Source organism: Lemur catta, chromosome 2, assembly GCF_020740605.2.
Source record: "Lemur catta isolate mLemCat1 chromosome 2, mLemCat1.pri, whole genome shotgun sequence".
Classification (NCBI taxonomy): Eukaryota; Metazoa; Chordata; class Mammalia; order Primates; family Lemuridae; genus Lemur; species Lemur catta.
The window spans coordinates 108519471-108663649 of record NC_059129.1 but is presented as its reverse complement, the minus strand read 5'-3'; the positions used below and the strand labels follow the sequence as shown (position 1 = coordinate 108663649).

Here is a 144179-nt window from a genome sequence, read left to right as displayed (position 1 = left end):
ATAAAGTCTATGTTCTGTACTTTAGGATAAAATAAAGATGACACCTCTTAGAAAAAAAAGTGTTTCTGCTTTCAAAGAATTCTCAATTTAGTGAATAAAACAGACCTATATACAACCAAATTGTCATGTGATAGGCACTACACTGGAAGAATGAATAACACATGATGAGGATAAGAAGCTAGGTATGATTCGCTCTATGAAAGAGTCAGGGAAGAAGAGCTTGCAGGGATGATTTCTCCAAGGATGATCTGGCTTTGAGGCCTGTGTAGAATTTTACCTGGTGCAGAGTGAGGGGTCAAGACTAGAAGGTCACTCCTGGCAGAAGTAACCAATTCACAAAGCCTTGATGGATAGGAAGTGCCCAGTAAGGTCACAAGGATGGAAGTCAGAGAATGTGAGGGAAGAGCATGGGGTCGAGCTGATACGGAAGTTTATTTAACAACTGCTTTCCCAGAGTTCAGCCATTTTTTAAGTAAATTAATAAATGTTGCTATATCTGTGCACCACCTCTACTACTATTTACTTAATATTATTTTAAATGACTCTTTAAAATGTAAAGGCCTACTTTAGCTTCATGTCAAGCAAAAATATCCATGAAATTACATATCTGAAGTGCTAATCACATTTTTTTAATACTCATTAAAATAAAAATAAGTACTGTAATTATGTAAATGCTTCACACTGTACCACCTAAAACTGCCTCTTGTGCCACCAGGGGCACATGCTCCACACTTTGGGAAATACTGCTTTGTATTTAACAACAAACATGAAAAGAAACACCTTTTACAAATTGCTACTTTAATTTTCCAAATATGGAAAGAACTTGGGAAAATGATACTCCTATGAAAATGATCCAATAAAGCAATTTTAAAATCCCTGCTAGAAGCAAGCAGGCGATAGTTGAAAAATGCTGAGAAACAAGTGATGACAGAAAGTTAACTGAAAGAGGTAAGAGGAGAAAAGAATCACATAATTGTACAGAGGTAAAAGCTCTGTTTGAAGACAAGAATTCAGCAGGAAGAACAGACTGATAGGTAACCTGAAATTGATTTTTTTTTTCTGGCTAGACACTAGAGCTGTACTGTCCATTATATTAGCTATTAGCCACATGTGACTATTTAAATTTAAATTTAAGTTAATTAAAATTAAATAAATTTTAATTTGAATTCCTCAGACACATGGGCAATGTTTCCAGTGCTTAACGGCCCTTTGTGGCTAGTGGTTACTATATTGGACAGAGCAGATATAGGACATATCTATCATTGCAGAAAATTCTTACCCCCCAGCTTTATTGAGGTATAATAGCCAAGTAAAAATTTTATATCTTTAAGGTGTACAACATGATGTTTTGATACATGTACACACTGTGAAATGATTATCATAATCTGACTAATTGCCACATCACATCACCTCAACTTTTGTATGTTTGTGTGGTGAAAACATTTAAGATCTACTCTCTTAGCAAATTTCAAGAGTACAATATAGTATTAACCATAGTCACCATGCTATATCTTAGATCTCTAAAACTTGTTCATTCTGCATAACTGAAACTTTGTATGCTTGACCCACATCTCCTCATTGAACAATATTGCACTAGACAAACAGGATGCTGGGACTTCACATTGTCAAACTATAGGGCCTCAAGGAAAAGGCTCCTATAATTAAACTAAAAATACAGGATTAAATATGTTTCACACATCAAAGTGATTAGAGAATAACACCTCAATTAGTAGAGGAAACATGGCTTTCCATAATCAGGAATATGCCTACTGTTCTGATAGAAGCTTTTGATGCCTAACTTAAGCATGATTAATAATGGAGAAGTGAAAAATGCTAAGCAACTGGAGAAATTCCAAATTCCCTTATGTTGCTCAAATTCTCTGGTGCAGCAGAGAATAACAAAAAGAAGAAAAGGTACTCCTTTAAGTTAATGTTCCAACTATTGAAGTCTCTGCTTCTAGAATTCCAGGTCTCTATTGAGTGCCAACTATGTCCAAGGTCCAGGCTATCTCCCCAGCAGATTATCCTACCCTTTATTATACTTTAAGAATTTCTCTCACACATATACATCCTCTGATTTTTTTCTCTTCAGCTCCCAGAATGTAATTTTATGTGGTAATAGTTGTTATTGACTGTTTATATCCAAAAATTAAATCTCACAGCTCTTATAAAACAGTAATGCTAGGGAGAAAGCAAAGCAACTAGGTATCATTCAACATGACGGACAGAACAGTTTCTCACATATCAATACTAACATTGAACATAAACAGTCTTAATGCTCTGCTTAAAAGACATAGATTGACTGAATGGATGAAAAAACACAAGCCAAATATATGCTGTCTCCAAGAAAGCCATCTAAATCATGAGGATTCTCATAGACCCAAGATAAAGGGATGGAAAAAATATTCCACATAAATGGAAACCAAAAGTGAGCAGAAGTATCTATTCTTATGTCAGATAAAATAGACTTTAAATCAACAATGGTAAATAAAGGACAAAGACAATTATTACATAATGATAAAGGGAGCGATTCAGCAAGAAGATGTAATAACCCTAAATATATATGCATGTAACACAGGAGCTCCCAGTTTTATAAATAAAATACTGCTACATCTAAGCCAGGAAATAAACAACAGCATCATAATGGCTAGGGACTTCATTACTCCACTGACAGACCTAGAGAGATCATCAAGGGAGAAATTCAACAAAGAAACACTGGACTTAAATGGGGCACTAGAACAAATAAAGCTAACAGACATTTACATAACATTCTACCCAAAAACTGCAGAATATGCATTCTACTTATCAGCACATGGGACATTTTCTAAAGTAGATCATATGTTAGCCCACAAAACAAGTCTCAGCAAATTAAAGAAAATTGAAATCATACTATGTATCTTTCAGACTGCAGTAGAATAAAACTACAAATCAATTCCAGGAGGAACTCTCAAATCTACACAAAGTCACAGAAATTAAACAACCTGCTGCTGCGTGATCCTAGGGTCAATGATGAAATTAAGATGGAAATCCAAAGGTTTTTTGAACTAAATGACAAAGATGATACAAGCTTCCAAAATCTACAGGATACAACAAAGCAGTGCTAAGGGGGAAGTTCATAGCCTTAACTGCTTACATGAAAAAGACAGAAAGATCACAGATTAACAACCTAGTGTTACCTCATATAATTAGAAAAAGAAAAACAAACCAAACCCAAAGCTAGCAAAAGAAAGACAAAATAGGTCAGGCACAGTGGCTCATACCTGTAACCCTAGCACTTTGGGAGGCTGAGGCAGAAGGATCACTTGATGTCAGGAGCTCAAGACCAGCCTGAGTGAGAGCAAGACCCCATCTCTACAAAAAATAGAAAAATTAGCTAGATGTGATGGTACGTGCCTATAGTCTCAGCTACTTGGGCAGCTGAGACAGGAGGATTGCTTGAGATCAGGAGGAGTATGAGGTTACACTGAGCTATGATGATGCCACTGCACTCTAGCCAGGGCAACACTGTAAGACTCTGTCTCAAGAAAACAGACAAAAGAAAAAAAAAAAGAAATAAAGCTGAGAGCAGAACTAAATAAAATGGAAACCAAGAAAACAATACGAAGGATCAACAAAACAAAATGGTTCTTCTTTGAAAAGATAAACAAAACTGATAGATCTCTAGCTAGATTAACCAGAAATATAAGAGAAGGATTCAATAAGTTCAATCAGAAATGAAAAAGGAGACATTACAACTGATACCACAGGAATACAAAATATCATTCATGACTCCTGTGAAAACTTCTATGCACACAAAGTAGAAAACTTAGAGGAGATGGATAAATTTTGGGATAAATTTCACATCCCCCTGAATCAGGAAGAAATAGAAATCCTGAACAGACCAATAACAAGTAGTAAGACTGAAACAGTAATAAAAAATCTTCCAACCAGAAAAAGGCTTGGACCAGATGGATTCACAGCTTAATTCCACCAGACCTACAAAGAAGAACAAGCTCCTATTCTACTGAAACCATTCCATAACATTGAGAAGGAGAGAATCCTCCTTGACTCTTTCTACATAGCCAATGTCTCCTAGAGACCAAAGCCAGGATAGGACACAACCAAAAATGAAAACTACAGACCAACATCCCTTATGAACAATGTTCCTGAAAGATGGACTTACACAGAAGAGATTAAAGGAGGATATTCTACTAAAGCATCTCAGACTTAAGAACAGGTTAGCAAGGTCATGACCTGCAGTACTTTTTTTCCCTTGAACTACGGAGAAAGTTATACTTAGTGTAAAGTATTAACCATTTCCTATTTACAATGTCATTCCCTTTGGTTATGCCAAAATCTTGACAGATTCAAATAAAGAAATGGATGATAGAATGTGGAGAGTACAGAGACATGTGAATTTGGTCCCCATGGCGACAGCAATATTCTCTGAAAGGCACTATGTTCAGGAGCATCAGAAAGTGATTAGAAGCTAAGTGATTCATGACCCATGGGTGCACTGGCAGCAACAGTGCTGCATAGGAACAGGGGGAACAACTGTCAGTTGGGGAACTCAGGAAGGACTTAAGACAAACTTCTTCCTTTCTCCACATACACACTAGACCCAGGCTTTCCACTGGGGGGCACTTTCAGTATTTCCATGGGACAATTCTTCCTTTTATAAAGTTGCCCCACTCTCTGTAGGGTGTTTAGCATCCCTGCCATTGCCCACTAAATACTGATAACTGGACATTGATTTACTTCAAATATCTCACTCCCAGCCACCACCTCCATCTCCACCCCCACCTCCTTCACAAAAGACTTCTATAAAATATACTTTCTTCCCTGTGGTGTTTCACCACTATCAAAGGATGTGATCATCTTGTCAAAGTATCAAGCCCTTCCCATGTCACCATTGTTTAATTGTCAAGACTGCCTAGGCCAGCAAACATATTAAAAAATGCTCAACATCTCTAACCATTAGGGAAATGCAAATCAAAACCACAATGAGATATCATCTAACTCCAGTGAGAATGATCTTTATCAAAAAGTCCTAAAACAACAAATGCTGGCATGGATATGGAGAGATAGGAAAACTCTTACACTGTTGGTGGGACTGAAAATTAGTACAATACCTGTGGAAAATAATTTGGAGATACCTCAAAGAGCTGAAAATGGAAATGCCATTTGATCCACCAAAGGATCTACCCAAACGAAAAAAGATGTTCTATAATAAAGACATCTGCACTCGAATGTTTATGGCAGCATAATTCACAATTGCAAAGATGTGGAAACAACCCAAGTGCCCTTCAATACATGAGTAGATTAATAAAATATGGTATATGTATACTATGGAATACTACTCAATTACAAAAAACAATGGTGATCTAGCACCTCTTATATTATCCTGGATAGAGATTCAGCCCATCCTTCAAAGTGAGATACCACAAGAATGGAAAAATAAGTACTACATGTACTCACCATCAAATTGGTACTAACTGATCAACACTAATGTGTTCACACGGTAGTAATATTCATTGAGAGTTGGTCAGGTAGGTGGGTGGGGGGTGGGTAAACTCACAACTGATGGATGCCATGTGCACTGTATGGGGGAAGGGCATGCCTCCAGCCCTGGCTTGGGTGAGGCAAAGTCACTATTTGTAACCAAAATGTTTGTACCCCTACAATATCCTGAAAAATAAATAAATAAATAAATGAATAAATAAATAAATAAAAGACTGCCCAGAAAACAGAGATAAGCCAAAGACAAATCATCTAAGTGACAATGTGAAGACCACCTCAGAGCAGTCAAGTTAAGTGTGGAGGAAGCTAAAGAGAAAAAAAGAGAAGCCAGGTGGGATCCCATTCAGAAAAGGCAATTGTAATTTGCTAAGGTCTCACCACTTTGAAAATATTTGAGGTACTTTTAAGGGGGAAAAGTCAAATCTTTTCAAATGAGTTCTTTTTTTCCAATAACTAAATGTCTATTAGTTGACAAGATATACCTAAATGTCTATTAGTTGACAAGATAAAAGAGCATAACCAGGTGTTGGCTCTGCTGCCTAATAAACTCATTATGGAAACATTGTTGGGGGTGCTCAGCAGAGTTGGTTAGTGTGTGGACATGCTTAGTGAAAGGGGAATGGGAAAGAAGGAAAGAAAGTGAAAAGTGGTTTCCTTCTTCTCAATTACCTAACTGTTTCATCTTATTTCATACCACACACACACAACCTTTTTTCCCCCACCAAAAGTAGAAAATTCTCCTTTTAAAATTTCCAGAAAGAAATGAGAAGAGACAACTAGACCTTTAATGCTATATAACCATCACTCTATTATGGCTTTCCTCCTTCAGAAATAGTAATGAACTGCTAAGAGAAAAATATTCCCACTGTCCTCTTGAAAAGATGTTTTATTCTGTGCAGCACAGTTGGGAATTACAAGATAAATCAAAGGGTCACTGGGTGACCTCTTTCCTAAGAGAAAAGGCACGTTTGTGGGAGAACCAAAAGAAGGCAAAGGAGAAGGGTAAAAAAGAACAACAAAAATACTTTGCTTCTTTATTTTAAAGAGTGCTAGGTTTGCATCTTCAGTATAACATTAAAGCGGGTGCATGTGCAGAGGTGTACACTCTGCCCAGTGAGACGAGATGCTACAGACACCGCATTACCTGATGTACCCACATGGAGCCATTTAAGGGGAAAACAACAGAGGTAAGTGAACTGTTCACAGTAGTGGCTGCTGGGGACATGGCTGCTATTTTCCAATAAACTTCTATAAAAGTTCCTGAAAGCAGAAGAGAGAGGATCAAAATGGGAAAGAGTATATCTTTAGAACAGAGGGTGGTTTTACAGCACGAGTGTTTAATCTTTCCAGGGAAGATGTGAACATAAGGAGCTAATAAATTCCTGCAGGCATGAAAGCAGAGACAAAGGCTCTCTCCCTATTCAGTGGTATGCCCATGGCCCCAAACTGCCTCTGGATCAAGAGTAAGCAAAGGGAAAAATCCTAACCACTGGAATTCCTCAATGCTCCAGGGAGGTAACTGAAGATATTAATTCATCAAATGCTCACACAATTCTTGGCCTTCCAAATTATTTCTCAGTGATTACTGGACCAGGATCTTTGGAACAACTACTGTAAATTAATATTTCATTTAATTTACATTGTGATACTTCATTAAATTACATTGCTTGTAGTCAATGACAGTCAAAATCTTGGATTTGAGGTACCTCTCTCCCATAATCACTTAAGTTTTTCCTAGAATGAGAACAACTATATCATGCCCAATAGTAACTTCCATTAACATTTGACAGATTATATAGATGAGTAAAAGTTATAAAATTGTATAAATATTGACATTCAATGGACCCTTTCATCCCTAGATAACATTAATTAGATTTTGATGGTTAGTCATAACAAATGACCATGAATTTAAAAATTCCCTGGTTGTGTATTGCATTATGGTTCTTATGATAAGTCAATTGAAAAATAGTTCCAGTAACTAATTTTAATAAATGTTTTAAAGTGTTTAATAATTTTCCACAAAACACCCAGGTATGCTTTTAAGATATTTACTTCTGAGAAGTCACAGAACAAGACACCAAAGATTAAACACACATGATATTTGCTATAAAAATTTCAAGAATTTGAGCCTAAAAAGTAGCTGTTGTGGTTTACCCAAGCATAACTGATCCTCAAATTTTAATCAGCATTAGATATCACTAATGTAGACATCAGAGTTAAGGAAGGAAATCTGGTTAAATGATTCTTACATCACAGTGGTGAACTATTTAGAATGCATTTTTGATAGGGTCATTTCTTCTGCTTTAAAATAAAATGAGTAATGAAGTTTTAGTCACATTTTATATCTGATATCTATTCAGCATCAGTGAAGAACTTTGGTCAGAGAAGAAGAAGCTATTTTGTTTGTTTGTTTGTCTTGTTTCTCAGCAAAAACTATAATTAAACTTATAATGTTTAACTTACTTATGTTATACAATTCATCCTATCAATAAAGTGCTTTAATTTTGAAAGTATTTGATCATATAAAAATGTTCTGAATATTATTACTTTTTAAATGTAATCAACATCCACAAATAGGCCACCAAATAGTGTTACAAAGACTATGCAATAAGGAAAAATAGACTAAGCCCAATAGAATGACAGCATTTTAATAATAGTCTTCTTTCAACTTCTGAACCATAAAGCAAATGGTTGCTCCCATTTTGATATGTCCCATGTCAGCCTCTTCCTTAGCAAGAGAAAGTCCAGAATTTGACCTCCATCTTAAATCTAGACAAATATTTTTTAAATGAAGGCTGGGCTTTAAATATTGCCTATATAGACAAGAAAGGGGAGAGGAGACCAGACCGGATGAGGAAAGGGAGACTCAAAACTCAAGACTCAAAACATTTTCACAGAAAGTAATTCTGTCTATAGATGAACTGGATTCAAAAATTCCAAGGTGTGTGAGAAAACCACCCTGGGAAAAGAGTCAGTTCATAAAAAAGGGGGAAAGGAGGGATATTTACACAACAGGAATTTTAGATAATAGAATACTCTAAAAGGAAATTTAAAGTACATGTGGTTAAAATATCCAAAGGGATCAAGAAAAATATATTTTTAATGTGAAATTTAACAGGAGCTAAACAGGAGATAAAAGTATTCTCGCCCCAGCCAAACTGCCTATCGTGGTACCACCTTCTTTGTGCACCTGAGGAACTTCCATGAAGGAACCAAACGAGTATAACATCACCATACTTACAAGGACGAAGCAGAGGGACACATTCTACCAAGGTTTACAGCACCAAAGAAAAGTGTGTAAAAGGTGATTTTGGATTACAAAGTGTTTCTGTACTAGGTAAAAGATTCACAGAGTAGGAGTCCTTGGGTCAAAGAGGATCTCAACTTAAATGTAAAGAAAGTAGAAAACAGCCTAATTGAGGGGAACCTAGGAGTCATTCTGCATTGAAGGAAGGCAGCTAGTGAAAGAAAAAATGATCACTAATACCTGATTTGAGTTTGGTGACTATTTTTCCCAGCTCTTTTTCTGTACTTGGCCTCAAATTGTACCATCCTGAAATTTTGAGTCTCAACCCCAAAAGCTTTTGACGTCTCTAGTTCATCATTCATAGTGCTTATCCCAGTCTGAAAGTACCCTGCTTCTTTTTTTAAATTAAATATTATTTTTACTTTAATGATAAAACTATTGTATGGATCTTATGGTAAGCCAGGCTAGTTTTTCATTGTATTTTTTAATACATATAACATAAAAGTGACCATCTTAACCATTTTACCTTGTAAACCTTCACATCTGCCTCTCCTCTGTCATGTAAGTTCAGGGAGGGCTCTGACTGTCTTGTTCACATTAGAATTTCCTGCACTCAGAAAAGTGACTGGTTCATAGTAAGTGGTAAATACGTCTTTGGGAATGAATTAATAAATTCTTCAGAACTGCTGTGCATTTTCAGAAGAGCAATAAATGATTCTTATAGACAAATGACTTAGGGTTAAGTATTTTAAGTTGACAAATATCCGAGATAATTCAAGTAAAAATGAAGTTCCAAATAAATTAGCCAGAAAATTCTTTAATCCTCCCTGTCATCTTTAGCTCTGCAGCCCTGATCTTAATGTGTATTCTTCTCATCATCACTAAAGGTAAACCTTCAATATTTTACCATGTATATAAACATTTTTGAAACTATATTTCTTTTTTTTTTTTTTAAGACAGAGTCTCGTTCTGTTGCCCGGGCTAGAGTGAGTGCCCTGCCGTCAGCCTAGCTCACAGCAAACTCAAACTCCTGGGCTTAAGCGATCCTCCTGCCTCAGCCTCCCGAGTAGCTGGGACTACAGGCATGCACCACCATGCCCGGCTAATTTTTTCTATATATATTTTTAGTTGTCCAGATAATTTATTTTTATTTTTAGTAGAGACGGGGTCTCGCTCTTGCTCAGGCTGGTCTCGAACTCTTAAGCTCCAGCGATCCGCCCGCCTCGGCCTCCCAGAGTGCTAGGATTACAGGCGTGAGCCACCACGCCCGGCCCTGAAACTACATTTCTTAATTCACAAATAATAATAGGAAACTACACTTTTTGTTTCCTCTTTCAACTAATGGAGATGGTAATACCTGTTCATTTTTTCAGAGAGATCAAAGATGTTATCTGTTCCTTTCTTTAGAGAGCTATGGGAATTAATTTTGAGAAATAAATCTACATATATCTTTGAACTTCCTGATGTCGGGTACTATTAAAAAGCCTAAGATCCTGCTTAGATTTTAAATCTTTTTTATCTGTAATGTCTACAAGGGGTGAATTATTCGTTTTAAAAAAGTACAAACAACTTTCAGGGTGATATTTGAGAAACTTGATTGTCTTCAAATGACAGACTCTGTTCAGAACACAGCTGATCAGTTACTTTACCTGATAAATAGCAGATACTTAGTTCATACACAGGTTTAGGGAGTAGCTTTACAAGTTCCTTAACTTTAGGAAGCATGTGCTTGGGACTTTATACATGCTCAGGACTTTTTAATTATCAAAGATTAAATCACTAAACTTGGTATGAAGAGAAGGGCTGGTTATATATTGGCACTGTGAGAGCCAACCTTTTGGGCAAACACTCTGTCACGATTGCTTTCCAACATGGTAAGATTCAATAACACTTTTTTTTTTTTGGTCCATGCTACAATATCTTTATACTCCTCAGAATTTTTGGCAGAGAGACAGTATTTACCTAAACCCAAGAGGCAGTAGGGTGGTTAAGTATTTAATTCAACCAATTTACCCACCTATTAAGCCCTGCAAGTGCTGTGGTGCCGCATGCCCCCTGCTCCCTGCCTCCCACCCTTCCCCGGCCACCACCCCCACACCCCCCTCCTCTTCCAGAAACATAGGGGTACGTAGTGCCCACAAAGGAGAAAAGTATTAATAAGCACTATCAAGTCCAGGGGCCACAGATTTCTCAGAATAGGCTCCAAGCGCCTACTAATATGCCACGCACAGAGTGAACATGTAGTCCAAACCAGAACATGCATTAGCATGAAAAGGAGCCCTAACAGGCAGGGTCGTGAGAACGAGGACAAACCAGTACTGTCCAAACAAACCAGAGTGCGTGGTGTGTGGTCACCCTACCAAGAACACAGTGTTGCTGATAATAATGACGGTGATAATAATGCTGTTATAGGAATATGTACCCAACATATTTCTGCATTTGGCGTTTGTGACTGATCCCACAACCACGGAGTTGCTGCTTATATTCATCCCGTCTCACACTCCTTAGCTTTAGCCTCGAAGAAAGTTTTCTGCCTGATGTAACAAAATGTCATCCTCAATCACAACCCCAAGAGACTGTCGTTGTTACTTATTTTCTGGTGAATGCCTTGTCACCAGCATTCGATTTCATTTGCCAGAGCAACGTGTAAATATAACACCATCTGAGAATGTCAAGCCGTTTCTGTTTCTGTTTTCTGAAATTCATCTATTTCTAGAAATCTATCTATAACCACCAGCTTTTCAGTCTATTTTTTAGCAGCTGCTTGCACTGGTGATGTGGAGTTTATGACGAACAGTGCCTTCGTGTGAGCTTGCAGTTGCACATGACGGGACTGTCAACATTTGGGAGAGATGAGTCAAAGTTTTTGCGAGGCTTGGTGCTCCCTGACATCTTCAGTATTTCTGCTTGGTCAGAAACTTAGTCTTTGCAGTTAAAAATAAATAAAACGTAACATTAGAATTATGTGCTTACACTACTATCTAGCATGTAGTGATTTTACACCTCAGGTTTTTATACTTAAACTTGGCCTGTAGATTCATGACAGTCTGCTCGGTCAAAATTGGCATCTCTATTTTAAGGTTTATGTCATGTCACCACACTGTGCCAGTTTCCTGTCTTGTAAATGAGACTTTAAAATATTGTTATTCTCTAATTTTAATAAAGCAGAGCGCTGAGACGATCATTTGGGGGAAATTCTGACCAAGCAAAGGCATTAAAATTTCAAATATCATAAACCATAGAAATGCAGATCAAAACCAAAATTTGGGCCGGGCACGGTGGCTCACGCCTGTAATCCTAGCTCTGGGAGGCCGAGGCGGGTGGATCACTCGAGGTCAGGAGTTCGAGACCAGCCTGAGCAAGAGTGAGACCCCGTCTCTACTAAAAATAGAAAGAAATTATCTGGCCAACTAAAAATATATATACAAAAAATTAGCCGGGCATGGTGGCTCATGCCTGTAGTCCCAGCTACTCGGGAGGCTGAAGCAGGAGGATCGCTTAAGCCCAGGAGTTTGAGGTTGCTGTGGCTGATGCCACGGCACTCACTCTAGCCCGGGCAACAGAGCGAAACTCTGTCTCAAAAAAAAAACAAAAAAAAAATTTGTTTCTTTTTACTTCCTGGAATTTCCAAAAGATTTGCCCACATCTTCTGCTTCTCTTTTACCTTGCAGAAGGGTTCTCAGATCATCTGCAGGAAATAAAAAGCTGGGTAAAAACTTTAGTGACACCTCCTAGAGCTGTACATTTCTGAGCCTATTATTGTTCACTAGCTTTGTAATTTCCTTCAGTGTGGAACAAAGAGCACATACATAAAGTCAGCACAGAGTTCTGACTCTAAGCCATTGTCAGCATCACAGAGAAGAAAAAGTGTAACCAAATCCCACAGACAACTCAGCCCACACACTGAATGTGTGTTATAGGCCCAGTACTCTGCTAAGTACTTTACATATGTTACCTCTGATTACAGTCTCAACCTTATGAATTAAGCATTATTGTCATCCCTATTTTAAAGATGAGGACATTGAGGTTTAGAAAGGATACACCACTATTAACGGGTAGAGCCAGCACTAGACAGAGAAGCAACTTGACTCGAGGGTCCATAGTTACTACCCTCTGTATTCTTATGTGTTACACACTACACTAAATTGCTACAATAAGAACAAATGTAAAGTAATGCACCTTGGAAGAAATGATAAATAACATGACTATACTGAGAAAAGACTTTAAGTAATATTCTAGTCAGGAAGAAAAATGATCTAGGCAGCATTAACTTTGGGAAAATAAGACTTTGTTTGGTTTTAGGATATGGTGCCTGTTGGGTGCACCAACAATGGACAATTGCCAGAAAAACAGCATATAACTCTTAGGAAAATAGGAGGATGTGCGGTTTTAGGATATGATGAGGAAAATTGCTCTATAGGTTTTTGAAAAGTTATGCTAGGAAACAGTATGTAGGAAAAGATTTTCATTTATTAAGTCAGCAAATATTAATTGAGTATCTGCTATGTACCAAGAACTGTTTTGTGTGCTGAAGATAAAAGGTAAAAAGATAAAGTCCCTACCCTAATAGAACTTAAATTCTGGAGAAGGAGACAGTTAATATAAAAGCAAACAAAAATACAATTTCAGATAATAATTATCAGGAACTATGAAGGGTTTGAGATATTACTCTACTTGCAAACTACGAAGTTAACCTGCCACTCTTTCATGGATGCTAGCAGAAGACGTAAAATTTTACATCCAGGTAGAAGAGAAGAATCAGTCTTCTGTCAAGGGGCTTTCTTACTTGTATTTTCTCAGGAAGATTAGGTTTAGCGCACAGTACACAAAGTTGAGAAACTCAAATAGATGTCCTTAGAGCTTTCCATGGCAGCAAACACCCTGGAAAGTCTGTGCCTACTCCCAGGGGTGCACATACCCGTTTGTTCTAAGTGAATTGGTTCTTTATTTTTCAGAAGCCAAATCACTCTGAGAAATGGATGGAAGCTCAGGACCATCTCCCACAGAAAATTACACACACATATGTACTCAAAATATTTTATGCAATTTTAGAGAATGCAGAATCACCCTGAATCCCATGCATTGGGCTCTTGGTTAAAAAACTCTGGCCAGATCCAACAACTTAATTTGAAGGCAAGGGAATCAGGCATACAGGAGTTAAGTGATTCAAAACAGCTTCAGCCCAGTAGCTGGGAGAACACACACGGAACCCCCAGCTCAGGGGAATCACTAAAAGAAAAGACTCCTTTCCTCTTGGCCCTCCCAGAATCATAAGTCAACTTTGTTCCAGAAGTAGGATGAGAATCTGTATCTCCTGAACTTCTATTAAATAACAGTTATTTTTAAAATATAGGTAGTTTATTTAATTTATCCAAATAAACCAAATGTATGTGTTTATAACTACATCTTTAATTCATTCATCTTTCTGGCATAATATAAAAAGAGCCTTTTCCCACACATCCTAAACATTGAAACTTTCATTCTAACAGAAAATTCTTTTTTAAAAACCTTCATTGTAAATTGACAATTTATAATTGTATACATGTATGGGGTACAAATTGATGCTATGAAGTTTTGTCAGTTTCCTTGGCTCCAGGAAATATCTCATCCTCTTTGATTTCTAGGGCTATTGCTAGTGATAATCTCAGTGCTGCACATTTGTTTTTGGTTTTCTTTGGGGAAGAGTGAAGACGGCTTACTTCTAGTCTGCCATTTTGGTTCAGAGTGATATTTTAATACACGTATACAATGTGTAATGATCAAGTCAGGATAATTAGCATATTCATCACCTCAAACATTTATCATTTCTTTGTGTTGGGAGCACTCAAAATCGTCTACTCCAGCTATTTGAATATATACAATAAATTATTGTTAAGTATCATGAAAGGCTAGTTTTGAAAGACCTTTGGGGGCACAGTAATAGAACCAGAAGTGAAAAAGGAATAGCCACAGCACATACTTAAAAGGCCATGGTTCATCCCCTGCAGTACAGAGTTCCAACACATAATCAGCTTATTCTTGAGTAAGGTAACCAATATTAATAAGGGAAGATACACCAATAGTTTAAACTATGCACCCATAATTTAAACTATAATTGCCCTATTCTTTTTTTTTTTTTTTTTTTTTTGAGACAGAGTCTCACTTTGTTGCCCGGGCTAGAGTGAGTGCTGTGGCGTCAGCCTAGCTCACAGCAACCTCAAACTCCTGGGCTTAAGCGATCCTACTGCCTCAGCCTCCCGAGTAGCTGAGACTACAGGGATGCGCCACCATGCCCGGCTAATTTTTTCTATATATATTTTTAGCCGTCCAGATCATTTCTTTCTATTTTTTTTTTAGTAGAGACGGGGTCTCGCTCAGGCTGGTCTCGAACTCCTGACCTCGAGTGATCCACCCACCTCGGCCTCCCAGAGTGCTGGGATTACAGGCGTGAGCCACCGCGCCCGGCCTAATTGCCCTATTCTTGAGTTCTTAATACCAAAATCAAATCCCAAATTCACTTGAGCATAGCTATATTTTGAAGAATGTTAAATGAAATTTACAGATTAACTTTGTATGCTTTACTTGCATACCCTGCACACACACACACACACACACACACACACACACATTTGCTAGAAATTGAAATAATTCCCCCAAACTCCATGTGATCATGCTCAGATATGCTTTTCAGAGAGAGTTTTCACAGAGTGAGAATTGGTGAAATTATTGTCTACAAGTGACTGAAAGAATGGTATACATCTGACCTCAGATGGGAAAATCATATAGTGCTTTCTTTCAGAAATTTATAATTGAGACACAGCAACTCCAAGCTCTTAAACTGAAGGAATTATAGTGCAGCCGTTTGCAATAATATGCCTGCTTGGGTGTTGAATGTCAGACTTCAGAGAGATTGGAGAATGAAGCAAACAAGAAGAGATAAACAGCTGAGAGAGAGAGAAGCTATCTCAAGTTTCTTAATACTTTCCTAGCTTTAGTCCCTCATGAAGCCAAATCAACCAAAGTACTTTGCATCTGGGCTAACATGTTATCTTCTTGCCTGTTACAAGCTTTTATTAATATGATCAACTATACAAGCTACTATCTAAGGCCAATCTTTCTACTTATAAATTGAATCACATCCTCTATCTCCTAATCAAGGACATCATTCTAGATATTATCCCAAATTTCTCCGGCAACATCAGTTTTCTTCTCAATAGTAACTCATTCCCCTAATATCAAAGCAATACCTAGAACATAGTAGGTACTAAATAAATATTTGTTGAATGGATTTATGCTGGGGGAAAAACATACTAAACAGGGATCAGGGCTTCAGGGAAATGGATTGGAATACTACAGCAAGAGAAGGGCATAGGGAGCCGGGGCAAGGATGTGTGTGTGGAACTATACCACTGGACAAATAACTTGGAACAGTCACAGCCCAGGGATACAGGCCCACCAAAAGACCTAGATTTAATCACAAGATTATGAAATACTGTCTCTCTTCCACACCTTATTATAACACTAATAGGGCTTCAGTATAATAACAATGGATTACAGCTGAAAGAGATGCAAGAAACACAGACTCTCTCTCAGGGAGAGTACTTAGGAAAGCTGGAAGTCAAGAAGGGGACAAAAACTATCACTGCAACAATGTTAAGACTCTGATGCCTATAACAGCAGCAAACATTAACATAGCCCACCTTCTAGCCTAATTAATATAAAATCTCACAGCAGAAGCCTGTTTTCCTTAGTTCCTATCACTTGATACGCATGTCCAACTTTCAAAAGTAGTCTAAGGAGACATGATTATTAAATGTAATGTGGTATCCTAGGTCAGATTCTGGAAAAGAAAAAGGATACTGGGGGAAAAACTAAGGAATTCTGAATAAAGTATGTAGTTAATAACAATGTATCAATTCTGGTTCATTAATTGTGACAAATGTACTGTACTAATACTATAAGATATGAATAACAGGGGAAACTGGACATGAAGTATATGGGAACTCTGTGCTATCTTTGCAATTTTTCTGTAAATTCAACTATTTTAAAATAAAAAGTTTATTTAAGAAATCACAACAGAAGCTGAATATCATTGCAGGTAATTATCACTCAGTGTCATATTGCTTTCTTCTCTGCTCATTAGAAATATCCCTTTTGGGGTCTGGAGATCATAAAATATCAACACATGGTTTTCACATACAGTGAAATATCTTAGAAACAAATGTCCTAACAAATACAAAAATAATTACTTAGTGTATTTAAAAATTCTCTTCTTTCATGTCAAGATAAACAGTGATGCTGATAGTGTCATGCAGAAGAGAAAACCTTCTTTCCTCTGCTATCCTAAAGCCTATGTAAGCCAGGCTTACTGGAAAAAATCAAGAAAAATCATGAACATCTGTATAGCTATTGGCTTTGACAGTTCTTGGTATATTCTGTTATTTCACGGAGAATGTTTTCCATGGAGTGGAAGGCAGATGTAAGCATTTGTGCTGGATGTCCACAGCCCATGGCAACAGGAATGAATGTTTATGCAGACTTGTTTGGTGTCCATGCCAGGAAGTGGTGTGTTCTCTTGCCCTCCATAGGTTCATGAAACATATCGATACCTGAGACTTCACTGCTCAATTTAGCTATGGTTTTGTAGATCAACAAACATTTATTAAGTAGTTACTAAATATGAATTAATAAATAAGAATGATTAAAATTCTAGCCTTAAAGAATTTTATAACCAAAAGAGATTGTCATATACCCAATATTTATAACAAAATGTATAAAAATTCTGTACTATGTAGTGATGGATGGGAATTATATATAGGAATGAGAAATTATGATTTCTGAAATTTAATAGCTTCCATATTACTTAGAAAAAATGAGCACAGAGTCACAAACATATGAAAAGAATTTAAGATCATATTGATATACTACAAAAGGATAGATTTAATTATTATAACCCAGGTATTGTAGAAATGCATTTTTTAAGTACAAGCCCTTTTTGCTACCCTCTTCCTCCAACATTTCTCCCTTCTGATTGATAGTGAGCTGAATTGACCCTAACAACGTTCCCATAAGTATACAGAAAATTTTGTTTAAGTCTAAGCACCTCCAAAATACTTTTCCTTATAGTTTATTTTGGAAACTTGAAAACAGTTCATTCCTTTCCCACCACTCTGCATTGTCATCCAAAATGTAAGTGGCAAGCCTTGGGATCATCCAACCTTTTCCATACCCTCATTCTCACCTAGCTGGCCATCAGGTCCTTATCTCTTCACCTCTGAATTTCACCTTTACCTGTGCCATTGGACCCTTTGACACTCCAAATCCTCTGTAAATTAATTCTTGTCTTCCCAGTGTTTCTCCCACCTCCTTTATCATGAAGTCTTCCCCAGTGGTTTCAGTCTATATTATGCACTTTCTCCTCTGTGCTCCCAAATCTATTTCCTAAATCTGCTGTAGAGATTATTACTGTTATAATTCTGTTTCCTATTCATTTTTGCATTTCCAGGACCCAGAAAAGGCCGTACTAACTGTTAAATAAATGACTGCATGAAGATAAGTACAACATATTAGTAAATGCAATTAATATGGCAAAAATTGTGCATGCATGTGGTTTAGAAGAAGGATTGATTGTATTTGGATTACAGTTAATCAAGCAAAGCTGTAACTCTTGGTTGAGTGAACTGGAGGATCCATCTATGAAAATATACCTTATATCATTCAAAATGAAACATAGAAAAGGGGGTTAAATTTTTCTTTGTTTCCTCCTAAGTCCCTAAGGAGATGGACCAATATCATCTGGTTGACAGCCTCTCTCTACGAACCCTCTACATGTACAGAAATACCTTGAGGATATTGCAGGTTCAGTTGCAGATGACTGCAACAAAGTGAATATCACAATAAAGTAAGTCAAACAAATTTTTTGGTTTCCCAGTGCATATAAAAGTTATAGTTATGTTTATGCTATATTGTAGTCTATTAAGTATGCAATGGCATTATGTCTAAAACCAATGTATAATACAAAATTTTAAAATACTTTATTACTAAAATGCTGAGTCATAATCTTTGGCTGGTGGAGGGTCTTGCTTTGATGTATTGCTGCTGACTGAGCAGAGTCGTGGTTGCCGAAGGTGTGGGTGGCCGTGGCAATTTCTGATAAGACAACAGAGAAATTTGTTACATCAGTTGACTCTTCCTTTCTTAAAAGATTTCTCTGTAGCATGCAATGCTGTCTGGTAGTGTTTTCCCCACAGAACTTCTTTCAAAATTCGAGACAATCCTCTCAAACCCGACTATTGCTTTATCAACCAAGTTTATGTAATATTCTAAATCCTTTATTGCCATTTCCACAATGTTCATAGCATCTTCATCAGGAATAGATTCCATCTCAAGAAACCACTTTCTTTGCTCATCCATTAGAAGCAATTCCTCATCCATTAAAGTTTTATCATGAGATTGCAGCAATTCAATCACATTGTCAGGCTCCACTTCTAATTCTAGTTCTCTTGCTATTTCTACCATATGTGCTGTTACTTCCTCCACTGAAGTCTTGAACCCCTCAAAGTCATCCAAGAGGGTGGGAATCAGCTTTTTCCAAACTCCTATTAATATTGATATTTTGACCTCCTCCCATAAATCATGAATGTTCTTAATGGCATCTAGAATGGTGAATCATTTCCAGAAGGTTTTCAATTTACTTTGGCCAGATCCATCAGAGAAATCACTATAGCAGCTATGGCCTTACAAAATGTATTTCTTAAATAATAAGACTTGAAAGTCAAAATTATTACTTGATCCATGAGCTGTAAAATGGATGTTGTGTTAGTAAGCATGAAAACAACATTAATCTCCTTATACGTCTCCATCAGAGCTCTTGGGTGACCAGGTGCATTATCAATGAGCCATAATATTTTGATAGACATCTTTTTTTTCTGAGCAGTAGGTCTCAAAAGTGGGTTTCAAATATTCAGTAAACCATTCTATAAACAGATGTGCTGTCATCCATGCATTTTTGTTCCATTTATAGAAGATAGGCAGAGTAGATTTAGCATAATTCTTTCAGGGCCCTAGGATTTTTGGAATGGAAAATGAGCATTGGCTTCAACTTAAAGTCACCAGCTGCATTAACCCCTAATAAGAGAGTCAGCCTATTCTTTGAAACTTTTCCTCTGTAACTATAAAATTCCTAGGTGGCATCTTCTTCCAGTATAGGGCTGTTTCATTGGCATTGAAAATCTGTTGTTTAGTGTAGCCAACTTCATCAATAATCTTAGCTATATCATCTGGATAACTTGTGGCAGTTCCTACATCAGCACTTGCTGCTTCGCCTTGCACTTTTATGTTAAGAAGATAGCTTCTTTCCTTAAATCTAATGAACCAAGCTCTACTAGCTTTCACCTTTTCTTTTGAAGCTTCCTCACCTTTCTCAGCCTTCATAGAATTGAAGAGAGTTAGGGCCTTGCTCTGGGTTAGGATTTGGCTTAAGGGAGTGTTATGGCTGGTTTCATCTTCTATCCAGACCACTCAAACTTTCTCCATATTAGCAATAAGGCTGTTTTACTTTCTTATCATTCATGTGTTCACTGGAGTAGCATTTTTAATTTTATTCAAGAACTTTTCCTTTGCTTTCACAATTTGGCTAAATGTTTGGTGCAAGATTCCTACTTTCCAGCCTATCTTGATTTTCAACATGCCCTCCTCACTAAGCTTAATTGTTTCTAGCCTTTGATTTAAAGTCAGAGACATGCAACTTTTCCTTTCACTTGAACACTTAGAGGCTATTGTTGGGTTATTTATTTGCCTAATTTCAATATTTTTATGCCTCGGGGAAGAGGGACACCTGAGGAGAGGAAGAAAGATGGGGGGATGGCTGGTTGGTGGAGCAGTCAAAACACACATTTATCACTTAAGTTCACCATCTTATATGGGCACTGCTTGTGGCACCCCAAAATAATTACAATAGTAACATCAAAGATCACTGATCACAGATTACCATAACAGACATAATAATTATGAAAAAGTATAAAATATTGTGAGAACTATCAAAATGTGACACAGAGACATAAAGTGAGCACATTCTATGGGAAAAATGGTGCCAATAGACTGCTCAACACAGAGTTGCCACAAAACTTCAATTCATAAAAAACACAATTATCTGTGAATTGAATGTAGCAAAGTGCAATAAAACAAGGTGTGCCTGTATAGATGCACAGAGTGACACTGGCAATGACAGATGTTGGCAAGGTGAGAGGAAACAGGAGTCTCAATAGCACCCACACAGTCAATAAAAGGTAATTTATACATTGGGACGTATCCTGATCATCCACTGCATTTTGAGAGCTGCGTTGTTAAGATGAGAATAAATAATCAAAACGTAGGCTGATGTCAAACTTCCCGGATTGCACCGATGCATGAAAAGAGCAACAAACATAAAAGCAAACCCATCATATTATTTTCCTTATCAGAATTCACACATTAAAAACTGGATGTCCAGTGATAAGTTAATGAGCTGGTAGGCAATTATATTTTGTAAATTTTTCCACATGTATGTTGTACCATGAAAAAAGTGAAACAAATCTCCATGGCTTAATATTATGTAACAAGGAAAACTCATTTATAAAGAGCTGCAAGCTAAATTTAATTAATAATTACACATGTAATAAAGGTCAAAGAGGAATGAGATACCAATAATTGAACACAAAACAATTTCCTGACTTTTCATTCCAGCGTTACCTTTATCCAAATGACATTGCTGTAGGAAACAAAATAATAGGCAGTAATCATGTTGACAATCGGCTTATAAGAATAATTCTATGTTTCTTAGTCCTCCTCTAAAGCAGAAATGTTTTAAGGATACTTGTTACAATCAGTACTTTCTATGGCTACAGTTGGGCTATAAGTAAACTCAATAATTTACACCTGTGTCTCCCCATCCAAATGGCTTTCTGAGGCATTTGAGAAATAATTCAAAAAAGTAAAATGCATTGGGGTTAAAATATCACTTTTGTTATGCTTTAAGCTGACATGGAAGAATGTGGTTTAAATGTGCAGCAACCGTGTGTTTCTAATATTGCACCCCCGAGTTAGACTCACCCAGTCTCAGGCAACCGGCTGAAATCCACAGGGCTTCACAGAGAGCAGAGCCAGCCTGGGATACCTCTACAGCATGAGGAGCAGACAAGAGCATATACTTCCTGTGGAGAGGAGCCCCATAGAGAAGCGAGATGGCATGGGGGCTACTTGTGTTTGGTTCCTCCTACCAAACTCACCAATCAGGTAAGATTAAGTGGGGGAGGGTGGAGAGCAATGAAGATGAACAAGAGTGACACCTGGAGACTGAAACACAAACTGAGAGATGCCAGGTGTTAACAATAATTTGTGCTCTCTACCAAGGGTGGAGACATTAGGAGTTGGAAGGCCATGTTCCCCACAAAAGCTGCTTTGTCCTTTGCTGGTCTCTGACTTACACTTTGTTACCATTTTCAAAATCTCCTTCTTCACACTATATTGTGGTGGGTAGTATCTATCTTCCCAGTTGGTCTATAAGCTCCATGAGGGTCCAGGAATGTATCTGTATTTTTCACTGTATTTCCAGCATCTAGTATGAGGCCTGTCATAGGGTAGGTGCTCCAGTATTATTTACTGAATGAATGAATGACTATGAATAATATCCTGGCATGAATCAGAAGAATCTCAGAAATTGTGTGCAAGAGCTACCACTGTTGCTACAGAAAAAATGATTGCTTCTTTTGTATATGATCTTGTTAAACATCAGTCTGTTTGGATCCAATAGTTATACATACACACACACACACACACACACACACATGCACACAAACACACATGAAAATATTTGGGTTGGAAGAACAATCTCCTACTGAACACAGCTTGGCTCATAACTGGGTGGCCAGAAGGATTTCTAGGTTGCTGAAGAGCATGGAGGGTGGGCTCTGTCTGAGGTGATAGTATGTGGGGGAGTAGAAAATGTGGAGGCTAATATAAGCAAATGAAGGGAAAATTTTTGCCAAGTAACAGCTTTTTTCATTTTTCACTTTAGGTAAATATATTATTTTTCAAACCATAACGGTTTGTAACACTTTAGGAACAGGGTAGGGACTGGCTATTCTCATTTAACTTTAGAATATATTTGTTGTGAGCATCAAAGTGATCAGTACAAACCACTATTGACTTTGTTGTTGTTTTTTTCCCTCTCTTCTTTTTTTTCCAAAACATTAAGGGGGTACAAATGTTTTTGTTACATGGCTTGAGTCAGGGCTATAAATGTGCCCAACACCCAAATAGTGCTCATTATACCCATTGGGTGAGTTTTTGCCCCTCCTCTCCACTCCCCCACTTCTTCCCCCTTGCTTGATTTCCAATGACTTTAACTTTCCTCTGTGCACTTGTGTAACCATCAGTTAGTTCCAATTTCTTAGAGAGTAAGTACATGTGGTGTTTACTTTTCCATTCTTGAGATACTTTGCTTAGGATAATTGTCTCCAATTCCTTCCAAATTGCTGCAAAGGGCATTAACTCATCCTTTTTTATGGCTGAGTAGTACTCCATGGTATACATATACCACATTTTGTCAATCCACTCATAACTTGATGAGCACTTAGGTTGATTCCAGATCTTTGCAATTGTGAATTCTGCTGCAATAAACATTTGAGTTCAGGTATCTTTTGATAAAAATAACTTCTTTTCCTTTGGGTAGATACCCAGTAGCGGAATTGCTGGATCAAATAGTAGGTCTACTTTTAGTTCTTTGATAAATCTCCACACTCTTTTCCATAGGAGTTGTACTAATTTGCAATCCCACCAACAGTGTATAAGCATTCCTTTCTCTCTGCATCCATGCCAGCATCTGTTGTTTTTGGGCTTTTTAATAAAAGCCACTCTAACAGGACTAAGGTGATTTCTCACTGTTGTTTTAATTTGCATTTCCCTAATGATTAGTGATGTTGAGCATTTTTTCATGTTTTTTGGCCATTTATCTTGTTTTGAAAAACTTCTTTTCATGTCTTTTGCCTACTTTTTAACAGTTGTGTTTTTTTCTTGCTGATTTGTTTGAGTTCTTTGCAGATTCTAGATATTAGTCCTTTATCAGATGTGTAGATTGTGAATATTTTCTCTCCTTCTATAGGTTGTCTGTGTGCTCTGTTGATTATTTCCTTAGCTGTGCAGAAGCTTTTTAATTGAATCAAGTCCCATTTATTTATTTATTTTTGTTGTTGCCATGATTGCCATTGGGGTCTTGGTCATAAATTATTTGTGTAGAGCAATATCTAGAAGAGTTTTCCCTTCATTTTCTTCTAGAATTCTTATGGTTTCATGCCTTACATTTAAATCTTTTATCCATCTTGAATTAATTTCTGTGAGTGGGGAGAGAGATCCTGTTTCATTCTTCTGCCTGTGGCTCTCCAATTTTCCCAGCACCATTTATTGAATAGGGCTTATTTTCCCCAGTGTACATTGTTGTGTGCTTTATCAAAGATCAGTTGGCTGTAGGTAGATGGTTTTATATCTAAGTTCTGTGTTCTGTTCCATTGGTCTATGTCTCTGTTTCTGTACCAATACCATGCTGTTTTGGTTACGATAGCCTTGAAGCCTGGTAATGTGATGCATCCGGCTTGGTTCTTCCTGCTTAGGATTGCCTTGGCTATTCAGGCTCTTTTTTGTTTCTAAACAAAGCATAGAATTATTCTTTCTAGATCTGTGAAATATGCCATTGGTATTTTGACAAGGATTGCATTAAATCTGTAAATCACTTTGGGTAGTATGGACATTTTAACAATGCTAATTCTACTGATCCATGAGCATGATATGTTTTTTCATTTGTTTGCATCATCTGTGATTTCTTTCCTCAGTTTTTCATAGTTCTCCTTGTAGTAACCATTGACTTTGACTCACACAGAGCTCAGCACTGACCTTGTACTATTTATATGACTTTAGTTAAGTTACTTAATCTCTCAAAGCTCAGTTTTCTCATCTGGAAAACAGGGTGGGGAAATGGCTACCTCACAGAGTTGTTGTAAGGATCAAGCCAACAAAGTTCATATAATGCACTCAGGAAAGTGCCTAAGACACACGTGGCAGGAAAAAATGACAGCCATTTTGATTCTAAATTCTAAAACACTCTGGAAACTGTAAATCACCAAGTAAATGTATGGGATTATTATCATTACTATTATTGTAGAAAATTTCACTGCTGTTTCACAAAAAGGCAACAGCTAAATACAGAATGTTTTGTCCCATATCTCTTACACAGAAGCTAACAGCTGTGCATTAATGGCTGCCTTGTTCCCCAGTGGGATGTGAGCCATATTCTAATATAAAAGGCTATATCGTCATTAGGCATATAAGGTGTGTCGTGGAGCAGAAAGGCACCTGTCAAATGTGCTCAACTGTCTTCTATCACGTCATCTTGTCACATTAGTTAAATCAAAAAATACATATAAGTTCCTAACAATGTAGGTGTTGTGATTTTTTAATTGCTTTTTTACAACTTCTTTTTGAACTATAATTTTTATTTGATAGCTATGAGTAAAATGTTTAATATGGGACACTGTCATTGCTGTGTACTTCAATATATAACCATTGTAATTAAGATTTCAAATGACTCCGGTTCTGAAGTACATTGCCTCTGGTTTGCATAATGCACAATATATTCATTGTTGCAGCTTACTTTGCATAAATCAATCTTATTAATATCTTATTCATCTTTCTGCTTTCCAGAGTCTTGAATCAAGTTAATTCTCTGAAGGAGGAAGTGTCAGGACTCAGGCAGCTAGGGAGATCTGCATAATTCTACTCCGTTGTTCAATAAATTCTGTACTACAGAAGGTCACATGATTTATTAGCAAATTTTAACTCTGCTGCCTCTTTGTTTCTCTAGGAAACAAGAATGTAGGTCTGTGTCTACATAGAATGTGCAGGAAAAGGGAGTAAAGGGGTTAAAGGAAAAAAGTGGGCATCTAAGCCATGACAATGAATCACAATTGATTCCCTTAATGGATATTCTACTGGGAGTCCCAGTTTGAAAAGAAAAAAGAAGCAGCATTGTCCTTTTTAAGATTTGCAGCAATAAACATTGTATTCTGTTAGCATAGAGGTAAGGTGTCGCCATGCTATTAGAGGTGGCAGAAACACCACTGAGTTAGTCGACTAAGCACGGTGCTGACAACCCACCCTAGTTGGTGACATACAATGTGAACTTGTGGGATCCATATGCAGAAGGATTGCCCAGCTGGGGTTTTCATTAAATCACAAAAATCCCTCAGAAAATCGCTGAAAAGGTGAGAAGGTTGTCCTCTTTAGTATAGCCTCTTGGAAAGCTGGTAATGCCATCCATAATCAAACAAGATGTGAATCTCTTATCAAGACACTTTTTCTTAATCCCCACAGAAAATTATGTGTATCTATTTCTTCTGATCTCAACAGCATGGTTGTTTGTTCCCAGCCAAGTCTACAATAAATGTGAATTTTCTCTCTACCTATACAGTAGTCTGCACTGCATCAATACCCTTCAATCTCCTTTATGGAGTTTACTGATGAAACTGTTCTGGAACTGGAAACATTTCTTTCTATTTGCATGAAGTACAAAATAACTCTTCCTCTACTCCTGCTTTTCTGTCTTCTACATTTATAGTGGACCAATAATGGAGTTTGAGGGTAGATTTTCTTTGAAATCTTAGAAATGTATCCAACAAACATTTTATTTATCTATCTATCTATTTATTTATTTACATGTACACCAATGTTCATTGCAGCATTATTCACAATAGACAAAAGATGAAAGCAACCCAACAGATCAACAGATAAAGGTATAAACAAAATGTGGTATATACAAATACTGAAACACTATTCAGCCATAAAAAGGCATGAAGTTTGGACACATGCTACAACACAGATGAACCTTGAAAACATTATTGTAAGTGAAATAATACAGACACAAAAGGACAAATATTGTATTATTCCACGTAAGTGAAATTATCTAGACTAGGCAAATTCATTAGATTAGAAGTTACCAGAGGCTGACAGGAATAGGGGAATGATTGCTGAATGGATACAGTGTTTCTGTTCCCATAAACATTTATTAAGCACCAACTGTGCCAGACATTATACTGAACACTAGGAATACAAAGTCAAATTCATTCATTGATGCTTAAAAATGTATTGAGTATTGTACTTCCACTTTGGGCCATGATGGAATAAGTGGTATTGGACTTATTCTTCCACCATAAATAACTATAAAACTGGAAAAATTATAAGGGTAAACTTTTTTGAGGTATTGAGCAACAGAGAGCACTGTTTTGATGCTTGAAAGACAGAAAACACACAAATGAGCTATACATTCACTGCAGTTTTCTTCCTCAGAGCAATTTCATGACAACCTGGGGATATAGAGCCCAGAAGGAAAACATGAACTCAATGAGCTGGGAGGGAAGATTACTTTGGAAAAAGTTAAGATTTCCACTTTCAAATTGCCTTGAAACAGATAGATCAAAGATACTATATCAAATAATAACAAACACACTGATATTCCAGACCTAATCCAAAGATATTAGAAAGCAAGGTAAAGATCATTTTTTAAATCTATCCTAAATTTATGAGGAAACTCAAAGAGTTTAATTGTAGGATCATTGACAAAAAAGTGAAACACATATTCTACCAGAACACATGGCTGGAGGTCTGATGGACTGCCCTTAAAATTCATTCATATGAGAGACTACAGAGGAAACCTTAGGTTCTAAAGTCACTGGGTCTCATTTCCTGACTGGCAAGCAGGGTCACTGACACATGAGCAAATATCCAATGTAGGAAAACGGAACCTGTTTGATGTTAGGCAAAATCCTGCCTTCCTAATCTAATGCCTCAGAGCACTTTAAGAAATTCTTTTCAAACATCGTGATCAAATAAAAACCTACTAAGTTCCTAATTGTATGTTACTATATTCAGCTCTATATATACAATGATTTTAGTAGACCAGAATCTTTTTTTTTTTTTTTTTTTTTTTTGAGACAGAGTCTCGCTCTGTTGCCTGGGCTAGAGTGCCGTGGTGTCAGCCTAGCTCACAGCAACCTCAAACTCCTGGACTCAAGCGATCCTCCTGCCTCAGCCTCCCACGTAGCTGGGACTACAGGCATGTGCCACCATGCCTGGCTAATTTTTCTATATATTTTTAGCTGTCCATATAATTTCTTTCTATTTTTAGTAGAGACAGGGTCTTGCTCTTGCTCAGGCTGGTCTCGAACTCCTGAGCTCAAACAATCCGCCTGTCTTGGCCTCCCAGAGTGCTAGGATTACAGGCGTGAGCCACCGCACCCAGCCTAGACCAGAATCTTAATCTAGCATAAGTGAATACTCTAAAACACATTACACTAATTTGTCACCAATCTGGGCCTTGATTTTTTTATTCATTTGTTCCTTTTTTCACTTTTCAAATTTCTGTTTCAAACTCTACACTCAGAATACCTCATGCCTAACTCAATAGTGTCAATAAATTATCTGCAATTGTTCTTTTTGTTTGTTTGTTTGTTTTGTTTTGTTTTTTGAGACAGAGTCTCATTCTGTTGCCCGGGCTAGAGTGCCGTGGTGTCAGCCCAGCTCACAGCAACCTCAAACTCCTGGGCTCAAGCAATCCTCCTGCCTCAGCCTCCCCAGTAGCTGGGACTACAGGCATGCGCCACCATGCCCGGCTAATTTTTTCTATATAGATTTTTAGCTGTCCAAATCATTTCTTTCTATTTTTAGTGGAGACGGGGTCTCACTCTTGCTCAGGCTGGTGTCAAACTCCTGACTTCGAGCGATCCTCCTGCCTCAGCCTCCCAGAGTGCTGGGATTACAGGCGTGAGCCACCGCACCCGGCCTGCAATAGTTCTTAAAAACATGTTGTCACCCATATAAAAAGATTCAAAGTGGTCACCCTTTAAAACTAAAAATCATAAGCCTATATATAACACTTAAGGAGTGGCTAAGGAATAAGAAAAGATATAGAAATAAATTGCGAATAAATAACTTGCTTTCTAAGGACATTACAACAGGTAACCACACTAAAGAATGCCTTTTGACTTATATACTAGGAACGTGAAAAATTGAATTAATGTTCAAAGTTTATCCCTGGAAGAATCTGAGCCACTGAGAATTAAATAATCAATTGATTGTCCCCATTCCTTCTGCATATCACTTAAGACAATTTTCAATGCTCACAACTCTCTATTGTGATCATCTCTAGCTATCCCTGTGGTTCAGGATGGATTCAGGGTAATAAAAAATAATTTCTTTTTATGAAGAAAAGTCTCAAGTTCTTGTTTGAAGTTATTTACATAGAGAGTTGCATTAATATGTTTTCACATCATTTACATGGTTTGAGTTTGTTGAAGGAAAAACAGTTGAGAAGAAATGCTCCTCCAGTTAGAAAGGATAATGAAAGATACAGAACAAAGTTGGTATAGTCAGAACAAGGTCGACAGTGACAATTAGAGAACAGAGGACCCACATCTCCTCCCTCCCACCTGGTTGCCAGATTGTATGTTAAACAAAAACAAGTCAGACCAAATTGAGACACATATACAAATGTTTATTTACAAGAAGGTACAGAAACAGCCATAGAACTATTCCTGGAAGCTTAATAAATTCTTCCCTGGGAGTACCTCTGTTACGGACTGAATGTGTCCCCACAAGATCCATATGTTGCAGCCTCTAACCCACAATGTGTTGGTATTTGGAGGTGGGACCTTTGCGAGGTAATCGGGTTTAGATGAGGAGGTGGAGCCCCTGTAACGGGATCAGTGACCTTATAAAAAGAGAAAGAGATACCAGAGCTCTGTCTTTGTCATGTGTGGACATAGCAAGAAGGCAGCTCTCTGCAAGCCGAGAAGAGAGCCCTCACCACAACCTGACCATGCTGGCACCCTGATCTCAGACTTTCCAGCATCCAGAACTGTGAGACATAAACGTCTGTTGTTTAAACCACCCAGTCTGTGGTATGTTTTTATAGTAGCCTGAGCTAAGATGACTCCTGACTCTAAAAGCATCCTGTAGGAAACTGCAAAGCAGACCCAACAATATTTTGATGACAGGATCAATAAGCCTTTTAGTCTTCAATTATGAGACACGCAAATGACTAAAAGTAGTTCTAGAGCTAAGGCATTGCTCCAAACCTGTTATGCTGCTGTACTTGCTGGCTGTTTACTGGGTCCTTTTTATTCCGGAAAAGAATGAAGATGCCTGCATAATCTTTTTTAGACAACTATATATATACATATATACACACACAGAGAGACACAGCTTGAACACCACTCATTTCTCTAGTGAAGACTTATTTGTAGCATCTGTTTAGCTAAACAACAGACCCTCTAGTGCATATTTAGATAGCAATATTTAAATAGCTGCCTCTGGAGTATGGACTCATAATTAGCATTTTTCAAGTACTAACTACCTTTAAGTAAACTATAAATCACATACACTATAGCAGAAGCCAAGCTACTGCTATTCAAGGCTCTTATTATATTAAAATGATGAGGTTACAAATTTGGGGGGCATTTTGAATGTTTATAATTAATTTAAAATTTTTATATAAAATATATATTATAGTATATTAATTTGTCATCCGCTGTAGTCAATGTGGTCTGGGAAGGAGACACAGGTTGAAGTTGACGATAAACGCCTTCTCTTTTCAATGCCATTACTATATCCCTGTGATGGTTGAGCAACCTTACTTGGAGATGACATCAATATCTGAATTTGTCAGGAGGCTGAGGCAGGAGGATTGCTAGAGGCCAGGAGTTTGAGACCAGCCTGGACAACATAGCCAGAACCCATCTCTAAAAAGATTTCAAAAATTAACTCAGCATGGTGGTTCATCTGTAGCCCCTGTTACTTGGGAAGCTGAGGCAAGATGATCACTTGCATTTAGGAGTTTGAGGCTGCAGTGAGCTATGATGGCACCACTGCACTCCAGCCTGGTTGACAGAGAAAGACCTTATCATTTAAAAAAAAAAAAATCTAAAATCCTTCATATGAAGAAAGTTAAAACCAGGCTAAATGGCATGTCTTGTACGATTTCTCCAACTCTAACTCAGGCCCTCATTCATAAAATCCCAATGGCTTTGGAGTTTTTCCTAAGAGGTCTGCCTAAATCAAGGTCAGTATGCTTTCAGCTACGTCACGCTGCCTCCCTCATGAGGCCATTCACAGAATAACTCTAGGTTCAACAGCTCCAGACCATCAGGCATCTGCACAGCCCAATGTCTAGTCTAGCCCAGGATGGCACTACTGGTGTATTTGGATGCAGTCCTCTTTTTACCATTTATGTAACTTAAATTAACTGAATAAATGTTGTGTTCCCTGCATTCAGGGCCAATCTGAAGACATCACATAATAATGGAAAATTCACCAAAACTGGATGAATATTTTTCATTTAATTCACAAGTGAAATAAGGTGGGCATATTTTGATTACCGATACTTTTTAATGCCTTCAGTGGGTTGCTAGTGAGACACCAATAACTAATCCCAAATGAAAACCCTTTACGAGCTGCTATTCATACAACTACAATTAAACTACTTTAAAGTGTCAGGGACTAACAGATGATGACCGACCAGAGATACCAGCTGCAAGAGCATCTCAGTAGGAAGGAGAAGTTGTAGATGAAAGAGAAAAAAGAAACAGACAAATAGAGATTGGGTGTGGATCTGAAGGAAGAGTGCCAGAACCTTCAAGAGACTCCATGGGCAGAATTTGCAGAGCAGAACAGGAAGGAGCAAGGTATTGGCAGAGATCAACCCCCAAGAGGCTTGGAGCCCAGTGAGAAGGGTGGGTGGAGCGGTTGGTTTCTCCCTCGCTCACATCTCTGACAGTTGGCAGGTTCCCAAGCTGCTGGAGAGACTTTCTGCCCATAAGAGCCCAGAGGCGGCTGCCGCCAGTGAGCTAGGAGTTTCTTGTGGACAGGGCACCAGGCCCTCTGCCCCCTGGGGCACCTCCCTTCTCCACAGACCGGAGCTGGGACCGCAGGCACCATATTTCTTCTCTACCCACCGTGCACCTTTGTCCTCCCCAGGGGGCTTCAACTCTTCCACTTTCATCTTGCTCCCACACAGACATTTCCCAACTCTGGCCCAGACTGCAGGGGCCACAGGGGTCCAAGGGGTCCTGGGCGATCTGTGTGACTCCAGTGCCTGGACATCCTGGGTAGGCTGCCTCCCAGAGTGAGGGTCAGAGAGGAACAGAGTGTTAGCTTTCCTCCATTCAGACTGTTTTTATCCCCTTTCCCTTCCCCACCTGCGGCTGCTGAGAGAGCTGTCACAGCGAGGCTTCCACAGAGTTGGGCTCAGACCCTTCCTCTTGGGGTCCTGCAGAGGACTGCGGGGTTCTCAGAATGTGAGCTCCCTGCCCGCCAGTCTTCGCAGTTGAAATGGCTACAGAATTGTTTGAGACACAAACCTATCTAGGCAAAATCTCCGTCAGAGGTTTCCAGTGAAGTGACAGCAGTTTTGGGGAAAGAGTACCAACTAAACTCACTCAGCCTGGATCTTCATCTCAAAGCCAATATGGGGGACAGTATGAACGAGTCATTAACCTCAGTTACATTTTTTAAAAGCTCAAAAATTTGTCAGAGAGATGAAAATACATTAAAAACACAAATTATACACCTTCCATTAATTTAAGTGTATGTGTTTCACACTGACAAGGTGATATCTGTTCTGTATTCATAATAATTGGATAATTCCTACATAAAAGTTATCATACTGATATAGTCTAAGTCATTTTGCTACTACTGAAAAATCATGTTTCAGATCATTTATGTGACAAGAGAAGTAAACACAAAACAGAGCCAAGCAAACTAGCAACACAAAACTAAAGAATACCACCTTGACCTTCTTGTTCATACGTGACTATTATTTAACTCAGCCGCATATGGTGTAAAATGGAGTGCTAATTTTAAATGCTAAGTGTTTAGATCACAGTTAAAAACAAGTGATATGACTCACTGATATAGAAATTAAACATCAAATTCTCTTAAAATTTCCTGTTTTAAATTCTGCTTTGAATACTTAGGAGCCACCAGACAGATTCTGAACATCAGACATCTCATTTTCTAAGCAATGAAAAAGAAAAATCCCTGGGTTTCTATTCCTTCCATTGCAAACATACAGATTGAAGTCGTGGGCAAGGAACAGAAAAAGATTTTCTATTAGCTAACACTGGAATTCCCAAACTATGTGAATCAACAAACAAAGCAGAAATCTTTTTCAAATGATGCTAAACATTCACTTTAGGGCACCATGTCCTGAATACCAAATCGCATGTGCCAACTGTGCTGGATTTGCACAGGGACAGTGCCTCCTACTGATGTGTACACGAAATCCTCCTTCAGCATCAAGCTTTGATGCAGGAGCCTCGGGGAACACTGGAAGTTTTCTCCATTTAAAATCAAACAGCATTTTTCAGTGCCTGCTAGGGAGTTATGCCAGTGTCTACACAGCTAGCTGTGCATAATCACACCTTTTCCCAGAGAGAAAGGAAATCTGCAGAGCTATCAACAGAATGGTAATAAGCTTCCATCTTCTGGACTAAACAGCACAGACCAATCTTTCCTAGTTCAACAGGGGAGGAAACTCACTTACTAACCGGCTTTTTGGCCCCCACTAACTCTGGAATGGTCTTTAGGATCCTCATATGTGCCTAATAATAGCCAATATTTATAAAAGCATTAGTTATGGTGTCTGGCACAGTTCTACGTGTTTGTTATGTGTTAACCAATTTAATTCTTATAATAACTTTATGAGGTAGGTTTTATTATTATCCCCATTTTACAGACAAGGAAACAAGAAAGAGAAGTTAAGTAACTTGCCCAAGGTCAAACATAACAAGTGAAGGATGTGAACCAGGTGGTCTGGCTCCACCATCCAACTATTAACCATGGCACTGTTCTCACAGTTCCTTTCTCAGTGCCGCCTCTGCAAATTCTATCATCAGCCCCCCTCTACGTATAACCTGTGCCCCATCCCCCTCCTTGAATAAAATCTTCTGCAGATTTCATAGCCTTTCTCCTAGAGAATAAAAGTCTTTCAGTAACTTTGAGGCATAAAAACAGTCACCCTTAAATAGATAGAAGTATGGTGTAATATTAACTTTTTTTTCCAGGATATTATGGGAATACAAACATTTTGGTTACATGTTATGACTTTGCCTCACCCAAGCCATGATGTGAGGCGTGCCCTTTCCCCCCTACAACGCTCACCGCATCAAATTGGCACTAACTGATCAACACTAAGTTGCTCACACAGTAGTAACATTAACTTTTTAAAGTCCAGACAAGAATCTCCTAGCACCTAGCCCCTCCCAGCCTTTGGCTGTTGCAGGCATTGCTCTGGGAAAGGGGGCCTTGGATGGCTGCTTCTGTGTTTAGTCTGCCAGTTCCTCCCACTCCCCACTATGGCTTCCCCTCTCGGGGGCTGTGGGTTGGGAAGGGAAAGGAAAGTAGGTCAGAGGGGCCTTCCTTGCCTGCACTGAGCCAGCATTCACTTACTCTGGCCATGCTGACGTTTGAAACCCACTTGGTCTGTGGGGTGGACCTCAGTGAACTTGTGGAGAACCCCATGAGTGGGCTCACACTTGTAGTCCCTCATGGGGGTCTTGCTTTCTGGCTAGCTTCTTCAAGCTCCCCATTTGGCTCTGACTTTCAGTAATCCACCTCCGCAGACAATTTTTTTTTCTGCTTTGATCTTCTTTCCAGCAAGCCCTCCTCTACCAAATCCTTTCTGAGTGCTCCAGGTCTACCGTCTCCTAAGCCCAGCATGGACAAATGCACCCCTTTGTCCCATCATGGGGGGGCGGGGGGGGCTGCAGTTATTTCCTAGACCACAGCTTTCTGTTCTGCGGCCCCAGCCTGATTTCTAGCCTCCCCTTGGCCCACTACTCCCCACACTGCAGGAGACCTGACCTGACCCAGCTGTCTGGGTGGTCTCATGCAGCCACTCTCCCTTTACTTGAAGAGGGGAGTCAACCCCCTCATGTCCTCACATTACTATGCCAGCCTAACGATCACTCTCTTGAAACAATGCTCCCATTTCCAATATCAGCCTCTCCAGCCTCTCTGTAAGAGCTAGACTGGGTGAACTCAAAGGACTCTTCCAGCTCCCACAACCTCGGTTTTCAGTATCTTTGGAATCCACAGTTTTACAGCTCTCCCAGGTGCTGTGCCCCTCACCCACCTGGACCACCGCTCTTGAACATGGAGAAGTCACAGCTGTGCTTGGCATATGTGAGCCTTGCTTTCTGTGGCAGGTTGGCTCGTCCAAAAGCAGGTTCTGAGACAGAGTTTGGCATACAAGGAATTACTAAGGATCAACACCTGTGGAAGGAAAAGGAAAAAAGCAGTATTGGGAAAAAGGAAAAGTCATTGATGCAGCTGTGACAAAGATTTGTCAACCCCATGGGGAACTGGGGAGCAAATATTGCCCATCAAAGTTGACCCACATCACTCCAAAATGTCCAGGCCTTTGTATTCCCATCTTAACCACTCAAGCCCCTGAGTGAGGCCACTCTTGGTAGCTGAGGCAAACCCTGAAGCAGCAGCCGGAGTTTGTCTTTGGACAGCTAGGCAGTAAGTCCTTCACTGACGGGCAGCTGGGAGGCATATCCCAGGGCCAGCACATTCTACTTAAGGCGACACATTCATGCTCTGTCTACTCCAGTTCTACTGGAGAAAAGAATACGGAATGTGAAAATAAAGCATCCATTTCCCTTTTTACCCTGGAAGACATTGAAAGTGCTCAGCTGGTTCAAAGAGGAGGTCAAAAGCTTTGTGAGATATGGGGTCTGTCTTTAGTAAGATATCCATTTCCAGAATCAATGGAGCATGAAAAGAATCCATCCAAATGCCATAAAGCATTAAGCTATTTCCTGTCACGGTGAATGGCAAGAACCATCACAACCGGCACACCCCATCCACGTCCCTCTGCCTCTCCCCTCGAATCTCGTACACTATTTGAACGGAAATGAGTGAAGAATATATCAAGAATAGGAAAAACTAACTATAAAATACAGCTATATCCTATGTTATGTTATCAGAATAGTTTTTGTTCTATTTTAATTCTATGTTTACAGAAATTGATTTCATGATAGAGCCAAATTATTTAATACCTATACTTAATTAAAAGACAAATTGACACAGGTGCTTAAATAAAGAATTTAGGCAGTTCTGAGGCAGATTTATGCACGTGCTGGTTTCCAAGGGTACCCAGAAAATAGTAAAGACGCATGGCAGGGCAACATCAAAGCCAGCTACCGCTCTGACTTAATGACAAGGCCAGCTCGAAATCTGAGAGCCAGATGGAAAGGTTTCAAGGAAGGTATTAAGAAAACAGCCTCAGGTACCCAGTTCGCTGGCTCAAGAAGAGTCACAAAGCCCCCAAACTCTATCTTTCCATATGTTCGGTTGAGTCACCCAAGCTGTGAGTATGGAAACAAATAGACTGTCAACTCTTTACCCTGAGCTATTTACAGAAAACCAAAGGGGTAGGTGATGCTGAGCGAGCAGGTGGATTTTAGTAAAATATTTCCCTGGCTGCTTTAACTTATGCAAAATCCAAACTGAAGAAAGCAACATGATGCTAATTCAAGCTGTAGCTCAGTGTTTGCCAAAACTGCTGGCTTTAATGAATGAGCCTTTCAAAGCCTCCCGAGTTCGTGGATGATCTACCAGTCAGCATGTACCTCACTCAAAGACTCTTTAATCAAAGAGCTTTATTATGCTGCTAAGGGGTAAATCTTGAATTACTTTAAAAGAATATCTACAATGATTACTATTTAACATTTAATTTTAAAAATCTGAAATATTCTAGATACCTGTACAAAACCTTCAAAAGATGTGGACCCACTCCAGACTTTCTCTGTGAGTCACTGTTGGATAAAATTCTGGTAACCTCTGCTTCCATTTCATGTTTTGATGAAACAAGCAGTTGGTCTCCACCAAGGCATCCAAGGCATTTGATGGTAGATCTGATCATTGAAGATCAAGGGACCCAGAAAGACTGAATCATTGAGGAGTTTCAAATCAAGAGCAAAAAAGACGAGGAGAGGTTATTTATTCTGGAGCTAAATGTGCTCTCTCTGTTTTTAGACCACAGTATGGGAGACATTATTAGTGGTCACCAAAAGAAAGCCCTTCAGATGAGTGAGGCCAAATGACTAATTCTAGCCAATAAAATGTGAGCAGAAAGGACCTGTGTCATCCCTGCTCACACTGCTAGTGTTTCCTCCGTTTTGCTTGTCTGCTTCTGCAGCAACAGAGGAGGTTGTGTGTTCCAGAAGCTGCAACCACGATATGGATGTGTTTCTAACAGCCTAGATCCCTGATTCTCCTGATCCCTGATGCCACTCTCTTGCCTACATGTTATCATCAGCTGGAAGTTGGTGAGATCCCCCATATCTGTTTTTATATTTTTCCACATTTATATTTGTCCATAAACACATCATACTATTTTGCATGTGTTTAAGCTTTAAATAAAAGGAATGTTACCAGATATATCCGTCTGTATGTTGCTTTTCTGTTAACATTGTTTTTGACATTTATCCACGTTGTTACATGTAGCTCTTATAAGATTGAATGAATACACCACAATGCATTTATCTATTTTCCTACTGATGGTCATTTGGGTAGTTTTAATTTTTTGCTGTAATAAGCAATATTGCAATACATGTGTTTATATAGCCTCTTGCACACAAGTGCAAGAGTTTTACAGTTTACATTTCCAAAGGGAATCATCAGATTGAAGTGTGTGGACAGTTTTAGCTTTACCAGACATTGTGTAGTAAAAATACCTAACACTTGTATAGTGTTAACTCTGTGGGAAGGCATGTTTAAAGTTTTTCATTTAATCCTCATCCAAGCCCTGTGAAACACCTTAGAACAGAACCTGGTTGGGTACCAAGTAAGCTCTATGCACATTTGGTTATTATTATCATTTCACAGATGAGGAAGCTGCAGCATGAGTATTTGAAATAGCTTGGTTAATGACACACAGCTAGCCAGGGAGGAAGGCTTCCCTCTGGAGTCTATGCTCTTAAACAATAAGTTTCCTCCTGCTGGGCCCCAAAAGCCATAGAGAAGAGTTCCCATTTCTCCAAAGACTTCCAAAACTTCCTATTATTAAATCAAGCTTTTCCATGCTTGTCAATCTTAGGCATGTGAGATGTGAGATACTATTTCATTGTTGTTTTTACTTTCTCTTTCATAACTAGAAGTTGAGCTGTTTTTATATGTTCATTGGCCATTCAGATATTCTCTTCATACATATCTTTTGTCCATTTTTATATTAGGTCGATTGCCTTTTTCTTGTTGATTCATAGGTGTTTTCTACATATCCTAGATACTAATTTTTTGTCAATTATACTTATTACAAATATATTTTTCAGTCTGTAGGTTGTATTTGAGCCTTTTAAATGCCTCTTATAATGAAAAGCCTTTCAATTAGCATACAAGTACATTTATCAATTGTGCTTTTCACGTCTTTATTTTTAAGAAATTCTTCTCTATGCAGAGATTATAAAGATATGCATCTATATTCTCTTCTAAGTGTTTTAAAATTTTGTCCTTCCTATTTAATTCTTTAATCTACCTGGAATTTATCTTTGAATTTATCTGATGCTGTAAAATTATGCTGACACGATTTAATAAGGTCCATTCTTTACCGATTTAGAGTGATATCTCTGCTATATATAAAGTGCTCATATGAGTACAGGCTTTTGCTGAATTCTATTTTGTATCAATCTGTTCTGTTAATCTTTTTGTTTATCTCTGGAAAAAAGCACCACCTGGTGTTATCGTAGTTTTATAATATATCTTCATATCTGAAGGGCAAGCTCTTCCCTTGCCGTCTTCAAAATTGTTTTAGGTCCTCTTGGTCTTTATATGAGAGAACTCTTGGCCTATTTCATATACATTTCAGGATCAGTTTTTCATGTCCCGTGTTCCATGAAAAACTCTATGGGGTTTTATTGTAATATTATTTCATTTATAAGTTTTTTTCTGGAAAGAAATAACATCAATTATAATATCAATTATTTTCATTTATTAACACAGTATGTGCCTCTATTTGTTCAGTTTTTTCCTTAGGTCCTTCAATAATGTGTTTTAATATTCTTCATGGATGACTTGTACATATTCATTTCTAGGTTACCATTGGTTTTTTTCTGCTCTTAGTATGGCATCTTCTTTTCTCTTTCTATTATTATTTGTTTATTGCTGATATGGCAATGCAAATGACTTTTGTATGTTGATCTTTTCTACTGCAAATCTGCTGAACTATTTTATTATGTCTAATAAATTGTCTGTAAGGTCATTTGAATTTTCAACATATACAATAGAGTAGAATCTTTGTAGCAAATGCCTTTTTCCTATGCTTATGCTTATTTTATTTGTCTTATCATATTGACTATGACTTCCAGCGCAGTCTTGGGCTCCGAAAGAGGGAGGAACATGCTCAAAGTCACACAGCTGGATAATGACAGATAACCCAATGCTGAATACGAAAATCTTGTCTCCTTTTCATTACATAAACACTTTTTTCTTAAGGAGATTTCCCCTTTATAATCATCTGTGAGAGTATTAGATCAGTTTTATATGACTGTACAAAATTTTTAATTAGGTAAGGTGGAAGGTTGAAATCACCAAAACATTAAAAGTGGGGTGATTGGTAATAAAGTTGTAAAATTAAGATAGCTCTTTTTTACATTTAAGTAGTCATAGGAAACTGTCATTACATGCTTCAAGTCACATTGCTTAGCAACAGCTCTTCAAAAATTTCAGTTATCAGCATGATCACTAAAAAGAGAATAAAGCTACAAAATTCATTTACATGACCTAGATACATTTGCATCTAGAAATAAATAAGTAAATATTGAATTGTGTTTCAAAACATAGATATTATCTTCTCTATATTAATCATTTTTGAGACATTATAAGGCTGAATCTTCTCAGCATGCCATTTTTTACAAATTGTTTTCTTTCATATAGAGCACTACATATGCAGACAGTGGCTTTAACATTTTGGCCCTTACTTTCCAAAATGTGGGGAGAGATCCTGTTTCTTTGAATTGAAAAATAGGCCCATGACCAGGGGAGTCCAATCCTTCATTCTGGGCATCATTTGCTGCTATGGTCTAAATGTTTGCATCCTCCCAAATTTTTTTTTCTTTTTTTTTTTTGCAACACAGTCTCACTCTGTTGCCCAGGCTAGAGTGCCGTGGTGTAGCTGGGACTACAGGCATGTGCCACCATGCCTGGCTAATTTTTTCTATATATTTTTAGTTGTCTAGCTAATTTCTTTCTATTTTTAGTAGAGACGGGGTCTCACTCTTGCTCAGGCTGGTCTTTGAATTCCTGAGCTCAAACAATCCTCCCACCTCGGCCTCCTAGAGTGCTAGGATTACAGGCATGAGCCACTGTGCCAGCCTCTGTAGCAATCTTAACCCGGCCCATGCTCCCAAAATGTGTATGTTGAAATCTTAATCCCCAAGGTGATGGTATTAGGAAGTAGGGGGAGGGCTTCAGGGCGTGATTAGGTCATGAGGCCAGAGTCCTTACAAATGGGATTAGTGACCTTATAAATGAGGCCTAAGAGAGATCCCTTGCTCTGTACACCATGTGAGGTCATAGTAAAAAGACAGCACTCTATAAACTAGGCGTGGGCCCTCACCAGATACCAAATCTGCCAGCACCTTGATCTTGAACTTCCAGCCTCCAGAACCATGAAAAATAAGTGTTTGTTGTTGATGTATTTTGCTATAGTAGCCCAAACAGACGAGGACACCTGCCTGTAAACACTCAAAACTGAACCAAAGGTTTTTGTGTGGCAAAGTCATAACATGTAACCAAAATGTTTGTACCCTCATAATATCCCAAAATTAAAAAAAAAAACAAAAACTGAACCAAAGGGAGCAAAACAGCATGTTCTACTATCAGGCAGATTCAGTCTGGGCTACACTTTAGAAGAGAGAGAAAGAAGAAAGCTCAGTAGCCTTGCTTTTGTTACTATCTTTAATGCCTGCTTTTTAGGAGTATCATATTAGGTAGTAAGGCATGCAGATGAACAAGAATTGCTCCTGCCTTCCAAGACCTGCCAGTCTAATGAAGGAGTCAGTCTGAAAACCACTCACAGCATTGAGGGGCAAGCATTCTACGAGACGCATGTCCAAAGTGCCAGAGAAACAAAGAGAAGGTGCCACCTAACTCAACTCAACTTGTTTTCCTCAGGAAGACTGGGACTCTGGAAGTAACTGATCCTTAATAAACTAGATAAATAACCTTCAACAAGCCAGTAATTTATACAAATATATGACAATAAACAATTGACACCTTTAACATATAAAAGCTCTTACAAATCACTATGTGTCTTAGTCCATTTTGTGCTGCTATAAAGGAATACCTGAGGCTGGGTCATTTATAAAGAAAAGAGGTTTATTTGGCTCACGGTTCTGCAGGCTGTACAAGAAGCATGGTGCCAGCATCTGCTTCTGGTGAGGTCTTCGGGGAGCTTCTCATAAAGGCAGAAGGGGGAGCAGGCATGTCACATGGTGAAAGAAGGAGCAAGAGAGGGAGGAGGGGGTGCCCACACTCTCTTAAACAACCCGATCTCGCGTGAGTATGTAAAAGATTAACACTCCTGTTGCAAATGGGCAAAGGATATTCTCAAGCAATTAACAAAGTATGAAATACAAGTGGCCAATAATCCAATGAAATGATGTTCAACCTCACTAATCATTAATTAAATACAGAACAAAACATCAATGATATTATTTTTATCTTTCAGGCTGAGAAATATCCAAAAGATTGTTACTGCTTAGCAACAGTAAGGATATTAGGAAGGGTGGGTCCTCTCATCCATTTCGTACAAGAATACAAATTGATATAAACTTTCTAGAGAAATATTTCAATATGTAACAAAATTTTAAAGCACTATCCTTTAATAAAGTAATTCCACCTAGAATTTAATAATAATAAAATAAAGAAAAATAATTAGGCAAGAACACAAGAATGCAGGTGCATAGATGTTCCCTGTGGAATTATTTAAAACAGTAAAAAAAAGTTTTCTTAGTTTATTTATTTAGTGAAATAAAATATGGTGTATCTACCTATTGGACTATTATACATCTGTTTTAAAAGATGAAGTATATAACTTTTGACTTGGAAAGATGTTTAAGATACATATTTTTAAGTGACAAGGCAGTTTGCAAAACAGTATGTTGAGTAAGGTCCAATTTATATAAATATGTATGCATAAGAAACTGGAAGTCTGTGCACTAAACAGTTAGCAGTGATTCCCTTTGGGAGAATGAGCTTATATGGGAACTTCCACAGTATATAATACATTCAAACATTTGGATGTGCAGTTTGAATTTTTTCATGGAGCATATGTTATTTTTACAGTCATAACAAAACCAAGATATCTCTTTTTTAAAGGAGGAGGGTCCTTTACAAGTTTACAGGACGTTATTGCAATGGTATTGTGTGTCTCATATTTTATAGAATATTGCTGGCTTATAATAACCTTTTCTAAAACTCATTAAATATTTACATCTAGTCAAGTTATTTGAGCAAAAATTCCACAAGTTTCACAGTGTATTTTTGACTTGAAAGTACTCCAGAGCTATAAACATATAAAAAGGCCTTTATTGTAGTTAAATAGAGGTAACTAGGGTCTTTCCACAGAAAGCCTGCTTCCTATTCACCCAAAAGATATGGTTTAAGATTCTTTGGAGATCAGCCTGAGCAAGAGCGAGACCCCGTCTCCACTAAAAATAGAAAGAAATTAAATGGACAACTCAAAATATATAGAGAAAAAATAAGCCAGGCATAGTGGTGCATGCCTGTAGTCCCAGCTACTCGGGAGGCTGAGGCAGGAGGATCGCTTGAGCCCAGGAGTTTGAGGTTGCTGTGAGCTAGGCTGATGCCACAGCACTCTAGCTTGGGCAACAGAGTGAGATTCTGTCTCAAAAAAAGATTCTTTGGTTTCATGTAATTCTACGAAAAATTTTCACTGAAGAAGAGTGGCTCCCCGTGTGGGTGGTAACTTCAAAGCTTATGTTGTTAATCAGTCTGTATTTGAGATTTTTTACCACTTCAAGTAGACGTTAGGACAAGCAAAACACATTTTTTGTGTCAAGCATGTAGCAGATTTCAAGTATAAAAAAAAAAAAGAAACCAGGCTGGCAAAGAAACACTGTAAAGAGCCAATATAAAGACTAAAGAAACATAGCCATCGGGAAAATATTGTTTGAGTTTTTTGTTTGTTAATTGGTTTGTTTTTGTAAAATCTATTATTCAGGCTATAACAGCAAGCATGACCCTGTGCATAACCAAATAGTAATAATATCACTAGAGACTCTTTGAGTAAGGAAATCTGTACTGTCCCAACACAACTGTGTGAATGAGCTTCTTTATCAGAGACATGCCAGGATCAGGAGCAACCACGTTCTGATTTAGAGACCGAAAATATCTATCAGTGGAGTCAGATTCCTTTGCCATATATTACAAAGCACAGTCCAGTATAGATATTATAATGAGAAGAACCTGAGAGCAACACTTAACTAGGAATTGTCAACTATACCTTATGTTAAACTATCTTCTCAAACACTGTCTGAGACATCAAAGCTCACCTGGACTGAATCAGGATCAAAACAGCATAGCAGAAGAACCCTTAACTTTAATCTTGCTTAACAAGAGGTCTGGAGGCAGGCACCTCCAGGGTGGGGTCAGTGGCTCAATGACGTAAGAACTCTGTGTGCACCTCTGAGCTTCTCTTGACATTATGGTTGCAAGGTGGCTGCAACAGCTCCATGCATTACGACTTCACAAGAAAAGGTCCAATGCAGGAAGGATGGATTGGAACAAAAAGGGGCATTTCCTGCCAGACTCTTCCCCCCACTGCAGAAAGGAAGATCTTTCCTAGAATCCCCCAACTGACTTCTTACATGTCATTGGCTAGACCGCTAAACCAATCACTGGCACAGAACAGGATTGCTATGATTGACTTGGTTCAGTCATGCTTCACACCCTGAGGCTGGGCAAGCTGACATCCAAATAAAGTTGGATTTTGTTAGCAAAAAGGAGGAGAAAACAACCATTGAGAAGACTATCAGCAATGTGTGACAGAAGATAAGAGTACCATATTAATGTACTAACCATTCTGACCGTTCTGATGTTCAAAACTTTCTCTATGATTTCCCTCCTAAGATTCATTGCTGGCTCTGCAGGCATATTCCAAGAAACATCCCCAGTGTTCAGGGAAACTCTTCCAAAAAATTGCTCCCAACTTAAAACTTGCACTCTACTGAGAAACTGAAACACATACATCAGCAGCCTCTTACAGTCTTCTATAAAACGGTGGTGACCACATTCACCTAGTGTGAAAGGCCTATGTATGAAACCAGAGTACACTGGTGTTACCCTAATGTGCTTCTCTAATGCTCTCTCCTGAACGAACAACCATCACTGTGGCTGCTGGAAGTAAGCACAATCTTTTCTAGTTCTTAAAGCACACCTCTGGGTTTATGTGTCAGGAAGACATAGCATCTAGTGACACAGAGTGGCCCCTTCCCTGACCCAGACAGCCTCATCTGAGTTTGACAGACTTTGTTAAATTGCTAATTTGTACCTCCAGGTTCTTGAAAAGCATGCATGCCAGCAAAACCATGAAATAAATGTAGGAACATAATAGCTATCTTTTAAAGGTTGAACATTTACCATATGCCAGTCACTAAGCTAAGTACCTTACACGCACACACACTTAATACTGTACAGGAATCTTACGAGGTTGTTACTGATACTTTACCCTTATTCTGATGAGATAACTAAGACTATGCGAGGTTAACCTGCAAGTGGGAAAGTTAGATTCACTCAGATGTCTGACTCTAAAACTTATGTGTCTAACTACACTTTACTTTCCTTTATTGTCAATGTGTGCAAAACAAATAAAGAAAGGCAAAACCTGGATAACTCACCATTATAAATATTACATATTTTGTTATTCAAAAGACACTTATAAAAAAATGAAAGGGCAAGCCGCACACTTGGAGAAAGTATGTGCAAAATATATATCCAACAGAGGATGATTTTCTAGAAAATATAAAGAACACTGACAGCTCAATTATAAGGCAATTAACTCAAGTTTTAAAAGCAGGCATGAGATTTGAACCAACACTTCACCAAAGAAGACATGTAGTGGAGGTAAGTAAGCACATGAAAAGATGCTCAACATCATTAGACATTAAGGAAACGCAAACTAGAACCATAAGGAGAATCTCCTACATACGTACAAGCACAACGAAAATTATAAATGCAAGGATTTGAAACAACTGGACCTCTCATACACTACTGGTGGAGATGCCTCATGGTATAACCACTTTAGAAAACAGCTTAGCAGTTTCTTAAAATGTTAAACATACACATGTGGTATAATGACCTAGACATTCCACTCCTGGATATGTACCAAAAAGAGATGAAAGCATATGTTCACACAAAAACTTGTATAAAAATGTTCACAGTAGCTTGACTTATTGGAAACAACCAACATTTCCATCAATAGGTGAACAGATAAATGAATTACGGTTTGCACACAATAGAACACAATTCAGCAATAAAAGAAATAAGCTATTAATACATGCAGCAACCTGGATGATTCTTAAAATAATTATGTTACATGAAAGAAGCCCTCCCTCCCCCCAAAAAAGTATATACTGTGTGCATCCATTTATGCTGCCTCCATCTAAGGTTAATAAAATAAAAAGAAATAAACTTCTAGAAAATGCAAATTAACAGTGACAGAAAGCAGATAGAGGTTGCCTAGGGATGAAGGGAGCAAAGAGAAGGAAGGAGTGAAGGGAGGTATAAATGGGCAGAAAGAAACTTTGAGGTGAAAGACGCAGTTATATTATCCTGATTGCAGTGATGGTTTCATGGGAGCATAACAAATTTCAAAATTCATCAAATTCTGCACTTTAAATATATAATGTTTATTGTCTATCAGTTAAAGAACAGAACTATATCTATCTATACAGATACATCTAGATAGATGATAGATAATGAGAGAATAGCAAAATCTTGGCATTTGTTGAGTCTAAGTGAATGAGAAGTATAAGAACTGTTCTCTCAACTATTTTGCATATTTGAATGTTTTCATGATAAAATGAAGTTGAGGAAGGAAAAGAAAGAAAAAGGAAAGAACTCACACTTGTTGAGTGATCCTCCATGCTAGACAAAGTCCCACCTGGAGTTTGCAGTGGGTTCCCGCTATGTTTCCACTATCCCTGAGCTCTGGAAGACTTAGGAGGAGGTGTTTGGAACCACCAGGGGCACAGGCCTCTCCTGAGAAAGACCACATCCCAGATAAGATGGAGATGAAGTAGAGAACGCATGCATTCACACAAACAACTCAGATGTACAAAAAAGTAGATTATTTTCTATACTTCCCCTTTTCCTTGAGCTTCCTATGTGACTAATACTGGAGGAAAAGTTAAATATGCCAGTTAAAAGTAACTCTCTCTTCCAGTATAAAATAGTGTCTTTCAGGTAAGTGCTTGGTCTCTTTTGGGTAAATATTCAGCTTTCAGGCTTTCTTCCCTCTCTCTAACTTTTCTCTTCTTCCTGAGTAATAAAACACCAGAGGCAGCTCACACTATGCCTTGACAGTGGGCAGAGAGGTTCCTTGGGCTACACGCTGTGCACCAAGGGCCTAATATGTGCCTCCATGACATCCCTCATCCCTCCCAGCCACTGGTGTCCACCTGCTACACGTGGGCCCCTCCCAGTTTCCCTGAGGAGTGGCTGAGCTGCTCTTGCATCGTGCTGGCATCTGTCACTGAAAACGGGGGAGTCCAAGCCATTGCCCTGGGCTCAAGGTGTCCACATTCTGGTCTCCCTTATCCTGGCCTGAGGCCCCTTCTGGGCTGCAGCTCTCTGCACCCCTTGGGCTGGGGAGCCTAACCGGTTTCTGAGCACTGATCTGCAGAATGAGGCTCTGTGAGGCTGCCCCTTGCCCAGCCACTGTGGCTCTTGTCTGTCTCCATTCTTGTATTAGTTTTCTAGGGTTACTGTAACAAATCAAACAAACTGGGTGGCTTAAAACAACAGAAATTTATTCTCTCACAATCCTGGAGGCCAGAAATCTGAAACCAAGGTGTTGGCAAAGTTGATTCCTTCTGCAGGCGCTGAGGAAAACTCTGCTCCACACCTCTTTCCCAGCTTCTAGCGGTGACCAGCAGCCCTTGATGTTCCTTGGCTTAGGGCTGCAAAACTCCAACTTGTGCTTCCATGTTCTTCTTGTCTCTGTATCTCACTCTCTTTCTATTTCTTATAAGGACTGTTGTCATGGATTTAGGGCTCAACCTAATCCGGCATGGTCTCACGCCAAGATCTTTACCTTAGCTACTTCTACAAAGACCCTTATTCCAACTAAGGTCACATTCTGAGGTTCTGGGTGGACATATCCTTTGGGGGCCACAATTCAACTACTATTCGGAATTCAGAACTTCTCTTAGCCTTGGCACCTCCCCAGCCTGCGCTCAGGAGAACCTATGCCATTGAAGACTGTGTACAAGCCTCCAATACCCTGACTGCTCTACATCACTCCGGGAGTTTCTGTGATTGTAAGAGGGATATGGGGGGAATAACACTTCCTGCTTCTCTAGGCATAGGTTCAAAACCAAAAGTAATTTAAAAGTGACTGATTCTTCAAGTAAGCACTCAATAAACAGTCTCCACTATGACAATGGTGATAATTATTTTTGTGATTATGATAATTATCATGTAAAATGAAAACCCAGTAATGAAATTATCTCACATAGTACATCAAAAGTAACCACTCTCGTGTCCTTAACAAATGTAGCATTTCCAGCTCATATAAAAATGCTATTGATACTTGCTTGTGCTCATTATGATTGAATTCAAAGAATTCAAGACACAGTATATGAAATATATAAGCTTGCTTTTTTCATATAAACAAATACTACAATAGAAGCCTGCCACTGAACATCTGCTTATTTTCTTCTGAGCTTAGCACCCTAAGAGTTAAGAGTAAGCCTTTCACAAAGGTGACAGTGTTCTATAATTGGTAATTTTTATTTTAAGACCCAGCAGCTGATGTTGTCTCCCAGGAAATAGATTCAGTGACATTTAGCTTTTGACCTTTAGAAGAAAAGAACAAAATCTTCAACAGAAGGCTCTCCCCAACCTGGTTCTCTGCTCTTGTTGATGTGAAGTTATTTCCTATGGCCACAACTGATTGATAGATGGAAATGGAACTTTTCATTAGTTCACTATTCATAAATAGTCACTAGGTGCCTACCATGTGCTTGGAACGGGGGACACCCTGGTGAACTGGACAGGCCCTGACTCATGGAGCTCACGGTTCAGGAAAGACAGACAAGTAAACGAGAGGAGTTAAAAGGAATCTCAGTGCTCATGTTCAGTGGTGAAAAATATATACATTTCTTAATTTTTCTATAATTCAATCTATTTTCTATTTCAAGCTTCCTTCCATTCTCTTATAGCAGGAGAAACCTTATCTCAGTCCATTGGAACCTCTTCCTTCCATGCCTTGCATATAATTTTGGAGGTGGGTCTTGTAAAGCATTGAGGAATTGGTGGGGAGGGAAGAGGAGGGGCAGCACTGCCCCTTGAGGCTACCTGTCCACTCTGCATTGCTGAGACACGCAGCACTCCCTATGATGCTTGATATCAGTCCATGAGGCCATCTCTGAGAAACGGCCCCTGACCCACCCACATAGGTGTTCATGTCCAGCATTTCTATAAGCCGTGTTTATGCTGCGCTTAGGGAAGTGGGAATTATTCTGCTGTCTGGTACTCTGGGATTCTAGATTCACTACATACCTCTTCGTTTGCTGAAGTTCTACCACCAAACTGGACTTCCACCTCTGTTCTCAGATTCCACAAACCCGTATCGGGTCTTTCTGCCTTCTCCATCACCGATGCCTTCACCAAAAAGTTCACTGGACGTATTCAGCAGGAAACATTCCGTGTGATGATTCAGGGGCCTGCTTTCCTTCCATTTTGTGGCTCCACTTTCCTCTAGGTCCTTAGAGTCTGCTCCATGCAGCCAGCACAGGAGGAAAGACGGAGAGTGGAGAACTGCTTGGGAGGATTTTATGGGCCAGGTATGGGAGAGGCCCATGTCACTTCTGCCAATATTCCATGGGTCAGACTTGGTTATGGTCTCCTATGACTACAAGAGAACCTGGAAAGCGTCATCTAGCTGTCTGTCCAAGATAAAAAGAAATAGAGTGCAATAGCAGCAGACTCTGCCACAGGGGTAAGCCCTTGTCCCTCTAACCTGGTAGCAAAAGCAGCAGTTCTTTCTCCCCCGCCCCTGAGGGATAGAAATCTGGAAGACAAAAGACAAGACAAGAAGACTTTTGCTTTCTGTTCTCCACGGCTCTCCTCTGAAGCAATGAGCATGTAGTAACCTCCCAGGGAGGCTCTGATATACCATCCAGCCACACACATAATTTAAATTGGTGTATGGGATGCTCTGAGGCACACGCAGGCCTTAAAGAATTTCAGCAAGAAAATGGAGAAAGACACTGTGACTGGGGCGGATGGCACAGAGCAGATGTTAAGAGACCAAGGTAGTGAGTTTGTTTCAGACTGAAGGACAATAGATTAAAAGGATTGTTAAGTAATGTGAGGATTTAACTTGGCACTAAATAATACCAAACTATTTCATTTATTGAGGATCCTTTCCTTACCAAAGGACCCTACTCTAGATTTAGGTCAGCCTCACCCCATTCCCTGGGTTGGTCACTTCCAAAGTGTATGACATGTGCTTAACCACAGTGAAAACATCCTGTTTTGCATAGCCCCCATGTTAGTGTAGTTTTACAGGCAGCCCTGACCAACAATCTAGAAATATTTATTGGGGGTTTGCCATACGCCAGCATTGTCCAACCACTACAGATGAGTTTCAAAAAGAAAAAACCTATATAAACCAATGACCTTGCTCTTGCAATTTAGTTGTACAATGACTACTAACAGCACTTAACCTTTGTTTTACTGACTCAACTGTGTGGTTCTGACTAAAAATAGATCAGAGAAGAAAGTAGACAGAGGAAGGTTTCATAAAAAGGAGACAAGCTGGCCCAGGAAAAGAGAAAGGGGAAATGGGTGCCATCAGCTTTCAGGAATTGGTTATCGGTGGAGAGCAAGTTGGAGGGAAGCACAACGAGGAATAGAGGAAATAAGTTGGAAGGAGGTTGGGACAGATAACAAAAGAGCAAAAGAATTTGGACCGTGTAAAATACTCCGAAGTTTGTACAGAGAAGTCATTTTTTGTTGCACATTTTTATTTTGCACATTATAGATTATTTTATAAAACTCCCAAATTGGTGGTATACAAAAGGGAAAAAGTTCTCAATAGAAAATGGTTTTGGCTAAATATCTTATTATACAAACAAAACTATCTCTAACTCCTAATGGATACCCACGTATGTATATGTACAAACCCAGGACTGTCCAAAGCAGTTTACAATGGACATGGAGAATCCATTAGGAAACAGTGAAATTTTTAAAAGAAAAAATCAGCAAGAAGTAAAAGAAGTTAAATACCAAATTTTGTGGTACTCCCTATTCACACAAGGATGTAGCTTGATGTAGTAGAATAATAGTGGATTCCGGAATCAACAATATTGGATTTAAATCCAGGCTCTCCCATGCTCTGTGCCCCACTGGTCAAATTACTTAGGCCTTCTGAACTTCAGTGTATTCATCTAAAATGATGGAGCTAATCTCTTCATCACCAGATTACAGTAAAAATTAAATGAAGCAGCATGTGGAAAAACTGTCTGTGGAAAAATTGTCTTCCACAAAACCATTCCCTGGTGCCAAAAAGTTTGGGGATCGCTGGCCAGCACATCATGTGTGATCAATAAATGATAATTCCCTTTCATTTCTTATTGATAATATGAAATGAATAAACACCAACCAGCCTTGCCATTTGGGCATTTACAACATAACACTAAGCCTAGCTGTATTAATAAAAACAAATAAAATGAGAATGGTCCAAGGCAGATAATAAGTTCAGGAAAACCCAGCAAGGAATACAGGATAGAAGAAGAGTTACTTTGTATTTCAATCATAAGCAAAATTCAAATTACTATCAATAATATTTGCACAAGAAGGATAAAATGATCTATAAAATATATTAGGCTTGAAATTCTATTTTCTCAAGAATTTAAGAAGTTAATCTTTTCTGATTTTTGTTAATCTCCCTTAGGGGGTCAACGAGAGGTGAGAATGGGAAGGAAGGGAAGGGAATGTTTTAACCACAATTTGAGTAATAATTTAAAAGATGATTCTGAAGGAAGAATCTTTTACTACTGTGCAGTTAATCAGCTCCAGATTACTTGGCCTCCTCTGATGACTGAGGGCTACCTCTTCCCTTGCCACTCGTAGACTCGTGCTGTCCCGACACGTTCACACTACCTCCAAGTCACCAGAGACACCATGGTTTGCGCCTCTAGTAAAAGCAGCATCCCTCTCTGGAATTTTAAATCAAATGGATGCAGACAAGTCAGGATTTGCAACAATAAGGTAGATCACAATTTGTGTCCAGAACACACTTTGGATGTAATAAAATTACAGGACAACAGAGAAGCATAAAATATAAAGTATTTAGCTTTACTGAAATGAATGAAAAAGAAGCAGAATTTGTGAAAGCACCCAAAATATAAAACAAGATGATTTGAAGAATGTTACGTCTGTCCATTTTGCTGCTTTTCTTACTCTGTGAAGGAAAAATCTAGAAAGGAGGAGAATGGCAAGTGAAACTAACGTAAAGCATATGGACTTGTTTTGGCAAAGTGCAGAGAAAGGTGCAGTGAGTAGTCAAGATTCATTACGCACCCCTGGGTACACAGGGGAAGGCAGCAGGTGCTCACAGAGCCCTCTAATCAGTTATAGATTCTCAGAAACTCCCGAGGGACAATTTCTGTGCATCTTGATAGCTTCTCCACACACTGAACAAAGACCAGGCAATATTATCGGCATCACTCATTTCAAGTTTTTTCAAATGATAAACAAAACCCACATACCAACAATGAACAGACCCAATGTGCTCATGTTCATCATCTATAATCTTCCTGCTTGGTGCAGTCGGCCCTTCAATCCATAAACTCCTGTTGAGCTCCTGCTGTATGCCAAGCACTAATTTTGCTGGAGACACACAGTCTCTCCCTTCAAGGATTTCGCTTTGTAATGAAGAGCTAGAGAAGGAAAAGACAGATCCAATAATTTCGGCTGAGTGCAGTGGAAAAGGTAGTCATGAGGCAATGTGAGCAGGGCGAGTGCACTTAAACCAGAGAATGGGGAGCTCAAGTAAGTCCCACGAAAAGAAATGACCTATCTGACTAAGTTTTTAAAGACAAGCAGGAGCTATTCTAACAAAAAGGTTGAAATGAGCAGGAGATGATAACAAGGCCAGTTACTGGAGAGATGCTGTGGAAAGGCACAGGCAAAACTTAGCATGACTTTTGGGGGTGGATATTTGGGGTTCCATCTAGCATGGGGTGGAGGGCACAAAGGGTAAAGGGTAGCAAGGGAAATGCAGAAAGGCCAAGTTAAAGAGGTGGCCAGAGGCCAAATCCTGAAGAGCCTTGTATTCCCTAAGGAGTTCGAATTTTATCCTAAAAGCAGTAGGAAGCCATTGCAGAATTTTAGCAAGGAGTTACAGTTTAAGATTTGTATTCTTCCCACTGCAGCAAAGGTAAAATGGGCCTGAGGTCACAGTGGTGAGATAGCAGTGCCCAGGACAGAGTAGGGTTCCATTCACCGATCAGTACACGTAGCTAGAGTACAGGAGAAGCAGAATTTGGAGAAGAGAAAAGAGGAAAAGAGCAGTTCAGTTTCAGAAACGTTAAACTTATGGTGGTTGTGATATATCCCAGTGCATGTGTTCACTCTGACTTATGGAAAGAGGTTTAGGATGGCAGTACAGATGTAAACTGCAGGTGATGCTGATGCCATGGAGTCAGGACACATACTTGGCTGGTAAGCCATGACGTGGCTGTGAGCTGCCGATGACCGTGTCCATTTGTCAGTACTCAGCTGTGCCTGTTAGACCCTGTGACGACCACCTCTGTATAAAAGGATCCAGTGTAACAGTAGGAAAAGGTTGAAGATAGAATCCTGAAAATCAAGAAGAAAGAAAAGAGGAGCGTAAGGGGAAAGGAAAGGGGAAGAACAGACAGAGGAAGGAGAAGGAGGAGGAGAAGAAGCAACAATGACAGCAGAGAAGGCCTGGCCCTGGAGGCAGGAGCATCATACCAGGAAACACCAGGAGGAATGTTTCAGAGAACTCAGTAAATAATGTCTGGGGAAGAGGAGTGTATGAAGAAAGGAAGATCTTGAACACATTTATATTCTGAGAGAAAGACCAAGTAGATCAAGGAAGGGTAAAACAACAGAAGAGGACGGAAATAAACAAGGAAATGACATCCTAATGAAACAAGGAAGGATGGGATACAGAATTTTCTAATCTATATTATTAGCAGCGGGGAGTTGGGAAACGGTTGAGAGAGAGGAAGGAGCAGAAAGTTAAGGAAGTTTCTCTCACAATGTAGATGTCACGAGGTTTAGCTGGGCACTTTCTGAGAGGTGAGAGGCAGGGAACTTGAAGAGAGCATTGAAGGTTCAAATGGTGGTGGGAGGCATGACAGAGGCAGTTCACCAGAGCTGGGCTGGAAACTGGAACCTTATAGATCCTCACTGAAATGTATTTTTCTTTCTAATTGCTCTCTGGAGACTGGATAGTAAAACAGAAGAGATAATCACCCAGTTTGACTTAGGAATAAGGTTCTCCCAGAAGGCTGGGAGGAAAGATAGGAAGCAAGAGAGTTGTCAAAGATTGTTATAGACATCATGAGGTCCAGACTCCTTTGAGAAACAAGAGAGAAAGGAGAACAAGGATGAACTGGAGATTAAGAAAACTTGAAGAAAAGATATAATATGAGTATAGAAATAAGAGGACTAAAGAAAAAGGTGGTGTAAAAAAAATGTAGATGTTTAAGATTTTACAGGAGGAGCAATTCAGATTGCTGAGGTGTAGCCCAAAGCTGTGTGGACATTGGTAGACCTGTGGAGATTGAAGAACCATGAAAGAAGGTGTTGGGTGTGCTGTTCACATCACAACAACACACATACACAACACTTACTTACCATCTTCTACGAGATGGGCATTGTGGTGAGCAATTTACATGCAGAGTCACATAGCCTTTTTGAAGTAAATACCATTTCTATGTTCTACATATAGAGAAACTAAGGATCAAAGAAGTTATATGACTTGCCCATGGTCACACAACTGGTAGAGGGCAGAGCTGTGTCTCAAACCCAGTTCTCCTTTATTCCAAAGCCCATGGTCCTCTCAAGAATAATGGTGGGGATTGGGATGAAGAGGAAGGCAGAGATGCAGAGTCCATAGTCATTACTGAGTGTGGAAGAGTGACCAGGAGTTTGGTATCTGTCAGCTATGAAGAAGAGAAAGATAAAAGGCCCAAGCCTCCAAAGAGAAAGGATTTTTGCATGGGTGTTTAGGAGTAACAGTTTATATGTCATGTTGGGAGTTAGGAGAATGCCATTTGGCCCTGCTCCTGAGGTTCTCAGACAAAGGAGACTGATTCGTCCTGTGGTGAGCAGTTCTTTGCAAGCTTTTAACAGAGTTTTGGTAAGAAGTCATTATGTGTTGCCTCCAAGGAAACCTGAGCCCACATTTGAAGGCAGAAATGGTATTGTATGGTTCTATAAGCCTCACCTTACATTGCAAACATTTGGTGTCCCCAGATAAACAGGAGGACTCAGGACCTAAGCCACGCTAAAAGGAGCCAGCTGTGGCCTAAATAATCACACTACTGAGGAGGTGGAATGTTTTCTGGGAAAAAATAAACAGGAAAACCATGATATAGGCTTCACAAGGAGCATGGTTAAGGCTTTGGCTCCTAAGCCAATCATTGTCATCACTGAAGACCCTTGAAGGCTTTGCTGATTATCTTAGCCCTCTTGAGTCCAACCTTTTTGTCCCTACAGTCTCTGATTCTATCTTCTCTTATGCTATATATTATTTTTACTCTTCATTGTGGTATATATGACATTATTGCGCCCCAAATAAATGATTTATTTATACTAGTGAAGTGCTGAAACACACAGCTGGTGCTTAACAGGCATTTCTTTGAGTCGCTGGAGGAAGTGATGCAAGCCTTTAATGTACCATTTCTTGTTTCCTTTCATCATCTTTTAATATACATTTCTATGGCTTACACTTATTTTTCTTCTGAGAACTTGAAGCCCTTTAGGCAATGTGTGCACACTCTGGAAAACTACAAGAGTCATAACATAAAATCTCCAGGAAAAGTGATCTAAGCCTGACCTCAGCTCTGTCCAGCATGTAGAAACCACTGGGAGAAAGAATGCCACACAGGAGTTGGGTCCTATGGAATAGACTTAGGGTCACGCATGACCCAAAGATGAGGGGTGTCTAGAGTTCATTTTCTTTTTTTTTGACCAAACAGACATGATTTGCTTCACTGAAATAGAAATTGCATTTTCTGAAGAGCATTAAGAATGCTTAATAACTCCATTTTCTCCAACTCCTTCAAGCCTACCCAGTGTGATGGTGTATTGTTTAATCAAGAAAATGTATCTCCTTTCTAAGGATATAGCCAACTGGGGCTTCCAAAGTTGTTGGCACATAGGTCATTTTTGACAAGTGGGATATATCTGTTCATGAGGACTGATGAGCTGAAGGCGAGAGAAGTTAATAACAAGTTAAGTTTGCCTCGGGTTCACATATCCACTGCCTGGTCGCTAAATATCATGAAATTTCTGGCCCGCAGATATTACTGCTAAACTTTATCAAATAAAGAGATTTATTATGAGTCTTTAACTCTCAGCAAAGGACTAGCTGAACAGCTGAATAGGTCATCTTCACTTGCCTTGGAGGGAAATGGCAGAGAAGGCCACCTTAATCTGCTTCCCACAGGAAGTCCTCAATTATCATCAGTCATTTGTCATAATAAACTACAAGTGAATACCTGAGACAGAATCTGTCTTGATCAAGACAACAGCTGATAGGAAACTTACCTATTGAAAATAATCAGTAGAGCACTTTGATTATCTCAGGCAGATTTGCTTTTTGTTTATTTGTGTGTTTGTTTTTATTTGTATACTGGTGTGCTTGACTCACCTGAATTAGGCTTCATAGTTTAATTCATGGGGGGACCAGAACAAACGTAGAGTGAGAGGAGAGTGTAGTTGATATTGGACAAACAGAATGGGGAGATCTAAAGAGTTTGCATTTTATTCGAAGTTGAATGAGAAGATTTGGGTGAGTTTTGAGAAGGTAGTGGTGTGATCTGACTTCATTTGTTTGTTTGTCTTTAGATCAGTGATCTCCCACCTTTTTGGTACCAGGGACAGGTTTCATCATGGAAGACAATTTTTCCACAAGTCGGGGGGTGGAGGGGTGTGAAGCTCAGGCGATGATGCCAGCAATGGGGAGGGGAGCGGCTGTAAATACAGATGAAGCTTCGCTGGCTCACCTGCCACTCACCTCCTGCTGTGCACCCCCCTTTCCTAAGTTTCATGGAAGACAATTTTTCCAGGGGCAGGGGACCGGGGGAGCAGAGCTCTGCAGCCTCGTCCCACTGGGGACTGCAGCTTTAGATCCCTCTCCTGCTGTGTAGTGGATGGGTTTGAGGGGCAGGAGTGGCACCTGGCAGGAGACCTGCAGAGAGAGAAGATGTTCCCACCTGAATAGCAGCAGTGGGAATGGAAGGATTGCTGAGAGATCCAAGGCAGAGGAAACAAGAGGTAATACTAAATGTTTGGAATTTTTTCCAAATGGAAGGAGCAATAGAAATAAGAATGAGACATAGGAAATATCATTATTTTTGTTCATTTTACTAAGATTTTATCTCAAATTTGAAAATGTAATATTTTCATCTCCCAAGCCCAATAAACAGCATATTCTGATCACCAATATAGCAAATTAAATGAGCAAAAACTTATATGTTCTGGTATTTTTACAGCATTTCATGTATTGGAAAATAATTATGAAAAGGAAAATTAAGTCTAGTGGAAGCGTCGATAATTGCTCTGAAACAAATTCTACCTAACATGATTTAATGGCCTTTACAGAATTCTACAAACAACAAATATAAATTAGACACACCAAGATTTAAATCCATAAAATGACTATGCAGTTAATTTAAAATATTAGTATTAGTCCTCTCTCAATCACATGTCAACTCTTAAAGTGAATAAATGTTGACAAATACCATAAATGACAATAACTGTCAGTCTACAATACAAATTTACACAGTTGTGTAAGAAATATCCATTTATTGTTTTTAAATACAGTTAGAGTCAACTCTGGTTCCTCACCCCACTCAACCCCAGGGCAACAGCTCTCAACAGATTGTCTGACTTTCGATTTCTTTACTCCTGAGGAAATCTTTCCCACCCTCTCTCCTTAATGTGAAAAGCATTCCCCTCTATTCTCCTCTGTCCCTCAAGGTAACTTACATTATCATGTCAATGATTCAGACTTTTTGGAAAACAAAGGCCAGAAATTAAAGTAGTATATTAGAAATAACTTCAGCTTTTGCCCTTAATGTTAATTTCTCCTAAGGATTGGACCTAGAGACTTTCTTCTAACAAATAGAACATAGCAAAAGTATTAGGATGTCACTGCCACGGTTAGGTTGCAAAAGATTATTTCCATCATGCTGGTCCCCACGCTTGATTTCTCTTATAGAAACTAGCTGTCATGTTCTGAGCTATCTCATGGAGAGGCCCATATGGAAAGAAACTGAGGGCAGCTCTGGCCAACAGCCAGTGAGGAGCAGAGGCCCTTGGTCCAAGAACCCGTGAGGAACTGAATCCTGCTAACAACCACATGAGTAAGCTTACAAGTAGCTCGTTCCCCATTCAAGCCTTAAGATAAGACCATAGCCCTGGTCAACACCGATTGCAGCCTATGAAAGACTCTGGAGCAAAGGACCCAGATAAGCTTTACCCAGACAGTCGACCAAAGAAACAGTGAGATACAAATGCTGTTGTTTCAAGCCACTAAGACTTGGGTTAATTTGTTAGGTAGCAACATATAACTAATACAAACTGCCAAGCAATTGCGGTAACTTGCAAAAGTATGAAGTTTAGAAAGCCAGTGAGAGGGTCTTAGCTGTGTCTGTACAGTGTGCCTATCAAATGTCCTGTTCACTATATGTATTAAAAAATATTTGTTGATGAATGAATGAGAAACTATAAGCAAAATAAAGAGACAGACCCTCCATAGACTAAGACCTTGAGTAGTTTTTCGGTATTTTTGCAATTTTTTGAACTGGTAAATAATCAAATAATTGGTAGTGTTTTAATAAGGTCCTTGAGGTAAATGATGATATATAAAAATTTGTGTCAGAGTATCAGCAATATGAGATAATTAAATGATTTGTTATTCATCAATAAATAATATTAAGATATTAATGTTGAGACTGAAAATTATGCAAATCATAACAAAAATTTCTTTTACTTTCTAAATTGTTCAATATCTATATCATACAAAAATAAATTAAATTAACATTCCAACTGTAAGTGGTAACATTTATTCTTTTCACATTCTGGAATGGGCATAGTTGTACTTGGAACAAACACACTAGTGTTAATGAAGAGATGTTTCTTCGAGTGACAGACAAGCAGTAGGAAGGGATACGTTTTATAGGACAAATCAGACTTACCCTGTAAAAACATAAGTCTGGAATCAACCACATTCCTCTTGTGTTTTTGATCCTAGAACAGGGTTTGTGTTGCCAACTAATAGCCACAGAAGGAGTAGGGTTGCCAGGCTTAGCAAATAAAAATACAGATTGTCCAACTAAATTTTAAATTTTGGATTAACAATGAATAATTTTCAATATAAATATGCACCAACAAATTATTTGTTGTCTATCTGAAATTCAGATTTAACTGGTGCTATGGACTGAATTGTGTTCCTTCAAAAACTCATATGTTGGATTGTTTAGTTGAACACACATCTCAGTGGCACCATTTTCTCTGAAGACCTAACATGTGTGTACGCATTGCTTACCTTGAGTTCCCAGTAGAAGACAGTACAATGTCTTTGAGAAACGGGCAGGTATCAGTCAGGAACCTCATCAGAAACCGAGTCCAACTCAGACAGTTCAAAAGACTTTAATGAAAAGACTACCAGCAGGGTGCGGTGGCTCACACCTGTAATCCTAGCACTCTGGGAGGCTGAGGCGGGTGGATCGCTCGAGGTCAGGAGTTCGAGACCAGCCTGAGCAAGAGTGAGACCCCTTCTCTACTAAAAATAGAAAGAAATTATCTGGCCAACTAAAATATATATATAGAAAAAATTAGCCGGGCATGGTGACGCATGCCTGTAGTCCCAGCTACTAGGGAGGCTGAGGCAGGAGGATCGCTTAAACCCAGGAGTTGGAGGTTGCTGTGAGCTAGGCTGACGCCATGGCACTCACTCTAGCCCGGGCAACACAGCGAGACTCTGTCTCAAAAAAAAAAAAAAAGACTACCTCCCCACTCTTCCCATGTGTGGACAGGGCTAAGGAAATCAATAAGGGATATTACACTCAGAGACTAGAAAGAGCAAAAAGCCACCACCATCCCTAGACCTGAAGGAGCAAGGGAAGGAAATAGTGCCATCAGACCTATGGGGTACACTGTACACTATTTGGGTGATGATACAAAAGCCCAGACTTCTCCACTATACAATATACACATGTAACAGAATTCAACTTGTACCCCCTAATTCTATTAACATTTTTTTAAAAGGAAAAAGAAAAGCATCCATTGAAAGCTGGAGCTGCGGGGTGGAGGAGTCTCCCTCTTGACAGGAGGTGCAGGTGTGGCCAGAAGCAGCTACTACCACAAATGCAGGCCCAAGCAGGGAGGGAGCAGGGAATAAGCGCCCCATCTCTCATCTCACCTTCCACCTTTTTAATCCCCTTCTGGGGCCTCCCGCAGGCAGAACTCATGTCTGTTGGCAAAGGATCCTGGGGACAGACTAGGGCAGGAGGTCAGACTGGTCCTGGAAATAAACAGCAGAAGCGGCACAAGGCCCTTTTCCTGAGTTGCACAGCAGCACCATGTGAACTAGCAGCGGCCTGCTTTTTGTTAAATAATTGCTTAAACACCCATCAGAGTTCAGTAAATCTGGCCTGTGAAGTCAAGTATAGGGATATTTTTATTTATTAAGTACTTAAGTATGAAGCAGCATGCCAGATTCTGGGGTAAGAAAGACTAATAACAATAGTTAACATTTGTGGTTACTCGTTACGTTCCAGGCACGGAACTAAGTGCTTTATAGACACTATTTTACTGCATCCTCATGCCAACCCTATGAGTTAGGCACTATTATTATTGACATCTTACACATAAATAACTGGGAGGTTCAGTGACTTACTCAAATCATGAGCTGCATGGATCTGAATTGACAGTAGCACACTTTGGTCTCTGGCTTCAAGGAGCTCATAGCCCAGTGGCAAATGCACTGGTTACTGATAAATGAAAAAAAATGGTTACTTATAAATGGCTGAGGTACCTGTGGAGTTACGAAAGAAGAGAGGTGGAGAAACTAAGCTAGAACACACTGGGGAGAGGGGTGGGCTGTTACGGGGAAGCCAGGGAGAATGGGCACCTTATCTTAGCACTTGGTATCTGTCTTATAACAGTACAATCTTGCTCTGCTTTGCAGTTTAGCTATTTTTTTGCATAACGCATGTCCCCATCTAATGGTCCTCAACCCTGGCTGCATATTAATGTCACTTTTAAAAAACTCCCTGACCTGCATCTCAATCCATTTAAATCAGAATTCCTGGGGATGGGGCTCTGACATGAGTGTTAAGTCCTCCCCAAGTAAGTTTTTTACGCATCCAGAGGTGAGAACAAATGTATTACTTTAAAATTTCTTATGAGTAGGAGCAATGTCTTATTTATTTTATAGTTTATAACTCTTATATATGGTTCAATATTTAATTGAGCTAGATAGATTTGAATAGTTAATGGGGATAATTCATGAATGGGAAAAATTATACAACCACATTTTGATTGCATAACTTGGAAGGATTCAAATAAAAAAGAGTATAATCTCCTTAATTAATGCTCCTTTGTTTGAATCTGTAAAAGGCATAGGACCCTTGTACTTTTCCCAACAAGGTATCAGCACACACTGTTTTCTCAAGAAGCACGTATTTGTTCAAGTGTGAGGAGATCAACTGGCCTGTTTCCATCCATATCCCACAAATAGCATGTGAGTCAGAGGCAAGAAGAGCACAGAGGAGAGGACTGTATGGGAAGGCGTCACCAGATGGAGACACCCTGACTGCATAATGGGGAAAAGGAGAGAGCAGTGAAAGTGCTTGGAGTACCTGAAATGGGAACACAGCCCTGGGGCTGGAGAGAAATAAACAAGAGTGGGGCAAGTAGAGCAAGCTTGGCCACTCCCCTGTGCTCTGTGGTGGTACATTTCCCAGGGTTCCCAGGTAGGATAAACCTGCAATGTGGATCTGGGTTGAGCTAAAGAGGTTTTAGGAATTTTCATGAAGTAGTGTAGTTTGCAAGCCTATCACATCTATTTGCATGAGTTGATTTGAATGAGGGAGGAAGTGGGTGGAGAAAACCTGCCGAGAGAATCCTGTGCTCAGGTGCCTGGGAAAGGAGAGAAGTGCCAGGGAGGGAAGACACATCTGGCACCAAGTGGACAGGTGTCAGAGCCCAGTGGAAAGAAGTGCAAGGGCTAGAACCAGCTAGACTTGAATTACACTTGCTGAAGGGAATAACTTCTCAAGCTTCTAAAGCCTGGGTAACGTGCCCATCCCATCCTGGCTACTCTTCAGTTTAGTGTAGGTAGGAGGCAAAATCTACTTTTTTAGCACAACTGAAGTATGTCCAGTTAAGCTTTTCAAAAACTAAAATAAGTGCGAAAATTGAGTTTAATGAAAAATAAAGCTAAAAATTATAACATGAAGGAAGAGTTAATATTAGTGCTCAACAGAAGTGGAACATTCATTTGGTTCTGAGCATCCTAGCAGCCAATGCAAAGGGAGAAACAGAATCCATTACATGAAGATGTATGTACAGTGTTAATAAGAGAAACTTCACCTAGTAACTGAAAGTACAAGGAACTCACTGCAGAAACATCACACTTGAATATTCTCAGAATACACCAAATCAAGATTTTTCTCTCCTATAAGGTAGGGATATATTAACATATGTCATATCTATGCTTCGTTTCTAAAGGACAGATTTGCCAGATAAAATATTCTTGTTTGGAAGAGGTTTTGTTCAGCACTTTGAACAAATCATCTTATACTCTCCTGGGCTTGCAAGGTTTCTGCTGAGAAACCTGCTGATAGATTTTCAGAAGTTCCCTTGTATTGTCAAGTTCTTTTCTCTTGCTGCTTTGAAAATTCTTCGTCTTTGATTTTTTATAGTTTGATTAAAATATGTCTCAGTGAAGTCTTTGGGGGACATTTGAGCTTCATGTATCTGAATGTCTAAATCTCTTCCCAGACTTAGGAAGTTTTCAGCCATTATTTCTTTAAATAAGTTTTCGGTTACTTTCTCTCTCTGCTTTCTCCTTCTGAATATTCTATAATTAGCATGAGCTCAACTGCAGGGAGCAACTGCAGGCATGAGCATGGTGGTGAGGGCCAGTGATGGGAGTCAAGGCTGACTGTGTACATGCACATTGCTGTGGGAGATGGAGCTGGTGGCATGCATGTGCGTGGCTCTAGGGGCAAGCTGCAGGTGCCTGCATGGCAGTGGGGGCTGGCAGTGGTATCAGGGTCAGCTGTGTGCACACACAATTGCAGGCTCAGTCATGCGCACACATACAGCATTGGAAGCCAAGGCCTGCTGCAGATGCCCAGGTCATTTGCAAGCATGTATGCATAGTGGCCATGCTGGGTCTGAGGATAGGGAACCCATAGTGGTACCAGCTGGGGAAGCTCTGGGGAGGGGAGAAAGAGGACAGCTGGAGTCTGCAAAGGCAAAAACCTGTGGCTCCAAGAGGTGAAAGTTACTGGCACCCTTGTGGAGAAGACCCCTGAGGTCCACAATGGCAAACACCATGGGGTCCTCACTGGGCAAAGCTATGGGAGGTGTGCGGTGCTGCAAAGGCTGTTGAGGTCTTCATGGTGAAAGCTGGAGATCAAGCCACTGGGAATCACAGTGGCACCCACCACATGACTGATTCCGAGAGTTTCCACCTTTCTCTCTTTTGAGCCATCTCCAGAAGTCTCAGCTATGTTGGTGTCCCCAGAGACCTGGGGTGGGGTGAAATCAAAGCAGATCCTTAAGGCAATGCCCCCAAAATCTGGGGAAGTTGGTAATTCACTCTGTTCTCCTTTTCCCTGAGAGAGGAACTTGTGGGCTGGGGAGTGCCCTCTTGGCACTGAGCAGTGCCAGCCAGGGGATGGGATAAGGCAGGCAAAATGAAATTGTTCTTCCTACCACTTTTGTGCAGTTATTCTTGGGTTTCTTGTTCCACTGTGTTGCTGCAGCTTCTCAAATGGATGCCTGAGCTCTCAAGAGCTATTTTCATTTGTGGATAACTGTCTAATTGTTCTTTTTTGTGAGAGGATGAAGGCTGGGATCTCCTACTCTACCATCTTGCTGACATCATTCCTCAAAACCTAGTCTTTAACAGCAAATGTAATCTCCTTTTAAAAGAAGCTAGAAGTATTTAAACAAATGGTTGAGTTGTGGATCTTTTCCATTGTAACCACTAAGAAAACGAGCTACTGGAATTTTACTCTAATGTAAGTTATGTTAAGTGATAAGACAGGAGTTCTGTGACCTCAGATTTTGTTTCAGTTGACTGATTAGTCACAAGCTGTTTTGATTCAATATCACTGAAAAAATAGAAAACATTAATATTCTCTGCACAAAGACTAACATATTCAAGACTTGCTATTTTCAGTCAGATAAAGATCATTAGGAAATGAATCTGCCTTCATCAGAGCCAAATATGCCTAATAACCACTTCATTAAAATCTGCTAATGCTAGAACTCTTTTGAGAAATGGGATTCATAACAACAAGCCACGGATAGCAACAAGATTGCTCCATCAGAAATGGCCCTTATTTTGTCTAGTTGAAAAATAGTTTGTTTAATGGTAAGAAAAGCCTTCATTCTTTGGCTTCTGTCTTTTGCACAGTTTCCAACATGATAAGAGGAGATGGAGACAATAAAAAGCACATAACAGGAAAGTGGGCCAGCTCCCATTGGTTGGCGGCAAGAATTCCCAAGAACAAGAAGAGAGCTGACCTGACTCAAGTCAAAACAACAGAAGCAGCACCAGATAGCAAATTAATGGCTTCATGTGGACATCAGAGGGCTTTGCACAAACACAGCTCCTACAGGGCTGCGATCCAAAGTAATGGGCACAGGGACCTTCACAGGCAACACAAAGCTCATGACTTTTTTTTTTTTTTTTTTTTTTATCTATAAGGCAACATTTCTTCTACACATTCTTCAGCACTTTTTCCTTATCTTCCCCCTGGGTCTGCATCTTACCTCTAACAAAGTGGTTGTCAACCCAGTGTGAGTATTGTGAGTATCAGAATTATCTATGTAGATTTTTAAGTATCACACATGGTGTGTTCATTTGCCAGGGCTAGTATAACAATACTACAGACTGGGTGGTTTAAACAACAGAAATTTATTTTCTCACCGTTCTGGAAGCTAGAAGTCCATGATTAAAGTTTCAACAAGTTTTATTTCATCTTATGCCTCATTCATTGGTTTGCAGGCAGCCACTGTCTTGCTCTGTTCTCATATAGTCATCCCCCGGCACACACGCATGCTGGTGTCTCCCTGTGTGTCCAAATTTCCTCCTCTTACAAGGACGCTAGTCAGACCACATTAGGGTTTATCCTAATGGCCTTGTTTTAACTTAATCATTTTAAAGACCCTGTCTCCAAATACAGTCACATTCTCAGGTACTAGGAGTTAGGGCTTCAACACATGAATTTGTGGGGTGTGGGGGGAACAAAATTTAGCTTCTGACATTTCCCCAAGCCCCAAGCACAGGGACTCAGACTCAGTAGGCCTGGGAAAGTATTAGGTCATTAAATATGAAATATCTGATTTCGAATCAGAAGTATAATTTATTATATCTCAAACGAGAAGCAGCACAGGTAATCAAAGTATGCACCTAACCTATCAACACAGTTTTGCCATCTTAATGGTAGCCTGTTCATGCCAGCAGTGAAGAAACCTGAGAGCAAGTGGCAATGAAATCACAAAAGGTGTTCTCCAGTTTGTTGAGAATTGAATGTATTTCTTTGTAAGAAGTGGCCCAAAGCTGGGAAGAAGTAGTAGTCAGTTGGTGCAAGGTCTGGTGAATATGGTGGATGACAGAGAGTTTCCAAGTCCATCTTCTGTAGTTTGAGCAGCATTGTTTTTTGCAACATGTGGTCTTGTAAGTGGATTAGCCTGCTTAATCACAAGCATCCTCATCATTTCGTCCAGCTGGTTGCAGTAGACATCCACTGTAATCCATCGACCAGGTTTCATGAAGCTGTAGCGGACAATACCAGTGCTGGACCACAAAAAAGACACCATCAGCTTTTTTGATGAATATTTGGTTTTGGACTGTGTTTTGGCACTTCACCTTTATCCAACCATTGTGCCAAACGCTTGCAATCCATCTTTTATCACGTATAACAATCTTTCATCATCTTTCATCACCCATCTTTCATCACCCATAACAATATGGTATAGAAATGGTCCACCTTTACGTCATGACAGCAAAGAAAGGAAAGCTTCAAGACAATTTCTCTTCTGACACTCGTTTAATTCATGTGGTACCTATCTGTCCAGCTTCTTTATTTCGCCAATTTGTTTCAAATGATCCAATATTGTTGGAATAGTAACGTCAAACTTTGCTGTTAATTCATGTGTAGATTGAGATGGATTCGCTTCCACCACAGCTTTCAGCTCATCATTATCTACCTTGGTCTCACGTCACCCACATGGCTCACTTTCAAAATTAAAATCACCAGAATGGAACTTCTCAAACCATCGACATACTGTGCATTCATTAGCCACATCCTTCCCAAATACTTCGATGATATTTCGAGCTGTCTGCACTGCATTGGTTCCATGAGGGAACTCATACTCAAAAATAACATGATTTTTTTACTTATCCATGGTTTCACAAAAATTGCTCTAAAAAAAAAAATTGTGAAAGATAATCACAAGCCAAATGGTGCATTAGAAAGACTGAGGATGTACCTTCACAAGAGGAAAAAAAACCAAGAAGTGTCAAAGTGAAATGTCAGAGAAAACAACTGTCAAACTTAGTACTTAAGGAAATCGGACATTTCATACTTAATGGCCTAATACTTTGGAATCTCTACTTTCAAAACTAGCACAAGGAGCCTCCAATGCACGGGATTATATTCCAGGATATTGTATTTTCTGATTTCTATGTATAATCACTGAAATCAGAGACTGACTTGTGCATCTGTGTAGTCCCATTCATTTTATAGTACTTATCACAGATGCTTAGGAAACAGTCTATTTTGTTTTCCTTTAATTATTACTCTCTTCTGTGTTTTTTCCTCTCCTTTTTCTTCTCTGTATTCAATTTGTTACTGACATGGATGTTTTGTTTTGTACTCTCATACCAACCCAGGGGCTATTATATTCTCATCTCTGTAACTTTGATGAGGACCCACTTGGCCCCTGCCCCAATACTTCTCTCTTCTCCAACTCTATTTCCTGGCATGGCTCTGGAATCTAGACCACACTTGGGAGAAATTTCAGGACTCAGTCCTACTTCTGGTAAGTTGACATCTAGGAAAACTTGCTGCTTTTCTCATTCCAGCCTTGTGTGTCTGTCTAAGTAACTGGGTTTCTGTCTTAGTTCAGAGTCTAGATCCATGTGCCACACACTAGTTTCACTAATTAGGTCTCTAGTTTGTTAACTGATATCTAACTTCCTATCTTATTAGCCTATCCATTTCTCCAAGTGTGGGAACTTTTGTGACTTGTGCTTGCCATCTTCCCAGTGGCATCAAAATAAATAATCTAGATCAGGAAGTGGCAAACTTTTTTTGTTAAGGATGAGATGGTAAATAGTTTAGCTTTGCCAGCCACGCAGACTCTGTTAAAACTACAGCAGAAGCAGCCATAGATGATATATAAACGTCTGAGTGTGGCTGCGTTCCCATAAACTTTATATACAAAAACAAGCAGCACCTGGATTTAACCTTAGGGCTGTAGTTTGCAACCTTGCTCTAAATAGATGGTTGTAAAATTATTCTGTGGAGTTGCAGGAGCTGCTTCTATCAGAGAGAAGACTTTAATTAGAGAACTTTCTCTTTTATCTGTTTTGTATTGAGAACTCTGTCTTAGTCTGTTTGGCCTTCTATAACAAAATACCATAAACTGGGTAGCTTAAACAACAGAAATTTATTTCTCATGGTTCTGGAGGCTAGGAAGTCCAAGATCAAGGTGCTGGCAGATTTGGTGTCTGCTGAGCGCCTAATTCCTAGTTTATGGATGGCCATCTTTTTTGCTGTGATCTCAGCCCCTTATAAGGGCACGAGTCCCATTCCTGAGGGCTCCACTTTCATGACCGAATCACCTCCCAAAGAGTCCACTTTCTAATACCACCACATTAGGAATTAGGTTTCAACATGAGTTTTCAGGAGACACAAACATTCAGACCATAGCCAACTCCAAATAAAATTTTGTATGGAAAAGGAGGTTCTATTGTTTTAAAATAAAAGGTTTGAAAACTACTGATCTAGGTCAACTTTAACAGATGAGCCCAACAGGATGTGAAAAAGTTAAATAAATTGTCCTCAGTTGCAGGGTTCGGGCTAGGAACTGCTTCTCCCGATTCCCCATACTGTGCTCTGACATCACACTCCAGTTGATGTTACGTGGCAGCAGTGGGGTTGCTGTATCAAAATATGCATAGGGGTTTATTAAAGGGTTGTATGGTAGCCACTTGGTGCCTCTTTAGACTTGACGGGGAGCAACATTCCTCACTACGAATGGCTTCATGGGTGTGTGATTTGTGCAGTGCTACAGGGCCCCCAGGCTCACAAAGGCACATTCTATATAATGCTCTGCTGTCAACATCTTGAAATTTGTAATAATTTTTTAGTAAGGGGCCCTGAATTTTCATTTTTCACTGGGCCCTACAAATTATGTTAGCTGATCCTGCTCTTTACAAGCACGTGCATATGCCATCCCTTTGTGCAGTAAATAAGACCCCAAAACATCCAGAAAGGTGAGATCCTCCCGACTTAATTATTTTGAGAAACAACTCATAGTCCTGACCCTCAGCTGATAACTGTGCTGCAATTTTCTAGAGCTGCTGGTTTATTTATGAGCTGTACAAACAGTTGGGTTTGACGGCCCAAGGCAAAATTTGCAGCCAGCCAAGCTGGCCTTTGAAGTTTGCTTTCCTCCCTCTGGGATCAGCTTCTTGACCTCTATCTCTGCCTAAAGCCCTTCCTGAGCCTACCTCTACGTGGGGTTCACCGCCCTGGTGCTCTCCACTTCATTTTTCTACTATATGACTCTCTCTCCCAGGTTGGCATTTATTCCTTGTGTGGCAGCACTCCCTCAGTGCCAGATGCTTTTAGCTTTCCAAGGTCACAGGAAGTAAACTTATTTGTGGAAATGGGGTTTGGCAGGCATTGTCGTTTGCCTCCAACATCTCTTCCTAACAATAGTACAGTGATTTTGTTCAGACATCCACCTCTTCCACAGGGCCATATAATTCAGAGGAGGCTGACTTCATCCCTAAGTCCAAGGTTGGGTCCTAATTGACCTAAGCCAATCATGAAGACTTTGTTCCCCTGTAGGGCCCCTCAGTTCACCCCACTTTCTTTCTGTGTTCTGATTAAAGTTTACAGAGTGTTTTGAGTGTTCTGTGACCCAGTCAGCTGAAGGTTTTTCCAGCAGGCTTGAACCCAAATGGGGGCACTGATAAAGGCATCTAGGTTGTTGTCCAAAATACAAAGAAACTTGCCCCAGCCCTGAGCCAAATTCGTTAGACCTTCATATAAACTCTATACCCTGACCCCTCACTGCTGACATACCTAGAGAGCACTCTGTAAGATTCCTAATAAATGCTTTGGATCAATCACCCTGACATTTGTGTTTCTTTCTTTGGAATCTCAACTGGCCCGTCTTGCCAGTTGAGATTTTGGGGTGATTCCAGCCACAGGTTCAGTAAAATGAAACATCTCCTTTCCAGGGACTGCTTTGAGAAGATGTGTGACACAGTCCAGCCAAGGAATGTTACTGGTGGGATGGTGGGATGAGATGGTCGGGGGTAGGTGGTAGTTCTGGGAAATATTGCCTTGCTCTTAGAGATATAAGAAAAAGATGCCCTTTTGTTTTTCCTCCATCTGTGTTTTACTGTTCCTTAAAAACCAAAATACCTCACAATCTCATATTTATGTAGAGTGTGGATTTACCCAAGCCAAAGCCTATTTTCATGTGGTTTTGAACAACTATCTAAAAAGTCAAATTTCCCCAGAAGAAAAATGTGTCAAATTCTTTAGAACTGTAAGGATTATATTTATATATTTCACAAATTGCTTCAACATTTAAAAAATTTCTGCAGACTCACAGGTTATTTTTAAAAGTTTACTAATCTATAAAATTAAACTTTGCATTAGAACACTATTTTCTGATTTAAAAATAGGAAAAAGTCTTCTCAGACTAGACAGACTTCTCACCAAAAAAAGATAGACAGATGGCAAGTAAGCATATGAAAAGATGCTCCACATCACATGTCATTAGGAAATGCAAATTAAAACAATGAGATACCACTATACACCTATCAGAACGGCCAGAATCCAGAACATTGACAATAAAGCAAGGATGTGGCATAACAGGAACTCTTGCTCACTGCTGGTGAGAATGCAAAATTGTACAGTCACTTTGGATGACAGTTTGGCAGTTTCTTACAAAAGTAAACATATTCTTACCACATGATCCAGCAATCATACTCCATGATATTTACCCAATGGAGTTAAAAACTTATGTCTACAAAAAAACTCTGCACACAGATGTTTATAGCATTGTCAAAAAATAAAGGTGGAAGCAACCAAGGTGTCCTTCAATAAATGTTATGGACGAAATTGTCTCCACTACCACCGCCACCCCAAATTTACATATTGAAGACCTAATCCAAATGTGACTGTATTTGGAAATAAAGGCATTAGGAGGTAATTAAGGTTAAATGAGGGCATAAGGATGGGGCCTTAATCTGCAATGATCGGTGGTTTTATAAAAAGAGGAAGAGATCTCCCTCACTCCAACCACCAGCAGCTTGCACTCAAAGGAAAGGCCACATGAGGACACAGTGGGAACATGGCTATCTGACGACATTGCAGATGCTGGGGATCCAGAGATGAGCAAGGTAGACACTATATATACATACAGACATACATATATATATGTATATATAAAATATGATATAATTTTTAAAAATAGCAAGGTGGTAGAATTAAACTTAACCATATCAATAATTACATTAAGTAAAAATGGACTGAACACTCTAATTAAAAGGCAGAGTTTATTAAATTAGATAAATAAGTAAGACCAAGTTTGTAGTAGTTAAAGAAACACATTAACTATAAAGAAGTAAAAGGTGGAAAAAGTTATACTACATAAACTTTAAGCATAAGAAAGTATCTGTGACTATGCTACATGAGACCAAGCAGACTTTAAGACAAGAAGTATTACTATAGATAAAGTGATTTGGTAATGATAAAAAGGTCAGTTCATCAAGAAGATACAACAACACTATATGTGTAATCACCTAATAACAGAACCTCAAAATGCATGAATCAATATTGTCAAAACTAAAGAAATCAACAAACAGATAATTGTAGTTGGAAATTTTTATACCTCATCTCCGTACTTAAAGAACAAGTAGACAAAAACCAACAAACACATAGATGTGAACAATACCACTGGACTTAACTGTTATTTATAGATCACTGTACCCAACACCTGTAGAATACACATTCTGTTTAAGTATACAGGGAATATACACCAAGATACACCATGTGTCAAGCCAGAAAGTCTCAATAAATTTCAAATGATAAAACCATACAGAGTAATTTTCTGACCACATAAGAATGAAATTAGAAATGGATAACAATAAAATACCTAGAAAATTCCCAAATATTTGGAAATTAAGCCACATGGTTCCAACACAAGGGCCAAAGATGATATAACAAGGAAAATTAGAAAATAATCTGAATAAAATAATAATGCAAATGTGTGAGATGGCTCTATGGCAGGTCTTAGAGTGTAATTAAAATGTTTAAATGGCTATATTATTAAAAAAATAAAAACAGCTAAACGATGATTTAAGCTTCTACCTTAGGCCAGGAAAAAAAGAGCAAATTAAAGCCAAGATTAAAAAAATAAAGATAAATATAAGATTGGAAATCCAAGAAAGGGACAAACAACACAGAAAGTCAACCTGGAACCAATCAAAAGTTGGTTCCTTTAAAATATTAGTAAAATTAATAAACCTCTGAAAAGGTTGATCAAAAAAGAGAAAAAATGTACATTATCAATATTACAAATAAAAGAGAGGACATCAGTACAGATCTTACAGGTATCAAAAGAATTATGAAGGAGATTATAAACAATTCTATACCAATTAAAAAATTCAACAAGCTAGATCAAGTGGAAAAATCCCTTGAAAAACACAAACAGAGCTCACTCAAAAAAACTCAAGTGTCTTTAATAAATTTTTATCTAAAATTTTTATCAAAACTTTTACCACAAAGAAAACTCCAGGTCCAGATGGCTTCACCAACGAATTCTATCAGACATTTAAGGAAGAAATAATACCACTCTTAAACTCTTATAAAATAAAGGAAGAAAAAGCACTTTCCAACTTGTTCTATGAGGCCAGCATAACCTTCACAGCCAAACTAAATATAGCGCAATAAAAGAAAAACACAAATATACCTTATGAACAAACATTTTTAAACTTAACAAAATTAGCAAACCAAATCCAACAATAACCAACTGGAGTTTATCACAGGAATGTAAGATTGGTTTTATATTTGAAAATCAATTAATGTAATTCATCACATTAGGAGAATAAAGAAGAAAAGTCATATAATCATTTCTATAGATAGCAAACACATTGATAAAATACAATACACTTTCATTATTTTATTTTTTTAAACTTACAGCAAACAAAAAATACAGAGTAACTTTCAATTTGATAAATAGCCAACATTATACTCAATGGAAAAATATTGTAATATTTCCCATAAGACTGGCAAAAGAGCAAGGATGTATATACTCTTTCCAACATTATACTGGAAGTCCTAGGTAGTTTGATAAGGCAAGAAAAAGAAAAAAGAAGCATAAAGATGGGAGAGGAAGAAGCAAAACTATCCTTAATCACAAGTGGCATGTTTACATATAAAGAAACTATATCCTCTACAAAACAACTGCTAAACTAATAAGTAAAATTAGCAATGCAACAGGATATATTAATTAAAAAATCAATTGTCTAGAAATAACAACATAAGAAATGTGGAAACCTTTATACTAAAAAAAATGCAAAACATAGCTGAGAAGAATTAATGAAAACCTAAATAGAGAGAGAGATAACACCATTACATGTTGATTGAAAGACTCAAAGATGATAAGACTTATGCCGGGCGCGGTGGCTCACGCCTGTAATCCTAGCACTCTGGGAGGCCGAGGCGGGTGGATCGCTCAAGGTCAGGAGTTCGAGACCAGCCTGAGCAAGAGCGAGACACCCCCCCCACCCCGTCTCTACTAAAAATAGAAAGAAATTATCTGGCCAACTAAAATATATATATAGAAAAAATTAGCCAGGCATGGTGGCGCATGCCTGTAATCCCAGCTACTCGGGAGGCTGAGGCAGTAGGATCGTTTAAGCCCAGGAGTTTGAGGTTGCTGTGAGCTAGGCTGACACCACGGCACTCACTCTAGCCCTGGCAACAAAGCGAGACTCTGTCTCAAAAAAAAAAAAAAAAAAAGATGATAAGACTTTTACTCTCTCCAAATTGTAGAGTCAGTGCAATTTCTATTAAAATCCCAGCAAACTTTTATTCAGAAATTTGCAACTCAATTCTAAGCTCTATCTAAAAATGCAGAGGGTCTAGAAAAGGAAAAACAAACTTGAAAAAGAAGAATGAAGCTGGAGGAATTACACTATATGACTTTAAGATTTAAAATAATGTACATTCTTCAAGACAGTGTGGCATTGATATAAGCTTAAATAGATCAATGAAACAGAAAAAAGAGACCAGAAAATAATACACATAAATATATAGTCAATTACTTTTGACCAAGGTGCCAAGGTACTTTGATGGGGAAAGAATAGTCTTTAAAAAAAATAGTCCTGAGTATTCATATGTAAAGAAATGGACTACAGCCCTTATCTCACAGTATACACAAAAATTAGTTCAAAATGGAAGATGACCTAAATATAAAAGCTAAAACCATTAGAATATCTGTTAAAAACATAGAAAAATACCTTTGTGACTTTGGGCTATGAGAATATTTTAAACAAGATGAAAAGCACTAACCATAAAAGAAAAAACCTGATAACTTAGGCTCAATCAAAATTAAACATTTTTGCCCACCAAAAGATATCCTTAATTTGAGTATGTAAGCCACAGATTGAGGATGAAAATAATTTTAATACATATATCTTATCTGACAAAAGACTTGTATCAAAATATATAAAGAATTCCCACAATCAAGAATAAATCAACCACACAAATGGGGAAATACCTTGAAGACACTTGACAGAAGAGGTATATGAATGGCCAGTGAATGCATGGAAAGGTGCCCAACATCTTTAGTTATAAGAGAAATGCAAAATAAAACTACAATGAGACACCATTATATATATACTAATTAGAATGTTAAAGACAGTGGCAATAACGTTGGTGATGACATGAAGCAATTAGAAATCTCATACATTGCTATTGGGACTGTAAAATGGTATCACCACTTTGGAGAACTCTTAAGTTAAATATAAACTTACTCTTTGACTCAAGAAGGAGAGAGAGAGAAAAGAGGAGAGGAAGAAAGAGAGGGAGAAGAATGTTTATAGCCTCCTTTTCTAGTAGCCAAAAACTGGAAATAACCAAACTGTCCATCAACAGGAGCATAGAGAACCAAAACATAATATATTCATACAATTGAAAACTACTCATTAGTAAACAGCACAAGCTACTAATACACTGAACTAAACAAAATGAATTTCAAAAACATCACGTGGACACTTATGTAGGCATAATATATACCATTTACATGAAATGCAAGAACCAGAAAAACTCATCTATGGTGGTAAAAATGAGAACAATGGCTATTTCTGGGGGTGAGAAAGAATTACCCAGAAAGGAGCCATGAGAACACCTTCTGGATGATAGAAATAATTTATGTCTTGTTTTGAATAGTGTTTACATAGTATATGAAGTTGTCAAAACTCAGGGAAAGAATACTTAAGATCTATGCATTGTGTTTATGTTAATTATACCTTAAATTATATTATATATTACATATTTTATAATTTATAAGTTATACATTATACTTTAAGAATGTTAGTTTAAAAAAATAAACCCATAGGCTTTCCCTATTTTTTACTCAGAAATTTATTCTTAGTTCTGATCTTCCCTTTATTCTGAAGATAAGGCATAACTCATTGCTTTCTAAATTCTGTCTTACCAAAATTATTACAAAATTGACTTAACCCAAAGAAGCAGCAATAGTATGACAAAAATGGTATGTGAGATAATTATTTTTATTTATATCTGTGCATAGATGATTGAAATAAAGATCTAACCTGATGCAAGAAGGATGGAAAAAATGCTTTCATCAAATGTCTAGCATGTGCACGCACACAGTGTCTGGACACAAACATGATTGGGATGCTGTCATCACACTACATGGTACCCTGGTTCTTTGGCGATTCCCAAAGAAGTCCTTGTATGATCTCCTCCCCTTGAATCTGATCTGGCCCAGTAACCTATTTTGACCAATAGAATAAGGCAGCAGCCCTGGCAGCTTCTGCTTTTCCACTCTTAAAAATCCCAAGCTGCCAAGTAAGAAGTCTGGCTACCCTATTGGAGAAACCATGGAGAGGAAGATATCATAGAGACCAAGTGAGGAACCCAGACAACAGGGAGAACAAAGGCCCTAAACATATGACCCCAGCAGAGTCACTCAAGCCAACTCCCACCATTGGAGACTCCCTAGTGGAGGCTGCAGACATGGAAGTAGGGAAACCATCATGGACATTCTAGCCCTTGCAGACATGATGTGGGCACAGAGATGAGTCATCTCTGCTGTTCCCCATCTGAATTCCTGGCTCACAGAACCATGAGAAATAATAAAGCAGTTGTTGTTTTAAGCCAGTAAATTTTGGGGTACTCTATCTATTATGCAGCACTGGATAGCTGAAAGACACCTAATGGGATAAGCTCCAGAGGGAAAGAAAGTTGGGGCCAGAAGTAGAAGGGGTTAGGAGGCAATATGAGAATGAGTTGAAAACCAAAGAGCAGCAGAGATTGAGGCAGATGCATACTGAAGAAACATGAGGATGCCAAAAACATAGAATCATGCTTCAGACAATCCATTCCACCTATATAACACCTTTAGCCCTCTGCACTAAAGAGGGAAAAATATCACTGGGTCAGCGTATGAGGCTAGGGCAGAACAGCCTAAAAAGCTCTCTATTTCTGCCAGTTTGATCATGAAACCTAAGCCATACTGACTTCTTTAAAAGTTATTTTTAGTTTACACTTCTGTATCGAGATTCTCCATATGGTTTTCAACTGAGGTATAAAATTGAGATTGCCTTAAGTGATCCCAAATGATTTTCTAGATGAGGAAGTTGTTCCTTTAAAAAAGATTATACATTAAGGGCCGGGCGCGGTGGCTCACGCCTGTAATCCCAGCACTCTGGGAGGCTGAGGCGGGCGGATTGTTTGAGCTCAGGAGTTCGAGACCAGCCTGAGCAAGAGCGAGACCCCGTCTCTACTAAAAATAGAAAGAAATTATCTGGCCAACTAAAATATAGATAGAAAAAATTAGCCGGGCATGGTGGCGCATGCCTGTAGTCCCAGCTACCCGGGAGGCTGAGGCAGTAGGATCGCTTAAGCCCAGGAGTTTGAGGTTGCTGTGAGCTAGGCTGACGCCACGGCACTCACTCTAGCCCGGGCAACAGAGCAAGACTCTGTCTCAAAAAAAAAAAAAAAAAAAAGATTATACATTAAGATAGTGCACTACTATTACTTTTATATACCTGTAACAAATTAAACTACAGATTTATTTGTGAAATTCTGCAGATGGCTCCAATCTACACCTGCCAGGCCAGCTGCACCATCTGTATGTGGTGCTATTTTGAAACCCACACTAAGCAACACATAAAGGACATGTGAAGCTTGCAGTGGCTGAGCTGTGTGGACCTGGCTGCACTTCAGAAGCCAGAAAGTCTTACAGAACTGACTTACTCATCATGACTGAAGTTATAAGCACTGGGGAGTAACAAGACTACCAGCTGCCTTTTTTTTTTTTTCTTTTGCCATTGCCTCCATTTCCTTATCTGCAAAATAGGAATTTTAATGGTACCTCCCTTATAAGATTGTTACGAGGATTAAATAAGTACGTAAATACTTAAAACAATGACTGGCATGAAGTAAGCTCTCAATAATAAGTTTACCTATTATATGATTTCCTACATGAACCATATTATTCATCCACTTATTCAACAAAAATACCTTGCCATTGAATATCAAGCAGAATTATAGTTACTCTGGGCGATATAATGGTGCAGACACTAGCTAACTTGTCAAAAAAAAAAAAACACCTGCTTACACGTTTCAATTACTTTATACAATTTGGTATGGTTTGAAAATATAACCAACTAACGTTAATAAGTTTAAGACTGTACATGATGGCTCACTTGCACTATCTCTGAGTCAGAAATCCTATTGAGGGCTTCCTTCTGCAACAGGCGTGGGTCACGCTCTCGCTTGGTCTCTTTCTGGTGCCATTTTGGTTCCGTGTTCCTTGCACAAAATGCCCGGTGAAGCCACAGAAACCGTCCCTGCTACAGAGCAGGAGTTGCCACAGCCTCAGGCTGAGACAGGGTCTGGAACAGAATCTGACAGTGATGAATCAGTACCAGAGCTCGAGGAACAAGATTCCACACAAGCAACCACACAACAAGCACAGCTGGCAGCAGCAGCTGAAATCGATGAAGAACCAGTCAGTAAAGCAAAACAGAGTCGGAGTGAAAAGAAGGCACGGAAGGCTATGTCCAAACTGGGTCTTCGACAGGTTACAGGAGTTACTAGAGTCACTATCCGGAAATCTAAGAATATCCTCTTTGTCATCACAAAACCAGATGTCTACAAGAGCCCAGCTTCAGATACCTACATAGTTTTTGGGGAAGCCAAGATCGAAGATTTATCTCAGCAGGCACAGCTAGCGGCTGCTGAAAAATTCAAAGTTCAAGGTGAAGCTGTTTCAAACATTCAAGAAAACACACAGACTCCAACTGTACAAGAGGAGAGTGAAGAGGAAGAGGTTGATGAAACAGGTGTGGAAGTTAAAGACATAGAATTGGTCATGTCACAAGCAAATGTGTCGAGAGCAAAGGCAGTCCGAGCCCTGAAGAACAACAGTAATGATATTGTAAATGCTATTATGGAATTAACAATGTAACCATCTGAAAACAAGGACTTTTTTTGGTGTTTCAAAAGAGTAACTGCAGCTTGGTTTGAAATTTGTACTGTTTCTATTATTAATAAAGTTATGGCTTCTTGTTGGATGAAAAAAAAAAAAAAAAAGAAATCCTATTGAATTAATAAAGCCTGAAATGCTAAGAAAATATTAAGAACTAAGCTAGATACTAACATACTAAGAAGAATCATTCTAATTTTTAGAAATCTTTAAACTGAAAGTAAGAGAAACCAACACTCATTCTTTCAAGTAAAAAGAGAATTTATCAGAAGGATACTGGGAGTTGACATCATTGGTGGGATGCTGGAAAACCCAACTTTGAATGTGGGCCAACACCAAAGGCAGTGCTGAAGGGAAGAAACAAGAGCTTTTGGGAGAAACAGCTACCCCTGCTGCCATGAATTACGCCCAACTGTGCTTATGCACATGTTAGTCACTAAAGGTGCAAAGTTCTGGGTGGGAAGGTTTGATTAACTGAGCCCTGATCCCATGACCAAGTCCCGACTCCTAGGAAAGGAGGAGAGGGAAGGTTTGGCCATTTTGGCTACTATAATTAGGGATAGTAGCCTGTCTGCCACCAAGACTACACCAGTGGTATATTATCCCAAACAGGAGGGAAAGTTTGGAGAGTGGACAGCCATCAGAATGCTGGCTGTCCACTACACCTGTAGTCCCCAACCCCTGGGCCACAGCCCGGTACCAGTCTCCAGCCTATTAGGAATCCAGCCACACATCACTGCCTGATCACCACCTGAGCTCCACCACCCGCCCCACCACCACCCACCACCCCCCTACCCTACCCCAACACACATACCCCAACCGCCTGTCCGGGGAAAATTCTTTTCCATGAAACGTGGGAACCAGATGGCACAGCAGGAGGTAAGCAGCAGGCAAGGAAGTGTATAGACATGTAAAAAAGAAAAATATTCCAAAAAAGGAAAATGTTTATTAAACGTGAAAAGACCTTCAAACTTGCTTATGAAAAGAGACACATATTTTGGTTTTCTATTCCTGCAGAACAAACTACCCCAAAACTTACTGGCTTGAAATAATGACTATTTATTTGCTCATGATTCACTGGGTTAGAAATTCAAGCAAGGTGTTCTGCTGGAAAGTTCTTTTGCTCCACATAGCATGGAGTCACTCACCATGCTGCATTCAGCTGGGGCTCAAATATTCAAGATAACTTCACTCACATGTTGGGAATGGCTGGAACAGCCTGCTGGCTGGGTTTCTTTCTTTCTCTCTCTTTCTCTCTCTTTACCCTCTTTGCTCTCTGATGGCCTCAGGGCTCCCAGAGCAAGGAAAAGGAAGCTGCAGTCTTTTAAGATCCAGCCTGGCAAGTTACACAGAGCTCAACAGGCAGTGATGGTGTCATCAATAAATAAACCAACTGTTCAGAAGAGTTGCTGTAGCTGGATTTAGGCAATATAGGATCCTGAATGTCTGGTTTAGGAGTTTGCCTTTATACTGTGGATTAGAGGAAGGACTTCGCGTGGTGAAGTAATACAGAATGTTTTACAAAGGTTAACATGATAATATGTTAATATACATATAGGAGATTCAAAAGACATCAAGTCCATTTAAATAGTTTATGGAGGTCTAACCATACACTATACACCATGTTATATATTGCAGGGAATAGAAACATTAAATCTCCGTACACAAGATACTTATAATTCATTTAAAAAGTATTTGTTGTGGCTGGGCGCAGTAGCTCACGCCTGTAATCCTAGCACTCTGGTAAGCTGAGGCAGGAGGATTGCTTGAGGCAGGAGGATTGCTTGAGCCAGGAGTTTGAGCCCAGCCTGAGCAGGAGTGAGCCCATCTCTACTAAAATAAATAAATCAGCCAGGCATGGTGGTGAACACCTGTTGTCCCAAATACTTATGAGGCCGAGGCAAGAGGATCGCTGGAGGCCAGGAGTTTGAGGTTGCAGTGAGCTATGATGACACCATTGCACTCTACCCAGGGCAACAGAGCCAGACTCTGTCTCAAAAACAATCATAATCCTTTGCTCATCTTCTGGCCCTGAGCCAGGTCTCTCCAACGTGGAGATAAGAGAGGTTCAAAGGCTGGTTTCCTTACACCAAATTCTCACTGTATAGTTCCTCTCAAATCTCTTCTTCCTGCAGCTGCCAGAATCATCAAAGGTACAATTCTGACCATTTCACTCTGTCACCTGCTACCTACAAAGGTGAAGTTTTTAAACTTACGTTCAGGCCCAGCAGTCCCTCTCTTGCCTCCCTTTTATTACTTCCTGCCTCACACTTCCCCTTCCAGTAACTTGAATGTTGAGATTCCCATGCTCACTTCAGATTCTTTTTATTCTTCCTGAGATATCTTATTTGCCCCCACTGACTTCACTGTTAACAAGCAATCTCATTCAGCTCAGATGCCATTTCTTCTTGAAACCCTTTCCTGTCTTCCCAGCCACCACACTGGATTAGGCATCCTCCTTGACCCAACATGGTGAGGCAACCATGACTGCAGATACCACATCAAACTATAATTATCCGTTTATGTGTCTGTCTCCCACACCTCAAAATATCTGCTCTATCTCTGAGGAAAAAGTTTTCCTTCTTGTCAATACTAATCTTGCACTGTACCTTTTAAGGTAGGGCCTTTTGAATCCTGCTTACATCTCTAGTACTTATTAGCACAGTGCCTGGAATAACAGATGACCGCTTGCAGGCTTTTGAATTCAATAACAACAACAAAAACAGGTTAAAGAAGTAATACTAGAGGCTTTTCTAGGATTTTTTTTAATGAAAATAAATGAATGATAAACTTCAATAAAGCATAGAAACCAAAAGAGAAACATAAAACAAGTAACAAAGTGAGAAGTGTAAAATGCTGCAACCAGTTATTAGATTTGGCCTTAGTAACTTCTAGGTTCATCGTTTAAAAGAGCAGGTTGGCATAAGTTAGATTTTAAAAAGAGTTAATAGATACTCACCAAACAAATATTTCATTTTTAGATGGCTCATTGTTGGTGTATAGAATTTTTTAAAATCCCATTACAATACCTACCAAAAAAATACTTAGAAATTAGTTTAACCAAGGAGGTGAGAGACCTGTACAATGAAAACTATATGGATGAAGAAATTAAAGAAGACACAAATAAATGGAAAGATATTCCATGTTCATGAATTGTAAGAATATTGTTAAAATGTCCACACTACCCAAAGTTATGTACAGATTCAATGCAATCTCTATCAAAATTCCAATAACATTTTTCACAGAAACAGAAAAAACAATCCTTAAATTCATATGGAACCACAAAAGATCCCAAATAGCCCAAGTAATCTTGAGCAAAAAGAACAAAGCTGGAGGTATCACACTACTCAACTTCAAAGTATGCTACAAAGCTATAGTAATCAAAATAGCATAGTACCAGCATAAAAACAGACACATAGTCCAATGGAACAAAATCAAGATGCCAGAAATAAATCCACACATTTACGGTCAATTGATTTTAGACATAGGTACCAAGAACACAGAATGTGGAAAGGATGGTCTCTTTAATAAATGGTTCTGGAAAAACTGGACATCCACATGCAGAATGAAATTAGACCCTTACTCATATCATTTACAAAAAACCAACTCAAAATGGGTTAAAGACTTAAATGTAAGGCCTGAAACTGTAAAACTATTACAGGAAAACATAGAGGAAAAGCTCTATGACATTGGTCTAGACAATGATTTTTTTATATATGACTCCAAAAGCACACATGACAAAAGCAAAATTAGACGAATAGGATTATATCAAACTAAAAACTTCTGCACAGACTAGGAAACCATCAACAGAGTAAAGAGACAACCTATGAAATGGGAGAAAATATTTGCAAACCATACATCTGATAAGAAGTTAATATCTAAAATACACAAACAACTCAAACAGCTCAATAGCAAAAAAACAAATAACAGGATTAAAAAATGGGGAAAGGACTTGAACAGATATTTCTTTTATAAAAAAAGACATACAAATGACCAATGGACATATTTAAAAATGCTCAACATCACTAGTTATCAGGGAAATGCAAATTAAAACCACAATAAGATATCACCTCACCCCTATTATAATGGTTAGTATGAAAAATAAAAGATAAATGTTGGAGAGGATGTAGAGAAATAGGAGCTTTTTTCCACTGTTGGGGGAAGGTAAATTAGTACAGCCATTACAGAAAACAGTATGAAGGTTTCTCAAATAATTAAAAACAGAACTACCATATGATCCAGCAATCTCACTACTAAGTATTTATCCAAAGGAAATGAAATCAGTATGTCAAAGAGATATCTGCATTCCCAAGTTCACTACAGTGTTAGTCACAATCTCCAAAATATGGAAACAATATAAATGTCCATCAACAAGTGAATGGATAAAGAAAATGTGGTATATATACACAATGGAATACTCTTCTGGAAAAAAGAAGGAAATCCTCTTATTTGGGACAACATGGATGAAGCTTGAGGACATTATGTTAAGTGAAATAAACCAGGCACAGAAAGACAAATACCAAATCATTTCACATGTGGAATCTAAACAGTTAACTCACAGAGAGTAGAATGGTGGCTACTGGGAGCTGAGGGGTTGGGGCAGGCGTTGGGAAGATGTTGGTCAAAGGATACAAAATTTCAGTTAGACAGGAGGAGTAAGTTTAAGAGATCTATTGTACAACATGGAAATTAATAACAAAGTATTGTATTCTTGAAAATCTCTGAGAGTAGATTTTAAGTGTTCTTACCATAAAAAAATAAGTATGTGAAGTAATGTATATATTAATTGGCTCCATTTAACCATTCCACATGTATACACATATCAAAATAAATGATTGTACATAATATATACAAGTTTTATGTCAATTAAAATATATAAATCATTTTTTTTAAAAGTTCCCACCCTGATTGAGCTTACATTCTAGTGGGAGGCAGGCTATAAAAAATAAGCTTAATAATTAAGTAAATCACATAGTATGTTAGGTGCTAAGTTACATGGGAAAATGGTAAGAGGATCAGGAATTTGGAAGAAATAAGGATATTGGCAATAGTTAAAGGCTTTCAGGATGTTAAATAGTGAGGGAGAAAGGAGAGAAGCCACATATAACTGAAGGAATAAAAAAAAAAAATAAAAAACCTGAAGCCATTTGTCTATCTTCTTTTGAAAAGTTTCTGTTCATGTCTTTTGCCCAGTTTTTAATGGGGTTGTTTTTTTCATGCTGATTCACTTGAGTTCTTTGTAGATTTTGGTTATTAGCCTTTTATCGGATGCACATCATGCAAATATTTTCTCCCATTCTGTAGGTTGTTTATTTGCTCTGTTAATTATTTCCTTAGCTGTGCGAAACCTTTTTAATTTAATCAAGTCCCATTTATTTATTTTTGTTGTTGCCATGATTGCCATTGGGGTCTTCATAAATTCTTTGCCTAGGCCAATATCTAGAAGAGTTTTTCCTACATTTTCTTCTAGAATTCTTATGGTTTCGTGCCTTACATCTAAGTCTTTTATCCATCTGGAATTAATTTTTGAGAGTGGAAAGAGATATGGATCCTGTTTCATTCTTTTGTATGTGGCTATCCAATTTTCCCAGCACCATTTATTGAATAGGGTTTCTTTTCCCCAGTGTATATTGTTGTCTGCTTTGTCAAAGATCAGTGAGCTGTAGGTGTATGGTTTTATATCTGGGTTCTCTGTTTTGTTTCATTGGTCTGCCTCTACTTTTGTGCCAATACACACTGTTTTGGTTCCTGTAGCCTACTGTAGTACAGTTTGAAGTCTGGTAATGTGGTGCCTCCAACTTCATTCTTTTTGCTTGAGATTGCTTTGGCCATTCGGAAAGAAGATAGACAAATGGCCAATAAACATATGAAAAAACACTCAATATCACTAATTATAAGGAACATGCAAAGTAAAACCACAGTAAGATTACCAACTTTCCCCAGTTAGAATGCCTTTTATTAGAAAGTCCCAAAACAAAAGATGCTGGCATGGATGCAGAGAGAAAGGAATGCTTATACACTGTTGATGGGACTGCAAATTAGTGTAACTTCTATTGAAAAGTACAGAGATTCCTTAAGGAACTAAAAGTAGACCTACCATTTGATCCAGCAATCCCACTACCGGGTATCTACCCAAAGGAAAAGAAGTCATTTTATCAAAAAGATACCTGCACTCAAATGTTTATTGCAGCACAATTCACAACTGTGAAGATGTGGAATCAACTCAAGTGTCCATCAATTCATGAGTGGACTGACAAAATGTGTTATGTGCAAACCATGGAGTACTATTCAGCCATTTAAAAAATGAATTAATGCCTTTTGCAACAATTTGGATGGAACTGGAGACCATTATCCTAAATATCTAAAGAATGGAAAAACAAACACCACATGCACTCACTATTTAATTGGAACTAACAGATGAGCACACATGTGCACAGAAAGAAGCAAAACTCAGTGGAAATCAAGTGGGGGGGCGGTGGGAGGAGGGGATGGGTGAAAACCTACCTAATGGGTACAATGTACACTCTCTGGGTGATGAGCACACTTATAGCTCTGACTCAAGCATTACAAAAGCAATCCATATAACCAAAAACATTTGTACTCCCATATTTGGGGGAAAAATAAAAACCTGACCACATTTGTGGCTCAGGGGAAGATTTTAACACTGAGATTGAAAATAAGGAGAAAAAATCCTGAAGAAAATGAGCCATATGGGCACCCTGAAACCAAGGTGGATAATGATGAGCTGAAAGCCGTAGTAGAAGCAAATCCACCTCAACCTACACATGAATTAGCAGCAAGGTCTGACGTTACTATTCCAACAATACTGGACCATTTAAAACAAATCGGCAAGGTAAAGAAATTGGATAGGTGGGTTCCACATGAATTAAACGAGCATCAGAAGAGAAATGATCTTGAGGCTTGCTTGCCTTTCTTTCCTGTCACGACATAGAGGCAAACAATTTCTACACCATATCGTTAGGTGTGATGAAAAATGGATTCTTTTTGACAATCACAAGCATTCGGCACAATGGTTAGATAAGGATGAAGTGCCAAAACACAGTCCAAAACCAAATATTCATCAAAAAAAGCTAATGGTGTCTGTTTTGTGGTCCAGCATTGGTATTATCCACTACAGCTTCATGAAACCTGGTCGATGGATTACAGAGGATGTCTACTGCAACCAACTGGATGAAATGATGAGGATACTTGAGATTAAGCAGCTGAGATTGGTCAATAGAGACAGGCCAATCCTCTTGCAAGATAAAGCTTGACCACAAGTTGCACAAATAATGCTGCTCAAACTACAGAAGATGGACTTGGAAACTCTCTGTCATCTACCATATTCACCAGACCTTGCACCAACTGACTACCACTTTCTCCAGGCTTTGACCCACTTCTTGCAAGGAAAAATATTCAATTTTCAACAAGCTGTGGGAAACATCTTTTATGATTTCATTGCCTCCCGTTCTCCAGGCTTCTTCGCTGCTGCCATAAACAAGCTAATGTTAAGATGGCAAAACTGTATTGATAGTTTAGGCTCATACTTTGATTAACTGTACTGCTTCTTATTTGAGATACAATAAACTACACTTTTGATTTGAAATCAGATGTTTCATATTTAATGACCTAACCTATAAATCTTTAATGACGTCATTTGCCTGGAGATTTTCTGGGCATTCCTATTTATCTCCTGAATTCTTTATATATGGTGTTACACACTCTAAAGTCAATGACAAAGGTATCAGGCCTAGTTTCTCATACACATTTATATCCCATATGTACCTGAACAAAAGTAGGTTTATTTCTCTGTAATTAACCCTCAGAAAAGTCATCTTCCTCTAGGCCAAGCAAAATCTCTTTTTAAAGCACACTCTCTTTACTTATTTGAACTGCAATTAATATTTGGGGAAATCACATTAGGTTAGAACCACCTCAATCAATGAGTATCAGAAAGCTAAAGAAAGCCACCAGAATTATTTAAAAACAAGAGGCAAAGAAATTAAACAATGATTTAGTCATTATTCTTGGAGACGTGACCTTAAAAGCAAGCCTAGGATGTGCTACAAACAAGCATTTTAAACATCATTTTTGAGAACAATGCAAGTGATTAAACTACAGGATGAATGAGAAGCTGCTAATTTAATGTCTCTATAATGTGTAATATGAAGCATGGGATTTCTTATAACATTATATACATGGGTAACCCATTACTATCTGGCCAAATAAACCATTATTTTCTTTCAAATAAACTTAAGACAACAAACTGACAGTCTTTGGAAAACTGGTAGGTACAAAATGTCAGATAAATGTAAATATAATGAATAAAATCCATGAGTGGGAAAAATATATCATTTTATACAATTAAAACATGCACATATAATGAATTTTTTTCATCTCGAAAATATGATCTACAGATTGAAATCTAAACAAACTTGTCTTTTAAAATTACTTTATAGTATATTTAGGCAACATCCAGCACCATCCTTCCTCAAATAAAAAGTGACAAAACCATAGAAATCACACCAGACCAAAGATTCTGAGCCTCGACACTACTGACATTTGAGGCTGGGTAATTCTTTGTTGCAAGGGCTGTCCTGTGCATCGTAGCATGATTAGCAGCATCCTCAGCCTCTTCCCACCAGATACCAGTGGTATCTCTCCTTGCTCTGGGCTGACAAAAATGCTTCCAGATATTGTCAAATGTCCACTGGGGCGGGGGCGCGCGGGGAACAGCTCCAATTGAGAATCACTGCATTAGACAAATGGTATGTCAAACATCCCTGTGTAAGTAGTTTCCACATTTTTCTTGATGTCCTATTTTCTTTCTAATTGTCTGAAATCTAATTAAAACACAGGTTCCTCTCTGGAGAAAACAGTTGGTTGCCATCAGCATTACCTATCTACTTCTCCATTACATGTAAAAAGATGAAGGTGTTATGTACAGCTGTTACTGATAATTAACATCGCAAAATACCCATTAAATAAAGGAAGTGTTCACAGAACCAAACCCATAAGATATAACAACTGAAATAAATCTTCATCAGAGTGGAAACATTAGATACTAGTATATAGAACTATGCTATTAGCACTCACTCAAATTCTGAACCCATAAGACATAGCAACTGAAATAAATTTTTATCAGAGTGGAAATATTAGATACTAGTATATAGAACTATGCTATTAGCACTCACTCAAATTCTGAATCCATAAGATATAGTAATTGAAATAAATCTTCATCGGAGTGGAAATATTAGATACTAGTATATAGAACTATGCTATTAGTACTCACTCAAATTCTGAATTTTTCTTAACAGAAATTGAAATTACTAGTATTGATGAAGGGGAATATAAACATGGTCAATAGCAGATATTCCAAATAGTTTGATCTGGGAGTCAACTTTTGTTTCTTGCAATCATCTGGATATGATTGCTAAAATTAATTTATAGTCTCTGAATCACTATAAGATGGACAGAAGAGATGAACATAAAATTACTTGAAGAATTTGGACCAAAGTTAAATATTCATTAAGGATAACTGAATGTGGACTAATTTTTTCTAAACATTTTATTTTCACATGTTGATACAATTGTTTATATCCAGACACAATAACAAATACAAAACAGAACACAAGACTGTCAATTTCTAGTTTATTGTTTAAAAAGCATTTCTTTATTAAACCTGTTACAGTAGGATATATTTTTTAAAATATATGTACAAAAAAATTCTGGAACGATTATCGCCAAAAATGTAATCAATGAGGTTACTTTGCTTTATTTTTGCTTCTCTGAATTCTCTAATTTTTTCTATAATTCTCTAATTTTTTTAAACCTTAAGCAAATTCTTTTTCACTACCTTTTTCCACCAATTTTATCACCGTTTATGTCCTATCAGCCAGGATCTTGGACATCTGCTGAAACTAATCTTGTTTCTTGGGTTTTACTTCAAACTATCCTGAACTTTTACCACAGAAATTTTTGTTAAAGGCATTTTCCATTAATCAGAGTTAAAATGTGACCTTTGGTAAACTTGATTTTATTAACAGATGAAAACTATGCAAAACAATCCAACTGTCTTATAATTAGATCTTCAAGTTAGGAGGTGAATACTCTATGCAGCATAAGACAAACTATAGCTCTTACCTTTTAATTTCCTATCAAATTCCTTTTTAAAAGGATAAACATATACATTTTTAATTCGGCACTTCCATATTCAGTGAAAATCAATTCATATTTTAATTACTGTGGAATTTTGACAATTCTAGCAATGGCAAAGCTAAATTTTATCTATTATCCAACAAAAAGTAACATTGTAAGATTTCAAATATGTTTAACCTGGTAAAAACGAGAATGTATTTCAATCGAGAGCATATCATCTAAAAAAATAGTATTACTATCTAGTCATATGAGTGTCTCATTACATTTTTGCAGCTCCTAAATGTTCACAATAAATGTAGCATTCACATACTACAGTCCATGAAAAGAGTATATTCTTTTATTGGTTTTTGTTCATACATGTTAAATTTCAACTTTCGATAATAAAATTCAACAAATTTGATTCCTTAATCATAAAAACTTGCTTTACACATTATTTACATGTTGCCAAAGTCCATACAAAACATCACAAGGATCTGATTGACTCTATGCATGGTACCACCACACTAAAGGAGGAGCGAGCTAGCTAATCAACATACATTCAAAGATTAAATTGTAGATATGCACAGTGTATTTGGCACTGTTCATTAATATTGTAACACCTTCCTCTTAAAGACAGGCATTCTTAAGCCTTAGTCACAATATACCAGAATCTGCTATTCACATTAAAACCAGCTTTTAAACTTTATGACAGTAATCAATTGCTTTTAAAAAAACAAAACATGAGAAGTGGCAATGGAATTCAAATCCTCCAATTTCTTTCTATGCTCCAAACTGCCATCTAGAAAGGCGGTTTAATTTAGTCATTTTTCCATTTTGAGAGTGTCAGGAAGAAATAATTTAAAGACAATATCCTTCAATACACGTATAAAGACACAAACTTTTCTTTAAAATTATCAGTTCTTGGGAGATCAAAGGGAGCCCTTATGATGCATAAATTGTGATAATTTTGGCAGGAATTATAGAACAACCAATGCCATTCAAGTTGTGAAGACTGTACTAGCAGCTGAGCTCATACATAGAAGGTTCTGGAATGCCTATATCTGAATTCAGAACACTTAGCAACTTGTAAGGGTCTCTTCTTAGGACTTTACAATAGTTCAGGTCATAGGCTATGGATGTAATTTAATGTACACACTTATGAAATGGAAGGAGAAAATAAAAGTACAAAAATTCAAATATTAAACCTTTAGTAACTTGGGCTATATTCTAATGGGTAATTTGGCTACCTGTATTTTAACAACTATTAAATTCCTTCATTTCAACTGGGTCCATTAAATTAAATTCATTTAAATTATACATACTCCAGAATGTTTATGAAAGACATTTATACCTATCATATTTATAAAAGGCATAAATTCAGTCTTAACCTAAGCCAAAAAAGTCTCCATATAACATAAATCACAGGAAAGGGGAATAGAAATCAGAAATTGTCTGATAAAGTTTAGATAAGCTTCACACAAAACTTTCAGCAATAAATTGAGACAAAAAAACTCAAGTCTTAAAACATACAAAGGCCTAGGAAATACAAAGTAACATGACTAGACCAAAATTTAAACTTAATCATTTTTATTTCAATTGTATTTTAAAATCATAAATGGGGTTTTGTAATCCAAAGTTGAAACATTTACTCTTCATAGTTCAGAATTTGACAAGCAATTCTAGAACATGCTTTCCAAATCCAGTCTTCTTTGCTTTTTCATACTTCTGAAATCTAATATTTGAACCATCTGAATGTACAATTTTAGATAACTATTGTACACGTGTTCATAAGAGAGTTTTCTGAAAACAGTCTATCAGAATGGTTTCTACCCAAGAATCAGCAGTGAGGGAAGAAATGTTAAACACATATCATGAAATCATTTATTCATTTTAAAAATAACAGAACCAGTGCTGTTCTCTGTTATAAAAGAGAACATATAAAATTAATTTAAATTATTTTTATAGACTTTGGTAGTATTTTATTCCCTATACAGGCCTCAAACCTACTTTAAAGATCTTTCATCCAAAGTAACCATCAGGATTTACTGAGTAAAAATCCCAGGTATTAACATGGCCCTAAAAGTGCTATTCCAAAGAGGAACAGGTTACTTTTGAGGAAAAGAGCTGCCTTGGTAACTTCCCTCAAATATTTATTTTAAATAAAAATAGCTAATGGAAATATTATTTGAACCAACTTTGGGTATTATATAGCATACTGCCCACCAAACAAAAAAGGAAATCAAAACATTCTTTCCTTTTTTAGGAAATTTTCCAACTTTACTTTTAACATTACAACTTATTTACCCTTTTTTTTTTGACTGTCTAATCCAATATTTAAATTTCTAAAGTTCTGCATTTCAATGTAGTAAGAATTCTTTTTCAAATGATCTTCACAACCCAGAACACTGACACCAGAGCAATACTCTCAAGTCACATTGTTTGACTATAATGAAGAGATGAAAATGGACGGATATCTGAAGACAGGTATTCCCTTGGCTTCAAAAGTGAGCAAGCTCTTAACATATGACCAACACAGAACTCCATTCCTCTGGAGCTCCCTCAAACTCAGAATGCTTCCATTTAATAAGTCAATATATTGTTCTTAAAAATTAAAGTTTGGTCACTAGGAAGGACTGAACAAAAATTATTCTCCTCCCCCAACAACCAGAACAGCTCTAATCAGCCCTCCTTCTCCCCACAAAAACAGGAAAGTGGTTGGGACTGAAGACTTCAAATCTGAAATTTCAGCTCCTAAAACAATGCTATTTGCTCAAGGTTGTAGGTCTTTATATTTCCTTCTCCAATACTTCCCCCATTTATAAGTTTATTTCCATACATACACACATGCACACACACAAGCACACACACACTCACTCTCAAGTAAGACACTTTTTTGTGTTTGTTGATAAATTATGAGGATTATGAACTAGGTGTATACAGGGCTTCATAGGTGCTTTGTAAACATCAGAGTCACTTGGGTCCTTTTCTCCAAAAGCCTAAATCAAATTACACAACCAAGGATCACTACTTCCCCACACGCTGTTCACAGTCTGCATACCGACGAAGGGCAGAGAAAAAGTCCTCATAACTGATGTTTAGGTGGGAAGGCAAAGAGCTGAAAACACAGGGAGGAAAAAGCAATTAGACATACACTGTAGTTTGATGGGGGAAACCAGAGGATAATTACCAAAAAAACAAAGGTTAAGGACAAAAGAAAGTAAATTACAAGCAGAATATGCCAAACCATTTTTAGTAAAAGATTATATAAATTCATTGTGAAACAGTTCAAGTAAAAATTAATCTGCTCTTTTTCCCACAAGAAGAGAAAAGCAACTTGGAGTTAGAGATTCATAACCTGTTAAAGCATAAGCCTAGATTAACGCAAAGCTGAAGATCTATGTATAAAGTATCTCATTTAGTGCCACTTTAAGAACTCCTCTTACAGTAATGCCAGTACTACTTAACGGTTTAGGAAAGCCAGGCTTAATGCTGGGCAGAGCTGAACAGCATCCTCACGTGATGATATACTGAAGCCATATGGTGAGCCAAGTCACCCACTTCCCCCAATCCTTTATCATCTTTTAATACTCTCTGCTATTAACCCACTCTACTAAAATGATATCCTCAAAGAACACATTTAATGACCTTCTTTTTGCTAAAGCTTGCTTCAAATGTCCTCCTCAAACTCCCCACTTTCCTACTCTTCCTCATCTTACCCCAACAGCCTCATCTCCTATCACTCCTCAATAAACACTGAGTGCCACTACCCCTCCATGCTTCAGAAGTTCTCTTGCTATTTCCCAGTCTGTTCTGTCAGGGCCCCATCCTTCTACTTCTCTGTATTATGGCTGAGACATTTTCCTGCCTTCATGGTGCTCAGTCTGGTGAAGGGTAGACAAATACAAAGAAAACCTCAAAATGATGTGATAGATCTATGACAGACGTATGTACACAGGTCCATGGGAAAGTCTGTTATGTACTAGGTATCTCATGTTCATTATCAATTTAAATCCTCAACTCCACATTAAAATGTCCATTTTATAAATATAGAGGAGTTTAAATAACCTTCCAAACTCATTTTATTGAGCTGCGTAGCCAAGTTTCAAACCAAGATCTATCTGTTCTTCCTCCCTTCAAACCACTCCCAGCTTCACAAGGCATCACTGCTGCCATCCTTGGAGCTTACTGAAAGACATGGAAAATGACTTGAAAACCCCTGGACAAAACCAGATAAGAGAAACATATGCCCACCCTAAGGAACTCAGACTTGGGAGATCTGGATTCTATTAATAACTACTTGTTACAAGCTTGAACAATGTCTCTTCCCCATTTTCCTTACCTATAAAATGAGAAGGTAGGACTGGATGATGTACAGTTCTTTCTGACTCTAACATGCTATGTGTTTTCTTCTGTCTCTTTAATACTTTTTGTTCCTTTTGCACCCAAGATTGAAGAATTTTTTTTCAGTAAATTTTGATTTATTAGGCATTTTAGGAAAATAATAAAATTCTGATTTTTAAACATTTGAATAATGAATGTATTTTCATTTTCAGAAATATATGCATGCAGCTATATTTTATTTGATTGTTAACTTAGGCTACGTCTATGTACAGTAAACAAACTCTTTTACTATTAAAGAAATTTGTTACTGAAAATCTCCTTCATTTTATCTTCTGAACTATTCCAGGTGAAAAATGGTGACACATTTTAAAGAATGAAGTTAATGATCTCTGCAATGTAAGTCACCTCCTGCTTATTATTTTATTGACTAGGCTTACCTTTGTATCTTACATACAACAAAAGGGTAGATTTCAAAGAACTTGATTGTTTTACATTACCAAACATAATTTTTCCTTATAAAATAATCAAAAGTAATATTTTAGGTAGAATACTCGTCTGGTATTCAATAAAATATACTATAGCCATTAAAATTATATTCTTAAAGATTATTTAATGACATGAGGTTATATAATCAGTATAAAGAAAGGTCAGGGTAGTTTTCCACTGGAGCAGGTAAGCAACGTTGCCCCCAGGGGGGCAGTGGGCAACATCTGGAGACATTTTGGCTGCCACAGCTGGAGGAGAAAAGCAGAGGAGAAAAGTGCTTCTAGAATCTAGTGGGCAGAGGCCAGGGATACTGCTAAGCTGCTAAGCATCCTACAGTCCTACAGGGCAGCTCCCGACAGCAAAGAATTATCCCGGCATGTGTGTCAACAGTGCTGAGGTTGAGAAATCCTGGAGGAGAGTTAAGGTGTTAAGCACATGGAGTTTGGATTCAGATTACCTGGGTCTGAATTCTAGCTCTTCTGCTCACTACTTATATGATCTTGGGCAATTTACATCATGTCTCTAAGTCTCAGTTTTATTCTCTGTGGAATGTTGTTAATAATAGTACATATTTTACAGGCTGGGTGGAAGCAGTAAATGAGATAATATATGTAAAACAATTTATAGTGCCTGGCAAAGAATAATTATTCAATAAATAGTAGCTGTCACCATCACTGTTGTCATTTTCATTCCAGATGCTCTTGTCATTATTCTCTGGTAGTGGAGGCGGTGGACACCTGAATTTGTTAATTCAACTTTCTGCCTTCCTCTGTGATTTCACAAACATCCTCAATTATTGATGCTGCGAGACGACACTATGATGGGAATGTACGATTCATAGTAATTGCTACATTATACCATTTCAATCATGCTAATGAGTGGCTGACAGGTGATGAGTATTATCATTTAACAATGAGTCACCTCACTAGGGTTTTATCACAGTTACTGCAACAAAACAGAATTTTGAGTCAGTATTTAAATAAGTAACTTGTTCATGAAAACGTAGAAGGAAAAAAATAATATAACTTTTGGGCCATAGTATTATATGGTATCTTCTCTCATTTAGAAAACCAAAAATGAAGCCAAGTCCTTCCTCATTACTGCTGGCAGTGACATATATTCTGAATGATGTATATCCTAAATCACCTATTCATTGGAATGCACACAATGTCTGTGTGTGTGTCTGTGTGTGTGTGTGTGTGTGTGTGTGTACGCGCAGGGATGTGTGTATAAATGTATCAGGCTTGTTAACTGAGAATATTTGCTGACAAAATGATTTCTTTTTTTTGCTGAGGAAGAACCCAAAGGAGAATGGGAGATCAGTAGCAGTTTAAATACAAACAGAATTTTCCTATCAACTTTCTTTTAAAAGACAAGCTATTATAGGGAACCTATGGTATTTTGTCATAGCAAGTAGACACTTCTACCAATGCTACCTAGTTAGGGCTCATTAAAGAATCTCTCCACGGCCATTTTGCCATTATCTTCGTATAAGCCACTTGTTTTAGTCAATAGCTATAAAGTCTTAATTAATACTGTCAGATAACCAGGCTAAAAGGAGACAATAAAGCTACAAAGCAGCTGTCTGGAAACTTAACTCTGTACAAAGGAGAGAGAAGATTTTAAAAAGTCCATTTTGTGTCATGTGCCCATAAATATTGTGCGATATGGGCAGAACAGGTTTAAACATTCTTAGACTCCGAACGAATGCAGAGAAGGTGTCCTACTTAACAAAACGAAATAAAACACATTAGCCTTAGTTTTGCTTGGGCAGCTTCACCAGATGATTGGGGAGCAGGAGGGAAGGAGAGAGGGGAGGGAGGAAGAAGGAGGGAGGGAGACAAACAAAATTAAGACGGAACCAAAGCTCACTACTCTGTTGCCCTGTTTGTGGCACGTGACCCGTCAAGTTCAAAGTACAGCTCTGCCATTGCTCTCATGGCTTTGGTTACTTATTTTACTCTGTGTGCTCCAATTTTTTCAATGTGTAAAATGGTAAATTACTAATATTTTGAGGGTTAAATGAGTGAATACTTGTAAACTGCTGGGGATAGTGCCTGATACATAGCAAAAGCTAGTAGTAGTAGTATTTGCCAGAGCATAAAGGATAATAAAGACTTTAAGGTGAATATCCTAGATCTCTTGATTCTTTTCTATGTTATTTGTCAGAGTATACTTCCTCCTACTCCTTTGTTCTCTTTTCTTTCCATTAACAGCATCTCCTTAGCAAAACCTAGGACTGATTGAGTGGATCCCATTCTTTTTTTTTTTCCAGTTATTGATGACAACTCCCAGAACATCAAAAATTTGCACCTATTTAAAAATGGAAGCATTGGTTCAAACAAAAGTCTGGGGTAGGTATGGTTACTTGTTAAAATCCTAGAATGGATTTCTTATAAAGCACATATCAATAGGAATAATTATTATCATAGCCATACTTTGAGTGACTGGTGATTACTAAGTATACAACAGATCCTTTTAAAGCTTCATGTAAGTAATCACATAAAATAGTTGTTAATGTTTCTCATTTTGCAGGGGAAGAAAATGGATTCAGGGAGTGCCTTTAGAAGCATTTCTTAAAGGACCCCTTCACAAACTTTAGAAAGATCCTCAATTTTTTTTTTGTTTTTTTTTTTTTTGAGACAGAGTCTCACTCTGTTGCCCAGGCTAGAGTGAGTGCCATGGTGTCAGCCTAGCTCACAGCAACCTCAAACTCCTGGGCTCAAGCGATTCTCCTGCCTCAACCTCCCGAGTAGCTGGGACTACAGGCATGCGCCACCATGCCCAGCTAATTTTTTCTATATATATATATTTTTTAGTTGGCCAGATAATTTCTTTCTATTTTTAGTAGAGACGGGGTCTCGCTCTTGCTCAGGCTGGTCTCGAACACCTGACTCAAGCGATCCACCCGCCTCAGCCTCCCACAGTGCTAGGATTACAGGCATGAGCCACCGCGCCCAGCCAAGATCCTCAATTCTTAAAGGTTTAACTGATTCCTGAGTACTGATATCCTCAAATATACATCTTTAGCCTTGACTTCTCACCAAAGCACCAATTGTATATCTGTCCTACTAAGTGTTTGTACCTAAACAGTCTGTGGCCTCAAAATCACCTATATCTTCTCTTCAAAAATCAATACTCTCTTCACTTTCTGGTTTCTTCTCAATAACATCATAATCACCCAGTCACTTAGATTTAAAAACTTAGGAGTCATTTCAGTTCTTCTCTAACTTTATCATAATTAATAAAGTCTGGGCCTGCAATCATACCTGGTAACTACTTCTCACGACAGACAGAAATTGTAATATTTTCCTTCTATCACCCAGAATTTAAATATACTTTAAAGGCTACTAAGTCTCTCCTTTATTCTAAATCAGGGGTCGGCAAATATAGCTCATGAACCCGATAACTGTTTTTGTAAACAAGGTGTCATAAGAACTGTCACACCATTTGCTTATGTATTGTCTACGGTTGTTTATCTACACTAGCAGAGTTGAGCAGTTGCAATAGAGAGGAGTAGTTGCAAGAGACTGTATGGCCTGCGATGCCTAAAATATTTACTATCTGGCCCTTTGCAGAAAAAGTTTGCCAAGTCCTGTTCTAAATAAACGATTTCATTTTCTTCACTGTATTTCACCCTAACTTATGGCTATGTCCTCTTCACTTGACTTTTTACTTCATCCTTTCCCAAATCCAATCTAATACATAACTACCAAACTAATCTTCCAAAATCACCATTCCCACATTATCTACAGGCTCAACAGTTTCCTACTGCCTAGCTACCATTATACACATTCCTTATGCTGGCATTTAAAGACTTCCAAGCTTCAAAATTCCTAAATTATTTGATTTCATCTCATTCTACTGCCTAACACTGACTCTCTGTTGTGGCTAATTCTCTACTTCTTTAAAACGCACCCAGGTTTTCCCTTTCCATCCCCTACACTTCCCACCTTTTCTCTAAATACAAAAATTCTACCCGTTTTATATACCCCAGATCAAGTCATACCTTTCTGTTGAATCAACAACTCTGCTCCACAGAGGTATTTTATCACTCCTGATCTCCTAAGATAATAAACCAAACATCTGCACAACCATACAGTCTCTTGTATCTAATTTATGTCTTTATTTTACCACTGATATTACAAAATATCTAAGGTAAAGTATCCGGTATAATAATTCTTTGAGAATTCCCACTAGATCTAATACAGTGCTAGGCTCAGGAAGCATTTGCTAAATTGAAACAAAGTTAATGCACTTTTAATTACTTACATAATCTCAGTCAATCTGATGTGCCAGGGAAGAAAGCCTAATGTGCTGTCCACAGGACCAAACTTCAATACTAAATCAGGATCAGGGAAACCATTTGAACCTTAGAAATAAAGAAATATACACGAACTTAACATACATTGCTTATTGAAAAAAAAAAAAAAAAGACCAGGGGCAAATCTAATTGGTTTCTTATGCTTTAACTGTTTTCCTCAAAAGCTTTATCTGTATGACTCTATGCACCCCCACTCTCCTCCCCAACATATACTTTAGTATCTATGTTCATTCCCAGTGTGGAAGTTTTCTCAAAAGTCCATTTAACTGGTTTGATTACCTGATACGAAAGGGTAACCCAACTCCCACTCTAAACCCAATGGTACCCTCCAAATCCCATCCATCTTCCAAGATTCAATTTAGGTGTTCCCTTGGAATCCTGGGAAAGGCATTGCTCTAAGGGCACAATAGTTTGATTCTGGCTGTAGAATCGAATAGCTTCAGAGATGAAAAGGAACTTAAGTATCTACTCTCCCTCTTTCCCTTATGCCCTTCATTTTATAGGTAAAGACTCAGACCAATTCCTAGCAGTGCAAATGTCTTCAGTGTTTCCCTGAGGCTGAGCACCCTCAGAGGGAAAACGAGACTAAACATCTGTCTCAACAAAGGTGTGGTCATTTTTTATCTCGTTTATGAACTGGTTTCCATATGAGACCTGGCTTTGGGGAAAAGGGGATAGGAATGTTTCAACTCCTTAAAAACAAAGTTTGAAGAGCCACTGTATAAGAGAAAAGATAATATAATCCAAGAGACCCAGGTTCTAAGTGTTCTTAATATCCTCAGTTCTGTCACTAACTTGCTTGTCACACAGTCTCTCCAGGGCTCAGTTCCTTCATTTGTCAAGTAAGAAGACTAGATTAGGCAGGCCTGTTCAGCAGTAATATTGAAGAATTATTTCCATAACAAAATGCCTTTAAAAGTCCATGTTGGTAGAGTGAATGGACTAAAGAAGAACACCACATATTTCTCCATCACCTAAGAAGCAATTAATCCTCTTCAGTAAAAAAATGACCAGAAGGAACTTCTGACTAATAGTGATATGAAGAGGGTGACAAATTCTCTTTAAAAAATATGTATTAAACTGGACTGAATACAATTATTCAGGAGTACTAGATATTGCCCCAAGGCAAACAGTTGTTCTTTTTTTTTTTTTTTTTTTTTTGAGACAGAGTCTCACTCTGTTGCCCGGGCTAGAGTGCCATGGCGTCAGCCTTGCTCACAGCAACCTCAGACTCCTGGGCTCAAGCGATCCTCCTGCCTCAGCCTCCCAAGTAGCTGGGACTACAGGTATGTGCCACCATGCCCGGCTAATTTTTCTATATATATTTTTAGCTGTCCGTATAATTTCTTTCTATTTTTAGTAGAGACGGGGTCTCGCTCTTGCTCAGGCTGGTCTCGAACTCCTGAGCTCAAACAATCCGCCCGCCTCAGCCTCCCAGAGGGCTAGGATTACAGGCGTGAGCCACCGCGCCCGGCCTAGTTGTTCTTTAAAAAAACAAAAACTGGCAAGAGTCCATGGCCTTCCTACCTGGGACTGCTCCAACCCCCACACCACTACCACCAATCAATGGGGGAGAACTGCCAATCAGCAGCATGGGCTACCAGCAAGAACTAGCAGATTTGCCACTTGCTGCTAAAAGATAGGGACTCAATTTGGAACTGGAGGTTGTAGCCAGAAGGGAGAGAGAGCACAACAAAAATCCACGGTTTGCAGTTAAAAGTGGGAAAATCAAAAAGGAATGAATGAGGAAAACCTACAGCTTTCCTAGCCTGAGGTTGTAGGTCCAGTTAGCAGAATGGCAAGAAATTTACCAGGGAGATCCTGTAAGTAAGGGCTCAGATAAACTCTCACACATCCATGACTGACTGGGAAACTACATACACACTAAGGAGGAAGAAATATGGGGGACTGGGCAGGAAGTAAGTCCACTGAAAAGCAAAAGCCAAGGAGACTTGAGAACTGGTGGTAACCCTGAATGCACTTTCAAATTCCACACAGAGATCACTGAAGTCTTACAAACTTAAGGTGTCTAAGTATAACCAGTGTGCAAATAATTTTCTGACTACTAAGCTACACAGATACAGGAAACCAGACTAAAAAATAAAATTAAAAAAACAAAAAACTCAGCAGAGACAGCAGTGGTCAACTTTATTTATAGACAACATGATCTTGTATTTAGAAAATCGTAAGTCTCCATAAAAAGAATTACTAGAACTATTAGGTCAATTTTAGCAAGGCTGTAAGATATAAAATCAATATGAAAAAAAAAGTATATTCCCAAACACTATCAATAAACAATCTGAAAATAAAGAAAATCCATTAACAATAGTATCAAAAAGAATGAAATACCTAGGAATAAATTTAACAAAAGTAGAAACTCTATACCCTGAAATTACAAAACATTGTTTTGAGAAAAAGTAAGACCCAAATAAATGGACAGATACAATACATTCATGGATTGGCAGATTCAATATTATTAAGATGGCAATTCTCCCCCAAACGAGCTACAGACTCAATCCATATCAAAATTCCAGCAGGGTTTTTTCAGAAATTGAAAAAGCTGATCCTAAAATATACAAGAAAATACAAAGGACCCTGAATAGACAAAACAACTTTGAAAAAGAAAATCAAACTTAAAGGACTTACACTACTGGATTTCAAAACTTACCATAAAAGACTACAATAATCAAGACAGTTTGGATTTAAGGAAAGACATGAAGACAAATGAAATAGAATAAAAAGCCCAGAAATAAACTCAAAGATTTAGGGTCAACTGATTTTCAACAAAGGAACCATAGTAATCCAATATCCTTCAGTGATGGAATAACCAGTATCCTTTACCTCACACCATTCACAAAAGTTAAGTCAAAATGTACTATTGTGACTTTGGGTTAGGCAAAGATCTTAGATACGAATCAATTGCATGTTCCATAAAAGAAAAAATGAATAAATTGGATTCATAAAAATTAAATACTTTAAAAGAAATCATTAAGAAAATAAAAAAGCCACGGACTAGAATAAAGTATTTGCAAATTGTATCTTATATCACTGATGACAGACTTGTATCCAGAATATATAAAAACCTCTTAAAACCCAATAATATTACAAACTCAGTAAAAATATGCAAAATATTTGAACAGACATTTCAAAGAAGATACAAATGACAAATTAGCACATGAAAAATGGCCAACATCATTAGTCATTAGGAAAATCTGAATTAAAACCACAACAAAATACTATTATATACCCACTAGAATAGCTAAACTTTTTAAAAAACCAACCTGACAATACCATGTCTTAGCAAGGATGTGGAGAAACTATAACCCCTCTACACTGGTAATAGAGATAGGAAATGTATGGCCCATTTGGAAAAAAGTTTGCCAGTTTCTTATAAACACTCACTCACCACACAACATAGCAACCCCAGTATCAGCTATCTACCCAAGAGAAAGGAAAACATGTCCACACAACAACTTGTACTCAAATGGCCATAGCAGCATTATCAAAAAACCAGAAACAAACCTGATGTACATCGAATGATGAATGAATAAACAAAATGTGGTATGTCCATAAAACAGAATACTATTCACCAATAAAAAGTAGTGAACTACCAATGCATTCAACACAGATGAACCTCAAAAATATGCTGAGTAAACAAAGCAAAACATAAAAGACTACATATTGTATAATTCCTTTTATATAAAATTTCCAGAAAAGGCAAAAGTATAGTTGGAAAGCAGACCAGTGGCTACTGCTTTGGAGGGGAAGGAATGGGGACTGTGTGCAGTCACAAGGGAACTTTCAGGGTGACAATATTCAGAGTGCCCGCTTTTGTTAGATTAGTTAATTTAGGACTTTGTACATTTTCATTTATTATGAGTCTACAATCCTTGAAGGCAACACCTGGCCTTAACACTTTAGTACTTTTCCATGGACTACCTGAAGCCCACTTCTGGGCCTCACACCAACTTTTAGGATGTCCTCATAAATTACTCTCTGGTTAAGGCCTCACAGAGTCCAGGAAACAGGCAACATCCCAGTAATCTATGATCATCGAGCCCCTACAATGGTCTGCTACTCATTGAGCCTGAATATATAGGCAATGACAGAGTAGAGAATACAAGAGAGGGTAAGAAGTGAGTGGTCAATGGAAGTATGGAGAGAGCAAGACCAAGAAGACAGAGAGGGACTGTGCTCTGTGATGGACATGTATCAAAGTAGAAGAAACAAAGTATGAAGAGTTAAGTATTATAAATAATAGACAGAAATATAATAGTACACAGAAAATGCATGATTAATAATTAAGGTAAATGGACACTCTTATGTGAATGAATAAAAAATTTTGGGCTGGCCACGGTGGCTCATGCCTGTAATCCTAGCACTCTGGGAGGCCAAGGCGGGTGGATCGCTCAAGGTCAGGAGTTTGAGACCAGCCTGAGCGAGAGCGAGACCCCGTCTCTACTAAAAATAGAGGAAATTATCTGGCCAACTAAAAATATATAGAGAAAAAAATTAGCTGGGCATGGTGGCGCATGCCTGTAGTCCCAGCTACTCCGGAGGCTGAGGCAGTAGGATCACTTAAGCCCAGGAGTTTGAGGTTGCTGTGAGCTAGGCTGACACCATGGCACTCACTCTAGCCCGGGCAACAGAGCAAGACTCTGTCTCAAAAAAAAAAAAAAAAAAAAATTTATTCATTTAAATATCTGAAACTGTACGGGTACAGAAGCTATTAATCAGCATGAATTTGTTAGACAGATTGTCTTTCTTCAAAAGGATCAAAGATAATGCTAGTAAGCAGAAGTACCATGAAGTTAAGGCAAAAAGTTCCTAAAGGAGCTCTAGACAGAATAAGCAAACCAAAAGCTTTGATAAACAGCTGAAGAAAAAAATAAAATGTTATTTTTTGTATAGGATGACAAATATGGTGGCATATTTGGTATAGCATAATAGAAAGAACACTAAAAAAGGAGTCATGGATAGTAAGATTATATTCTTGGGAGCACCCCATAAAAAGCTGTTAAATTCAAACTTGAAAGTTCAAACTACAAAAAGAGGGGAGAGGAAGAGGAAGGCTGACAAGCAGAAGCCCTAGTTTCAAGAATATTCCTCAATGCAAAAAAAAAAAAAAAATCCTCAAAAGTCCTCTCCTAAAGACTTCATGCATATGAGTTGTTCATTATCTCAAAACCGTTTTTACATGTAGGTCTTTAAATTTCAGAAACATAACAGGTAGAACAAAAAAAAATCAGGCTTTATAGTGTGAAAGGAATGTAAATATTTTCTTTCATACTGTATCCTAAAAACATATATATAAAAAATATATATGACTTACTAAGTAAACTGTCTAACACAGCTACATCCAAATCTGTGTGTCTCTTTTGCTGCTGGGCTACTAACTGGCAAAAGTCCTGAGCAGCTCTCACAATATCTGCTTTTCCATCTTCTGGGGACAGCACCTTGACTGCTGAATGGCAATTTAAAGCTGGAGGAAAAAACAAACAAGGTATTTTTTAAAACACTCTCTTTCAGATATATTTAAAAATCAGTTTTAATAAATATTAAGCTCAGACCAAAATAACAGTACAATTCTTACAGCAAACAAGAATCAGTTAAGCCCTTCAATTTCAATATCAAAACAGACTTAGCTATTCTTCTCTGAAAGGATCCATGCACCCTAAGTCACATTTATATACTGACTTCTTCTCAAAGTGCTCAGAATGACGTTGGATTTTGACTAAATCTTCTAAAAAATAGGAATTTTAACTATAGGCTAGTTAATTTTCACACATCAAAAATTCTATCTATAATTATGGTACAGTTGGCAGTAACACAGGATAAAAGAAAAAAATAAAGATTGTAGAAAAACTGTGTTACAATGAAATATGTATTGTCTACAGCACACACATTATCAAATTCTGAATCTATGGGAGCTATTTTACAACTTATTGGATTCGACGATACGAAAAATTCTTATCTATAAACATACAAATTCTTTCTTGTCCTGTAGAGGTTCAATTATCTTCCCTCTCATTCCATAGAAAAACCAATTTTGTCTCTATTTTCATATTCATTTCAACATTCATGGTCTATAAATGCATCCATTCTTTGGATTCTCAGTGGAACCAGTTATAAAATCTGCCCAGTTAAATAAAATCTTTAACACGTGTTCACTTTTTAATATCAGTATAACAGTCATTATTTTATCTTTTTCTGAAAATTACCTTTTAACAAGATGAAGAGGGAAGGGTCTAAATCTGATGATTAAAATGTTCACAGTAAAGACAAACAGATTGATAATAAAGATTAACAGAGCAAAGTGAAATAAATAAATGAGTAACAAAAATAGCCCTGAAACACAAAATATACATCTTCATAAGTTACATATTCAATTTTACACTCATGCTTACCTTGATCATCTTTGTCATTACTATTTGAAAACTCTGGTGAGTATTTCGAACAATCTAGGCCCAGAAGTTCCTGCTGTTGTTTTAAAATTTCATCCATTAATCTGGAATTATTTCTTTTGAAAATACCTTAAAAAGAAAAAAATAAAACAACAAATCATGATTAGGTAAATTTCTCCTCTTCAATGATTAACGGATGCTTGTTGTGAAAACAATACTGGATCCAGAACTAAAAAACATTCCAAATAAAGCGGTAATGACTAATCCTAACCAGGAATTTAAAAGGAAAACATGACAACAAAACTTTATTAATACAAGAGTCTGGCTTCAAGCTAAAGAGGACAGGAGCAAATACTTAGTGGCAATATGAATGTTAAAGAAATTTGACTTTGCAAAGAGTTTTAAGAGATAACTTACTTGAAACTTTTATTTACAGATTAAGAAATTGAGACCCAATGTCTTTAAGGGACCTTTCCAAGAATTTATAAATTGCAGCACTGGTCTTTTTTCTTTTTCTAATTTTTTTTTTATTTTGGCATATCACGGGGGTACAAATGTTTAGGTTACATATATTGCCTTTGCCCCACCCAAGTCAGAGCTTCAAGCATGTTCACCCCCCTGACAATGCACATTGTACCCATTAGTTGTGAATATATCTGTCCCCTCCCTCCCCCGTCCCTGACATCCGATGAATGTTACTACTATATGTGCACTTAAGTGGTCAGTTAAGTCAGTTAATACCAATTTGATGGTGAGTACATATGGTGCTTATTTTTCTATTCTTGTGATACTTCACTTAGTGGAATGGGCTCCAGCTCTATCCAGGATAATACTGCAGCAGTGGTCTTGAGACCACAGATTTACTATGTGCATTAAACTACTGCCTCAATTTGATTATTTTTTTAATCTCAAGAGGAACTAATATGAATTACATAAAAAGTAGAGGACAAAAGTAACAAAATCAAAATTTAGTAAATTCAAACAAAGCAGAGAAATAAACTATATAAAACACTATATAAAACAGTATTTGACACTCTCCCACTATACAGAGAAAAGTTTAACACTTTCCCACCATGTTATTGAGAAAGATAAAGGAACTACATGACACACATTTAATATAAAACTAATATACAGCTCTAACTAAAAAAAAAAAAGGCAACAAGTTTTTGAGTATTTTAAAGAGGCAGCTTTCTAGTGGCCATCGCTTTTTTGATCTTTATCAAGCGTTCCTACTCTGTACTCAGGCCTGACTTTAAAGCAGTTCAAAGATTAACTGGTAGAGAGAACACAGTAAAAAAAAAAAAAAACAACTTAAAAATAGAAATAACAATAATTATATAATAAAAGTATAGCACAGAATCTGCTGATATATAATGTATACAAATGCCAAGCTGGTAGTATATATGTAACAGCATTTATAAAAGCAGTCTCCTTTGGTGGGGGAAGGCTTGTAAAATAATCAAGACTTGAGTTGAGCTAACTCATAAAGTTAAAAAGAAGAAAACAGAGAGGACATTACGTTGGGAAAATGCTTAAGAAAAAGTATGAGTTTAGAATGTTCAAAGACAGGTATAAATGCTGCTGATACAAAGATCTGAGAAGAGGGGCGAGGGAATAGTCCTAATTTTTCTTTCATCTGGCCTACCAAAATGGATAACCAACAATTTCTGAGCAAGATGGAAATGTATGTTTTTCAGCAGAATTAACCTGGCAACAGCATAGAAAAGGCCAGGCAGCAGGCTACTACAGTAGTCTATACATAATCTGTTGAGGAAATGGAAAAGAAGGATTTACCACAAAGGAAGAACTGAGAGAATATGGTACATAACTGACTTACAGGTGAGTGTAGAAAATTCCCTGGCTTTTGTCCTAGGCAGCAAAAAATGGTAACGTTTTTTAAAAGTGAGGAAATTCTACAAAAAGAATAGGTTTGAAGGAAAAGATAAGTTCAGTTTTAGACAGCTGATGAGAGAATATTAAGGTGGGAGTTACTACAAAAGTGATTAATGTTGCGCTACAGAAATGTTGTTCTATAGAAACATACAAGATTTCAAGAGTTTTGTGGGGCTTTGCCCTGAAGGAATATGTGAACATGTTAGTTCATATATCAAAAGCTGCCTTGCCTCAGGAGGGCATCTCACCAATCAGTAGCAGCTTTCCATGGCGACGCTGTGTCCCAGACCTGTCTCAGACCTGTGGGCTTGCACCTGATGCTTCAGAAGCTCGGTATGGGGCCCCAGGATGAGAACTGATCAAACAGTGCCCTCGCCACAGACACCAGCAGCTAAAAACAATTAGCCTAAGGGACAGTTTTTGCTTCACTCCTCACTACCTGTCTCAATCAACAAAAAACTAGATGAAGAAATATAGAGCCACTATATTTCTGTTTAACCTTTCTGCTAAGTGATAATTTTATCTTAGAACTTAAAAGTTTGTCTTAGAAAGATTTTGTAACCATTTGCTCACATAGATAGAGTTACTTAAGGGATCTCTAGAAGCTTTTTGAGAGACTTTTAACCTAAAATGAACTACCTGTTATTATGTAAATCTGTTACCCCTGGCAACCAATCACTGTACCAATAAATACTGATGCGGGACTTCACTCGTGGCCTCAAAGCTCACAGGAATGCTGGAGGTCCCCTGGCTCCCCATCTTAATAAAACTGTACTTTTGTCTCTGTGTATTCTTTTATTTCTATATTCTCTATTTTCTAATACTTCCTTATCCCTTACAACGACCCCTGCCAAAGGGACCTAAATTTTTGCTAGGAGTGTAGTTAACTCCCCACAGTTAAGAGACATGAGACAGAAGGATGTTCAAAGAGGTTATATAAGCACCATGTGGGTAGGGATCTTATTTGTTTTGATTGTCAGGGCCTAGCACAGTGCCTGGCATAAGCAAACACTCAACAAATAAATGTCTGCTGAAAAGACAAAAACTCACAGACTGAGACGCAGATATACATTTGGGAGTCATCTTCCTTAAGGTGAGAAAGCTGTATATACAAGAAGTGATAAATAAGATTTCAAAGGTAAATGGGTGTATGTGGAGAAAAGTACAGGGCTAAGATATGACTCCTTATGAATGCCCACAATTATTATGAAAGCTAATAATCATAAGACTCTTAAGTTTGGAAATATAAAAGGGAAAATTTTGAAACATCCATATCCAGAGCAAGATTAAACAAACAATGTATTACTGAAAACTCACAAAATTTTAAAGGAAGGTGGTTAATATCAGGAGCTATCTGAATGGCAATCTTTAAAATAATAATATTAATACTTATACAATAATACAGATGTGCAGGATATAATCATTATCTTCAAATCAATCACAAAATTCACATGTACAATACAAAAAGCATATACTACAAAACAGCATATAAATATATGATACAGGTGTACAAATGTTACAAGACTTCCAATTATCCATGCAGGTATAGAATACACAAGTTAGACCACACTTTAGTCTATACTGTAGGTATAAGTTATGGAAATAATTTGAATTTTGAAAATTTCTTAATTTAAAAACAATGCAAAATCTCCCCAACATTCCAGCCAAAACATGAGTTTATTAAAAACAAAATGGTAAATGAATCTTTTTCCCACATAAACTAAGATTTATTCATTTTAACAGTAACTCAACACTAGGAACTCTTGCTTTGTCTACTCACATCATATCAATCCCCTTCTTTGATATTCTTTTTAAAAATCTACACTGTAGTTCTCACTAATTTGCTCATCTTTACCTTAGGCTCCAGATTACAGTGGGAAATCTTTTCAGGAACTCTTACTCTCTTCAAAGCAATCAATGACATTCTTAATTACCAAAATGGTCACTACCTCCTCTAAAGCTTTAGTCTTCCCTTTTCAACTTCTCTGGAGCATTACCATTAACGACCACCCTGTTTTCTTCTCAAAATTCTATCCTCATTCCAGCTTGTCTGAATGTCCTCTCCTGGTTCAACTCTCAATGTGTTCCTTGAATGGCCCCTTCTCACTTTTCACTGAATACTTTTCCTCTTTCCACCCCTAAATGGAGATTATTCCTCAGGGTTCCTATCTCAGCCCTTTCTTTCTATCCATGTGCTCTTCCTTCTCTGATTCTAGTCATTCACAAGACTTTAAAACACTAAGGGCCAGAACAAGGATGAGTGAGGCAAAATTTTGGGTGCAAAATTTAAGGGGGTGCCAAAAAATTCAGCAATTAAGATAAATAACTTAATGCAATATCTTTAAAAATTAAAATTAATGCAAAAGCATCCATAATGAGCAATACATTAAAATTTTAAGTAGAAACAGGATCATCAATTGGTTCTTAACATTTCCAGTTCATTCAAACATCTCATTCTACCTCAAAGTTCAGTATCTGAGAATGAACAAAGCAAAACCTTGGTGGCTTACCTTATAAAGCTAGCTCTCAAAACATTTATATTACATCAAGTTTTTGGTTTGTTTTTTTTTTAAGGAGCAGGACTATAAGCATAAAACTTATATGCACTGAAGGATAAAGCCTGGAAGAGAATAGGCAAAATAAGAACAGTAAATGTGTAAGGGTGGTGGGATAACAGGTGATTTAAAATCCTAACTGCTGTAAAGCTGGTAATATAAATTTTGCAAAGAAAACAAAACAACACAACCCTTCTTTTTGATGTTCTATATCTAATAAAGACATTACTATCTGCCCAGGCATCTTCTCTACTCTCTAGCATTATCACTCCCCATATGCCTTATTAATATGCTAAGCCCAGATGCTCCTCTACAGCAATATCTCCTGTATCCATATTCCTTTTGTCCGCTGCCTTTACTGCTCCAAGCTCCACTGCCTTCTTCTTTATAATATTACAATCACTTTCTTTGTGTCTTCCTGCCCCTTCCAGCAAGTATCACTAGCTTGACTACCAGATTCATCTTCTTTAGTTGCAGCTTCAATTCTGGTACATTCTAACTTCAGTGTCTTCGATGGCTCCTAAAGTGCCTAGTATTTTAAGAACAAACTGCTCAGCTCGACATAAACATTCCAGCCTATGCCTCCATGCTTGGTTGATGGAAATAATTTGTTTATGAACTAAATGAATCTTTGTATTTCTCTAATACTCTATCTCCAGCAAATGAGAATTGCCCACGTTCCTCAAAAACACATGGAGTGATTCCAACCTTCATCCTTTATGTTACCTTCCCGAGACCATACCTATAAAATTCTCCTAATTCTTCACAGGTCAGCTGAAATGTCACCTACCTTCAGGAGGCCTTTCCCAATTCCCCAGACTGATGTACCCCATTCTTCCTCTGACTCACCCTCTCCACATACACATATTTTGTTCAAACTTCTTAATAAACTAATATTATACTTTTTATTATAGTAATAGTTTAATCCACCCCTACCCCCTAAATTGTAGTCTTACTTATGAACTTGCATCTTATCCATCTCTTTTACCCTAAGCCACTTTCCACACAGCAGGAATTCAATGTTTATTTAACAAACAGAATTACCAGTGCACAAAGTGCCACCTAACAACAACAAAAAAAAACATAAAGGAACATGTCGCTGAATGGAATTTTTTAAAAAGTTTCCAGGAACCTCTCGTAATGAAAGCAGATAACTTCCTTATTGCACACATATAGGCAGAAATTCAGTTCAAAAGGAAGAATATTATAGGAAGACACAATTACAAAGGTATCTTTTATAAAGACTTTCATAAAGTTATTTTAAACAGAACCTTTGTCTTGGTTGATTTGGATAAAGAAATGAAATTAAAAAGTATAGTTTCTAGAAGTTCTAAGTACATAGATAAGACAAATTATGAACAAAATGATCCCTAATAATTTATAGCTTGACATCCATCCAGAAATCTGATTACACTCTATGCTACTTATCTTACTTACCCATAGGCAATATTATCAGCTTACAATTTCTTCAGGATTCAAAGTCTACAAACACACTTCATGTGATACACAAGAAATGCAACAACATACGGGTGGCTTTGACTGAGATAGTCAATTCCTCTAGTAGTAACGTATGTAGATATTCTTTTTCTGGTAATTCATCCTGTTTCCCTTCTAGAATGTAAACTTAAAGCCAAAATGATGAAATAAAGGAAACTACCACAAAAATCATTTATAAACTATTGCAAAAGTCATTTTACTTCAAAAGAAACTGAGGCCACATTCATTCAGAAATAACTGATTTAAGGGGAGAACACTTGAAAATACTCAAATTTTTAAGAAAACTGCATTTTAAAAAATTATATAGCATTGAGCTTCAAGAATTATTTTATCTCATCCTTTTACAGATGAGGAAATAGACCTAGAAAGTGCAAGCAATTCTTTGGCCAAGCGTCTAAGAATATGACCTGAAATCCAGGTCTCCTTTCTAATTATTCAGTTCAATAACTATTTCTAACTCTGATAAATGAACAATGCTAAACCTACTTTACTATTAAATTTTGGATGTCCCTCCAAAAAAGTGGAACTCTATTAAATAAATAAAACTTATCTCTTAACAATATGAGTAGTATCTTTTGGAAAAAATAAGACTACAGCTCTTTTTTAAAAGTTTTTAAGGAGGTTTCGAAGGAGAAACATTTGAATCCTTTAAGTATGACTTAGGAATCTAAAATAAGTTTTTGCAGTAATGATTTAAAGAATTTTATGTTTTGTTGTTCTACAACCATATCTCACGTACTCTCAATTTCCCAACTATAAACTATATGAAATATATATATATATATAAAATAAATGAAAGGGCCATATTTGGAAAAACATACACAGAAGAAAATCTTCAATTTCCATGATGAATAAAATTTTATTCTAGCAAAGCTATACGTCAGAAAGACTACAATATTTTTGGTATTTCTTGATAAATACTAGCTATGCACTTTGAGCTAAATGTAGGCTTCTTTTCATATTCTAAAAAACATTTGTTTTAAATTCTAGTATTAAAAACTATTTAAGATGTTCAAAGTTTAGACAATAAGGTAATGTTCCCTAACTTTTGATGATAGCAAACTATTGGAATCTCCCTAACCTTACCATCATTACACAGGTATTTCCACTTATTGATATTCCTTAGTCTTTGTCTATCTGCATATGTAATCCTGGTGTATATACCTATGCAATATTGTATACTGCTTTTTTCATTTGTATAACATGTATCCTTCCTCGGTACTAGTCTCATGATTATTTTAACAATCGCATCATTTTTTTCGAAAGTTCTTTGCTGATTTTGGTCAGTTCTTAAAAGTATAAAAATCAATATTTTTCCAGCTAGATTACTATTATAGGGATGACTCTATTGCATACCTTGCAGCATTCAGGTTTCTCATCATATTCAAAGAAAAGCAAAATGCCCCTATGATCATAAAAAAACAAGTGGATTGCTTGAGGCCAAGAGTTCGAGACCATCCTGAACAAGAGCGAGACTCCATCTCTACAAAAAAATAGAAATATTAGCTGGGTGTAGTGGTGCACTCCTGTACTCCCAGCTACTTGGGAGGCTGAGGCAGGAATCACTTGAGCCCAGGAGTTAGAGGTTGCAGTGAGCTATGATGATGCATGCCATTGCACTCTAGTCCAGGCCACAGAGCAAGACTCTGCCTCAAAAGTAAAAAACACTCCAAAACAAACTAACAACAACAAAAAAAAATAATAAGTAGAAAGAGCAGTATTGGCAGTGGCAATAACATGAAGGGGCCTCTGGGCCTTGGTAATGAACTTAGAAAACATTCCCAGAACAATGGAAAGCTGCTGGAGGGTTTTATTCAGCGTCTGAATGATGTTATCAAAAAAGAACACTTTGCTGGTAGGTGAAGAATGGATTATACTGGGGCCAGAATAGAAATGAAGACCCATCAGGTGGCTACAACAGTAATCAAGGAGAAAGCTGATGGTAACTCAAACTTGGATGGCTACAATGGAGACCAACACAGGTGGCAGATGTGGGATATATTCTAGAAGACCCAGGAGGCCTACTGATTACAGTTGGAACAATATATAAGGAAAGACTCACATATATCTCAGTTTTTAGCTTGAGCAAGTGGATAGAAGGTAGTAGATTTTTCTGAGATGGGGAAAAACTGTGAGGAGGCGAGTTTGGGAAAAAATGCAAAAGTACTATTTTAGACGTGTTAGGCACTTGATTTGCCTAATAAAATAAAAGTAGAGATATTAGGAAAGCTGGATACAGAAGTCTGGAATTATGGGAGAGGTCAAGGCTGGAGATACAAATCTGCGTGTAAGCACTCACCATATTTAAAGCCATCGGATCGGAGAGATCATCTGCGATAGGGATCAGCAAACTACTGCAATGAGAACACAGCCACACCCATTCATTTACGGCTGCTTTTTTCCTACAGTCACAGAGTTGAGGAGTTGTAATAGAGTGAACAACAGAAAGACAAGGGCATATATACTGCTTGAAACTCTAGGACAGTACAACATTTGGAAGTGGAACAGAGAAGCCAGACATAAGGATCAGAAGGAACAGGCAGTGAGAGGAAGAAATTCAAGCACATTTGATGTCATGGAAGCCAGGAGCAGAAACTATTTCAGAGAGAGTAGAATTAAGTATTCCTAATCTACCTATTAGATTATACACTGTATTCAGATACCTTACTGGAGTTTTTTAAAATCTCAACAAGTTACAATGACATTTTGGAACTACTTATAGGTTTCAATATTTAGTTTACCCTTGCACCGAAGCATGTACTAGCTAATAAAGCCATGACATACACTTTTTTCAAATTAAGGGAACCAAGTAACAAGGAGTTTAATTGGATGAGTATTCCATCAGCAAATCTCACCTGTATGCCTTAAATACTGATTCTTTTAAAACTTATGTGAAATGTATAATCAAGCCTATAAAATGAGATTTTAAAAATACACATTTAATATCTCTTCTTTTAAATCTGAAATTAGAATTTTTACTATGGGTATCCATGCCTTTCTATAGAAACATATTTTTTTAGAGAAATACAGTATTTATAAGAACAAAAGAAGGGAGAAAATGATATAAACACTGAAACAATCTCTCATTAAAAAGAACCTCACCAGCTGTGGAATTAAAGTAATATTTATAAATAAATGCCAGTTCTTCAAATTGGCCTACGTTTTTTCTTTATAAACTAGACACTTAAGTAAGTTACCTCTAACAACCAACCCTATTATAAAACTATTAGAAAGCAATCTTCAGAGAAGAAAACATATACTTACGGAGCAATTATTTAAAATGAAAAAAAAAACTACCATTAAAATTTTACACGACTGAAGCAGTCATAACAAGATAAATCTAACAAAATAAATAAGCCATTAAACTATTTTATTTCAAGAGCCAGGCCCAGGATACCTCACAAAACAATTATACTGGAATTAGCATCTGTAGTAGAGGAACAGGTACTGTGTTACGGTGGCAAAGTGTAATGGAATGAGTGCTGGGTTTTCAGTCCCAGCTCTTCAGCTCAAGAGATGTGTGAAATGAACAAGCCATGTGGGCTTTTTAGCCTCCGGTTGCACATTTTAAAAATGAGAGTATCTTCACAGACTCTGCTCACCTGACAAAGTAATAGCTCAACACAAAGCAGGAGCTCCAGAAAATTAAATTTAGTTGATTAAAAAAGTGTGTCCTAGGAAGCAAGGATGAACATTTATACTGGTGGGATGAAGAAAATTCTATCTGCCTTTAATTATCTTTTACAAATAAATTTCTATCACGTATAGAAAAGTATCACTTTATCAAGGCTTTAAGATGACCCAGTATAATCAAGAATAGTGCTAAAAGTGACTGTTGTGGTCATACTCTCTTACCAGTGGAAATCAATATAACATAATGATTAAGTACAAAAGCTCTGGAATAAAATCTGGTTCAAATTCTAGATCTTCTCCTTACTAGATATGGGTCTTGGCTTTTTAATTCTGTTTCTTGATGTGTAAAACTGCTAAAGATTTAATGCACTTTTGTATAGTATCCCGTACAGAGTGAGAGCTCAACAAAGGATAATTATTACTATTAAGATCAGGGTTTACTTTAATACAAAGACCCAGTACTAAATTAAAGGGTATGCAGAGAATGAAGTCATTTCTAAAGTTGACAAAAGCAAGACAGAGTTTTTTAAAGACAGAGCAAGACTGGGGATGGAATAGTCGAGAGAGGCTACTGAGGAGGTGATAGAATGGACTTACAAGAATCAGTGATAGCCTTTTCACAGGTAACTGGCCCTTTGCTACAAAACCAAGAGGACATTCCAGGATGCTAAGATGGATGTGAAATTCTGTGCCTTTATAGGTGAAGATTAGGAATAGAATGTTTCCTTACATGAGTTTCCACATGAAAGAAGACAAGCACTCTAGGCTGCACTGTTCAGTATAACAAACGTAATCACCTTTATATCTGGACTTTCAACACCTCTGGTACCTAATTCAACATAAGAAGAACAATACTTAATAAAGTCATATTTCCCAATAGCACCTGTGTCAGTGTGCAAAATAAGTAAGCTGAGGCAAACTATGTTCATTTTCCTCCATTACTTTAAGAAGTCTGGTATTAGTGTTGGGAAACAAATTGCAGCTCAGTTCATTATTCTTATCTACTAGAAATGCAGCCCTCTTTGAATTCAAAGAATACATATTAACTACTCATGACATGCTATACTCTGTAAGAGAAGCAAAAATGAGAATGGATAGCATCTGTGGACCTTATAATCTAGTATGAAAATTCATGTACATATACATATGAACATTACTATACAAAAGAGACAGAAGTACCTTTAGAGATGTACAACATTCTAAGGAGATTCAGGGACAGAGCGAGACGGGGAATGGAATGAACACTTGAGAGATGCTACACAGGTGGTGACAGTTAGAATGTACTTGGAAGGATCAACTATAGCCTTTTGGCAGGTATGTAGCTATTTGCCGGAGAAAGGAGAAGAGGACATTTCAGGAGGAGGAAACATTAAGCAACCTAAATATGGATGAAGCAGAATATTTTTAATATACAGAATATTGAAAATTAGGTTGAAAAGACTGGGATCATACTAGGCAGACTTTTTAAATGATAGTGTGAGAAACCTGTACCCAAAAACCACTTCAAAAGACACCTAGTACATATTTAAACTAAGGAAATAACACTAAAAGAGCAACACAAAAGATTTTTGTTGTCTTATTGCTGAATTCTCATACAGAAGACAATGCCTTATTCTGGATCATTTCAATTTACAGTAAATAATACTAAGCCCCTTCCTACCCCCACCCCCAAATTATCCTCACTTATGAAAAGGAACATGTAGGATGAATAATCTGACCTAAGGCAAGCAGCAGAGTATCCTTTAATCTGTGTTAGGATCAAACCTCAATGTGCAGAAGTAATCATATAAGTACCTTGATAAAAATGGAGATGCCTAGGTCTCACTCACCTCATCCAGTCTGATCACTAAGTATGTTGAATCTGTATTTTTTATAAGCATCCCCAACGAATCATTCACAGATAGTCTACAGACCAGGTTTTGAAAAATACTGACATAGAGCAAGGTTCCCAGCATGGCACAATATAGCCATGCAATAAAAACAGGCTCCATCACTGAACATAGCAATGTATATCCAGATAACTGGAGGTAGGTATACTTCCAAGTGAGACACAGGCAAACTTAACACCCCTAAGGCTGCAACACTAAAGCCACTTAAGTCAGAGTCACGCCCCAAACCCTGGTTTTTGTACCATTTCAGTTATGGTCATTTCTTAAATTATAATCATGTAGACAAAATAACCAAATTTCCTTACTAGAATTCTAAGCTCAAAAAATTCCTGATTACTCTCCCGAGAAAACAACTCTAATTTCTGATAGATGAAAGAACTGGCAGAAAGTATTATAATCAAGAAATGAAAAATAAAATGCTCAGTTAGTTGACAGCGTCAAATCAAGGTAAATATCAATGGATTTTTTCAGTCTGAGGGTTAAATATAATCTAGATCCAAGCATAATTAGATTTGTGAAGGGGGCGAAGGGGGTGAAGGGATGGGGGGCAGGGAAAAATGTAAGGTGGTAAGCTTGTCTCCAAAATGGCTACATCAATCCACTCCAAACTACCCCTCTCCCCATGTTTGGGCACAAGCCATTTTCTCATGAGGAGGTGAAGTCTATTTCCCCATTTTCAGGGCAGACATGTCACTTCTCTGACCAAGAGAATACGGCAAAAGTAACACTGCATCATTTTCTAAGCTAGGTCATAAGACAATCTTGCAGCTTGGGCCTTTCGCTAAGTCTCTGGGAATATTCGCTCTGGAGGAAGTCAGCCGCCTAGTAAGAAGTCTGATTATCCTGAAGCCACTATTAAATGAGGAAGCCCAAGCTAGCCATGCCCTTCAGATCATGTGAAGACAGATGATCAACCTGCCCTCATCTATTCTAGCCACCACAAACCAGGCATCGGACATTATGACGAGAAATCTTTATGTCTCAGACACTATTTAACTGCTACCTTATGAGTCAAAACTGCCACTGAATTGAGTCAACATGTAAACTGCTGTTTTAAAACATTATGCTTTGGGGTAGATTTCTACAAAGTAACAGATAACCAGAACAGCTGTCCAAGCCTTCATATGACCACATTTCCCAACTTTTTCACTACATAAATTTAACCTATTGTAGTCACTGTTCCCAACACTTTACTCAATGCTATTGTTCAAGCTAGTGTAATGCAATGCTGCCATTGCACTACACCACAGCAGTTACTAAATAAATTTGGCATTTATGAGTATGTCAACAGGAATTTTTTATAAGTTTAATATCTATACAGAAATAGGCTTAATTAGAAGTTTATTTGGAAAAACTGAATAAAGTACTTCTACATCTCCTGAAATGGCCAATTTTTCTCACATATCCACATGGCTTGTTCCCTCACCCCTTTTCAGGTCTATATTCAAGTCACTGAGGCTTTCGCAACCACCCTATTTAAAACTGCACCACTAACTTTGAACACTATCCCCACTTGCCTGTTTTGTTTTTTTTTTCTTCATTGCACTTAAAATACCACATATTTTTCCCATTTAAATTATTTGTCAGACTCCACTAAAATCTAAATCCCAGGAGCACAGGGATTTTTGTCTGTTTTGTACGCTTCTACATTCCCATGCTTGGAAGAGTACCCGGAACTTAATAGACACCCAACTATCACCTGTAAAATGAATCAATAAATCAAAAATAAAAATGGGGAAACTGAAGGTCTCTTACTTCAGAATGAAATTATCCCTATCCCTTTAAAAAAAAAAAAAAACTGCTTTTACAGTTAGACACAAAATCCTGTAAGTCCATTCACTAAAAATGCTCTTTAAACTGCCTTTTAGTTCTCTCTCAAAACTTGGTTTAGCCTGACTTTGACTTCTTCTTTGTGATTACCAATCATTTTTCTTTTAGCAAATATGACACAGGATACTTCTGAATCACATCAGCAATTCAATAACAGGAATTGCCGGAACAAGGAAGTATGGCAACATTATAGTCTGTGCTAGTAGGCACAGTCACCAAGACAAATAATTTTCCTTCCCTACTGGAAGATAAAAAATACTTGCTTTAAAAGAATAACCTGGATTTTTTGCACCCTTCCTTCTGCTCTCCCTTTGCTGCAACAATGGGTCTGGTCATCATCTGTGGCGTATATACCATGTTCTGTAAACCTATATCTTGCTCTTGCCCTATAATCCTATCTTTCTTTCCTCAATAAACCTCATTTTCGTGCTTGCCTAAAAAAAAAATAAAATAACAACCTGGATATAAGTCTATCTACCACATTCCTTAATATCTTTAACTAATTTCCATTTCTGCTTCACTTATTTTTCCCCCAGACTACTGGTTGTATTGGTTTAGGCACCGATTGTGTTCCCTCTAACAGTCTCATGATTCCTACTGGTCTGCAGAGTTCTTTAGCAAGTTCCATAACGTCTGTCCCTCTAGTTTCTGACTTGCTGTAAAAAAAAAACAAACAAAAAAAACCAAATAAACAAAAAATGTCTGTCCCTGAATATATCAAAATGTACAAGGCAAATCATCATTTGATGATGACAGGCTACTGAGTCACCATATTCCCTGCTGGCTGCAAGGAAGATGATAGGGAGAGCAACGATTACTCTTACCCAGTAAGTTACTGTCTGACCTACACTTACCCTCTCTGACAAAACCCTACACTTAAGTCTACCTATCTGACAAAGATTTAAAGGTAAAAATCAAGTTGTGGCTTCTCTAGAGCATACTGGTAATTTAAGTTATTGAAATAAAAATAAAACTTTCTTTTCCCTTTCTTCAAGCCAATACTCCTAAATCATTCTTACTACATACAACTTTATCTTTAAAGAAATTCCGAAGCTTTCAAAATTTGATTGAAACCAAGATTAGAGCCTTCCTCAACTTTATCCCTTACCTATTCCTCAAAGTCCTCTTAAATTCCATCTCCTCTGCATGAACTTCTCAAGTTTCCCATTCAGAATTTCTCTCCTCCTTTCTCACGGTAGTTACTTTAGTCCCACCACTTCTTGTTATTAACCACATCACCTATGTGAGTATGTACCTAGCTCCCACAAGCCTGAATGTCCATGGAATTACATGCAAGATTCCAAGGAATATGCCTAGCACCATGCTTTAGGTTTGCAGCCATCCAGTAAGTGTTGAATTTTTGTACTCCCTATGGTGAAATTCATTCCCTCAATAAAAACTTACGGGAGGACAATTCTATCAAGCATTGTGTTGGCCACTGATGATCAGGATCATGTGCCATCATCCCAGGCTTCCAAAGACAGAAGGAGACCAGTTTCCTTTCTGCCTATCCAATCTCTCACATACTTTTCATAAACCCAGTTCAAATACCACCTGGCTCCAACCACTATCATTTGCAGTACCAAGCACACAGCTGATACATAAATCCTCCACAGCCTGACTACTACTTAAGAATAAGACCTCGAAACTCTTCAAAGAAACACGGTAGTGTAACCAAAGGGCAAAGACTGTGCAAAAGCACAGACTAGCTAAAATTCCAATTTCCCCATTACTACCTTTGTGACCTTGGACAAATCAGCTAATGTTTTTGAACTTCGGCTCCCTTTTTTGTGAAACCAAAGTATACAAACACCATCTACCTCACTGGGTTATTACAACGAACAAGAAATATTTTTTAAATGTTGAAAAGCGACTGAATCAAATCCAAAGACTTAGTAGGCGTTCAATAAAGTTAATCTCCCTTCCTTGAAAGCGCCAGCACTATGATTTGCACATAGCGGCCGCGGGCTACTCCGAGCCGCCGGGAGAGCGGCAGTGCACAGCGCACGCGTCCCAGGCACACCTGCCAGATGTGCGGTCCTCGCGGTCGGAGACGCCTCGGCCATCCCCCACCCCTGCACCGGGCCTCACCTTGATGGTCGTAGACGCTAATGTAGGAGATGCCCACGGCCATACACCACACCACTAGGCTCGCGATGTCCGAGAAGCTGGGCTCCTGCTCCTCCTCGGTGATCACCAGGCCCATATGCACAGGCAGCTTTTCCAGGGAACTGCCGTCCGCGCGCCAGCGGAGCCGGCGGTGGGCGGCGGCCGGGCCCGGCCCCCCGTGAGGGTGCCGGTGGTGACGGCGGTTCCTGCCGACAGCCGGGGGCTTGCGGAGCGTGAAGCCGAGTGGCGCTAGGACCGCGGCAGAGGCGGCGCGGCAGCAGCGCCGCCAGATCCAGTTCCAGGTGCCGAACCGAACGCGGAGCCAGGAGGTGAGCGTGCGGTGCAGGCAGAGCAGCGCGTGCAGCACCCGCCACACAAGCTCGTACAGCCCCGTCATACTCTTGTGGCGCTCGGGCGCCTTCACCTCCCTCCCGCCCACACCCGCGGCGCGACGGCTTTTTATCCGCCCCAGCGGCCGGCGCGGGCCATAGCTCCGCGTCCCCCCGCCCCCCGCGCCCGAGCCCCTTTCCACTGCCAACACCTCACCTCGCCCCCGCCGCCATCTTCCTCCTCCCTTGGCAGCCCCGCCCCCGATAGTACATGGATAGTTCTGATTGGCCGGCGTGAAACTCTGACGAGGCTTCTGGGTCCGAGGATGTGGTCTAGCCGGGCACGGCGAGGGAGGGAGTGCGCCTGCGAACCAGGAGGGCCCGATACCGAGCGCGCCCCCTGGCTGTGTGGAGGGCGAGAAGCTGATGCCAGAAAGGTACACTTGGTCCTGGGTGGAATGCGCGGTTCCAGTGACCTGGCGTCCCTGGGGTCTTGGGCGTCTTATACTGTCTCCTCTCATGGCTCCAACAGAAACGGTTTCCAAGAAGTAAAAGTGGAATAAGTGGATTAGAAATTACAAATGCCAGAAGGAATCGGGGGTGGAAAGTAGCCTTCAGCAAGTGTTGGTGCTGAGGATCAACCAGGGTCCCCAAAAGGAAAGTGTCTGCAAAGGCTGGAGTGGTCCTGCCACTGTTCTTTGTTCAGCTTCCCAGCTGAGGCTACTTCTTCCCGGAGTGGGGATGAGGCTCCTCAGTAATGTTCCTGCTTCACACCTCTACCCAGGTCATTCCCTTCTAAACAGTATCCTTACTGGATGTCCATTGCTTAGTATAACATAGAAGAGAGGCTCCACCGCCTGGTAGTTCAGTCACTTCATTCTTTTATTCATTCATTTGGCAAGTGATTATTGACCACCAGGATTACAGTGGGGAGGAAACTAGACATTGCGCCTGACCTGAGTCACCACCACCGTTTGATGCAAACTGCCCATCCAGCCTTATCATCTCCTTAACACATCCTAATGATCTGGCCCATGTGGACTTCAAAGTGGTCCTCTAAGCCAGTTCTGTACTTCCCTGTAGCAGTTCTGTACTGTTTTTGCCCCTTTTGCTCAAGCTCTTCCCTTCTCCTGAATTCCTATTTCTCAACTAGATATTGCCCAAATTCCAAACCATTTCTCAAGGCTAATCCTACATGCCATATCCTCGATCATCATCTATATGTGTGTGCAGTAATAATGATATTTATAGGCCGGGCGCGGTGGCTCACGCCTGTAATCCTAGCACTCTGGGAGGCCGAGGTGGGTGGATCCTTTGAACTCAGGAGTTCGAGACCAGCCTCAGCAAGAGCGAGACCCCATCTCTACTAAAAATAGAAAGAAATTATCTGGCCAGCTAAAATTTATATATAGAAAAAATTAGCCGGGCATGGTGGCTCATGCCTGTAGTCCCAGCTACTCAGGAGGCTGAGGCAGTAGGATCGCTTAAGCCCAGGAGTTTGAGGTTGCTGTGAGCTAGGCTGACGCCACGGCACTCACTCTAGCCCGGGCAACAAAGCGAGACTCTGTCTCAAAAAAAATAATAATAATAATAATGATATTTATTTTACTTATATAAATTTTACATATTTATATATGTATAAATAGCTGCATTTTTGTAATACCTACCTAATCTTTGTTCTCTAAAGCCCCATTTCCCTGATGGGAAAGATCTGTTAACATCTTGGCTATGTGCCTTTTTTTTTTAACCACTGTCCCTTTTTCAGCTAGTCTCATTTCAATTTCTAACCATCATTTCACCTTTTTTTTTTTTTTTTTTGGTGAGACAGAGTGTTTCTGTATCACCAGGGTGGTCTTAAACTCCTGGGCTCAAGCTGTCCTCCGGCCTCAGCCTCCCAAGTAGCTTGGGACTATAGGAACGTACCACCACGCCCTCACTTCGCCATATTTTAAAACTTGAATCTCATGTCCATCTTAAAATTGTCCTACCTTTGGCAGCTCAGCCTGAGGAAGTGAAGGCTGGGCACCAGGCACACCCTTCACACACTTCTCTCTCTCCTGGTCTCCTTTTCACCAGCTCCTATGAATATGGACAAAGAAGAGGAAGAGGGAAAAGCCATGATCAGGAAAGCCTACAGTCTTCTTCCTCACTGGCCATTACTGCTGTTTGTGCAGCTCCAGGATACTCTGGTAAGGAAGCTCCTAGGCACCAGCATACCTTTGAGATTTGGCCATGTATTTTGCACACCCTGCTCCTCCCCAGCACTGACACCCTGCCACATTTCGCTGATGTACTCACTTCTTTGCTGCAATGTTTGCCACTTCTGACAAGATTAGCATCATCAATCTCATGTCTCCATGGCCAGCTCTCAGGTCTGCAGGCACAGGCAGGCTATATCTTTTGTACTTCTTTGAATTGCAAGCTTAAGCAAAAGGTTCTGGCCACGTCTCCATCTGACAGTCCTCACCAATATGTGGATCCTGGCATCTCTCCCCGATTGTTTGTTTGTTTGTTTGTTTGTTTGTTTGTTTTGCTTCTAGATTTTCCCCCTAGTAACAGACCTCTTCTCCTAAAGAGGTGTGAAGTGGCAGGGGCTACTTTTCTTCTTTGGCACCTTTCAGTAGGCTAGGATGGAAGTGTCTTGTACAAAACAGTTCTCTGGGTGGCCTTGGATCAAAGCAGCTCTCCACCCTTTCTTGCTTGTAGTTCTGAAGAATAACTGTAGAATGTGTTAGAATGTAACATCCTGAGATAAGGAGAAACTGGTTAGAACAGCCCAGGCTCTGTTCCTGTCCCTCCCAGAAACAGGATGTTCTTCAACACTTTAGCCCCGCATGTCTCATTGCCCCGAGGGATAAAACCCAGGACAAACTGCTTTCTGGGGTCTCTCAGCTACAGTGCAAGTGGGGCACAGGCAGATGAGACTCCATCCGCCTTCAGCCTTGAGGAATGGGCTCATGATGAATCTTGCACTTCTGTTGTCCCTTGCTGCCTATCTGTAAGTGATAAACCCACTCCATGTCACTTGTTGTGTGGTGGGTGTTCTATCTCACCAGGCTCAGGCACTTGTAACAGTGCAGTCCAACATGCAGTGGGCTCAACTGATAACCAGTGCCCAGGAAACCTGCTTTGCATCTAGTGATTGCTACCAACTTCTCTGCACTTAGAAGGAGGTAAATTCAATGTTCTTTTGTTCTCCGCCACAGTTCTGGAACAACAGGAAAACCACACTGGATTTCTTGCTCTGTACATCAATCCAGAGTTTATGGCGGTCTCTCTCTTCTAAAGATTTTCTTATTTTGCCATTTCAAAAAAGGAGTAAATATGACACTTTTAGGAATTTGGGGGTTTAGGATATAAGGTATGGATTTATTAAACATATTTAACCCTTCACCCCTCAAATTCTACCAGGGACAACACAATGCAGAAAGAGTTATGTAGCCTCAGAAAGATGTTAAGCCCCAAACATTAAGGGGACAGTATTTGATTTAGTTTTCAGTTTACAAATTGCCTAAACTTAATACTCACAATCAATATATGAACTATGTAGACCAGGTGGAATCATCTTCATTTTATAGAAAAGAAAATTGTTAAAGAGATTAACAGGCATTTAAGGGTAATGAATAAGGGGCTGGGCTCTGATTCAGAAGAACCAATTCTGCCTGCTAATCCTCTTACTCCCTTCCTTGCATCTTCAACTGTAAAGTAGAGATGGTGCCATGGAGATAATGATATCCTTGGCTTCATTTGACTGTGGTAAGGATTGAGGTGATAACGTACATGATGTGCTTATGTCATGGTCTCTGGTTAGTAGTGAGTGCTTAGTAATATACTGCAGAAAAAAAAATGGGGCAAAATTTTAATATACTTTCTTAGAAAGGACATTATCATATAGAACATTTTTCTTTCTTGACAATTGTAACCTTGTGGTTAAACTAGTACAAATAGCTCTTTAAATGGATCATTTTTTTCATTAAAAGGTAAAATCGTCTAAGCTTCAACTGCTGGATCTTAAAGCATAAAGAATAGCAATGTTGAGAAAAAATGTTGACTCAAACAGCAAACTTTGGTTTTCATTAAGCCGCATTCTAAGAAGAATAGAACTAAGTGCAAGAATTTAAAATGAAGATTATTTAAAATATAGTCTTGTAAAATTTGCAAGCCCAAAGAACAAGACTGTACATTTTAATTAATATTTGTAATGATATCCTTGCAAATGAATGCTTAAAACCTTCAAACAAAAAAAAAAGAAAGAAAGAAAGAGATACTTAGAAACACAGCAAGCTGAATTCATCAATAAGAAAAGAAAAGAGAAAAAAGAAAAAGACATGCAGTTCAGTTAGCTCTCATATGCCCCACGCATGAACAGCCTCCCCAACTATCCACATCTTGACAGAATGGTACCTATGTTGACACATCATCATCTCCCAAAGTCCGTAGTCTATGTTAGAGTTCATTCTTGATGTTGTACATTCTTTGGGTTTTGAAAAATGTGTAATGAAATATATCCACTATTGTAGTATCATCAGAATAGTTTTACCACCCCAAAAATCCTCTCTGCTCCACCTATTCATCTCTCTCTTCTCGCTAACCCCTGGCAACCACTGATCATTTTATTGTCTCCATAGTTTTGCTTTTCCCAGAATGTTACACAGTTGGAATCATATAGTATATACCCTTTTCATATTGACTTATTTGCAATATGAAATATGCATTTAATATACATTTAATGTATATTATTGATGTGATAGACTGCATTAATTGATTGTCCATGTCTTCTCATGGTTTCTTTTAATTGCAGAATAATAATCGATCGGATGTACCACAGTTTATCTGTTCACCTACTGAAGGACAATTTGGTTGCTTCCAAGTTTTGGCTATTATCAATAAAGCCGCTATAAACATCTGTGTGCAGGTTTTTGTGTGGATATAGGTTTTCAACTCATTTGGACAAATACCAAGAAGCATAATTGCTTAATCATATGGTAAGAGTATGTTTAATTTTGTAAGAAACTGTCAAAAATGTCTTCCCAAGTGGCTGTACCATTTTGCATTTCCACCAGCAGTGAATAAGAGTTCCTGTTGCTCCACATCCTTATCAGCATTTGGTATTGTTAGTGTTTTGGATTTTGGCTATTCTAGTAGATATGTAGTTGTATCTTGTTTTAATTTGCCATTCCCTAATGACTTGTGATGTTGGCATCTTTTTGTATGCATATTGGCCATCTGTGTACCTTCTTTGGTGAGGTGTCTATTCAGGTCTTTGGCTCATTTTTTTAATTGGGTTGTTTGTTTTCTTGTTGTTGAGTTTTAAGAGTTCTTTGTACATTTTAGATAACAGTCTTATATCAGATATGTCTTTTGCAAGAATTTTCTGCCAGTCTTTGGCTTGTCTTCTCCTTCTCTTGATGAGTCTTTTGCGGGACAAAAGTTTTCATTTTAATGATCCAACTTATCAATTTTTTCCATGGAAAGTGCTTTTGGTGTTATATCTAAAAAGTCATCACCATACACAAGGTCATCTAAGTTTTTTCCTGTTATCTTCTATGAGTTTGATAGTTTTGTATTTTACATTTAGGTCTTTGACCCATTTTGAGTTAATTTTTTGTGAATAGTATAAATTCTGTGTCTAGATTAATTTTTCACTCATGGATCTTTAGTTGTTCCAGCCCATTAGTTAAAAAAGACCATCTTTGCTGCATTGTATTCCCCTTGTTCTTTTGTCAAAGATCAGTTGACTATACATATTTGGGTGTATGTCTGTGCTCTCTATTCTTTCCGTTGATCTATTTGTCTGTTCTTTTGCCAATATTACACTGTCTTGATTACTGTCACTTTATAGGAAGCTTTGAAGTTGGGTAGTGTCAATCCTCTAACTTTGTTCTTTTCTTCAATATTGAGTTGACTATTCCGGGTATTTTCCTTCTCCATATAAACTTTAGAATCAGCTTGTTAGTAGCCACAAAATAACTTTCTGGGATTTTGATTGGGATTGAATTGAGTCTATTAGATCAAGTGGGAAGAACTGACATCTTGACAATATTGAGTTTTCCTTTCCAAGGTCATAGAATATCTCTCCATTGATGTAGTTCCTTAATACCTTTCATTAGAGTTTTGTAGTTTTCCTCATAAAGATATTGTACATATTTTGTTAGATATTGTACATATTTTGTTAAAATACTTATACCTAAGTATTTTATTTATGGGAGTGCTAATGTAAAATGACATTGAATTTTAATTTCAAATTTTACTGTTCATTACTGGTATACAGGAAGTGATTGACTTTTGTACATTAACCTAGTATCCTACAACTTGCAGTAATGGCTTAATATTTCTAGTAGTTTTTTTGTTGATTCTGTTGGATTTTCTGCATAGACAATCATGTCAGCTGTAAATAAAGACATTTTTATTTCTTCCTTTCCAGTCAGCATCCCTTTTATTTCCTTTTCTTGTCTTACTGCATTAGCTAAGACTTTCAATACAATGTTAGAAAAGAGTTGTGAGAGAGGACATCCTAGCCTTCTTCCTGATCTTAGCAGGAAAGCTTTTAGTTTCTCACCATTAAGCATGGTATTAGTTGTACGCTTTTTATTGATATTCTTTATCAAGTTGAGGAAGTTCCCTTTTATTCCCAATTTGCTGAGAGTTTTTAATTATGAATGAGTGTTGGATTTTGTCAAATGCGTTTTCAGAATCTATTGATATAATCATGTCGCTTTTCTTCTTTATCCTGTTGATGTGATGTACTGCATTAATTGATTTTCAAATGTTGAACCAGCCTTGCATACCTAGGATAAATCTCACTTAGTCATGACATATAATTCTTTTTACACATTGTTAGATTCAATTTGCTAATGTTTTGTTAAGGATTTTTGGGTCTGTGTTCATGAGAGATATTGGTCTATAGTTTTCTTTTCTTGTAGTGCCTGGTTTGATTTTGGTATTAAGGGAAAGCTGGCCTCATAGAATGAGTTAGAAAGTCTTCCTTTTGCCTCCCTCTTCTGTAAGAGATCATAGAGAATCAGTATAAATTCTTCCTTAAATATTTGGTAGAATTAACCAGTGAACCCATCTTGGCCTAGTGCTTTCTGTTTTGGAAAGTTATTAATTATTGGTTCAATTTCTTTAATAGATACAGGCCTGTTCAAATTGTTTATTCTTTCTTGTGTGAGTTTTGGCAGATTGTGTTTTTCAGGGAATTGGTCCATTTTATCTAAGTTATCAAATTTGTTGGCATATGGTTGTTCAGAGTATCTCTTTTAATGTCCATTGGATCTGTAGTTATGTCACCTTTTTCATTTCTGATATTAATAATTTGTGTTTTCTCTCTTCTTAGCCTGACTACAGTCTTATCAATTTTATTGATCTTTTCAAAGAACCAGCTTTTGATTTTGCTAATTTTCTCTATTGATTTCATTGACTTCTGCTCTAATATCTATTATTTTATTTCTTATGCTTACTTTGGATTTATGTGGCTCTTCTTTTTCTAGTTCCTAAGGTGGAAGTATAGATTATGGATTTTAATCTTTCTTTTTAATGTATGCATTAAATGATATAAATGTCATCTAACCATTGCTTTCATTGCATCCTACAAATTTTGACAAGTTATATTTTTATTTTCATTAGTTGAAAGAATTTTTTGTTTTCTCTTGAAATTTCTTCTTTGACCAATGTGTTGTTTAATCTTCAAGCATTTCAGGATGTTCATATCTTTTTGTTATTGATTGCTAGCTTAATTCCCTTATGGTCTGAAAGCAGACATTGTATGATTTCTGTTGTTTTATATTTGTTAAGGTGTGTTTTATGGCCAAGAAAGTGGCCTCTCCTGGTGAATGTTCCATGTGAATTTAAAAATAATGTGTGTTTTGCTGTTGTTGGATGAAGTAGTTGATAGATGTCAATTATATCCAGTTGATTGATGGTATTGTTGAGTTCAAGTCTGCCCTTACCGATTTTCTGCCTACAGCGTCTGTCCATTTCTGTTAGACGGGTGTTGAAGTCTCCAACTAAAATAGTGGATTCATCATTTTTCTTTGCATTCCTGTCAGTTTTTACCTCACATATTTTCACACTCTCTTGTTAGGTACATACATATTAAGGATTTTTATATCATCTTGGAGAATTGACCTTATCATTATGCAATGCTTCTCTTTATCCCTGAAAATTCTCCTTGCTCAGAAGTCTGCTCTATCTGAAATTAATATAGCTACTGTTGCCTCCTTTTGATTAGTGTTGGCATGGTACATCTTTCTCCATCCCTTTACTTTTAATCCATATGTGTAGTTTTATTTGAAGTAGGTTTCTTATAGATATCATATATTTGGATTTTGTTTTTTGATCCACTTTGACAATTTTCTTTTAATTGGTATATTTAGACCATTAGTGTTTAAAATGATTATTGATATAGTTAAAAGAATATTTACCACATGTATTACTTTTTTCTGTTTACTGCCTTTGGTTTTTGTTACTATTTGTGTCTTCTACTCTTTTTCTGCCTTTTGTGGTTTTAATTGAGCATTTTATATAATTCCATATTTTCTCCTTTCTTAGCATATCAGTTATATGTGGGTTTTTTTTACTGTTTTTAGTGGTTGCCCTAGATTTTGCAATATATATTTACAAATAATCCAGATCTACTTTCAAATAATACTACACCTGTATGCATACATAGTATGTGCTTTACTTATAAAAGATTGACTGATTTGATTGTCCAGAGAATAAAATTTTCCATAAGACAAATGACATCATAAACTAAGCCAAAAGAAAAATGATGGTTTCGGAGAAAATACTAGCAATATATCTGAGAAAATAGAGATAATATCCATATTATACAAAGAAATCCTACAAATTGATTTTTAGAAAAGATGAAACTCAATTTTTTTAAATGGGCAAAGTATATAAATGGATAATTAATATAAGAGGAGATGCAGAGGCTAAAAAATATATTAAAACATGCTTAATCTCACTAGTAGTCAGGAAAGTGAAAGTCAAATCAATGAGATACCATTTTTTTCACCCATCAGATTGGCAAAAAGTAAAGACCAAGGTACATGCTAATAACTGTATGGAAAAAGGAACCCACAAATACTGCTGATAAGAGTGTGAGTTGATACAACATTTAGAGAAAGTAATCTTTGTAAAATTATCTCATAAGATCAATTAAAATCAAAAGCACCATAGTCAACACAGGGATCTCATTTTGGAATTTCATTACGTTTCCAACTGAATCATTATCATGAGCAATTTTTCATATAATACATGAAAATCTATTGCCTATTCAGATAATTTTGAGTAGCATTTGTAATTTTTATTTTTAAAAAGTGGTTGATAAATTCTAAGTAAAAAATGAGTGCTATAAGCCTGAATAACAGTGATCCAGCCCAGGGTGGGTGAGGTTGTTGGGGGGTTGGTGGTGGGGAAGAGAATACATGGGGCACAATGACTACATTCTAAGGATTTTTCTGAAGTCAGGATAGATTGGGTTAACAGCACTCCTACTCTAAAGCCAATCATCAGTAACTGTTTTGAAAGCTGAATAATGGTTATTAAATCAAATCCTTTATATTGGATTCCTAAAAAAAGTGTTTTGTGGAAACTTATAGAAAATATTAAAACAATATCTTGCCTTAGAGAGAAAAAGATAGGGGAATCCATCATACCAGCTCTGTCCTGTCAAAAACAGATACCAGCTAGAATAAAGGCAATCCTAGGGCTCTGAGATAGTGCTAGTAAGATCCCTGAATGAAACTGCTAAGATAATCCATTTTTATAACTGGAATGACACAGTTCTACAAGGTTTATTCTCACAAAACTGTGCTTTGGGGCACTTTATCCAATCCCTGAAGTTTCAGACTGATAAGCTGGCAAGAATCCAATTTTTAACAGTCACATACAATTATGATTATATGATGGAAAAACATTGAGTTTCTGGGTGACTTACAAAGACAGTAATTATTTCATTTGTGCACATATTTGGCTAAACAAATTTAGCTAAGAGTGAAATATCGAATTAAGTAAATGATGAGTGATGTAGCTGAGCCATGACCCCGACAGAGTAGAGCTTTAAAAAGAATAATTATTCAGTTGCACAGCACTGGTGAAACACATGTAACCTGTAGATAAAAGGCAGGAAAGAGTTAAACACCATGAGACCATCCCCACCCCTACTCCTCACACCAATGACTGTTTTATAAGACCAGAATTTTTGGCTACAGCCTCAACACCAGAGCATTATTTGATAAGGAGACATAGTAAGCAGCTATAAAGTTAAAGGACTCCTTCTGAGGAAGGATAGTTTTCTGAACATAGCTTAGAAATTATCTTTCCCTTCTAAAACCAAGACATCCGTGAACCTCCCTCCTCTGAAATAAGGAAGGAGACTCACAAATGCAACCAAACAGATTTTGAAAACACTTGTGAGTCCCTTGCAAAGGCATTAGCAGAAAGCCCCCATCACAGGGGGGCAACTCTACAGCATTTCCTGCTATTGTATATGTTGTATAACAGAAATTTATAAAGTCTGTGAGGAAACCCTTTAAAGTTCATAAATTTTGAGCAATCAGCTCTGCTAAGAACAGTAATTTCAGGTGAGACCATGTGTGTGTGCCAGAAAGGATCACCAGCTCCTCCTTTTCAAACCATTCATAAGTTCTTGCTTATCAGGCTCCAAACCAGGAGGACATTTCCACTCACTAACCCAAGGCTGAGTGGGAGACTAGTCCTTCATCTAAGATCAAGCAGGCCCTCACAGGTATAGTTTAAAGGATTCAACCAGGATTTGTATTACTAAGGGAGCAGCCAGTAAGAGGGGTATGACCAGGCAATGGCTGTGTGTGGAGACAGGGCCTTTAGAGAGGTAATTAAATTTAAATAATGTTGTAAGGGTGGGGCCCTAATCTTATGGGATTGGTGTCCTTATAAGAAGAGGAAGAGAACCAAAGTGCATTTATGTGCTCTCTTAATCTTTCTCTTTCTCTCTTTCCCTGAGTGCACAGAGAAGAGACTGGGAAGAAAAGCTCTCACCAGAAACCAGCCCTGACAACACCTTGATCTTCAACTTCCAGCCTCCCGACCTGTGAGAAAGTAAATTTCTGTTGTGTAAGCCAGCAGTCCCCAACCTTTTTGGCACCAGAGTTTCATGGAACACAATTTTTTCACTGACGGGCAAGGGGGAGGTGTTGGCAGAGCTCTGTGGCCCCCTCCCTAACAGGCCACAGACCGGGGGTTGGGGACAACTGGTTTAAGCCACCAAGTCTATGATGTTTTGTTAAGGCCACTGGAGCAGATGAATACAGATACTTTATTGAACATATCACTGTTCTAGACATTGTGAGTAGAATGTACTGAGTGAATCTTACATTGCTGAGAATGCTGTAGTCAAAAGAGTACTAGACAGTTGTCAAAAAACTCAGGTGTAATCAAGTTCCAGCTCTGCCTCTTCCTGTATGTGTAAACCTGACAGTTATTTCACACCATGAGTCTTAGCTCCCTCATCTGTAAAAGACTAGATTCTTTCTCAAGGCCCTCACAACTTCAAAATTCTGATTATAAATATCCATATAACGCCAGTGGATATAAATTATTACACATCATGCATCAATAGTCTTTCTTAGAAAGAACTGAAGATCTAGCTGTGCACATTAAAAGAGTTGAAGCCCACCCAATAACAAGAAAAATCATGTAAGAGTTCCCTTATTTCTGTACTTTTGTGCTTTGTATGCTTAGGATACATGTCAGTGTGCCAGGGAGTATGAGAAACTGCAATATAAATAGGGCTCTTTGCCAAGAAGTGTCAATTTGATAAAGATCTTGAGAGAAGAATATGTGGACATAAAGCAAATAATGCAAAGTTTGCATAAAACTTTTAGTTAAAACATGGCACTCTGGAGAAAAGTTCTAGTTTCTTGTGGGCATCTTTGCTTCTCCACTCAATCTCTATTATTTACTTTCTGTCTCATTGTATTTTGACAGAAAATGTTATGAAGTGCTGCAACAGATAAAATCTTACTAATTAGAACAAGACCTAATTTAAATAGGGTTTCAGATTTATTGGCAAGTACGTTGTATTCACAAGTGGATTGATAGAAAAAAATTATTCTACAGCCACACTGCTAGCCTCAAACAGGCAATTCTTAAAAGCATATAGTTACTCAAAAAGAAAGTAGTATGGGGATTGTGGTCAGCTTAGGGAGAACTAAATATAACTCAAAACCCAACTCTTCAGTAAAACCATTGTAGGGACATCTGTAGTATTGAAGGTGCCAGTTTACATTTCCTTTTCTTGTTTCCCTTTGGTCTGGGTAAGACTGTCCAACAAGACCTGCGGTTCTGCCTTAGCCCCAGGGCAAACATGAGACTTAAGCTGAGCCAATTAGCATCTTCCTCCCGGTACATGAATCTTGAGAGGAGGGAAGCTGACACTGAAGGCAGAGCGAGGCATTTCATTCTGTGAAGAGAACCCTTATGAAGCTGAGGGTTGCTCCATTATGTCCTCCTGCCTGGGGGCCTGGGGCTGTTCTGATTCCTGTCCTTTCTAGGTTCTTCATCTTTTCCTTTGACCCTGTGGGCGAGTCCTTCCAGTAAGTTCTTTCATGCTTAAGCCAGTGAGAGTCAGTTTTTATTGTTTGTAGCCCAAAGTCTGCAGTGAAGCCTATGGCATCAGCTTCATATACAAAAATCATCACTTCTTTTTTGATAAAATAAACTGTGCTATTTGCACAAAGTCAGTCATATAATAATTTTTATTTGGCATTAAGAGTTGCTTAGGTTTCAGTATAAAGCACAAACAAATTACCTTTAGAAAGGAAGGACTCTTACATCTTCTTACCATTGTTCTTTTCTGTTTTCCTCCCCTGTTTCAACTTATCTAAACCCTCATTTCATTCTTAAAATAAAAACAAAAACCACTTACAAGGAGAGTTTTGCTTATCTAAATGTGCAGTATATTTCTGCTTAAGAGACTGAACATTAAAAAAAAATGTCTAAACTATAAGCAAAGCTCATGCTTAATCTATTTCATAATCATAATCATCATCATCCATGTTGATTCTGACACTGGAGAGGTCTTCAGGTTTTGATTTCTTTTTGGTCTCTTTGCTTTTCTCGGTCAGACGTAAGTGATGCTCACATTGCCTCATGATCTTCTTGGAAGACATCCAGCTCTCCCCTTCCCGTTCAGCTGGTGCTGCACATTGTCCTCCCCTCACATCTGTGCCCTTGGCCTGCAGGACCTCCCTCACTCTTAGGAGGCTGCAGGTGCAATTCCATGGATTTCCATCCAGGTACAGGTGCCTGAGGCGAGGCAGACCCTCCAAGGCTTTGAGGTCTAAGGCAGAGATTTTGTTGTTCCTAAGGTTTAGAACCTGAAGCTGCTTGAGATCCTTGAGCTCCCTCTCTGCAATATCTTGGATGGCATTGCCTTTTAGGTCCAGCCTGGCTAAGGTCCCCGGGAGCCTGCAAAACATGGACATAGGATATCAGTGGACATCATGCCCATTGTTCCACAGCTGCCAGGGAAACAGAAACTGAGCAGCACTGCCTTTTCCGTACAGCTTGCTCCCTCCTCAAACTAGAAAAGAAGCTTAATTTGAGAAAATTAATTATAAGCACAAACCTCAATCTTAGTCTATAGGTCTTTAACTCTGTCTCATAGGTCTTACTTTCTAACCCTCTGATTGTTCTGGTTCCTATTCATAAAGCTCTTTAATTTTTTTCTTGTGAAATGATATCCCTCAAACAAATTGATAAGAAAAACACTGTGCTGGGTGCGGTGGCTCATGCCTGTAATCCCAGCACTTTGGGAGGTTAAGGCAGGAGGATTGTTGGGGCCAAGAGTTCAAAACCAGCCTAGGCAACACAGCAAGACCCTGTCTCTACAAAAAATAATAAAACATTAGCTGGGCGTGGTGGAGCGCATTTGTAGTCCCAGCTACTCAAAAGGCTGAGGCAGAAGAATCACTTGAGCCCAGGAGTTCAAGGCTGCAGTGAGCTATGATGGTGCCACTGTTCTCTAGCCTAGGCGACAGAGCAAGATCCTGTCTCTTTAATAAAAAAGAAAAGAAAAATACTAAGTTCCAAATATTTAAGTTGCCAAAGGCCATAAATCAATAATTTACAGAAGGAGAAGTAAAAATGTCAAATAAAAATATGAAAAAGTGTTGTTCTTCAGGAATATATTAGTAAAAGCAAATGAAAAAATAATGCAATGTTTTAATGTATCAAATTAAAACATGGTTTGGTTTTAAATTTTAAAACTTATTGCTGCTGAGGATAGAGTGAGTAACAACTGTTGGTGGGAGTGTATACTGGTACCATTTTGGAAAGAATTTAATAAGTTGTATAAAATTTAAATGTCATGCTTTTTGATCTAAATAATAGGAAAAGTGAATAGAGATTTATTTACAAATATGTTTGTCACATGTTTGATCATAACAGCAAAAAAACCATAAAGACTCAATAATTTGGAAATTATAAGATAATAGACTTATATGATTATAAAAATCATGTTTTCAAATAATTTAAAAAATACTAATTCTATAAAAAAGCTTTTCTAACTATGACACAAATCTGGAAGCTATAAAAGATTGACAAATCAACTACATTAAAAAGAATAAAGAAAGAAATTGTGTATAGCAAAAGACATATGCAAAGTCAAAAGACAAATAATAAACTGGGGGGAAATACAGTATCTGCATCTTATATCACAAAGAGCTAATCTTTCTAATATATAAAGAGCTCTTAAAAATTGAGAAGAAAATACTTGAAAATAAAACAGAAAAATGGTCAAAAAGCATGAATGGAAGTTCGTATCAAAAGAAAAGCAAAGAGCCTTTAAGTTTTTAACCTTACTCAGAATAGAGAAATGAAAATGAAAATTGCACAGAGATGCTATTTCTCCCCTATCAGAGTGGTAAAAATCCTAAGCTTTAGCAATTCATTCTGTGGGCAAAGCTGTGAAGAAACAGATATTCTCATACGTTGCTGGTAGGAGTCTAAAATGGCAGAGCCCCTACGGAGGAGAATTTAGCAAAGCCTAACAAATAACATGTATCTATACCCTTTAGCCCAGAAATCCCACTTCTAGATGTATACACTGAAGATAAGACTCTACCGATATAAACTATATGTGGCATTTATAATGGTATTACTTATAATAGCAAAAGACTGGCAACAACACAGTACATTAGTGAAAAACTACAATGCAGCCTTAAAAAAAGAAAGAGGCTGGCCGGGCGCGGTGGCTCACGCCTGTAATCCTAGCTCTGGGAGGCCGAGGCGAGTGGATCGCTCGAGGTCAGGAGTTCGAGACCAGCCTGAGCAAGAGTGAGACCTCGTCTCTACTAAAAATAGAAAGAAATTATCTGGCCAACTAAAAATATATATACAAAAAAATTAGCCGGGCATGGTGGCTCATGCCTGTAGTCCCAGCTACTCGGGAGGCTGAGGCAGTAGGATCGCTTAAGCCCAGGAGTTTGAGGTTGCTGTGAGCTAGGCTGATGCCACGGCACTCACTCTAGCCCGGGTAACAAAGTGAGACTCTGTCTCAAAAAAAAAAAAAAAAAAAAAAAAAAAGAAAGAGGCTGCTGTCTCTGAATTACCATAAAATAATTTCCAGAAAGTGTTGTTAAAGAGAAAAAAAGCAAGGAGCAGAACAGTATATATAATACGCTAATTTTTGTCTAAGAAAGGGGGAAATAAGAATTACATATACACATATTTGCTTGTTTTTGAGGAAAAAAAAAGAATGATGTACCAGAAATCAATAAAAATAGTTACTTATAGGGAATGGTCGGTTCCATGTGGTTTTAACTTTTGCACCATGTGAATGCTTTACATGTTCACAAAAAGGAAAACAAAAGCCCTAAAATTGAACACAAGGAGAAACAAATCTAATTAATCAACGAATACCGTATGATTCTACATATGTGAAATATCTAGAATAGAATAGAAACAGAAAGTCAAAAAGCAGAACAGTGAGCCTCAGGGGCTGAGCGAAGAGGCAAACAGCAAGTTGTTTAATGAATATAGAATTTTAGTTCTGCAAGATGAAAAAGTTCTGGAGATTAGTTGCACAACAATGTGAATATACTTAACACCAGTGAAATGTACACTTAAACATGATTGAGATGATAAATTTTGTTATGTTTAGTTTACCACAATTTAAAAAAAATTAATGAAGTCATATCTCATGAATACAGGAACCAGCTTAAAGGGGCTCACACTAGCCAAATTTGTGACAATTCGAGCGTCAAAAAAGACTAGCAACTCTAATGATCATAACACACTGAATAAATTAGAATCCATGAGTCCATAGTGGTATTTGGAAAAAACAGAGAAAAATGGAAGGGGAAAAGAAAAAAACACTCCATAATTTTAGGTAGAAAAAAATAGAATACAAAATTGAATGAACCCAAATATGTAAAAACAAACTATATGCTTAAACAGACAAAGGTTGTGGTTGAGCAATTATGGATGAGTTTTTATTTTTCAGCATATACCAATTTGAAAAATGTTATGCTAATGCCTGCCGATAAAAAAACACAAAAGAATCAAAATGATGAACCTGAAAATCTTTCTCCTACACAGAAACTTTGTAATAAGTACTTCTATTTTTATGAAATACAAGGAAGTTTTATAGGGGAAAAAAAGCCCTTCAAATTGAAATAGCATCCAAATGCTATTCTAATACAGTGTAAATACACTGGATATATGTTTATGAATTTTAATTTTCAGTGAAATTTATTGTGGCATTCCCAGTTATATAATTGTTATATCAAAGAGAGAAAACAAACAAGTTTAGCCATATTTTATGACAATATTACCTTTTGCTTGTTATAGCATTATTCTTATATGAATTTCATTCCAAAAGGTTAGTATTTTAGGTTTTGGGCACTTAGCCTAAATTTTACCCTTAGGTTTTTCTTTTTTTAACTAAACTAGTCATTTTATGTTTGTATTAATACTAAATGATACAGTAGTATATATACACAAGTATTTGTACTTTTTGAGTATTTTAAAGCCTAAACCATTTAAAGTGTCTTCTTAGATAGAATAAAATTTACCTAACAAAGTATTAATAGATTAGTTTACCAGTAAAATCCACTTCACACATTTTAGCAGCTTAATAATTAAATTTAGTTTGAAGTTAATCTCCAAAAAAATATAATTTTGCACACATACCAGGTTATCTAAGGTGAATTTCTAAACAGTATACAGAAAATCTCTTATGTGTAGTTCCCTCTCCCACCCCCAAGGAAAAATAGGCTATTATTAATAATAGATCGTGTAGCAGTAAGCAAGACTGTTCCCATTGCAGAGTACAACAGAGCCTAACTGCGGAGAGATTTCATAGAGTAAACTGAAAAGTCAAAAAGTCCCTGCTTGGCCAGGTGCGGTGAGTCACTCCTGTAATCCTAGCACTCTGGGAGGCCTAGGCGGGAGAGTTGCTTGAGTTTAGGAGCTGGAGACAAGCCTGAGCAAGAGCAAGACCAGTCTCTACTAAAAATAGAAACATTAGCCAGGCATTGTGGCACGGGCCTGCAATCCCAGCTACGCAGGAGGCTGAGTCAGGAGGATACCTTGAGCCCAGGAGTTTGAGGTTGCTGTGAGCTAGGCTGACACCACAGCACTCTACTCAGGGCAACAGAGTGAGATTCTGTCTCAAAAAAAAAAAAAAGTCCCTGCTTATTAAATCTTGCGTTCTAAGTTGGGCCATTCTATTTACCAGTATGTGACTTCAGGTAAGTTCTTTTCCTCTTAAAGCTTCTGATTTTCCACCCTACAGTTGAAAGTGTTTAGTACGCAGAAGTCACATAACAAATGTTAGAAAATGAAAATGAACAAACCAGATTTTCTTTTAAACAAATACAATTATTCAGTTCTGGGCTGAGGACCCAAAAATTGTGCCTGTTCTTAAGTGTACTTTTTTCTTTCCCCCTTTCTTGTTTCTATGGAAGTTAGAACCTAATGACATTGTAAGAGAAATCACTAATTATCCTAGTTTTGTGACCTTTTGACAGTCACTGATTGCTTGGATATGATTTATCTTTATATGTCTGATTTATATAAAAAGGTAGCCGTGGTTTTAAGCCAAACATGTTTCAAGAAATGTTGCCATGTTCTTTGAATAATTATCACTATTTAGAGTAAAAAGGGGGATAGCTCATTTTGCCAGTAGATGGCCCTTGTTTCTAAGATACAATGCTAACTGCATTAGGTTGTAGGAAGCTATTCTGGATTTGAATTATCCAGAGTAGATAAGGAAGAGAGGATCTAACTTACATTTGTTCACTAAGCTGCAGATTGGTGAAATGTGAAGTACCAAAAAGTGAGGACCAGCTCCTAGGCCTTCTAAGTTCTAAGCAGTATAGTGTATGGTATTTGGAATAAATCTGTGTAGAATAAATCTCAAAGGCAGGATCTTGCAGTGGCTAAAATTCCCTGGCTCTGGAGTTAGACTACTGTGTTTAAATCCTGACTCCACCATTTACTGATAATGTGAAGTTTCTGAATACCTCTAAGCCTTAATGTCCTAGTCTGTGAATTAACAGGTCAAACAATGTACTTACCTTCACAGGATTGTTGTATGGAGTAACAAGGAATAATGAATATGTCTAAGTTCACTGCTGGTCTTACTAAGCATTTAATAAATGTTAGGAATTATTTTCTATCTCATTAGTCTAATGAGGCAGATGTGGTAGATATTTGAGTATATGTGTACCTAAAACCATATACATTATTTTCTTGATAAAACGTACAATGGAGGACGGTAGATAAAAGAAGGGATTTGTGGAAACACGTTTTGTGATAGGAACAGGTTGCCTGTGTTTACAGTGTATTTATAGAAAACTGAACTTTACAGTATAAATATTATGTATGAATAAGAAACATGAAAATTAAAAAGGTGCACTAGTTAAAGCTCATAAAGAAAAGTTTAAAAATTCAAATATAAAGACTAGATACTGTGTTTTAATTCTTTATGGGAGGAAAACCACAGAGAAACTTTGCTAGGTCATTCCCATTTTCCAATACAAAAAAAAAAGGCTAAGGACTGGGGGTGGTGGTGATAGGGGAACTTAAAAATTATAAGAACTTTGCTATCAGAGCTGGCCAAGTACTTTGAGCAGATAGATGTGTTGCATAATTCAAGCCTCAGAAGAAAAGGCCACCACTCCCACCTCAACATTACTTGCCTTGTCCTTGCCCAGTAGTTCTCAACCCTAGCTGCACATTAAATTCATCTGGGGAGTTTTTCAAAAATACTGATGCCTGGGCCTCAACCCTGGGGCATCGGATTTAGTTGGTTTGAAATGAGGCCTGGTCATGGATATGCTTTATTATACTTCTGCAGATGATTCTAATGTGAAGCCAGATTTGAGAACTATGGCTGGCTAGCTCATGCTTGCAATTCCATTATACACTCCACTGGGTAAAAGCACTGTGCTCTCTGTAGTTGCTTGTTATTGTAAAACACAAATACTCTGGCAGGAGTAAATAACTAATCTATTTTTCACTATAGTGTCATATGACATTATAAAGCTTTGGTTTTTCCCCATAACTACTACTTCAATGCTTTTAAAATATAAATATCTTACTATATTTTTTACCTCATTTTTCCTGATGTCCTTGGCTTTGCTAGTGGCTAAGCTCATGCCCAGTCTGCCTATTGGGCATCTAGGCCATATACATACTTAGAAACTGAGATACACTTTTTACAATATCTTCATATTATGTTTGTTAACATAGATATCACCTGTTGGTGCCTTGTCCCACAGGCAAGATAAATTAAGTTAGTACAGGACTGTTTGAGGGCTAACGATTCCAAACTTCTGTTTAAAACTTTTATCCCAAACCCTTGTATAGCCCTGATCAGATCATTTATGTTTATTCTCACTAATTCTTGCTTGTATAATTTCTGAATTGTCTCAGTCTTTGGAAGATTTTTATGGTAGCTGTATTAAATGATAACACTCACTTACCTTAGGGGTATGGACAACAGCAGGTTCTGCTCCAGGGCCAGGTTGGAGAGCTGAGAACACCTCTGCAGGGCTCCAGCTTCGAACCAGCTCACAATGTTGTTGTCCAGGAACAAATGCTTCAAGTCTCTGAGGTCCTGGAATTCTTTTGCTGTAACTCTCTGAATCAGATTATTGCTACAATCGAGTTTTTGTAACCTTGCTGGTAGTCTCAGGGGCAACATTTGAAACTGGTTTTGGGACAACTCAAGTGTGGTTAAATTGGCAAGGAGCTGTGCCCCATCAATGGAAGAAAGTAAGTTTTCTGACAGGTAAAGATGGGAAAGATTCTCCAAGTGTTTCATGTCTCGAAACCTGACCACTTTAAGCTGGTTTCTCTCCATTTTTAAAGATAGCAAGGATTTGGGTAGATTAATCGGAATTTTAGTCAGAAAGTTACCACTGAAACTGAGAAATTGCAAAGACTGTAGAGAATTAAAGAAGCTACCTGGTATAACATGTAGTTTATTATTCTCCATGCTCATATGTTTCAGATGGGGAAGTGTCAGGGGTCCACCTACAGACTCCATATTGTTACCATCCAACATTAAACTTTGCAAACTGACAAGGGAGGAGAGCATGCTGGGAGAGAGTGAAGAGATCCAGTTGTTTTTAAGTTCAAGGATTTTTAATTTCTTCAGTCCTTCAAAATCTGATCCATGTAGGATGTTTATTGAATTATCATTTAGATTTAATACTTCAAGACTGGCTGGGAGAGCACTGGGGACTCGTCTTAACTTATTTTTCCAGAGTTCCAAGGTCTTCAAGGTACTCAGAGTTTTGAAGGTATCATTTTCTACCGACTCTGTTCCACTGGCCAGGAGAATAAAATCTTCTAGAGCCAAACCTTGGGTGAAGTTAGGGAGCTACAAAAAAGGTTGGGGCAGGGAAGGGGAAGAACAGCAATAAATTAAGATTGCTATAAAAAAATACCATATACGTTATCATTAAAATACTAATGATACTTTGGATTTCCCTTCAGGTTCTATTTAAAATTATCTCTTGAAAAAGGATTGAAGGTCCTAACTACTTTTATTTATGATTGCTAACACCGGTGTAAGATACCAAAAATATTCTAAGCACTTTCACACACTATTGATAAACAGCTGGCCAAAAAATGTTGGCCAACTTTCACTGCATATTCTCTGACCCAAAACATTCACTTCTAGGAAATTGCATAAAAATTGCCCAATTCACGCACTAGGATGTTCTTTGTTGTATCATCTTATAATAGCCAAAAATTCAAACAATCTGAAAATCTTTCAGTTTTTAACTCTAGGGAGTACGATTACAAGGGATTTTCACTATCTAGCTACATTTTGCATTGTTTGGGTTTTTGAAGTTACAAATTACCTTTTAAAAATATTTGTACTTTTCAAAAAGCATTAAAAGTACAAAAATTTAAATGTCCTAGAGTCTGCTATCACTAGGATGCACTTACCTGAGAAACATTTTCAACTATATTAAATTTTGGCAAATGAGCCTACCTGTTCCCTATCCCCAATTTGCACTTCACTAATAAAAAATTCATAAAGAAACAAATGTATACATGTGTCTCCCTCTATCTCTGTAGAGCAAAGAGTTCTTTCATAAGTATATCCCAGACCTAATGCTACTCCTCTCCTAGCATTTACATAATTCTAAATTCTGATGTGATACACTTTCTTCATGTTTTATCAGTTTCCCTAACTCTCCACATGTCTGCCAACATCCTTACTTGACACCCATCTCTTTTTCTCGATGAGGTAGTATTATGACATACGATTATTATATAACCAAGAGATAAAATCAAGATAATAGAGGTAAAGTGTAAATGAAGATAGTTATTTTTTTATGAGTTCAAGAAAGTATGAGACTAAGAGATGGGCCTGGCCATCCACATGGACACTAAAGGCCCCAAAGAAGATACAGGACATAGGATGGAGAGGAAGACTATAAGCCAGAGAGAAGGGGCCAGAGGCACAGTATAAGACAGACAGAAGAACAAATAAAGAGTCTTACAGCCCACTGGCATGAACCTCAAAGAAGTAGGGATTTTTTATAGATAAATAGAGAAAGACTCTCTTTTCTTGAGGGCAGGAACTGTGAATTTTTCATCTTTTATCTTCAGCCTCAAGCACAGCATTCACAGTCCCAAACACAGTTGAATTACGTGAACAAGTAATACAGATACTTCTAACTGTGATATATATTATATTCATTATATGTATTTATATTATTATGTATCATTTTATTGCTATTAATCTGAGAATCCATTTTAAGGTATTTTTTCTTTAAATATAGGCACCTGATTCTATAAGTTCAAACCAAATAAGCAGAATATACATCGTATTCACCAAATATAAGTGAAATATGGTCATTTAAAACCTAAGTGTTTTGCAAAGAGAAGTATTATTGGTCAGAACTTTTTAGCTCCTTGACAAAACAATTTCTGTCTTTCGTCATCTTTCTGTTACGAACTGTCCTTCCAAGAGACAATTAACTAGGTTAAAGTCAGGGAAGTGTCAATACTGCTGTTCAATGAAACTAAACCAATAACAAATTGACTCATTTAATAACTGAATTTGATAAGAGGTATAATTTCATCTTATTGACTACAAAGTAGCAGTGTAAGATCATTACCAGGATTAGTTGACATTCCAGCTCACTAGGCATCTCAGTCCTCAGAGCAAATATTGAGGCATCTTACCCTTTAACCAGGTGTCTTGCTTGAATGCTTAGACCTAACAGGGTCAGACTTAATATCTGGCACTACAGGGTTAGAAGAAGAAAGTAAACAGATGGAGACAAGACAATTGTGCTTAATGAGCCTGGATATAAATACCATGCCACATATTTTAAACGTTATGTGTTTATGTGACACCTAAATGAACATTTCTTAACCAAATGGGGGGGGTGGCTTTATTTGAGGGGGGTGCATTCCCCTGCTGTCTCTCTGCACCTAGCTCACAGAGAGGCATTTCCTTATCTTGGGATTTGGATCTATAAGGGAGAAGCATTGAATAGTAAAGGGAAAATCAGAGAGCCATAGAATTTTCCATCAAAAAGGGGCCTGGGATTGTCTATCTAATCCAGCTTTCTTTCTCATTTCATAAAGGTAAAAAAAGGAAGCCTAGAGATTTTTTAACAACTTGCCTAACATAGTCACATCAAGTTAATGAGAAACTAAAATGAAAACGTTAGTCTCTTGATATCTTTCAAAATACCAAAGATCAAAAATAAAAGTTCCTTCATGTTATAAAAGTCAGACAACTCTACAGCATTCATTTTAGTGCCCTCTGGATAGGTCAGCATAAAAATAAAAGTCATATTTAAAAGCACATAGAATGAGAACTGCAGGCAACTTGGCAAACAACATGTATTTCCTCTGTGCAGGTTTCCACAAAGACACTGATACCTGGCTGGTATATAAGGTTTGTATGAATTACTGTGATATGCTGGGTTCATCTTGGTAGTCTTATGGTGCTCTAAGTATCATCTGTCATCTATGGCATAAATAAAACTACTTTTTACCCTGAAAGGATTTAATCTTAATCCTGGGGACAAAAAGTGACAACATACTCTTTTTGTTAAGCAAGAGCCATTGTTATTATACTTTGCAACAACATGGTTTTTAAATTTTTTTAATAAAAATTAAAATAAAATATCATTAACTATAGATTCTGACTTTTTTTTTTTTTGCTGCTTCCCTAAATAAACATCCAGAGGCTTATACCCATCTCAATAGTACAGAACAAGCAGGTAGTGAGTGCAACTACCCTACCTTGATAATAGCACTTTTAAAGTATGATTATTTAAAATAAGTTTAACAACCCCACACCCGCCCCTCACTCTATCTCCCAAAATAAGATTGCAGCAACTTGAGTGTAGAATAACATAATTACCTGGAGGTGCTGAATTTTGCTGTGGCTAATGTAGAGCCTCTTGGTGGTGGAAGGAATGCTCGACGGTACCTCTATTAATCTGTAGCATTGCACCAACTGTGCAGAATCACAGCTACATCGTCCAGGACAGTTAGGACTGAAACCATCACTAAGAGAGAGCAACACAAGGAAAGCATAAAGCAGATGCATCTTCCAAAACAGGAGTCTCAGGCAGTGGGTGGGTGTTTAGGTGATGTCTCACTCTTTATACTATGAAATCTGATAACAGAATCTTATGAATGTGTACTCTGTCAATGTAAGAAGACAGGAAAGAAAAAATTCTCAATTTGTCTGGGTTAAAATGTTAGCAACCATTACAAAGAAGAAAGGGCTTAAACATTGATAAGCTGCCTTAATATTTGTAGGTGAGCAAAACCCTATGTTATTTATGGCTTGGAAGGCTAATCTGCAAACACCTCTATTATCTGTAGTTTCCTTGTTTTGTTAAATGTGACACTAGGCAATTAGTGGGAAAACACAAAGAGCTGTTTTATAGTGGGCCATAAAACCTTTGAATTTTCTGTGACCCTATATTAAAACCATTTTTGTAGGACTGAAACAGGCAGGTGTTTTCTTCTCACATTAAGTAGTAAGGGAAAATAGGCAGGTTTTCTATTTGTTATTGTTGTTTCAATAACATTTTATTGCTATAGGAAACAATGGGCTACAATGGAGAGATACTCAGAGCCGCAGATAACTTGTTTAATTCATCTACCATCTGAACCACCCAAACATCATTTTTGGAAACTATCTTTGTCATTCAAAAATATTGTTGACTCAGATGAGAACAAAACATCAAAACAGGTTGATTATTTTCATCTATTTGTAATAATGGTAGAAAGAACCTCTGGTTTCTCTAGAGGAATTTGTCAGCTGTGAAACTTCACTGACTGCAGAGGGGGAAGCTTCTCTTGTCTAGGGTGCTCCTTTGTTGTGGCTTTTTGTCTTGCCCTGGTCATCCCTGCTGCGGGCTTTGAAAGCATTTTAAGCAGAAGGTTATATAGAGAAGATCTCTCCCACAAGTGAAAAAACTTAATTTCCTCATGCTGCTGGGCCTCAATATATTGCTCTAAAGAAACTCTTTTTAATATTGAAAAGCTTCTCTAGTCTTCTCTTCAGCCTTACCTCTCTTTGCTACAATTGCCATTTGAAGCCAAAAATATCTTTGATTTCATAATCAATTCATTTGATTTCTAGAGTAAGGATTTCTGTGTGCTTTTCTCAAAAGACCTTTGTAGCACTGTCTTTGTTTTC

At 38.0% G+C, this 144179-nt stretch overlaps 3 protein-coding genes across 3 annotated transcripts; 1 reads left to right on the top strand and 2 right to left on the bottom strand.

Annotated features, from left to right (window-relative positions):
* Nucleotides 1–76819: 76819 nt before the first annotated feature.
* Nucleotides 76820–77655, top strand: LOC123633206 (nascent polypeptide-associated complex subunit alpha). Its single transcript, XM_045544253.1, has one exon. It carries the CDS (start codon nucleotides 76898–76900, stop codon nucleotides 77543–77545), a length of 648 nt encoding a protein of 215 aa, XP_045400209.1. The 5' UTR covers nucleotides 76820–76897; the 3' UTR covers nucleotides 77546–77655.
* A 10376-nt stretch (nucleotides 77656–88031) lies between these two features.
* On the bottom strand, nucleotides 88032–119265 carry NUS1 (NUS1 dehydrodolichyl diphosphate synthase subunit). The gene is made up of 5 exons (XM_045544252.1): nucleotides 118644–119265; nucleotides 103259–103384; nucleotides 102184–102333; nucleotides 96800–96899; nucleotides 88032–90815 (listed from the first exon to the last, which is right to left on the bottom strand). The coding sequence occupies exons 1-5, from the start codon at nucleotides 119056–119058 to the stop codon at nucleotides 90725–90727; spliced, it is 882 nt and encodes a 293-aa protein (XP_045400208.1). The 5' UTR covers nucleotides 119059–119265; the 3' UTR covers nucleotides 88032–90724.
* Nucleotides 119266–131711: 12446 nt separating this feature from the next.
* On the bottom strand, nucleotides 131712–143075 carry LOC123633204 (nephrocan). The gene is made up of 3 exons (XM_045544251.1): nucleotides 142887–143075; nucleotides 138967–139868; nucleotides 131712–132442 (listed from the first exon to the last, which is right to left on the bottom strand). Exons 1-3 carry the CDS (start codon nucleotides 143073–143075, stop codon nucleotides 131995–131997), a joined length of 1539 nt encoding a protein of 512 aa, XP_045400207.1. The 3' UTR covers nucleotides 131712–131994.
* Between the last annotated feature and the right edge of the window lie 1104 nt (nucleotides 143076–144179).

Coding starts and splice junctions, on each gene's coding strand:
- LOC123633206 (XM_045544253.1), top strand. CDS start 76,898: ATGCCCGGTGAAGCCACAGAAACCGTCCCTGCTACAGAGCAGGAGTTG.
- NUS1 (XM_045544252.1), bottom strand. CDS start 119,058: ATGACGGGGCTGTACGAGCTTGTGTGGCGGGTGCTGCACGCGCTGCTC. Junction 103,385..118,643: donor TAGCGTCTACGACCATCAAG/GTGAGGCCCGGT, acceptor TTTCTTTTTAAG/GTATTTTCAAAAGAAATAAT. Junction 90,816..96,799: donor ATCAGATTGACTGAGATTAT/GTAAGTAATTAA, acceptor CTGTGTTTTCAG/CTCTTTGCCTTCCCACCTAA.
- LOC123633204 (XM_045544251.1), bottom strand. CDS start 143,075: ATGCATCTGCTTTATGCTTTCCTTGTGTTGCTCTCTCTTAGTGATGGT. Junction 139,869..142,886: donor GCAAAATTCAGCACCTCCAG/GTAATTATGTTA, acceptor CCTTTTTTGTAG/CTCCCTAACTTCACCCAAGG. Junction 132,443..138,966: donor CTGTTGTCCATACCCCTAAG/GTAAGTGAGTGT, acceptor CATGTTTTGCAG/GCTCCCGGGGACCTTAGCCA.